This window comes from Argiope bruennichi, chromosome 8 (genome assembly GCF_947563725.1).
Source record: "Argiope bruennichi chromosome 8, qqArgBrue1.1, whole genome shotgun sequence".
In the NCBI taxonomy this organism is placed as follows: domain Eukaryota; kingdom Metazoa; phylum Arthropoda; class Arachnida; order Araneae; family Araneidae; genus Argiope; species Argiope bruennichi.
In genome coordinates, this window is record NC_079158.1 from 63,461,078 (window position 1) to 63,605,256 (window position 144,179).

Below are 144,179 nucleotides of genomic sequence, written 5' to 3' on the forward strand. Positions count from 1 at the left end.
GAAAATAAAATCAAGGAAATATTCTCAAGAATACTTAAATTTTAGGTTTACCAGTACTGAAGTAAATGAAAAAGAAAGGCCCCTGTAAAGGCCCCCTCATTTTTTAAAAAAACTTTGTCTGTGAATAAAAGAGCTTTAATTACATCTTACAAAGTTTCATATAAAATAGCCAGGTGTAAAAAACATCACACACACCATTGGCGAAGAGCTTATTTTGCCAGGAGCTATTGAGATTGTAGAAACTATGTTTGGAGATAATTTTTCAAAGCAATTGCAGTCCATACCTCTTTCAAATGATACTGTTGCTCGTCGAGTTTGCGATATAGCTGAAGATGTACGGTGTCAGCTTTTCTCGAAGTTGCGCGACAAAATGTTTTCAATACAGCTTGACGAAGCAACAGATAGCAAAAAAGATGCTCATTTAATTGCCTATGTCTAAATTTGTGATAATATGTCAGTAGTAGAAAAACTGCGTTTCTGCAAACCAATAGAACTCAAAACATCAGCGCTCGCATTATTTGCTGTTTTAAATTATTTTATGAACGAGGCAAACACAGAATGGAAAAATTGCGTTGGAATATGTACCAATGGTGCTCGTTCAATGTCCGGAAGATTCCAAGGTATACAAGCACTTGTAAAACAAAATTCACCTCAGTGCACACATTGCATGATTCACAGAGAATCTTTGGCTTCGAAAGAAATGAGTCCTGGTTTGAATATTGTGTTAACTATCACTGTAACCATAGTAAACTATATAAAAATGAGACCTCTGAAATCGAGAAACTTTTCTGCACTTTGTAAAGACATGGGTTCAGTACATTCAGCGTTACTATTTTATTGCGAGGCAAGATGGTCATCACATGGGAAATTTTTGCAACGTGTTTATGAATTAAGAGAAGAAATCTCCATATTCCTGAAAGAAGAAACAGGAGGCCGAGAATTTCCGCGATGGTTTGTGATGAAATTGAAGTACTTAGTCAACATATTCGAGAAATTAAATAACTGGAATCTTCAACTCCAAGGAGCAAATACACATATGTTGGATGTGATAAAGTTAATGCTTTTTGTAGAAAATTGGAATTGCGGAGCAGAAATTTAAAGCAAAAACCTAACAATGTTTGCAAATGTGGATGATTGTACTGAAACTTATAAGGCTGACGAAGAACATGTAAAAGCTGTTTTTGTAACAATTGAAAATCATTTAGACATGCTGGCAAAGAATTTTTAAAAGTATTTTCATGCTGACGACAAAATGATAGTAAGTTACGAGTGGATTTAGAATCCATTTCTTAAGACTCCCGAAGGACTCAATTGATGAGGAAGAAAAATTCATAGACTTCACAATAAGTGGCGAACCTAAAAGACAATTTAATAATAAATCACTATTTGACTATATCACTATTTTGGGCAGGTGTAGGGATGGTTTTTCTGCACTAAAAACAAGGACATTTCACATTCTATTACCATTCAACATCCTATCTTTGTGAAACTGTATTTTCTGCCGTGGCTTCTTTGAAGACAAAATATAGAAACAGAACTGACAGTGGCTATTTCCAATATTAAACCTTCCTTCGAAAAACTTTGCTTTGCAAGACAGGCCCAAGGAAGTCACTAATAATTATTAAATTTGTTTTTGATTTAGTATGTTTTGATTAGGTAAGTTTTGATTTGTAAGTTGTTTTACTTTAATAAGTTATAAGTCGAAATGTATTTTGTTTTCTTTGTGTATGTGTGCTTTCCTTTCAGTCAGTTAATCAATTTTTTAAAATAATATTTTCTCTTGGATATTCTTGCGCTCCCTCTCTAGTGTGCTCACGCCCCCCTAGGGGGGCGCGCCCCACAGGTTGAGAATCGCTAATGTACTGTTTTCTCTAAGAATGGATCCCCTCCCCCCAAGGAGCATCTCGAAATGAGGATGAGATGCTTCCGGCATGGTGGTTGGATCTCGCCACCCTGAGGAGTACGAAAAGGTAAGGCTCTGGCTCCTCCCATCGATTACGGGACGTATTTCCTTAGGGATGGGTTGTACTGTGGCTGGTGATGGCCCTTAGGACTTAACCACAGTTCCTGCTAGTGTTGCTGTTCCGGCGTTTCGGTCATTCATTATTTATTATCCGTGTGCTTTCGGGCATGTCGTAGAGTCAGTGATATGACTTTCTCTAAGAATGGACTTATCTTCTAATAATGCATTTATTATTTGTTGTAAATCATGTTTGTGTTGAACTTAAGAACATTTCTATGTTGCATTCATTAAAGAACTATTTAGTGCACATTTCCTTCTTTTTTTTTTAATTTTTTTATTTCTATGCTCATTTAGTTTCAAATTAGGCACAAAAGACAATACCTTAACTTTTGAGGACCATTATATAGCCTTATCAAACTTTAAGCCAAATCCATCTATGAATTCGTTCTCTCTTAATCTATTTACTCATGTGTATGGTAACTCAAACACTCGACAATTTAGATAATCTGTTCCGAACCTTTACCCCACAGTATCCTTTGATAACTTTTTACGTTATTTCTCACCTCCCCCTCGTATTCCATTATAATTGTGGTTTTTTTTAATTTTTGATTTCGATAGACGATTTGAACTTTAGTGCAACAATTCAATCTACTAAAAACTTGGCAAAAAGTATGTTTTTTAAAATTTGATGAAATTCAGAAAAAAATTGAAAGAATGCTGTATAATTAAAATAATGCTTTTTTTTTACATTTTAAGATGGTATAAAAGTCATTTTTTTTGTGCAGCAATATATTTTAGGAGTTACTACTGAAAAATGCCAAAAGCTTACACAATTTTTAATAAATTAATACTTAAAAAAATCACATCGAGATGCACATTTTTGTCATCTAAAGTATATCTCTGTGAAATTTCAAAACTTTAAGTCATATTATCCTATACAGCACCAACAAATACATTCATCATTTTTATTAACTAGTCGTCTTAAGTGACCAGCTGGTTATACAAGAATATTGGTTTATATCATTTGAAATAGATCGTTTAAATGTAACTTCGTGTTCATGAAGTTATTGTCAAACATTAAAGCCGTGCTATTGTATAACTTAAGATCTATAACATCACAGTGCTATTAATACATAAATAGCTGATTCATATACCTTTTTTTAAATTTCATAGTATCGTAGTTTCAATTTTATTGGTCTTGTAAACTACATAGATGATAAATAAATTCCTTCCACCTTAGCTTTCAATATTGGAAGAGAATCATGCGATCATATATTGATGAAACAATGAAAATCATTTAAATTCCAGCATGACAGCAAAATCTATTGTTGAAAATTAGGCAAAAAATATTTTTTTTAAAAAATTACCAAAGTTTAGAAAAAATGCTCATTGTTATTAAATTAGTATCATTAAAAAGGCAATTTTTTTAAAATTTGGAAACTGTGTAACATTTTTTGCATTGCCTTTAGCCCATCGCCTTTTTGAGACAATTTTTTTATTTATAAAAAAATTTGAAGCATATTTTATTATATTATTTAGAGAATAAAAGCTTTTTTTAAAAAAAGGTTTCATAATAGGCTACCAAATAATTAAATTTGGCTTTAAGACATTGTAATAAAAATTGGCATTAATATCCATTTCAAAAACATTTTTATTTTTCATCTAATTTTTACTAAACTTTTAGAATATTAATAAAAATATTTGCAGAAATTAAACAATACTCCATATATTACTTCGTAAAAATTTCTTTATGTCAATGTATTTCAGTAAAAGATGAAATAATGTTTTAAATCTTCATTTAACACTGAAATAAAATCTATTGAAAAATAAAATATCGTAGAAACAGCACTTTTTGAAACATTTCGAAAAATAATACTTTCTTTCAAACATTTAGCCAAAAATTTCATTTTAGTTATATCCAGTATTACAACTTTTAATATTTTTTTAAAGGTGAATTTTTGAATGCAAAACATTACTTGAAATTTTTGATTAGAATATTTAGAAATATTTTTTTAGAGCTTAAATTAAATCTTTAAAGAAGTTTTCTTATTATGTTTCCAAAAACTTACACACTCTTGTTTTATATTAAATCATCGAAAAAACAGATTGGAATAAATGTACATTCCAAAACCATCCTTATTTTGCATCTTATTTTCACTAAGCTTTTAATCATTATAGCTTCTAAAATTGTCAAACCAAGAGAATAGTCATATATTTATTTCTATCACAGCAATTCGATAGACAAGATAGCATGTTTTTAAAGCTTCATTTAATATCGAAATACAAAACTTTGTAAAATAAAATTCGGAAAAACATTACTCTTCGAATTATAGTATTTCGAAAAGACATTCCATCAGCTCTTAACCTAAGCATTTTACTACAATTCATTTTAAGCATTACTTTTATAGTATGTACCGTTATGCCTATAAGTTTTTGAATTCTGATTATAAAATATTACTTGAAGTTTTCGATAGTGTTATTACGATAAATAAATTTTTGAAGGAAAGTTTCATATTAAATTTCCGAAATTTTTCGCATGAGTGAATTATGTGCACATTTTTAGTAATAAGTGAATCATTTTTAGATCGTTGAAATAAAAGAAGAAACAAATATTTACATCAAAAATATCCTTATTTTTCATTTTACTTTTATTAAGATGTCATTGAAACAATCTTTTGTTAATCTTAGATAATAAGCCATATATCACTGTTTATTTTTTTTTCTATTAAAACAATTCGGATATAGACGAGATGTTTTTTAAAACTTTATTTTATATTGAAATAAGGAAAATAAATGAAATTTGAAAAGATATCACAAACAGAAAACCAATACGAAAATAATGAAAAGAATTTTAATACTTTATCTACTTTAAATCGTCATATTTTTATACAATACAACCAGAGACATTTATTTTATAGAGAAATATATTTTAATATACCAAAAATTAATAGCTACAGAATATTTTTAAATATAGTTAAGAATTCAATTTACTTTTTATACATAGTCAAGAATTCAACTAATATATAATAAAATATTTAACCTGAAAAACATATTTCAAACTGTAAAAAATTGTTATTGTAAGAAATAAAAATTCATTCATTACAATAAAATAGTTTTTATAATAACATGCAGTTAAATAAATTATTTCAGGAAAAACATAGAGAATTTATTTTGTTTTATAACATAATAATTGAGACTTTACAAGTAGTGCAACAGGATATAAGAAAAGATTAAAATCGATCACATTTTCTTAAAAATTAAAACATTAGTCTCTGCCAAATATCAATAATATGCATACAAATTTTCCCGAAATCCATTTTTTTAGATATATGTTACTTAAGATGTTCTTCATGATAGGAGCCGAAATAGTTTACACATAAACAAACTTAACAAATATCACATATTGTTTTAATGAAAAGCAGAGTATGCATCTTTTATCTATTTTAATTCTTTGTTGAAACCGGATTTTATCAACACTCTGTGAGCCTGTTGGAGCTATTTTTTTCTGTCAATAGCGCTTCTATTAATGAGTTTCTAAAGTTGAAGACAGTGTTAAGGTTTGATGGAAAATTCATCGTCAAATAAATAATATATGCCTTATTTACAATTGTATTTATTAAATACCAAAATATGTAAATCCACCACTTATTTGATTTTCTTTCGATATCATAATATTTTCTGCACTGATTCATTAAATCTACACCATCCATATATTTGCTATATTCTGCTATAGCTTTTGGACAAGTTGCAAAGTGCACATTTCCATTTATACTACGCTTGACCGATGCCATTTCATTCTCCTCATCAGAAAGATGAACATTTTTTTTTTTTTTTTTTTTTTTTTTTGTCCTTCCAAATGCAGGTTCGGCTCTTTGATGCATTGAAAGTATTTCACAGAGCCATTTTTCAATAATTTCATTTTATATAGATTTATAGGAAGGAATTTTCTGTTCATGTTCACTTTTCCAGCTGTACATATTCCGTGCGGAAATAAATACTTCATCAATACAACACTCGTATAGAATCTATTGATGCACATATGGCTTACCTTAGATTTTGTAGCAGGAAAGTTACTACATTATAGCCAACACTAATCTTGGTAATATATCTTTTCTTTTTCTTTTTTCTTAATCACAGTAAGGCTCAAAATTGAAAATATACCTCAAGAAAAACATGAACAAAGCTAATACTTTAATGCCTTTTTAAAACCGATTTATTAGGCATATATTGCATTATACCCAATCTTTATTTCATCATAGCTTAGTTTACAGATAAATGGGTATATTTCAAAGTATTTATGAAAATTTGACCGCAAACATGCCATGAAAGGATCCAATTTCTGCATCATATAAAAATTAATGAGTCCTTTTTAGAAACTTCATTTTCTCTATCGCAGAGATAGAACAAATTATAAATGTCCAAAAATTTGTCCCTTGTCATCGTCCACTTCACTTTCGCATTTCCTAGCATAGGAGTGAAAGATCAGTAATTTTGCATCCTTGGCAGCTTAGCAATAATCATTATAAATATTACGCCTATGAAATTGAAAAGTTCCTCAATGTTCATAATTAGCTTCCATCGCCATTTTTTTTTATAACCAGTCGTTTTACATTCATTCAATTTTTCAGATTTCACTAACTCTGCCCATTTGTTAGCGTTTTCACCCTTTTTTTTCTCTCGTATCCCTCGTGGAAAAACAATTTAAAATAATCTCCTACTTAAGATCTAAAAGGTAAGTTATGTTTACGACCATCACAAAATTTTTGAAGTTTTATATCGATCCAGTAATTCTCAGTGCATTCTGTCCAAGAATGATTAAAATAACACCGAAACATTATTTTTTGACTCCCAATCGCCCTCTCGTTCTCTCTCTCTTCCACCTGATATTAGTCAGTTTTATCTTCTATTCTTTGTTGAGAATGAACGAAAGATCAACTATATCATCGGCACCAGATAAATCGTCATCACTTTTAATAGAGTAAGTAAGAGGAAATAAAATTGCTTTGATTTCCTCTTCATTAAATTAATATCTTCTTTTATTCATTTATGGAGAGTTAACAAGCGATTAGATATAAAACTACTCTGATAACATAGAAATTATTTTGAAATATGTGAAATAAAAAAGTAATAATTCATGGCTGAAGAGGAATTATCAGGATAACACTTGAACAAGGAATTCAACATTTATATTGCCTTGGAGAGAAAAAATTCGCTGCAGTCTGAAATTTTCGGATCTTTCAAAGCTATTTAAAACCGATAGTTTCTATTCTGCATCAAATATTCCCACAACCGTTTGGTGGCAGAATAAGACATTGGAAATCTAAAATGACTTCCATCTACAATATCAAGGTTCGCTATACATATCGTGTAAGAATCGCTTTGTGAATAGGCGTCAGTGATAATGTAATAGTTTGCTTTTAGCCTTAATATTGAAAAGAATGTCTACTACTTACCGGAAAAAATAAAGGAATAGTCGGCATTCTTATATATCATTCATTGTTGAGAGATCATTCCATTAGGAAAACTTCTTTTAGTAAATAGCCATAAAATATTTCCCATTTTGCACTAACAACAAATGGAAACAAAACCAGGACTCTTTGAAAATATTAAAAAAAAAAAAAAAACATCTGTGTATTGAATACTTCTCTGATCTTTACCGCATTAAGGCTCTTTTTTACCTTCAAAGACAATTAGACCTTCTACAATATTTAACACAGTATTCACTTCTTATGCGACTTCCCCTGCGTACAAAAAAGCGCCCAAAATCGGTCATCTCGGATGTTAAGTCGATATTCTCAAAGCGCCACAAACCACCCCGCTGAAAGTCAGAGGTTTAATTGCAATCAAGTTTCTTTCTGAAGGTTAATAAAAATTTCTCTAAGAGAAGAAAATTTTTATAGTAATGTTGGAGAGGAAAGAATTTAACTTTTTCTTATAAAAACTACAAAGAAAAAGTTAAAGAATTCAAATATTTTAGTTTTAGTTAGATAGCTGTAATTAATATTAGAAATCGCATGTTTAAAATTTGTGTTTATTTTTAACTTTAAAGACATTTCTTCTCACTAGGAGTTAAATTTGTACCTTTGTTGTATAAAAATAGCTTCCTTCTGGTTTTCATATCAAATTCATAAATTCTTTAAAAAACAAGGGATTTTTCCAAAATATATATGATAAAAATATTATACGAAAATGAATTTTATTAAAAATAATTGTTTGTATTTTTCTTGTCTTCTTATAAATTCAGTTTGGTGAATTTCATTCTGAGAGAGTTTTAAGAAATTGCATTTTCTTTTTATTCTGGTGGAAAAAGAAAATTCGAATATTTTCTAAATATTTTGTGGCGTTTAAATAGATATAAGGTATACGGTAATAAATCGGTGCTTAATATCAAAATTAAACCGGTCTTCCCAATTTCTTATTATTACAACGTATTCTTACTCAAAATTGTAAGTTTTTTAATTTAAAAAAAAGACCATAATAGTGGAAATTCTAAGTCATATGAAAAAAAAAAGGAAGAAAGAAAGATTTATGGTGATTGAAAATATTTGCTTTCTTCATTAAAAACCAACTACATTTGTACATCTCTCTTATTTACCTGAATTTCAGAAAATGGTTGTCTTCAATCAAAAATTGTCAGTATTTTGCAAGTGTCAAAAGCTGTTAGCCCCCCCCCCCTCAAAAATATTACTTTCAAAAAGGCATCGAGATTTCGATGAATTTTCATATTTCAAACTTCTCTTGCAGACATATGCATTTTTAAAATGGTGTCTATCAGTCACCTTATTTGTCTGTAAACTTGGTAACAAAATAAAACACTTTGACAACTGAGATTTGATATGTGATTCTTTTCTTCCCTTTTCTTTTTCTGCAATTGCTTTCACTGTCATAAAATTGATGACTGTAAAAAAAAAAAAAAGGCCAGCATAGCCAGCAAGAGAATTAAAAACATGAAAAATCCTAAAGTTAATGATAAAAAATAAACCTTTACTTGATTTTTTCGTAAATAAATTCAAGAATCTTTTCTGCCACACTCTGAGGCGTGATCTTGTTATAAGCAATAAATTAAACGCCGATTTTAGTTATATTTCTATATTTAAAACATTAAATATCACGTGTAGATAGATGTAATACAAAAAAAATCGATCATTATTCCCATTTTGGTATTTCATGTTAAGACATTAATGCACGAGCTCTGTCTTATTATTGTTAAAAATAATTAAATAGTTTATTAGGCATGATCTATGATTGACGATATAATTATGATTTCAACGAACAAAGAAAACGAACGTTATACGAATCATTATTATTACCAATAAATCAGTTTCAAGTTTCAAGGATTGTTCGAGACCACGGTAGCTGAGTGGTAAGGTCTCGACCGAAGGACATAGATTCGAAACTCGATTCCATTCTAGATCTAACGTATATGTGGGTCTGGTGCTATTTTAATCGGCTTGTAATCGTCCTTTCGTGCGATGAGAAAGTTTGGAGAAGAAGTACCAGCTTAAGTGTTGTCCTTATCAACCAACCACTCTTCAAAATTACGAGGGCTGTTCCAAAATAGCCCTGGTGTTGTCTTCAAACGAAACATTAATATAACTAAACTAAACTAAATATTGGCCAGTTCGATAAGTGTGCTAGTTCTCTGTGCTCCTGAAGATATAATTTTAAATGTTAGATTTTTCGCACTTCTCCCTTATAGACTTTCTGCATCGGGTGCTTTAATTATATTCATTTTGTTCAGTGTATTTACAGCGAATAATTTATATACACATATGTGTTTTTTATGGAGCACGCAGTAATGCATGCATCATGTTTCTCCGATTCATTCGGATCTTAGAGCTCCAATAGTTTTAGTAATGAATTTTAACAACTTATTTCAAACACCAAACGAGGATGATATATATTAATGCTGTTTTTTTAATGTTATTGTGGAATGATTTTGCTTGTATTTCAATATTTAAACTTAATATAATTTTAAGTACTTATTTACTATTTATAATTTAATTTTGTTTCTTCGACAGTATTAACAATGTCACAAGCCATTTCATAACCGTGACTTTTAAAAAGTATGTATTGCCTACGTCATATCGGCTCTGTGACTCATCCGGGTGTTGATATACAATATTAAACAAGAGTGTGTACGATTTAAAACATTGGGAAGGAAATTTAAAATTGTAACATTGCCTAATTTTATAAATTTTTTGTATTTATTTATATAGGTAAAATATGGCTAATCCTAAATATGCTGATTTGCCGGGCATTGTAAGTTCTTACTTTAATTGTTGAAATGTAATTTTTGGAAAACTAGTAATAATATTTTATTAGAATTTTTCTAACTTATGTAATTTTGGGAATCCAGAAACAGTATTTAATTAGAATTTTGCTAACTCATACAGGGCCAGAAGTTTATTCTAAACGTTTGAAAATTATAACATTGGCATAATTTTAAAATTTTGATAATATTTTGAGACGACAAGAAGATTAAAAATAAAGAAATATTTTTAAAGAAATTTCTGTAATAAGTTTTTTCTTTGTACACTGCTAGTTAGCCCGTATATAAATGATTTTCGCGATCATAAATCAGGAAAATAGAATAAAATTTAATTGCAGCTATATATGTTAACCAGACTTGCAATGCATTATAAATTATCATTTAATGCAAATAATTCTGCTTGTCAATTTTGAGGAAAATGATATTACTGAATCTAGCTAATTAATTATTACTATGAAAATTTTAATGAAACGAATACAAACGATACTTTAAAACTAACAATAATAACAGATAGGAATAATTCATTGTAAATATATATATATATATATCTGAATAAGATATCTGTTGATCAAAAAGAAGTGCTGGATTTGATTTGATTTCTGAAATTATAAAATTAGTGAATTTTCGATTCAGCCTAAGTTATAAATTTTATAGTTGTACTATTTTTCTGCTACAAAATTTTTTCTCTGAATATAAGATTGAATGAATTTTGTTAGATTTTTATAGCTTTATTATGATAAAATAAAGATTCTTGATTAGAGCAAAACATTTGGATTCCTTACAAAAATTCTAAATTTGAAAAATTTAAAAATTAATTTTACATATAACCAAAGTTAATTCATTAAAGCAGATATATATTTTTTATTTTTAATAAAATCTGAAAAATTATTTTTTATGCATTTAATTGGAACTAATAATCAGATAAATGTTATATTCCTATTTAAATTTCTTATTCACAAGCATATTTTTTTGTAGAGAAGAATAAGACAGAAGTCCATTAAATAAATGATTTACTTTGAATTGTTTGTAATTACTAATAATTACTATTTATATAAGTATTATTAACTCCTGTAAAGGGGGTATGAACAAAATTCATGCCTAATATTTGTTAATTAATTTTTTTGTTGATATATTAAAAATTTTGAATGATGTAAAATAAGGTATCATAAACTATTGTTCTGAATTCCAAATGGGTTTCCGAAAACAATATTAAAGTTGTGAAAATTTGCACAAGACATTTTTCTTTTATATTTTTCAATATCTGTAAGTAGAAATAAATGAAAAGCAAATCCTCAAAGTTTTATTCAATGATTTTAAAAAATTGATTTTCCCTTTATTTATTGTAATAGATGTTTAATTAATATATATTTTCTATCTTTGGGATGTAATTATTAGCATAATAGGACCATAAATGGAAAAAGTATAAGAAGTCACAGTAAATTATTGAAATAAAATTTTAATATTTACTTTTAATGCATCAACTGTTTAATAAATTAATTTAACCTTAATATTTTAAGAAAAAAAAAATCAGGTTATGAAAAATTTTTTAAGGTCCCAAATTATTATTGTGGTGCTTTATCAAAATTATTTAATGATATTTTTCAATTCAAAATGTTTATTTTAATTATTCATGAAAAAGAAGAAAAATAAAGCTATTGTCCCTTATTTCATTAAAAAAAAAAAAAAATGCTTATTATTTTCATTCACATGCTGAAAATGTTATTGCATTTTACCAGATGGCACCTTATTAAAATTATTCAATGATATTTTTCATATCAAAATGTTTATTTTCAATTATACTTAAAAAAGAAGGGGAGGCAAGAATAAATTATTCCTTATTTTGTTTAAAAAAATAATGCTTATTATTTTCATTTTCAGGCTCATGATCAACCAGATGTGTATGAAACAAGTGATTTACCTGAAGCCGAGCAAGGAAATCTTTCTATATCAGATGCTATGGTGGTATGTTAATTTTTACTTCTTTCTCTTTAACTTTATTTATTATGGATTTAATAGCAGTTTAAATTAAATGAAATATTTATTTAAAAAATAGCTACTATTTTCAAATTGTTCAATAGTTTCATTTAACAGTTTCTTAACAATAATAATTTTTTACTACAGGTATTTCTGACAAATATTCTATGATTTTAAAAATCCAACTGTAAATTACTTAAAAACTGTTCTTAAAGCCCTCATTTGAAAGGAAATATAATTTTTTTGTTTGTTTTCATATTTAGAAAAAAGTGAAGTAGTAAAATATTTTTTTATTGCTGTTTTTGCTTATTTTGCATGATTTTTTAATGTCTTCTCTGATTTATTTAATTTGTCTCATTTCTTTTCCCTAAAAATATTACTAACATTCATCTTTTGCTTAATCTTATTGTTTTATAAAAAACGTTTGAATCTAAAATCTTGATTTTGTTTTCAGTTATGAAAAAAAGAATGCAGTTTCTTACTTAGCAATTAAGAAAGAAAATTCAATAAATTATTAATGCATTTTAACAAATCAAATTGTTGATATTGCTTTTATTAGAAAATAAATTAAAAAACTTATTTTTTTAATCTTTGGGCTTTTCTAGCTTCTTAATTTTTCAAATAAAACCTCATATTATAAATAAAATTTTATTTAAAATTACTATATTTTTAAAATATTTTCATACTATGAATCAATATTCATTTATCATTGTTTGAATTATTAATATATTTTGAATAGTAATACAGTCTGTAAGTACAAATTTTAAGTATTTATTTGTTAAGGAAAGCTTTGTTTTATATATTTAGGATCAATGTGATAGTGTTGAAACTCTTAAAGTTTCTCCAAATGAGGCTTTTAACAAATTTAAAGGAAAGTCTTTGGATGGAAGAAATGTTGGTGAGTAATTTGGTTTTGTATGTTTTTGTGAATTTTTTCTATATTATTTTAAGAATACATATGTAATTTAATACTTTACTACTTTTGTACTTCATTTTTTTTAATTGTGTATTTTGTGAATATTTGAACCATTATTTTAATTTTAAAAATTGAAATAATATTAAATGTAATTTCATTTTATTTTATCAAAACTTTCAGACGTATTTTAAATAAATATGAGTATACATTATAATTCATTCAAGTAAATTTAACTTTTGTTTATTTCTTGGTAATTAATTTTTTTTTAGAAAAATAAATAAAACCAATATAAGATTATACCTTTTAAACTTTGAAAGGCAAATTATAAAATTTTTAATATATAAATGGTGCATCTAATTGAATGATTCTAAATTTTTACATTTTGTGCATGCATTGATATAAAAGTTAGTAATTTTAAATATTAAAATTTTCATTATACTTACTTTTATAATATATTATTAAAACATTAAAATCCATTTCAGATTTCACTGATGGTATTGGTCATGGAAGAAAAATTGGTTATGATATTAGGTCTGGAGACTGGGAAATGGTTTGTTAATGCATTGTTTTTTATGTGAAAAAATTATTAATTATTGCCATTTAATTATTTATCTTCTTGAAATATATAGAATTGCTTCTTAATCAATTTTTTGTCTGCATATTCTATAAATCTTTGCCACATTAAATTTTGAATATTTTAAAAAGTTTTATTGCATTTTAAAAAATTAAAATGCTACTTTTACATTCATGGGTCATTTTTAAAATTCGGTGCAATTTGGAAATTGAAAAGACAAAAATAAAAAAAAATTTTAATTAGTACATTTTTTTTAATATTATTAAACAGACATTATTTCTGTATATTACTTGAGTATTTTTGATACATTTTTTTCTTTTATATATTTTTAATTGATGTTTTTTTGGTCAGATATGATGAAAATTGTCATGTCTGTTACCGGACATCTTTCTTGTAATTTTAGTATTTAAGTTCAGTGTACAATAATGTAAAGCTATATTTAATATAAGTATAGAGTCATTTTACCCATATAATAAAGACTTTCGAATAAAAAAATATTTCTTATGGTATTTTTATACTTTCGTTTGTCATGTCTGTTGCTAATATAGAATTCTTACAAGGATTTTTTTAATATAAAATACTATAAAAAACAATGCAAAATGTCTGTCATTCTTATATATACTAGGCAGAGTCAATTAATATGTAACTCTAATTGTAGCAATATTATGTCAATTTAAACTTTTTAAGGAAAATTTTGAAATGGTAACACACATGACACAAAGTAACAGACATGACACTGAGTAACAGACATGACATAAATTCAGGAGCCAAATTTTGATGTAAAGCTTGAAAGATAGAATTAAGCTAAAATGTGTTTCTCTTTTAGTACATAACTTTTTACTATAAAATAAAAAAAAAAATAAGTATATATTATTTGAAATTCACAGATACAGAATTGGAACATGTGTACACATTTTATTTTTTAGTATTTTCTTGAGTTACAATGCTATTTATTCAACATCATATTTGGAGAGATCCACATCAAATATTATAATTGGTGAAAAGAGCATCCAGTTAGATTTGGATTTGGAAGTTTCATTACAATATCCTCTGCTTCAATATTATATTCTTTATCATCCTCTCAAAAGAACTTTGCATGATTCCTGACTTTTTTTAAATACTTAACTGCAAAATTGTTGTCCTGGATGTCGATTATTTCTGAAACGAAATATTTTATCGATCGTTTACCCTCCAATTTTACAAGTACGAAGCTTCCTTCTTGAATATCTTGTTGAAAATTGTTGGATAAAGGAGAAGAAAAAGATTTACAATTATTTTCTGCGTTATTTATTGTCATGGCTGTGCTTTCTTGTTCATTTTCTTTTAATGCAAATACATTAACTGTAAAACAGTCACAGACATTTTTCTGTCTGCAGAAACAGCTTAAATCCCTAAAAAACATTGAGTCATTCCCAAAAGAAAAAATTTGATGTATGCTCATCGTTCCTTTTAAAACCGGAATATCAGATGGAATTATTTTTTAAAACATTTCTACATCTGTTTCACAGATATAATGAAGCGGAATGTTTGTTTTATTTATTAAAACATTAAACAGAGTTTTTGCATCGGGTATATCTGTCCCCTGTGCAACTATTTTGTCAGCAGCTCTCTTAATGGCTACCCCTATTCCATCAGCAGCACCCTTGCCGTGACCAGCCTCAAAAAAAGACCATGATCCATACTTATAACCATTATTTGCTATATGCTCATTCAAAAGGAAGAAATTTTTCTTCTGCCCATATTGCGTGGTAGGGCCATCAGAAAAAAAGTGGATAATTTCAACTTCGGGGGAAATTCTCTTAAGCTCGTTGAATATTGGCTGAAGGTGAGCCCAAATTACTGCAGGACCATGGTAGTAACATTCGGAAATTGTGCAGAACGAAATTGGTTCATGCTGGTTTCTTAGATATAAAACGCTAGTATGCAGAGTTGCCTGCTTTCTCGATCCTCCGAAATGAAATGCCTGTACTTCTGTAGCATGTTTGCACACGTAATTTTCAGAAATAAAGTTTAATAATGCAAATGATTTGATAACATTGCAAACATTAATCAATTCAGTAAATACAATGTGATAATAAAAAACAAAGAAGATAAGAGAAAAAATGAAAAACAAACATGCACTTTTAAAAAGTAAGAACTTACATTTATTCCCCCCTCCACCCTTAAAAAATTCTTCCTAACTACAATTTAAACAAAACAAACCCAAAAATTGAACCATATTTCAAATCTTGAAACATGTCAAGTCTGTTACCAAGATTGTCATGTCTGTTACTATATAGAGTAACAGACATGACCAGTAACAGACATGACATTTCAAAGTACAAAAATTAAGGAAACTAAATAATTCCATAAAAGCATGAAAATAAATTTTAATTAAAATTAAAAACCTAAAAATCTAAATTAATCAGTTGAATAAATTAATAAATAAATATATTTTATACAAAATATTAAGGTAACAGACATGACATGCAATAAAAATACTTAACACAAAAAGGCTTCAGCTTCTTCAATCATACATCAAACATTCAAGATGGCTGCTTGCATTTCTTTATTAGAACATGTTTCACTGGTATACAAGTGTTGTCATTTCAAAATTTCAATCTTGTTGCTTAAAATGTTGAAAATATTGTATGGTAACAGACATGACTTAATGTCTGGACAGCTGTATTTAATTGGTAAAAATCATCTATTCTTCTTAAAAGGTTATTAAAACCTTCTTTATAACATAATTAAGAGTATATTTCACAATAAAAAAATATGTCAGAATAAAAATTGTAATTTTTGGAAAGTAATGCAGCAAAAAACATTTTGAGTTTTATGATTTGGACAGCTGAATTTTTGTTTCCTCTCAACTTCTTTATTAGAAAAAAAAATAAAAAATCAGATGAATTATTTTAATTTTATTGTTTCTCCACTGGAAATTGCCTGCTAAAAAGCATGGTAAAAAGAAAAATCATTTAAACTTTATAACATCTTGTAAAAAAAATGTGTTTCACATGGACAACAAATGGCACCGAATTTTGAAAATGACCCTCATATATGATATTAACATCAGATTTTTACTCTTTAACCAATTTTGAAATATTCTGTATTGATTACTGTAAACCAATTCCAAATCCATTCCAGTATTTCCAATATAATCTATATATATTTTGTTCAAGATGTCTTTAATCAGGATTCATTAGCTAATTTCTGAATTGTCAGGGATATGCTTCCTATGAAACTGTTCAAAATAACATTCGGAATTATATTGTTAGAGTTAATAAATATACTGCTAAAAAATTATGAAATAAGAATTTTTATAGAAATTTTAGTAAAATATTCTTAGGAAACCAGCATGTATATATGTAACCATTTTTGTGACATGAGCAGGTTATAAAGCTCTTAATACCATTATTTTAAATTTTTTTATTTTAAACAATTTGACTTTTAAAAGATCCACCAATTAACACCTTGTTTCCTTTGGGTTTTTGATAGGGCTACATTAATGAAGTTTGAAGCTTTATAAATTGGTCAATTTCATCTCCGAAGATTTGATTTTTTTTAAAATTTGAAATGCTAATGCACTAAATATATTTTATTAAATATGACTGATTGGACCTGGGGAATAAATAAATATTTTGACTTTAGGGTTTTTATCTGTACATTTATTGATTTAAACAAATATGAATCTTAATGTCATTTAGAGTTTTTTTGGAAATAGAATTATCTGCCATCTATATTTAGAAATTAGCTTTGAATGAAAACAAATTATTATAAATTGAATGAACTGATTGTAGAAAACTATTAATCTTCTGCCTGTGAATAAATTTTTATTTTTTTTAAATTCATTCCCTGTCTGCCATTAATATACATCTTGTTTATTATTAAAGTTTTCATTGCATAATAAAGCAGTTTTTTTTAATTTGAAAATTAACTTAATTTCACCCTTAGTAGTTTACAATAGTAAACAATTAATTAATAATATTTGGACAAAAACTTTCCTTTTTGTTTGATTAAATGAAATATATTATTATTATTGGGGATTCCTGTAAATGGTCAATTTACACAAAACTTAAAATATTTCAGCAATTATTTTGTTCGAAATTCCAATTTATATGTTACATTTTAAAATATATTTAAATTGAGCTCAGTTTAATTATTTTCTGATAGATTGCAATTAATGTCAGAGATAGAATTTAAAATTTTTAATTAATTACTCATGAGGAGTTAATATATTATAGGATATATTTATTTTTTCTAACTTTTGGAAATAATCAAAAATTAGGGAGCTTTTACATGCATTGTAGAATTGTTATTATTGTTCTGAATGGAATATTGATTGATATTGATTCATCCAATAATATAATTGAATATTGATATTGATTCATCCAATAATATATTTTGTCTGAAAAATAAATTACATTTCCATTATTAATGATCAATTATTATCTTTTTTAGTTAGGTCATATTTGTTTAAATACAAAGTAATAAGTATATCCACACTCCTTTCCAGGTTATTTTTAGAATATGCACATTCTTTATTTATTTATTTATAAGTTCAATTAATTTCAGATTGGAGATCATTCCAAAGAAAAAGAAAACCCACTTCAAGCTTACAATAGAATCCAGTTTGAAGTGAAACAACTTTTTGAGCAAGTCAGTGAGATGAAAGTAAGTAAAATAGTCCTTTCAAATATGACATGATTCAACAGTGATTTTTTAATTTCCAAAGTGCAGATCAAAGTGCATGATCTTTACTTTAATTTGTAAATCACAAATTTTATCTTAAGAAGTACTTTTCCTCTATTTGCACTTTTTTTATCTATTCCTTATTCAACCTCTGGGAGAAGAAAATATCATCAATATCAAGTTAATTTTCATAACTTTCTCAAATATTCCATTTTGTGAGTTTTATTTTATTTTACTGTATAATTAATAATTTCTGAAACTATTATATATACCTAAAGCTGTTTTAATTCATGGAAGGAAAAAAAAAAAAAAATGGCTTGATGAAAAATTGAGTTTGAAAATATTTCTTTATATTTTCTTGATGGATAAATGTAAGCATTTCAGAATCTGTTTAATAAATTTTTTCAAATAATATTATATTTTACTTTATCTGAAGAATCTTTTGAAAATATATATTATTAAGTATTTATTATAAGCTTCATGATCTATTTTTATCATTTGCCTAAAAGGAATTTTATGTTGTAATTTCAAGTTCAATGATTCATATATATCATGATTCAGAATAATTATGTAATGATTATTTGGCAAGAATTATAAATTAGGATGCTGATAGACCTGGAAAATCGGAGATATCAGGGATAAGTAAGGGAATCTTACAGATCTGAGAAAGTCAGCGAAATATCTAAATATATGTAAAAAGGAGGAAAATTGCAGACATGAATATTTCTTGTCAAGCATGTGAGCAATCAGTGATATTGCACTATCATTTCTTTACATCTGTGGCTTAATGTCACTAAAATGATCATAGTAATAGCAACCAAAGACAACTTTCTTTCATGGAAATTTTTTGAAATTTCATTATGATAAAAAGTGTGATAAGCTGTTGAATGTTGCTCATAGCAACTGCAATGAAACTTTTGGAAAGATTGGTTTTCGTTTCTGACAGAATGAACAAATTTTGGTTCTACCCATTCTCAACTCAAAACCTTGCAGGGGTACCATATCTTTGTTAAAAATGACATTGATATTTTCTTATGGCAGCAGTAATAGTAAGAGAGAATTTTCAATCAGTAAAGATTTTCTAAAAGAGAATATGAATGCATAAACACTAATTTCAATAAGAATTATTTATGCCAATGTTCAAGAAAATAGTGGAATACGAAATTTTGTAACAAAACAATTAATTTTAGGTGTCAGGAATTCATGAGTTAAACCTGAAAAGTATAAACAGAAAAACAAAAGGAATTATGCAAAAGATTTTGAAAGAAAAAAAGGAAGGCAGAGTGTCAGTGCAAAAAATTAAAAAAAGACAAAAAAAAAAAAATCAAATTTTTGAAGCAACTCAAAAAGAAAGTTTAAGAATTGAGAAAGAAATTACAGGCTTCAAAATTTTACAAAAAAATAGATTTTAAAACTTTTTAATTTACTTACACAAGAATTGATTATTTTAAAGCAAGTATTTTTTATTATTACTTTAATAATTAATCTTTCAATTTTGAAATTAATAATTATTATTTACAATTTTTTGCTTTTTAATTTTAATAGTTAAACAATTATTTTTTACTTGAATTATTATTATTAAATTTTTATCTTATATTTAGCATTATTTGTAATAATAAATAGAATTAAAAAAAACTGTTTGATTAGAGAAATTAAATAAAATTAAAGAAAAAAGATTTAAAGTAATATTTTGGTATTTTCTTTTGTTTAAATCTTTGCTAAAATATATATTATTAGGTATGTATAATTATATTAATTTTGCTATTTATGCTGAAACATATAATTCTGGTACTATGCAAAGAGTACTAATTAGTTATTTTGAGCAAAGATAATATTAATCTTTCCTGTTAACAAAATTTGTATTGTAAAGAGTACTTTTAACATTTCATGAAATTCTTATGAAGTACAACAAAGAAACGAAGTATTTTATTAAAATTTCCAGTATTTTTTCCTTATAAGAAATGTAAAACAATGTTTTAATAGTTTTTTATGAATGTTGAATTCCATTTTTTTAAAAAATTAATATAATGAAAGTATATCTTTTATATTAAATAATTCATAAAAATGCTTTAAATAAAGCATACTGTACACATATATTGATTCTAAGTACAGAGAAAGCCAGGAAACTAATAGAATTAGTAGCCGTAAGTCAGGGAAAAGTTTCAAGTTTAATGATGGAAAAAGTCAGGGAAGTTTTTTCACAGCTTCTGTAGCCATCCTGTAAATAGTATGTATTTGCTTTCGTGTATTTGTCTATAATCTTATTTGTGTAATAAATGCCATGAATTAAATTTAATTAAAAAATTTCTGGTATTAATTGACTAATTATTATTTATTTATTATTTAATAATGATTCATTATAAAAATTGAATTATAAATTATAATTGAATATTGTTATTGAAGTTTCTGTTATAATAAAAAAAAATACTATTTACTGTTGCAAAGTATTATTAAATTTGTTCATTATCTTTATTAGTTACAACTTTTCTTTACCAGTAGATTCAATGATTTTTTTTTTTTTTTCAAAATTTAGAATGTTAGTTTCAGTTTCAATTTTCTGCCTTTTCAGCAGTTTGAAAAATATACTTTCATATTTGCATTATATTATGTTCTAGTTACCACTTTTAATGGCCCTAGTTCTCCATAGGTATTGATTATATTTGATTTTAGTTTAATCACTTAGCTAATTTTAATTATTATTTTTTAAGGAATCATCTACAAAAGAAAATAAATCATCTCAAGTGCCTCCAGTAGTTCTTGTGCAGCAGATAGAGCAACTACAAAAAGAACTGCAAGATTTACATTTGGAAAAAGTATTAGGCTCTGAAGCCTTAGAAGAAATGTCAGATCCATTAGGAGCTTTGCATAAGTAATTTCAAATATTTATTATATTTTCTCTAAATTCACCAAACTTTTAAAAGCAGCCAGCTTAATTCTACCAATGATTGAATATAATATTTCTTAATTAATCGTGCTAAGAAACCATATGCAGTAAGAGTAAATGTCTGTTCTACAAAAGTTCATTTGTGATATATTGTTAATCTGCATTTTGATTACTAGAAGCAGGTAGTGTGAACTACTGAATCACTTTAAATCGGCTAATCTGCAGATGTTTTTATTAGGAATTTTTATTTGCTATCTAATTTATAAATACATATACAATATTTGCTGTGTGATCTCACTTTATTAAATTCAATTTTTGGAAAAAATATTTAAGGAAATAATAGTTAAAATGCAAAAATAATTCATTTTTACAAAAAACATGGATTTCAGCATTTTTTGGAATCAAGTTTAATGCTTCTTGTGATCAAATAATTTTCTTTTATGTAATAATTCTGCAATAATTTTAAAATCTCAAACACATCTTATATAAATTCCTTCATTTCATTGTTCTTTTAATCATGCCACTATTGAATTCATTTTATTGTTCATTTAATCATACAGTTACCAAACCCGTTTTTTTTTTTTTTTGGTCATTTAATCATGCTGTTTATATTATGATTAAATTATATAAACATTATTTTATGAAATTTAACTGTTTTTTTTATTCCAAGCATGCTTGAAATTGTATTTTAAGAAAAGTGATATAAATGATGCTATAAAAAAACAATGCATCTAATTACATTGATTATATTAATAAAATTGCAAAAGTTTGTTCTAAAATATCTCTTATATTATTTTTTGTAGTTTTCCATGCTGTTTTATTTATTTACTAGCCGCTTTTGGCGACCAGTCAGTTCGTCAATCTTAATGCTTGTTAAAATTTTAATATTTTATGTAATTCTTACTTTAATAGCTTCTTCATTAAAATATTTTGAAACTTCAATTTAATAGTCATATAATTTACTCATATTATTATAAAGACCTTCAGTCATAACATAATATATATATCTCTAATTTCCTGTTAGCTCCCATAAAATTTATGCTTTAAATTAAAGTGGAAAAGATTATTCTGCAATTAATATAATAATATTTTTTACTGAAACAAAGCATTTTTTTAATAATATGATTACTGAAAAAAGAACCACTGAGCATTTAAACCTTATGAGCACTAAAGAATATCTTTCTTAATTTATGTAATATCTTAAGAATTTGTCAACAAAATTTTCTCAGATTCATCATGAACAGATCGGATAATTAACAATGTTTAATTTTAAATGCACCAGACACTAAGAAAATAAACAGAATTGTTTAAAATAAGCAGTCGAAAACAGGTTTAAAAAAAACTACTTAAAAAACAATATACTTAAAACTATAAGCATAAACAAAAAATATATAACTAACATAAATACAATTTAATTACAAAAGCATGCTACTAAGCTACAAATATTTTAAATCAAGTTCGCTTCCCTTGAAAATAGTTGTCAAAAATCAGAACACAATACACACGCGTGAATTTTCAACGCCGGTTATGATAACACAAATACGTGAATTTTTCTACGCCATTTGGAGTATGCAGATTAGAAGTTTTCAATTTCCGTTATTCTGCTTTATTTTGATTCAAAAGTACTTTAGAATGAATCTGAAAGATCGATTAATTAACAATGTTTAATTTTATATGCATCAAACATTAAGAAAATAAACAATCGTTTGAAATAATTGGTCGAAAAATGTTACGCCTAACCTCATTAGCGTGGGAAAAAAACTGGAATTGGTGGTGGGGAAATGAAGATTTTTTTTCCGAGGGAAAGTTAGTTTTTAATTCATAATTAAAATTCTAATTAAAAATTCACAAAAAGGGGACCTCAGGTGCACATTCTTGACCTCCAAGTTATGCAGGTACCAAATTTGGTCGCTGTTGGTCAAATGATCTGGCTTGTAAAGCGCCAACGCACACACACATTGAGCTGTATTATAAGTATAGATAATTTTTAATCATCAGTCAGAACATTTAGTAAGAAGACCCTGATCTAAATTGCTTACAGTTTCCATTGTCTTTATATGATGAATTAAAATAACTTAACAAAATAACTATAACTTAATGTGTATCATAACATTAAAAAAAATTCTGTTTCCTTAATTTCAAAAACTTAAACTGATTTAATACTATATTAGCACAATATATATATAACTAAACCTGCAATAACTACATTTTTTTTTTTTTAATTCTAAGGAAATTATACTATCCGATGGATGTTCTTCAAATTTTACTCATAAGTATTACTTAACTTAAAGAAAGTTTTATGACAGTTAATTAAATAGTTAATTTTAAGAAATTATGTTACTGTGTAAAACTATTGTATGTGTACAATATTGTTCGAACAAAGAATATAAAGAGCCCAAGATTTATTCAGTAAACTGAATTTGAAATGGAAAAAAAAGGCATTTTTAAATAAGATTTCTTATATATATTAAAAAAAGTATGTTTAACTTAAATTGCTGGATTTTTCTTTTATCTGCTACTTAAAAATTTATTCAGAACTTGATTACTTAATTTTAGGATCGATGAGTTTTAAATTCACTATTCAAAATTGCTGTCTTCATATTTCAAGCCATAAACAGATTTTTAACTTGTCATTCATAATGTTTACTTAATTTTGCATTTAATTTAATACATTTGTTCTATCAATAGTTAATCTGACATGCAATAACATCCTTTTATCAATATTTTGCTATAAATATTTATTATAAGTCCCTCAAATTTTATTCACAAATACTAATGTATAAGAAAGACTTTAATAAAGGTTTTGTTATATTTAATTATATAAATTTTTCATTAGTATAAACTTTTACTCTGAGCAATGCTTGTTTTATCTGATTATAATGTGGTAATATATCCAAAAGCAGATGATGATGTTTATTTAATATTATTTTAAAATATCAGAAAAACTTCAAAGTATTTGTCTAAAACATGTCATTCAAGATTACTATTAGCCCTACCAATGGAATAATGGCACTCCTCACTACTACTACTTTTTTTTTTTTTTGCTTATACATTTACACCAGTAATTTCATAGCTCCCTACACCAGCATCATTCCAAAATACTCAGTGAATTTCTTGTTGAAGACACCACATCCCCTTACCACCCTCTCTTCTGTAAATTTATTTTATAAATTTCTAAGGCTTTTGAATTTCAAAATGCGAGTAGGTGTGGTTTATATATTTTCATTCACCATTGAAAATCTCAGTTAGCAACATAAGTAGCTTTTAAAAGTAATTTTAAAATGAAATTTCAGAAGTTTGCTTATTATAAGCAATCAAACATTTTTATTAAATAAAAGAGAAGTGAAGCCTGAATTGTATGAACAAGTAGCATAATTTGTATTAATTTCACTAAAAATTTTGGTTTAAAATCTGCTTTTTAATTGTAGTAACATTTTAGGAAAATTTTGAAGAAAATGTTAAAATATTTTCTAGAAAACTCCTGACACAATTAGAAACTTTCAAAAATGTACCAGTGACGGATAAAAAACCTAAAGCTGCTACAACAACTCCTACTGAAGAAGCTGTTAAATATGAATTGTATGTGCGGCCTGATCAGGCAAAATTGGAACAGGCTTCTAAAGTGAGTTAAGTTTTGGAGGAAAGGTATCTGATGATATATTCAAAATATTTACTTATTCATATTAAATAAGTAATGCTTATTACTATTTGCTTAATATGTAATTTATTCATTTGTAATTTTATAGGTGGCTAATCTAGAACAACGCTTAAGAAATTTAGAAAATATAATTGGACCAGATACAAAGAAATTGGTATGTATATTTTGTTCTATGTATTTTAAGGAACAACTATTTTCTAGAAAGATGAGAAATGTATTGAAGTATAAATATAATTATTTTAATATATACGTTACAAATAGAATTTACATCAATCTATATTCTAAGCAATGAAATGTTTGTGATAATATTTTGAGGGTTAGACATTTTAATTTTATAAAGAGCAGATATTTATAGATTTTGGTTGCGAAATCTAAAAGCTAAAAAGTATAAATTATTTCAAACAAACAACATTTCATCTACTGAATGTGTCAAACATGTGTTAAGATTCTTCAATTGTTGAGGCCAAAAGGGGGGGGGGGAGGGGGGATTTTAAATCATTTCTAGCTTTATCATATTGTTAAGGAATTTTAAACAAATTACTATATTTTAATAATTTTTATATGCGTTGAAAGTTTATCTTTCTGTCATCCTCACAAATAGTTTATAATATTTTTATGGAACTATTTAACAAATAAAATGTTAAATAAGTATGAAAATTTGAAAAAGTATTGTGTTAAACAATGAAAAAGGTTATTATTAAATTTCCCTTTCTTTAAAAAAAAAACTATTCATTTTATTATTTAAAAAAGTAATCATTTTTATGCCTAGTAATTGATTAAATAAGAATAGTTAATGTTAAGTATTTTTTACATGAAAAAAATTCATCATATACTTTATACATCACATGCATGTATAAACTATTAGTTTTTACAAATTAGCTAAAAATTTAAAGTTTGCATTTAGTTAAAAATTTGTGAATGTTAATGTTATGCATATGCATGAAGTAATAGGGTTGTTGATGGTGATCAGATTCTTACAAATGAAGAGGGAAAAAATGTCTAATGTAATTAGCATATATTTAGAAAAAGTTAAGATAAATGAAAAGTAAATAAGAATTTGTAACAAAGTTTTTTTCCCCATCATTTCTCCTCCCCCCCCTTTTAAATTAAATTTTTTTGTGTAAGTAATGCAGATACTTTATGTATTGATTAAAAAAAAAAACTTTTGTTGATATATATTATGTATAAGTAAAGTTATGTACAAGAAAAGTATACTAGTTGTTATAAAAAGTAATAATTAGTATGCTTTTCTTGCATCACTAATTTGCTGGGTATTTAATTGTCTGATATTATAATATTAATTATTAATTAATATGATATTCATCGTTAATATTTCTCTTTTGCCCTATTTTGTTATGGCATGCATGATGGATTAGTTGATGCTATTAAGAGAAGATAAGAATATGTATTACCACATATGCTGTAAAAGAACTTTAGTTTTTATCTTTTAGTAACTTGAGAAGGAAGTAAAGAACTTTCTTTTTTAATAACTAAATATAATTCTTAAAAAGGAAGTTTTATTTATCTGTAATCATATGATAGATTTTTATTATACTATGGGGGGATGCAATAAATGAATTTTATAAAAAAATTGTATTTTAAAAATATGCTTAATTTTATTTTTTAGAATTGTACTTAATTTTATTGATTTCTTGCATAAAATTTTCTGATGTATCTCTTTTTTTCCCAGTCGTTTCTGACATCAAATACTGATGGAAAAAGCGTCAATGTGAGTAAAATTTCTTGCATTTTTTTTTTATTGAATTAAATGATAGTTTAAAAATAAGACTATTATATACTAGTAAACCATTTGTTCTAAATTAATTTTTCTTTAATTTTTTTTGAACAATAAAATTGAAGGGGAAAAAAAATTATAATTCAATTTTCAGAATTTATGTATTGCAAAGCATCCAATAATTTATTATTCATCAGTGAATTAAAAGGTCAACTTTGAATCCACTAACAAAGATTTGGAAAATATTTAAACTCTTTCTAATCTGAACAAAAGATGGACTACTTATATAGATCTAATGTAATATTTTTGATTAGCTGTGTTTGAAATTCAATAAAAAGAAAAAAGCATATGATCATAAGAAGCTATACTTAATTTACTGTTCATTTACAGGCCGCTATTAATTTACTGTCCTCAAAATTAAACCTGTTAGAGCCAAGTTACCTGGATCAAGTAGAGAGTAGATTTGCTGTCCTTCATCAGTGCATGCAACAAGTGTCTGAGAAAAAACATCAGATAGAAGATGCTGAAAAGCAAAATAAGATTGCTGAACTCTATGAACTTGCAAAGAAAGTAGACGATCTAAGTACCAGTCTTCCTCAAGTAGTTGAAAGATTGGTTTCTTTAAAAGATCTCCATGAACAAGGTAGTAATTTAAATTCAAGGTCATTTAATAATTTCACTTAATTAGTTATGCAATATTACCTCCCTCTTTCTCTCTCTCTCTCTCTCTCTCTCTCTCTATATATATATATATATATATATATATATATAATAATATACAGTTGAAATTTCCTTCCACTTAATTAAATATAATACATTAAGATGCAATTCATTTTGTTAACTTAAAATGAATTGATATTTGGCTTTGTAATTCAGGCATTTTGCGGTGTTTTTTTAGTATATTTGCAACATATATTTTTCATTGGCTAATAGCTTAAGAGAAGGATTAATATTCATCTTGTACATACATCCAATAGATTTCTTGCATAATATTTTTAATATATATCGCATATTATTAATTGACAGTAATAATAAATTGAAACCAGGATCTTCCTATGGCTCAGTATCTGAATTGGATTATGATCAGATCTACTTGGGCTAGAAGAGGCTCTATTTCTGTCATTTGGAGACTTTAATACACTGTCTATTTTAAATTGGGAAGTTTCCAAATAACAGCATTGATTTTCCTTGTCTTTTTTAATTTCATCATATCTATATAGATTTTTAAAAAAATTTCATTTTGATAAATTATTTTAAGCTGAACATATAGTTTTAATCTTTATTCTTGATTCAATCATGAGTTAATATTTTTAATTCTTTCTTTCAGATAAATTCCCCCAGTATTCGAAATTCGAATTTTAAATCGTTTAAAAAAATTTCTATTATTGGAAATATACAAGTTTGTTACTGTGCTTTAAATAAATATTCTCTAGTAATTTCTTTTCCATTTTGACTAGTTGGAAAAGATTGGCTTGACTAACTTTTGCTTTAAATTTCAGTAAATGAAAAATGTCAATGGGAAAAAGAAGTGACAGAAAGCTATTAAATTTCTTCTGTTTAATCAATCTAGAACACACACACATATAAAAGATAAATATATTATAAAAGAGCCAGTATTCAATATTCTTGTTAAATTGTGTGCAAAATATTTTTTCTTCTCTGAAATTTTATTTTTTTTATTGATGGTATGTGTTTTTGCAGTTTACATTTTTTGTTATAGTATAATCCCCATATATTGAAAGCTGTATATACAGAACTTCTTCAGAAATCTTGTATTTTCAATAGAAGAATAATTTCTGCATAGTGAATTATGCACTTTTGAAACATGGTTTATAGAAGTAAGCATAGTCATCTGTAACAATTTTGATTATTCATAATTTCAAGGAAATACTCCGATTTTTATTTTTTCGAAATATCTTAGCCCAAGCTGTGACAAGCCTGATGCAGAAAACAAAAAAGAAAGGCTAAAATTATTCTGAACTTATATAGTTTTAGAAAAGAATTTATCAACACAGTGTTTTGGTTCTATAGGAAAAATTAATAGGTCTGTGCAACTGAGAAGACCTCTAGTATTTAGGAAAATTTTTTTAAAGCATAGATTAATTAGGAATTATAGCAAAAGGGTTGTGTATCTGTAAAACATTTTTCCAAATTTCAGTTTTTATTCTTCATGATTTTAAAAAAATTCCATTTTTATCTTTTGTCTGAAAATTTCTTTGTTAAAGCCATGCTTGCAGAACCAACCAGAAAGGCAGGAAAGACTGAGAAAGTATTCCGAATTTAAATTGTTTTAGAAAGGTATTTGCTGACACAGTATTTTTTTATGTAGGGGAATATTGTATCCTGTGTAAATCAGAAGGTAAAGCTGCTGTGAAGCTGAAGTTTGAGTGATGGAAAATTATATTTAGAATGTAGATTGATTACAAATTATTACATACACTTGAAAAACTATTTATAATTATTACATTCAAAAGGAGATTATTGGTTTCATTCATTCGAAGAAATATTAATTTAGTTAGAAAAAAAAAAGGGAAAAAAAAACTGGTTGATTGATTCTTATTGTAATAGAAATAAAAATTCTCAGAAGATTTAAAGTTGTTTACTAAAAAATAATAAACACTGTCATGTGAATTGCATCTTATTCTCAGCATCTGCTCTAGAAATCTCTTTTCTAATGTAGAGAAAGAATTTTTATTTTAAATTCAGTTTAGTTTTAGATTTGCTTTTTACAGGGTATGTGGCTTCAGATAGAAATCCTTGAAGTGTGAAAAAAATGGAATTTTGACTAATCTTATCGAAAACTTTAAAAACTCTTTGCTATTTGAGCATTTTTAAAAATAAATTTATTTAATAGTTTAATATTTTAAGTTTTCATTCATCTTAAATAATAAAAAATACTTAATTGTTTCTAGTAAAGAAAAATTAACAATTTTCAACATGTATTTCTTTATATTGAAACTTTTATATATCAGAATTTTTAACAGGTATTTTTAAATTCAATATTTAGAGTTGTGACTCTATTCAAAAATATATATTTTTGCATGAAATAAATATTTTTTATGAAATTTACAGCTCTTCAATTTAGTAAAGCACTGACTCAATTAGATACAACTCAGCAGCAGATAACTAGTGCTTTAAAGAATAATGAAAAATTACTGAAAGAGGTGAGTAAATGTATTTTTATTTTAAATTTATAATTGTGATTAAAGAAATATTTTTCATGCTTTAAAACATCATATTTATGAATATTCGTTTCCTTTCTAGGTACAAGGAACATTTTTGAAGAATTCTGAAATGATTGAAACCAATATTGCCAATATAAATTCAAGAGTAGCAGCCTTGCAATAACTAAATTTCATTTTATTAAAATCGAAGTTTTCAGCTCGCCCTGTGATGGATTTTACATTTCTTTTATTATTTAATAACTTGACATATTTTATTGAATAAATTAAATTATATCACTAGAGGCCCATTCCACGGTAATGTATGTGACAATCGGACTAAAAGATATGCATAAATATCTGATAAATTTATGTACAAATGTAGTGAAAGTCAAAAATTTAATTTTGTTAGACAATTAAAAAAGAGTTTTAATAAATGGTAATGAAAAATATATTTGTATTTAAATTTTGAGAGACCTTTTAAAATTTTTTTTAGATAGTCACGTATGTGACAAAAATTGGAACTGTGATTTGATAACACCAACTTTCTTTAAAAAAATCAGTGAATTATATGCATGAAACGTGCTTAAAAAAAGTTTCCCATAAGAAAAAGGTTTAATGAAGACAAACTAATAAATGCATTAAATATTTCTTTAATTTTTCAATTAAAAAAAAAATGTAACTTTACAGGTCATGTATGTGACAAGTAGTCATGTATGTGACATCGTTCAATTTCACATAACTGCATTTTGAAATATTACAGTATTGCGACCGTTAATTATAGGTGTTGGCAATACTCTAATTATGTCATCCCGCTGAATAACTCCTATATCATTCTCTTGATAAATGAAGTTGCATACGGATACCTGCTTTAGGAAAATAACATTGATTTCGGTGTTATCTAATGCAGACACCTGTGCTACATAAGGCTTCCAGGACTTTTTTCCAAACACTTTTACAAGTAAAAACTTGCCAAGTGAAATATATGCAGAAGTGTGATTTTGTGCAAGTAATGGAGTTCTTTTCAAACACTGTTCTGTATTTTTACAAAAGCATAGCTCTTGCACAGTTGTATCCAAATTTTGCTGACTTGTAAATAAACAAATGTGTTCATCCAAACATTTAATTATGTGGGCTTTTTTAATTCCTGGAACATCCTTAGCTAAATTCCAATCAATTTGAGTTTTATCTATATCCTTTTGCAGCATAGGAATGACAGTGATATTTTGTACTACTTTTGCAGCAACTGTAGCAAAATCAACTGCATTCTGTACTATAGCTCTTCTTGCCTTTACTTCCGCATAGACTCGGGACTTTGCAGTACCTCCTATCCCATCAACAACTCCCTTTCCATGGGAAGTTGCTGAATATTTCCATTCGAAACTAGAAAAATGCTTTTGTGTTTTGAATAAAATAAAGAGGAAGTAACAAATAAATTTGTTTTTAAACTCGCTGGATGGTCCATCGCTCCAAATTATTAATTTTGGTTTATTTGCCTGAAATTTAATAATTTCCAAAAGCTTCAAAATGAAAGCAGACACAGATAGCTTAGATTTATCTTTAGTATCACTTACAATAAGATAACTCTGTGTTTTATGATTCTTTTCAAATAATGCAGCTGTAAACAAAGTTACGTTTTCCCGGCTCCATAGTGCAGACTGTATTTCACTTTGCCACTCACATGAATAACTCATAGCAAAATCTACTTGCAATACAACAGTATTGCTTTGCTTTATATCAGATTGAAAGGCAGCAGCTTGGATTCGTTTAATTTTTACATGCTGCTTAAAACTTTGAAAATTTTCTAAAACATTATCAGTTAATTCAGCTATGCAACCTTCATTGGTTTCTTTATAGAAGCGCTTATTTTCTGACTTAACCCATTGGTGCCATTGTACATTAGAAGCATTATTTAATCCTTTTTTGCCAATAAAATCTAAAAGCAATTTTCCAGCATTACATTTATCACATTTTGTTTCCCAACACTTTGATTCCAAGTCTGAATTGCACAGCACTTCTTTCCAAAAATCATTGTTATAATCAATATTTAATCCTTTTAACAAAAGAATGAAATTCTCATGACTCTTGCATTTACACTGATCACTAGGTGTGTCTTTAAGAAGAAGAACATTTTTAGGTCTTAAACTGCAAAATTTTGAATATCCAATATTAATGCTTGGATTTTCTTCCTTAAACAAAGCATGTGCTTCTTTCATATACATTGTAAGAAAATGTTTACGAACACGTTTTTTAATGCCATTTTCCCAAATTATCATTTCATCATGCATTCCTGGAGCAGTGTAGACTATGTCTGCTCGGCACAAGAAGTCTGCCACAAGTTCTTTGTTTTGATTATTATCACTGATATTGGACTCTCTTTCCTTTTGCAGTTTTAAACCTACCTTTTCCACTAAATTGCTGACTACAGCCATTCGTTTTCGAGGTGAGGTTGGTAAGGCTTTCAAAGTTTTTTTAACTGCTTTGCCAAGTGTCTGGGGAACTGTATAAGGAGAACATTCTGGGGTAGTCGCAATAGAAGAATTCAAACTTGAAATTTTTGTAGAATTACTTATCTTTTTGGCTGCTCTGCATTTCCTCTGCCTTTCTCTAGCTGCTTGCTTTTGTTTCTTTTTCTCCTTTTTTGTCATAGTTGCTGCTTTTAAATCTCTTATTTTTTTCTGCCTTAGCTTTTCTTTCTCTTTAAAATCAGGATCATTTCTTTTTTTCTCATAATATCTCTTTTGTTTAGTAGCATTTTTTATTCTTTGTTCATCATCCATATTTTAAGCTTAAAATAGCAAAATAAGACTAAGATGCTTAAAGATAGCAAAATCTGACTTGCAGCATACTTCAAACACAGTGTGCTGTGAACCTTTGCTTAAAAACAAACATTAGGTTATAGCTGGAGAAGTAAAGGAATGTACTGCCATCTGGTGAGATGAATTTAAAATAACTGCTTTGGATTTTATAATTCAATGTCACATACATAACTGCTTGAAGTCACATACCTGACCATTGAAAATTATAAATTAATTATAATATTTTTTAAATTTTTAAATGCAGTTTCATCAAATAGTATGATTATATTTAGAAAATAAAAATTTAGAACTTTCTATTAATTTAATGATGCAAAAAATAAAAAAAAAGTTTTAATGGTCATGTATGTGACACTCCACAATCTTCATTAGCTTTGATTGTTAAAACAAAGCCAAAATAGACATTAATTTGTAATTTTTTGATATAGTATTACTAAAAACATATTAACAATTGAAAATTAAAATTCTATAGGCACCTTATGAAAGGTGAAATAATTATAGAAACCTTTAAAAAATATAATAATGAAACAGGCCATTTACAAATTCTCAGCCAAGGTTTTAAAAAATGCAATTTTTGATGAGATCTAATATTTTTACACAAAAATCAAGTCAACAACAAGCAAAATCAGATATTTTTCATTAAAATTATGTGTTATAACCATGATAATAGATTAAAAAAAAATTTGCCCCTTGGTTTCAAAATCCATGGAATGGGCCTAGAATTGGTTTTTGAACAAATAATTAATATGTTCTTTATGCTTAGATTATATGAATAGATTTAAAAAATATTACATCAAGCATGAATATTTATAGGATTTAACATTCTTATTTTGAATTTTACATACAAGAATATGAATTATTGGTTATAAATCAAAGGAAATGCTAATTCATTAATGCATGAGAAATTATGTAAATTTGTAAATATTTTGCCGTACTATTTATGAATGAAAATTTCTATTAATAGCAGGTTAAAACAATATATAGAAATATGAGTGCCTCTAGATTTTTTTTATTTGCACTAAGAGTGTAGGCCTACTTTTGATATTTTTAACAAAGCTCCTTTCATATCCTTGAATATAACGTTAACAAGCCGAACTTTTGCACACCAATGACAGCTATTTTTTGAAAACATTTAAAGAATTGCTTTTATAGAATTAATATCCAGATTTTGTAGATTACATATTATCTGCAACTGTTTGTAGAAAGTTTGTTCAATTATAATAAGTGAATAAAGCAATTTTTTCTGAATTTTCATACTTATTCTTGCTATCATATGAATAAATTATTATTATTATTATTATTATTTACTATTTCATTTAATTATTAATTTTGAATACTTGTAACATCAGACCATTAGAATTGTCACTTTCAAAAGTAATATGAAACTTTTTTAGACCATTTATGCAATACAAATCAAAATTATTATAATAGAAATGTAATTTATCACACAAATATAATAATAAATGTTTGAGTATTTTATAGTAGGAATAGCCTGTATGTATTTTTATGATGAAAGTAAAACATATATTTCCAAGGATTATTTTGAAGAACAGGTTTGTTTGCATTGGATTAATTATCAATTCAAATCATATAGAAATCATCAATTTGACATTTTCTTTATCAGAATTGTATTTTATTATTTCACCTATTTTGATAACAGTTTAATATTTTTCCTGTAATTTTAGTTCAATTTCAGTTTTTAGTAAATGCTTTAATGTTAGTTTCATAACAGAAGAAAGATATTTTTGTTTCAAATACTATTCAAGTAGTGAAATTTTATTTTCTATCGTTATTGAAAAGGCTGCAGAGAAAAGAATAAAATTGAAACAATTTAAAATTTCTTTGCATATCTCAAAACATTAAGAGGAATAACCAAAATCTAGTGCACTGTTGTTAAATTCATAAGGCTTTTTACATTATTTAAAAAAATAATTTGTTTATATTTATAAGAAAATGTATATCGATTTTATTTAAATGATTTAGTACCCTAAAAGTGTTTGACATTGTCAAATATAGAGGACATTTCCCTAACGAAGTATTTCTGCACTGTTTGCGAGTGAATTACTTGTGCAAATGTGTTTGCAAAAAATAGAAGATTCTATGCAAGAAAAAAATCAGGAAACAGTTTTCTTGACTAGTCATCCATTTATTAACATCGAGGCATTCCTTAATTTTATACAATTATTGATAAGCAATTCCATATCACATTATGAATATTTCTTAAAGACAATAAAAATTTTCTTCAAAAACTATTTATTTCACAAGAAACTTGCTGGGTTTCCACGTGATTGTTGAAATAAATTTGCTGTGCTTTTCCTCGTGAGCTACTGATCGCTCGCACTCCACGTGAACATTTACTTTTCTTAACTTCCAAGCAAACAAAAATTCTGCATAACTTTTAAGACAACGGGAATGTGCTGCCATCTGGGATTAGGAAGGGCAGCTAATCCCGACTGACATCTAATGACTGTAATTTGAAAACAAATTTCCAGAAGTAGAACATTTAACATGCAGTCATCTAAATTTTATTTGCTTATATCATTTTCAAGATTCATTCAAATTTCATGCTATGATTTAGATAATTTATATAAATTTAAAAGTAGTTGTTGCTGTTAAATCAAAAATTTCCCATTCATTATGATCTGTGTCAACTAACTGCTCTATCACATTTCCAAAACAGTTTTTTTTTTTTTTTGTATAGAAAAATAGTAATAATTTAGAACCAATCTTTTATTTTTTCCTTTCATTATAATTTTAAAAAAGCAAATTCTTCAAATGTTTTTATTTAACTTATTTTTAAAAGGAAATTATGAAATAGATGCAAAATTCCCACAATATGCTTTTTAATACTACGCCAAGCATAAACTATGTAAAAATATGTCTATTCAGAATTATAGGAGATTCTTAATAAATGCTGCTTATTCCATTGTTTCAATTTTTAAATGAAATATTTTTTTGCATATTTTGATGCTACCACAAATCGAATAAAAATTAACTTATTATTATTTTTCAGCTTTGACTTACGTTAGATGTAGGTAAAATTAAACAATCATATTCAAATGCATTTGCTATAAATATGGAAATTTCAAATTTATTAAATTTTGTATTATCAATACAGATAATTTTTAAAAGGATGATGGAAACAAAATATTAAAAATGCTGCAAGTCTTCAAATAATTTTTGATGTTTTCATATAATGTTATTTTTTATAATAAAATTGAAATCTTAATTCAACTTATTAAAAAATATTGAATCATCTTTTATTTGGTTAAAATATTTTTCATTTCATGACTGATTTTGGTGCAATAGTTGCTATAACTTTTTAGAAACGTGTATTTTTTCTAATTGCAAATAATTTATAAAAAAATGCTTTTATTTATTCAAAATACTTTTTATTTAAACATAAAGATATACATAAAAAGCTAGAATAACCAATCTTCAATATAAACTTTGAAATAATCTTACATGAAGGAAAATGTATGGAAATTAATTTTATATATTTCAGCACATACATATGACTAGTAAAATATTATATTTGAAAGAAACTGGAATGTCCTTTTTTTCTCCCCCCCCCCTTAAAGATTAGAAAACAAGAAATTCAATATTGAGCCTGAAAATAGGGTTAAAAAAAACTAATGGTGATTACTTTTAAAATCTTTTTATTAATTCTAAGGGTATCAATAATTTAAATTTGTTCAGATAGCAAAAGAAATTAAATGAATATCTTGCTGTCATGTTAAAATGGCTCATTTAAAAATAACATATTTATAAGTATTAACTTAAATATATTTTGAATTTCACATTTTCTCAGGCATTAAAATAAGAAACTGCATTTATTTAATAAAAGTTACATCTTGAGCTACAAAATTTAAAATATGACAAATTAATAATCACATTTTCATTTAAAAAAACACAAATAGAAAACATGTTCATAAAAACTCTGAACAGTAATTGTTTCAGTTTTATTTTAGATTAAAAAGGATAATACTATAACTTTTTTATAATATTAATATTTAAAAAAAGGAATGGTCTTAGCTTCATTTACAAAATGTTGCAATAAATAATTTTATATGATGAATACATTTAATTCAATGTACAGAATCATTGTCATTGAAAATGCACAGTCTGTCATGATATATAAAATATTTTCTTCTAAAATCAACAAATCAGTTTAACAATCAACAAAACACATTGTAGAGACAAAAAGAAAGGCACTTAATGGCTAAAAATAAAAATTCTATATTGCTCTTAATTTGTATGGATCTCGTCCTTGTATGAACCACAAAGCTATACTTAAAACTATAGCAGGAAAAACAACCGAACTGCTGAATATAGCAACTGGAAATTCACCCTGTAACAAATAAAAAATATGAAATATAAATAAATCTTTTTTACTAAACAAATTTTATTTATTAATGTTTTTAATGGATTTCATTCACTTCTAATTATCTAGAACAACAGTTTTGTATATAAAATTTTGTAACAAGTTATAATTCATGAGGCATAAAAAAGAAAGCTACAAGTAACTGTTTCATTGATGAATGAAATAATACATGTTTTCACATAATTTATAGCTACAGAAAGAACACCATGAAATTACACAGATTTTCATAACACAGAATATTTATGATTGTTAGTATTTAAATATTAAATTCTGTTAAAATAAATCATTTGTATTTATTACATTAGGATGGCACCTGGATCATTATAATTTTTCTAATGATATGAGAAATTATATATTTTTCTCTATCAAATTTTTGTTTAAAACTTTCTCAAGACTAAACTTTCCTGATTAAGTTTCAGTAATATTTCATTCACTGAAGTGATAGATATTATATAATTATGTCAAAAGGGAGAAGGGGAGGGTTATTTACTGGATTGAGTAGTGTGGTACTATAATATATTTTTAGATACTTTTATAATTACTGACTTTATTAGTATTCCAAAGAAAAAGTATATTTATATTTAAGAATAAATTTAATTTTTTAGATGCATGCATTTGATTTGATTTTAAAATAAACCTGGCTTGCAGTCCTCTATAGATTTTATTACGAATAGGGATTTAAATTAGGTCAATACATACATTTATTTTTTTAAATTTAATTTCCTTTTTTAAAAATCGAAATGTTTTTCAAAATTAGAAAGTTAAATGTAAATAAAAAAAAAAGTGAACTTTGAAATTAATCAATGAAGAAAAATTATGTAAATGAAAAAATGGAAGCTTTCTATTCAAGATATAAAAGCAAATGAGAATTTGATTTTGTTCAGCAACAGAATGGTGAATAGAAAAATTAATTAAAAGTTTGTATGTATAATTAAATGTGTTTCATTACACATAAAAATGTATAATTATGTGTGTTTCATTACACATATGTGTGTGTATGAAACAGTGGTGTAAACACTAATAATAATTATGCACTGATGTTTTCATATTCAAGCAAAGTCATGTAAAATTGCCATACATATATAGGCTTTCCATCCATAATCTCTCTCTCTCTCTCTCTCTCTCTATATATATATATATATATATATATATGTATAACCTGTTTACTATAGTGTCCAAAAATGCAATTAAAATTTCAGATAATGAAATAGTATACAACATGTAAATTCAAATATAAATTAGTTAGTAATTTTAATAAGTATTAAATTTTAAAAATAATTACTGTTAAAAAAATGAGAAGTAAATAGACAAGATGTTTTTGAATTATAGTTGATATACATAAGATGGCAATAATATAGATTGATTAAATACAAATAGATAAGTTATGATATTGAAAGTTTTTACAGAAGTGTTCTGAAAATTACAAATGGAATAATTATTCTCACTTCATTTAAACATTTGTAACCAAAATGACCAGGGCTACAGATGCATTTTGCAGTTCCGGGGCCTAAATGATGACATTTTGCATCCTCTTCTTCTCCACAAGATACTACGATGAAAAATTAATTCTCATTATAATACATTCATTAACTTGAAGTTTTTTAAAATTTTAATTATGAATATCAACATGAAAAAAGTGAAAGATTTTACAAAGAACTAGTAACTTTCATGTGTTATTCATAGAAATATTGCAAGAGAGATATATTCAATAAAATTTATCTCTTATGTCATTATTCCAATTTTAATAAACATTAAATGTCACTCCAGCCATATACATTCTATTCATTGAAAAATTTACATAAAACTGTATAATGCATCATGTAAAACAAGTAACTTGTATTATATGATGCATTACTTGTATTAAGAATAAACTTTATGATTAAAATTTATTCATTAATATTTTATTCTAAGATAAATGTTTCATATTAATAGAAAGTGGTCATAAAAGTATTATCCTGATTTCAATATATCAACAACTAAAGATTATGAATAGAATGAAGCCAATTTTTTTTATACAGAGTTTGAATGGTGTGAGGCAATAAACTCAACACACAAATACAAAAAAAGTTCTAAATGCAACATTTTGTGAATAAAGGAGTTCAGCACATTAAAAATGCTGCACATAAGAAAAGAGAATCTTAAATTATGTTCTGTGATTTTCGTATTGTATGCCATTTATTTGTGAAGTATTTTGGAGTATGTGCATATTTTTATCATTCAAACATTAATAAAATTTTGCACAAACAATCTATCATGCATTCATAGTAATTATTGACCTGATTTTATTCATAACATAAAAATCTGTGCTGATAGTGACTTTTGTTACTAAATTTATTTCCTCATTCATCCTTTTCATTGTCTGTATATAAAATTAGGTTTCATTCATTTTTTTCCCCCTTTCTTCTTTTTTACAATTACAGACATTTGAGAACAGGAAAAGTAATTTTATTACTACAATGTATTTACTTCAAAATTTTAACAACAGCAAATGGATTTTACAAATAACAGAAATTTATTATAAACAAGATATGCTTGATCATATACTTTCGACAGCTTAATTGAATAAAAAAAGTATTTCATAATGAATTAACAGACTTGTCCCTTAGTTTTAAGATATGTTTACATTACAAAACTGCAAGTGCAAAAAGCATTTTATGCTTTCAACTCATGTTATTTAGAAACTAATTAAGCTGTGAAAAAAATAATTTGCATGAGTATTGATTACATTCCTTTTTTTAACTGAATGAAAGTGGAGTCTAGTTTTATGATTATGAAACAAGGATCCCTAAAATTATTATTTTTTTTTTCTAATCATATATTTCAAAAATTGTTGCAATGAAGCACTGAATTCAAGAGTAGTTATGTTTAAGAATTTTATATGAATTTAAAATTTTTCATTATATAATATGACATGATATTATATAACATGATATGAATAAAATATGACAACAATGACAATGTAAAATCTAAGAATTATTGTTAGCTCTTCCAAACCAGATATAAACAAAAAATTTTAAAATTAAAAATAAATAAAAAGCATTCTAGTAATGAAATAATTTCAAGAAGCATTTGAACTCGGAAAAATTCACAAAAAACATCACCAATTCTGGTGGTGATGGTGAGAAACAATATGGGAATTTATTATTTGGCAATAAAAACATGACAAAAAGTAAATTATACATATTAATGCAATGAACTATTTTATATATGAATTTTAATTTAACTTTTATGTCTTAGTATAGAGTTAGTATTTTTAACTGAGAGTTAGTATTTTTAACTGAGAGTTAGTATTTTTAACTGAGCAAATAATTTCATATTTTGACCATTTTAAAACTCTAAATGTATAATTTTTTTTAAACGACATTTTCTATTATTGGACTGATATATCAAGAACAACTTAAAGATAAGATTCATCACTGTAATTAAAATATTATTGCATTTTATAGATATAATGTTATGAGAATGAGTAATCTGAAAGTGCTTAAGTCAAATTCAAATATAGTGGATATTAAAAAAAAAAAAAAAAAACATTCAATAAAAAAAAAATTAGAACTACTTGAAAATTCTGCAAATGTAATTCTGAATGCTTTAAATATATAACATGATTGAATACTGCATCAGAATTCAATATTTGATTCCATTTAATTTCAGAGTAATGAGTATTGTTTCTGATAAATATACAGATTTAAATTTGAGGGAGGCAAGTAAAATACATTAACAGTCTTACTATTCAGAGAAACACAAGGATTCAATTGGCCCATACAAGATGTCATATTATGGTCATTTTCAGTAATATTCCATGCTATATGGCCACCTGGGCAAGGAATATGTTGAGGTAAATATCTACAAGTTAATAAGAAAACTGTTGAAATTACATAACTAATAACATCATACTTAAAAATAAATTAAAATACTTCTCATATCACATGTACAATCAGTACCAAATTTAATATAAATAACAATGAAATTTACAAGTAGAATGAAAATTATTAGAATTATATTGATGACAGGTCTGTTGCTTGCATTTTACATCATTAACAATTTTCAAATATGTAAGTAGAAACTAAACTTATGTTTAAAACAGAATAAATATGCAAAGTTAAATACTTTACATGAATTGCACAATACACAATATTTAATAACTATTTATCATATGAATAAAATTTTAAAAAACTAAATTAAATGCTTCTTTTAATTGTTATACTTTTGGATAAATTTTCAAAATCCAGCTTCATTTTTAAAATAAAATTTATAGCCCAATAAGCAGTAAAAATGTTTTAATAATAATTCCTTGGATCAGAAAAACAAAAATACACTAAATGCTTTCATTAATTCAAACATATTACTTTAGGAAAATAATTTCAAAATCCAACTTATCTTTGAAGTTCAAATTAAAAAATAAACATTTATAAAATAAATCTTATTAATTAAAATGCCAAATCAACAATGATTTTTTTTTTTTTTTTTCAAATTCTTTCCAATTATAAAAGTTTTTAAAAAGCCAGAAAGTTCTTGAAAATATTTTTCATAGAAATATTTTAACATTATACAAGTATATCAATATATTATCCCCCCATTCATAAAATATTACATTCCTTCAATAATATAACAAAAATAAAATATTTATTATTTTCAAAAAATTTATGTAAATATAAAAAATTTCCAAGTAACAAATGATAAATAAAAATTCTATCAAACCAATGGATGTTTAAATATCTTAACTAAAATGGTATTTGTTAATAAGTTTTCAATACTATGACAAACAACCTTTAATAAGAATTCATTAAAACAAATTATTCAGACAGATATTTTTCTGAGAATTATTAAATATTTTTTTAAAATCATTATTGAGATAAAATAAAAAGTGATACAACTATAAAATGCATGGAAGAGTATTTTAATACTAACAATTCTAAAATGTAAAAAAATAATATTTAATAAAAATTAATAAATAAAGACAAAATACAAAGACAAGATTACTTGTCCATTTTCATTAGAAATTTAAATTTTAAACTGGGAAGATTGCATTTGTTTTATTTCTATGGCAAGATAAAAAATTAAGGCAACTAGATTCTCATGTTAAGTACAGAAAGTACTAATATCACTAATGTAATCAAAGGAAATAAAAAGACCTAATTAATGTCAGCATGCTAAAATGGTCTAATATCTTTCATGAAAATGGATGTTACTAAAAAATGAAACCCTATTTCTGTTATAGAAAATAATTATAAGAAAAATAATTTCTATTTACATGCTTAGAATCTAAATGAAATTACAAGCTACATTCCATATTTAATTTTATATAAAATACATTTTGAGTATAAAAAATAATACTTACAGATAATTTAATTTCACGAGATTAATCAGCTCATCGCTAGTTAATTTTTCATAATCATTCTCTCTTAAATCCCTAAAAAAATTAAAAGTATTGTAAATTATTGAAGGAAAAAAAATTATTTCTAATGCCAGAATCTTGCCCTTTACTTGGAAAAAGCACACTTTATACACATTTAAAGTTCATATTCTTCTTTATTTTTTTTTTATTTCAATAACTTTTTCCTTGAATTTTAAAACAAATTAGATCACACTAAGAATAACAGAAATATTTTGAAAATGACAATTATTCAGTAACTTTTATAAATAAAATCTTGCAGCAAATCTACAGTAAATTTTAAATTAAAGAAAATTTATTTTTTGATTTTGAAAGAATTTAGAAGTTTAACATGCATTTGTAAATTAATATAATAATTTTATAATTCTTGAAAGTGTCCAAGAGTATAAGCTAAAACATAACACAGATTTTGCTATATTTAAAGGTATCATTGAGGAGTTAAAAAAAAAAAAAAAAAATCTCCTTACTATTCCTTTGTCACAAATAAGATTTTTATAAGTGGAACAAATTCTTTTCACTGACTTACCAAGTACTAAGATAAAAGAATTATCTTTAAAAAGACAACAGGATATTTTCAAAATAAATCTGAAGGAAGTTTAAGACAGCTTTCTCCAGCACAAATCTGTCACTCATATTGAAGCTAAGTTAAAATATGATTGTATAAAAAAAAATGCTGTTAAATAAATGAAATACTTTTAATCTGATTTTATCATAACAGCATTACTTTAAAAGTAGATACCAGTATAGTCTAATCATCTCATGTTATATTTAAATTATATTTATTCATTTAAATGATCAAAAAATTACATATATATATATATTATCTTACGTGAAATAATTTGAAACAATAAAATATTCCAATATTCTTTAAACAGTCTAAAATAATTTTTATAAGCTAGCTAATGCAAAAATATCTTTAATTATTCAAAGTACTGAAATCTGCTGTTATGGCAATAAAATGAAATTTTAATGCTATTAGGACTCAAAAAGGACAGCCCCCCCCTCCTCCTCCCTTTTAAATACATACAAAGTTTCACCTTAATTTTAATATTTATTATTTTATTGCCTAACAATTTATAAAAAGAAAAACTTGCTGCAATATTTTTAATTTGTTAATAAACTTTTAATAAGTTTATGTAAATTTGTAGAATTATTCACAAATGCTTCAATATAAAAACTGTAAGAAATATCTAATTGAAGTAATGATCAAAAATCATTATTATGAAATTTTAATGTTTGACAGCATTAATAAAATTAATTTCGGGGATCAGCTTAGTTTATAAATAAAAGGTATAGTAAAATTATCACTTTTTGTCATGGATTACAAGAAAAATACAGAAAATAAGTCATTTACTTACAAAATTTCTACTTGCTCAAAAACAGGCTGTGAAATGTTCAATGTTTTTATATTGCAATACCTCAAGTCCATTCTATAAAAAGATGAATTAAGCATTTACGAACTTGAACGCTGCAGAATGTTACAACAAAATAATATTTCATAGTTTAGTAAAGAGTAATAATAAAAGAAGTCATGTATTAAAATGAGAAGCTTTATAACCAAACAGGTAAAAGACACTTTTTCTTAATAATTTTGGTAGATTGCATGCCAAATAGTTTAAAACATAAAAATTATAATAGTTATTTTAATTTTATTACATAATTTAAAGTACTAAGGAAAACAATCTTTTTTTTTGTTTTATTTCTATTTCATTCATTATGTTTACTATACTCAATAAAGATTTGACATATTTAATAATGAAATATATTACACAATCTAGATTTGATGATATTCACTTGATAAAAATTAAAATGAAGAATATGGAATTTATACAGTAACTTTTGTGACATTTGTAACATGATAAGGAGAATTTTAACTCAATTGAAGATATAATGCAATATTACTCAATAATAAAGGGTCTTGTGTATTAACAACATGCCAGCAATTAATCACCTAAAAGTTGTCAAAGATGTTATATTTATTGCATCCAGCAACTAACTCCCAAATAAGACATTTTAGTCCATTGACTATCTTCATCAATGATATGCAGTTAATACACACACACAAATTAGATTAATTATGTTCAATTAAAAACAGCAGTATTGAGTGCATCTCACATTATTCAGGAAATGTGATTAATTCTTCAAACTTTAAAAGGCACAATATTAATAATACAAAGTCAACTAATAATATTTGGAATAATAATGAATTAAAAACATTACAACAAAAAATTGCTTTATTTAGATACTAAAAGCATAGCACCATACCTACATGAACTTACCCTATAACAGTTTCATTGGAAATACAACACCTGCCACTCATGTTAGAATCATGATTTTTGCAATAGTTTTCCACCAAGCTCTCATTAAAGTTTGTGTTATTACAACTGTACTGTATAGGGCAATCTTCTTGCTGTTAAAATATATTAAAATAAAAAATAACTTTGCAACAAAGATGGGTAATTTCGTCATTAAAAATTTTCGATCTAATACTTACAGCTGATACACTGTATAGAGAAAATGACAAAAGAGAAAGTAATAATGTAAACATTATAAAATCAACTGTAGAGCTACACTCAAATAAGAAAATTTAATATTCACTTTATATTAAAAAATTAAACTATAGTTTGATAAAATAATTTTAACTATATATGCTAAGTAAGCAGAAGATGAAACTAATTTCAGCTACAGCGATTTGTTGTTGTTTTTTATCACATTTGTTATCTTCTCAATCCAGATTTCAAGCAGGTATAAAAAGCTTACGAAAAAATATTGATAGATATTCAGATAAATTACTTATGAGTATTTTATAAATATATAATATTAAAATTTTTCAGTTCATGTTTATAAGAGCCAAAATTTATTTCTTATATTTGAACTAAACGAAAAGCAAATGAGCCGGTTTTCTCTAAAAATAAAAATATCGGAAAGTTAGTGAACTGGACTGAAATAACATCAAAATAATTCTTATGTTTTGATTGATTGGCATGTGGAGACTAGCGTCTCAATCGCAACGTCTATCCCTATGGGATGGGCGAATCCATCCCAAACCATACTTTCGACAGGTAGGGACGTTGACCGAGAGGGGCAGCAGGGATAAACGTTGTCTTTTAAATGTTGAGTTGTAGCTCAACGCTTATCCCGCTTCAATTGAATAGTTTTCCGCTGGAGTGGAAGGATGCGTTTTCCAAGCAAGGTGTTGACATATTAGCTTAAAACATATTTTTCAGTGACCTTAATCTTATTCAATGGATATTTAATACAAATACCATTTATTTTACCAAAAGCAATATTTCAGACAATTCATTTTCAGGTGGCTTTTACTGGTTTTCTACTGTTTTTATTATTATTATTACTAATTCTGTTTTTATAGGGTTCTGAATTTCCTGATATTAATGAATCTTGAAATCATTTAAAAGTACTTTTGACCCGACGAATGTTTCCATTAATACATCATCTTCAAAACTGGTAATTTACTGATTTTGAAAAAAATTTAATTGTAATATGATAACATTCCTTTACAGAAAAATTTCTGAATAATATGGAAACATATTTTTTATTTACATCTAACATGTACTATTTCTGCAGTAAGTAAAAAAGATGTGCCTATTATATGATTGTATGGATATAATATCTTTATAGTCCGAGAAAAGAAAATATTCTGCCAATGGTTATATTTGCCTTTACATTCCCAGAACAGTGTATGTCTATTTTTTTATAATTCCTAAATTTCACATTTCTATTTGTCTTAATATGTTACCATGAACTGAAAAAAAAAAATGTATACTGCTATTTTTAAATTTAAAATATGACATGAGAACATTTCAATTTTGTAATATAAACTAAAATTTGGATTTTTTAAACCATAGATAGTCACAAAAGGCATTGACAAATTGAAGCATCTGAAATATATATACTTTAAATAGAATATGCTTCCTGATATAATCTTTCTGTAGAAGTATTTTCTATAATATGATTAGAATGTTGTTAATTCAGAATATAAACTCAAACAGAATAAATTTAGAATGTTTTCTGATATTTTGCATTTTCTGCAGTCCCAATTTAAAGATATAGCTGGCCAATTTTTTTCTGAAATAAAAATTTCATTCCCAAAACTGTATCATGTTCCCATATCATAAAAACACAATTTAAGACATTATTTGGGAACTTCATATGTTTTACATTTATTTTCCATTAGCCAGTTGCAGTTATATAGTTTCTAAAAATAATTATGCAATGATAAATTCTTTTTAAAAAGAAAAAATCCAAGTAAAATATTGCATACATAGATTCATAGTGTCTCTTTTAGAATGTACTAAGTATTCAAAAATTGATTATTCAAAATCAATTGTAGTATTGGCAATTTGAATCTTGGAACGTTTTTTAACGATAAAATGCGACACATCACATGATTTGTGAGAAGATATACTAGTGTTTAAAATACTTAAGTAAATTTTTTCTTCTTGTCGCTTTCTTTACTTTATTGATCCTGAAATTGTAATTATGGTAGCTATGCTTTTCAGTTGTAATATTTTTTTTTATATTGTGCATTGTTCTCATTCTTAATAAAGTTTACACATTTTGCTTAGCATTTTATATGTAGTTTGTGCATTTAATATGTGTCTATTCATTGCAAAACCCTCTTGATAATGTTAATTCCTTTCATTAATATTTTAAATTAGAGCCAAATATATCAATTCAATAGACAATAAAAATTTCATATTAGTATTTCAATTAAGTTACATGCTAAATTATTTGCTATTTTTATTATTTTATTTTTAAAAGTTATATTGTAAAATATTCTACATCCAAAGCATCTCCTATTATACAATATCAATGTTTGTTGGATTAATTCGGTCAAATATTCATGTATAAATGTGTTTCATTGTTAGTCTTATAAATTATGAGAATTACCTATATAATTCAGTAAATAAATAGCAGATTGTAGTTATTTTTTTTAATCACTAACCACTTACCAAAGAAATTTTTAGCAGGCATTCAGCTAAGTGTAGCCTTATGGGTACCAATCTGTAAATATTCTTTAACACTGTAACATTTCTATATTTTATGTGAATAAATATTTTTCTTTTACCTATAGCACAATTATGAGAATTATCTATGCTTATCAGCCATTCATATTTTGGTTTCCTTAATGATTTCGAAGCAAACCAAATGAAAACAAATATATCATTTTCTTAACTGCCTCACAAAAATGAGCTGTTATGTAAATATTTAAAACAAGTTTTTATCAAATTACTTTCATTCTGTTTCCTTGACTTTTCAGACTTGCTATAACTCTGTTTCTAGAGTGTCCATCCAACTTTATTTTGTGTTTATTATTTTTTTTTATTGTAAAACAATAAAATAAATAATATAAAATTATAGAAATTTAATATTTCTTCTCATAGAAAAGAACATATTTTTATATAAATACTAATAAAAAATGGAAATAACTATTTTCATTATATTTTTTAATTTGTGTTAAGTTTTTTTTTTTCTGCCTCTTAAAGTCAAATAGCACAAGTTTTTCAAATGATGAAATATATTGTATGCTTTTGAAAAATTCTTTGTTTCTAATAAAACTACAATGCTATATTTTTTAATAATTAGATACAATATACCAATGGAGAAATTAAATTGCTTTTGAAATTTTTAAAAAATTTGCCTTGAAAAATTTAGATTCATTTGTATATTAAGTAAAAAAAAGTATTTCACTTCTTATTCTGTATTCAATAAAGATAATAAAAAAAAGTTGTTTGCAATAGAAAGTTTATAAAATATTATTATTTAAATTTATTAAATTAAAAATTTCTATAAAATATTTATTAACTATCATTGAGCAATCATCAAATTTATTCAATTCTTGAGAGCTGAAGTTCTACAAATTCTCTAGTTTATTTAGCATAATTATAATATATAAACCAAAATACAGTTTGTAACATTTAACCAAATAACAGAATTGCAAGTCATCGTGCTCAGAGTTGTTGTCTGCATTATCTAATCCTTAAAAAAAAAAAAAACTCATTTACTGTATCACTTGCATAATTTTTTTTTCAGTATTACTTTATTTAACTATTTTATTTTAATACATTATAAGGATAAAAACGGAATCATTTTTTTATCCACCTCACACATAACTTGCTTCAACGAACGAATAACGAAACATTTAATTATAAAAAAGATGGAACAAATATATTTATATACTAATAATAAATTTGAATGTGTGTGTTTTGGCGCTCTACAAGCCAAATCTTTGACCTACATGTATCAAATGTGACACATATGTAGAATGGTGGTTGTGTGCACCTTGGACTGATTTTTTGGAAATTTTAATTAATATTTTAATCCGAAATTCGCCATTTTTCCATGATAATTATATCACTGCAATTATATTACTGATAAAAATATCACTGCACAAACATAAATTTTACACTGTTTGAAATTTTTTTAATTATATCAATTGAATTGTAGAACTAATATTTGCTTTTTTTAAAAATATCCCCCCCCCCCACATTTAATGTTACATTATTATCCTGAAATCCAAATCGTTTTCATCATGTAGTTAATCGCATGGTTTTCACCCATTATTGAAAGTCAAGTAAAGAAGTATTATACTTAATATCCGAGCAATTTATAAAACAAATAGAAAGTTACAATACCTCAAATTTAAAAGATAGATGAAAAGGTACATTTTCAACAGTGCCATGATGTCAAGTAACAGTCTCAATCAGAAAAGTTTATGATCACAATACACAGAGTAAATAAGAATATTTAAGTAAGTCAAAATCACAATTTTAATGCTAAACTATTTGATAGACTCATTGATATGAAGTTATATCTAAACAATTTACAACCAATATTCCTGGTGAACAAACTGTCCACCTGATGTGACAAATATGAATATATATACTATGAAATGCATAACAGAATGATGAAACAGACAATAACAAATATGAAAACAATATCTTGTTTTAATATTGCATAGTATTCCCTCATCCTTTATTAATCCATTTTCTGTTTGTTTCATTACATAATGTTTTCATAATAAATATATATTGCTTTTTTATTATATTTAACTTTATTGCATATTAAACATTTTACCATTTGTGAACAATGTCAGTTAAATAGACTACATCTCAAAAAACAGTTTGATTCTGTAGGCTCTTCTAAATTTAGCTTTTAGTTTTCCTTGTTGCAATTCAAGTAAACTTGCTAATCATTATTTAATTCTTTTTATCATGATTTCATATTTGGTAAGGATATCTTTGTATTTTATTTGATAAACAGTAAGATGAGAATCTCATTTTGTCATTATTTTGTTGTTAAAATAGTAGAAACTTTAGTAATGTGTAAACTTGCACTATCATTTTAATAAGATATGCATTACTATTTAGATGAGAAAAATTTTAACAAATCAAATAAAACCTTTCTCATGATAAGGATTATATATATTATAACTATTTCTTTTTATGACTCTTATAATGAAACAAACCAAGATTTTTCAAATAAATTAATAAGTATTGCAATTATTCACAAAAGGAAGATAACACGATTACTTCATTCCCAAACACTGTAAATATGATTTTATGTCGCGGAACAACAATCTGAAAAAAATTAACATGAACACACTTCTTTACATTTTATAGCTGTATAAAGCTAACAATCAATATGTTTCATTTTTCATCACTCTAAAAACTGCCTAGTTATGACATTAACTTATTAAAGTTTAGTCAAAAAATTGTGTAATACAGTGCTATATATTATTTATTTTCTTTAGTTTTTATTTCATATGTTAATTTGTTTATATTATACTGTTAAACCAATAAGAATTTGATATTTGACTATATTTCTATTTTGCCAAGTGTTATTGCTTAATTCAACATTAGCTTGTTATTTAATTGTAGAATTTTCAGGATATTATATTCATACTCCTAAACACGAAAAAAATAACTGCTGGATGATTTAGCAGGTAAAATTAATTCTTTCCGAACTATAATTTTTTTGCTCCAATTTTTACTTTTCTTAAATGAATTCTTAAAACTTCATTTTGCCATATTTAAAAAAACTTGTGTAATTAAACTACAGGGTGACCATAAAATAACTTTCCTCATTTGGAGGCATCTACAACTAAATAGAATGAAGCCGAATTCCACTAACCCTCTTTAAAAAAGATTTCACATGGAAACATATTGGTGGTACTAAAAATAGAACATGTGACATGCTGAACATTCAAGCTTTCTATATTTGTATAATATATTAGTTCAATATCACTTCTGTTTCGGTTATTAACTGGAAAATTTAGTGGTTTCATCTTTTAAAAATAGAGATTTATTCCTTTCCTATATTCAGAATGTCAGTAACAGGCTGCAATATTGTGAATATTCTGAACATCTTTTTATCAAAAAGACCATTATATTGATCTTCCAAGAATATTTATATTTTGAAATATACTGAGGAAGCTGCAAGTATGAACATGAAACTCTTTATAACATGATTTCTTAATAACTAGAAAAACAAACCCTAATTTAAAGAAAACCAGTATTAAAAAAACTTATATCCTCCGAAACATTTTGCAGGGAGTTACATTTTAATAATTTTATGTAATTGAATATAATCTTATACTTGTCATAAGAAAATTGAATTTAAATAGTCCTATGTTTAAAAAATCACTATAAAATACAATTCTTTGCAACTTTAAATTGTTAACAGACATTATTAAAATGTTATTTTTCAAATAATACTAATTGAACTAATAAAATAACTTCACCATATGAAAATATTTTAAGTATATTTACAATTGTGACATAATTTATGTATGACTAATTTGTTACAAAAGAATGTAAATTATCAATAAAACATGAATTGAAAATAGTTTTATTTCATGCATTAAGAAGGTTCATATTTTTATAGCTCATTTAATGAGATTTATCTGTTAAGTAATAAAACTCAATTTGTTTTATTTATTTGAGAAGAGGAAAATAACTTATAATAATAAAAATTTTAGAAATTTATAATATAGTAAAATAAATCTCAATCAAACATTAATAAAATCAGAATCCATTTAAGAAAACTATTTTTTGAATAAAGGCTTGACTTGATATTCAATAAATATTACAATATATACCTACTCAACATGCTATGTCTATTATTACACCATGATCCCTGAGTAGGAAATAAACTTTGTGATAAAGTTGTTTTTACAGTAAGCACTTTATAAAATTATTTTTCTAAATTTATGTAAAAGTTGTTTTACTTATTTTTAAAAAAATAAAGATGACCTAGATCATTAAGTTTTGGTTATGTCTTCTACTTACAAAACGTGTTATTTCAATTCAATAAGTTATTTCATTCCTGTTAGTTTATTACCTTTACAAGAATTTAACATGCATTTACTTAAAACTACAAAGCACAAGAGTAATATAATGACAAAAAAAATTCAACAAGTATGAAAATGAAATGGTTAATGATTAGTTTTATTTCCATATTACATACTATGAAACTTAAATATCAATATCACATTACCTCTTCATTCACAAAGTAATTTTATACATTTCTAAAAATTATATATGATCCGTTTATGAAATGCAACACAGAACAAATTTGTAAACTGCAAAACAACATTTTCAAAGATAAGAAATAGTGATTTAAAAATAAACATTAATAGAGGGGAAAACTATATCCACATTCACATGCTAAAGTAATGACAACGTATTCCCTCGTGATCAACGAAAAACGATTCAACAGAACCGGGATAAGCGTTGAGTTACAACTCAACATTTAAAAGCCAACGTTTATCCCTGTTGCCCCTCTCGGTCAAACGTACCTACCCGTGAAAAGTACGGTTCAGGATGGATTCGCCCATCCCATAGGGATTACGTTGCGATTGAGACGCTAGTCATGTGGAGTCGGAATTCGGTTTCGTTGCAAACTATTCGCGTAAGTTAGCCGTATTAATAAAATATAGAATGACCAAATCTAAGAAGAAACAAAAGAAGCGTGGTAATTCGTATTCTTTCTTTATTCTTTTATAGTGCCATTTTGGTCTACTGTACGAATTATTAGTTAAGTGAAGCACGTGGAAACATGTTTTTATTCCCTTTTAAGCATTTGTTTTTATGCTGTGCATTCATTAATTCTATTTATTTCTCGTTAATAAATTATTTTATTGTTCAGTTTCTTCGCAATATCAATCTATAATCTAAGTACTTGGTTGTTTTGAGAACTTGCTATTTTTTTATAGGTGATTTAACTCAAACATAAATAAATATGCTGTATATGGTAATTCAGACAAGTATTGGGACACATTGCATTTTTATTAGGTGTAAATTAATTTAAATACGATCCATTCCTATAATGCAAATTGAATGAATTCCTTCACTTATTGATATATTAAAAACATGATTACTTAATTATATTAATTTAACTATGGATGTAATTTAAAATAGTAGAAATCAATAAAAATAGTACTTAAAATAATATTGTCATGAAGCTAATAGTTATAATGTATTAATATGGTATTATATTATGTCCTTAGGCCACCATTGCACCTTATGACTTCTTGCAGATGACTTAATATAGATTTTAGAAATTTGGTATAAAATGATGAGCTGATTTTGGTTGATTCTTTGACTAGATGTTTCTTTAAGTGCTACTTGTTAGAAATTTCATAATAAATTTGTTTATAAATTTTTGTTAAAACTTTATTATTTATTTTGTTCTTGTTTTGTTTTTACTAGTGTTCAGTGAAATTAAGGTCTGGATTCTATACATGATCTTAATCAGGAGAAAAAAATTATAGAAGATTACAACTTGTAAATATTTATTGTATGCTTCAGATCATTATCTTGATAGAGTTTAATATACCATGAAATTCTCCAATTTTTTGCACTATTCTTTACATTATGTTTTAAAATATTATAATAGGCATAATTGTATTATGCTTCATCTTTAAATTATAATATTTCCGTATGATTTTTATATCATCATGCAGCCCTAAAGCATTTGGTTACTCTCTGCCTATGTAGATGAGTAGTGCTGTATTTTATTTTTGCTTTTATGCACACTATGTGATCAAAGCAGGTTATATTTGTTTTTATCCACAAAAATTACATTTTCCCAAAATTCTGTTTAGATTATTTAAGTTTTAATAAATATCAACCTTGTCTTATTGGTCTGCTTTGCTAATGCAGGGCATTCTACTAGATTTGTCTTGAAAATTATCTTTTATTAAAAGCTTTTTGAAAAATTTCTGGATATATATATATATATATATATATATGAATTTCCAGTGTGAATTTAATAATGCTTATTTTGAAATTAATATGAACTTATCTTGCATTAAATATCTCTTTGTATTCATTAAAAATCCTTGGATGGCTCAAGAAATGTTAGTGAATAACTAATAAGTAACACTGTAATGCAATAGATTTAAGTCTCATGATTTCTTCCATGCCATGAACAGACATCCCACTCTTTCTATTACTTATCCTGTTTTTTTTTCGCGCCATTGTTATGTATATGATATATTACACAGAAAATTTAGTTCTAAAATCATAATCTAAACATAGTGGTAATAAATTATTAATGTTGATATATATACATATGTAGATTAGAATTATAAAGTTTCTCCAAAACTTTTCTTGACAGTTTTTGAAGTCAGATAAAACTTAAAAGACCTGAATAAACTAAATTTATAAAATAATGATGATTTTATCTTATATTTTTCAAATGTTAAAGCATTTTATACACATTTTCTTCTTCGTGCCATTCTTGTTTTTATAAATCGCTTAGGTCTTCAATAATAATATATGAATATTATTTTTTATAATGGCCTAACAAGTGCTAAGTATCCCAATGATTTTTTTATATGATTATTTATAAATCTTAATTAGCATAGCCATAACTTTTTATTTCCTCTTCCTTAATTGCAATACCTTTTATGCTGTTGAATAATTGTTTTTAACCTGATATCATTTTACTCTGTAAAAGTCAAATTAACTTAAATTTAAATTTTAAATATTTTAACACAAAAACTATCTAGTATATTATTTTTTCTATAAAATAACTAGTTTGTACATTCTATTCCTAAATTATATCTATTATAAATGAGTTAAAATTATTAATTTAACCATTAAAGTATATTAATATTTTTATAATGATCATCTTTTGCAAGAGATTATAATGATGATCGTTATTAGAGATTATGATGATGATCTTTTGCAAGAGATATTGAATGTTGGATATTTTGTGTCAAAATTAATAGATAGTTTATTTTAACTGTTAAGGTTTGATTGCTTCATTCACTCTCCTCCTTTTCTCTGTCCCTATTAATTTTATTATTTGATTTATTTAATTTCATTACATATAAAATATAAAGTCAAAAATTTATGAGATTCTTTTTAGAATTAATTTCTTTCTGAAAATTAAAATTTGTTATTTTATGTTGAAAATTATGGTTTGAGGAGAAAAAAAGAGGGGGGGGTCATTTTATAATTGCGGTTTCTCCCCCTTATGAAAAATGCTCAGTTGACTCATTGTGTCTGAGAGCTAGTTAAGTACATTTATCATTATATTTTAAAGTTATCATTATATTATAACATGATCTTTGTAATGCCTGTGTGTTTTTGAGTTGTTCAGCATGACAGTTATTCTTGATAAATATATATATATGTAAATAATAATAATGAAACATTTACCTATAATATATTTAAGTCTTCATAACTAAATGGATTTCACATTATTATTTTTTTTTTCTACAATCAGTTATGCATTAATTTTTTTATATGAAACAATTATCTGTGTTCTGTAAAATTTCAAATGTGTACTGTACTAAATTAAATCCCCTTGAAGGAGTTATTTTGAGTTAGTAAACAAAGTGATGGTTTCCTTGGCCATACAGTAATTATGTTCAATTAGTTAACAATTGATTATGTTCAATTAGTTAACAATTGATTATGTTCAATTAGTTAACAATTGATTATGTTCAATTAGTTAACCCATGACAGGACGTATATCTTTCTAACCCATAACAGATCTATCCATTTAGGGTACACTCTTAATAGGATTTATTGTATATTCTCAGTATGTATTTCTATCTGTAATGATTCAGTTATTCTCTTGGCAGCATATTTCCAGATTGATGAACTTCCTTCTCTTGCTTAAATTATCATTGGCTTTTAATTAATTCAGTTTAATAGAAAGAGAAAATTTAATGCTATAAAATTTATCTGTGAGTGTGTGGTGAAAGAAGTCTAACTTGCTGGATTATGAAGAATGACCCTTTGCATAGAGCATAGATAATAAAGACAAAAGAAAAGATTTAAACAAAGAACAGCTCTTGTAGACATTAGTAACACAAAAAAAGACTGCAAATTACTGATTAAAAAGCAGCAAAAGTGGTCATCAACTACAGCATCTATCTTCTTCTTTGAATTCAACCCCAGAATGAGATTCATTCTTCATGTGAGCTCTTAGCTTTTTAATAGTTTTTCAGCAGGGCATAATATCACATTCTGAAGAGTCTTTGGATCTCACTTCCTAATTTAATGTGAGCTATAATTCCTTCATTTTCTAGAACCTTTTCTAAGGTTGAGAAGAGTGGGGCCATTGAATCATCCTTTCAATATTTGTTAAGAATCCCTGTAAATTTCTATTTTCACTTTAAACAGAATGGTGAATGAAAAATGAAATGGAAAAACTAAATGGTATGAAAACTAAAACAGTATTAGAAATATGTAACAGTGTATACTTATGTTGAAGCAAAACTTAAAAACTACTCGTGTCTCACAAACAAAACAACTCACAACTCATGTTAAAAAATGTGTGTGTGTGTGTGTAACATTAGCATATAAAAGAAATGAAAATAGAAAAAGTAAACTTTGTATCGATTATCATAAAATTAATTCCCTTTGCAAATCTGAGGCAGAACCTCTACCTAGAATAGATACTTTACTAGATAAATTAAGTACTGCTAAAAATTTTTCAACTTTAGATCTTGCATCTGGATATTGGCACATACCCTTGCATGAACAAGATAAACATAAATTAGCATTTGTAACTACTGAAGGTTTATATGAATTTCAAGTCTTAGCTTTTGACTTTAAAAATGCACCTGCAATATTCAATAGAACTATTCGTAGAATTTTAAATAAACATAAATTTTCAAATTTTGCATGCCACTACTTTGATGACATAGTAGTTTTCTGTAACTCATTAGAGGAACACTATAATCATTTAAAACAAATTTTGCAAATGTGTGAAAAAGAAAACATTAAATTAAAATTTTCTAAATGTGTGTTTGCTTAAGATAAAATTAATGATAATCATAATATTGAAAATATTAAAAAATTACAGCCTCCAAAAAATGTTAAACAACTTCAAGGTTTTCTTGATTCGGTAAATGTTTATAACGTTTATTGATTCTTATGCTAAGATTAGAGAACTCTTAAATAAAAAAGATACACCATGGCAATGGACAGAAGACTGTCAAAAGGCTTTTAAAGTATTGAAAAATAAATTGATAACTAAACCAGTGTTACAGTTATATAACCCTAATTTACCTTTTTGTGATACATCTCAGGTAGCCATTGGAGCTGTTCTGGTAAATTACATTCTGTATCTTATCATTCAAGAACTTTATGTCCTTACGAACAAAATTATTGTATAACTGAGTTGGAAGGTTTAGCAATAGTGGATGCTCTTGATAAATTTTATTACTATTTACATGGGAAAAAATTCATAATCCATACTGATCATGCTGCTTTAAAATGTTAAAAATTTAAGGGGAAGATTATTTCGTTGGTCTTTAAAACCAAGCATGTTTGATTATGAAGTTAAATATTTAAAGGGGACAGCTAATGTTGAATCTGATAACATCAAGCTGATCAAGGCATCCTACTGCTCAGTATGTCCAACATTCTGTGCATTTATTGGAATTAGATGAGATAAAACACTATCAAAATTTAGACAATTTAGATAATACTAAATATAAAAATATTAATGATGTACTTGTAGTTAAAAAGAAAAATTTGTTGAAAATAGTTGTACCGTTTTCTCTTAGGAGAAAGGTTTTGCAAAAGGCCCATAAGCAATTTGGGCATCCAGGCACTCAAAAAATGATACATTTAATTACTCCTCAATATTATCGGCCCCATATTGCATTGCATCAAGATATTGCATTTTTTGTTAAACATTGTGATATTTGTCAATTAAATAAAAAGCAAAAAAGATTTGGCCTTTTACAGGCTGTGCCCCCCCCCCCACACACACACACACAGATCGTCCTTTTGTATGTATTTCTGTCGATACTGTTGGTGGATTTAATTATTACAATTCAACAAAAAAATTTCTTCATACAGTAATTTATCATGCAACTAGATATGTTTGGACTTTTCCTTCCAAAAATGAAAATTCTGAAACTTATATTAATATATTAAAACAAGTTTTTGAAATTCAAGTCCCTTCCAAATTATTAACTGATAGAAATGATGCTTTTACTTCATCTAAATTCAGACATTTCCTCAGAAATTACAGTGTTAAACATCTGTTAACATCTTCACATCATCCACAAACTAATGGGAAATGTGAAAGAGTTAACCAGTCAATAGTAACTAAATTAAAGTGTAAGATCAATTTTTCTGCCACAATTCCTTGGACTAAACTTTTAGAACAAGTAACCAATGAATATAATTTAACACCCCATTCAGTTACAAAATTTCCTCCTGCATATTTGTTATTTGGCACTTTACCGTATCTTCCTCTCTTCTTTACTTCTGCTTTTGTGTCGCACTGCTATGTCTTGTAAATAAACCATGCCTGTCTCCCAAGAGAGAATAAAACAAAATTTAAAAAAATTCCAAAGCATCTTCTATGTCTTCGAACCTGCATTCTGCTTCAACCAAAATAACCTTATATATAATTGCAATAAAAAGTAAGGAATTTTTTAATCTTATTTATCATTCCATCAAATGCTATTGACTGCCAAACCCTGGCTGATGAGGGTTTCTAGGATTTGAAATGAAGATTTCAACCATAAATATTATATAATCTGTGACAAACATTAACAGGAACTTTGCAGAAACTAAATGAAATGATAAAAATACAGAATTTAGATCATTGATTTTATGAGGAATTTTTTTCATATTTGTTCAAAAGATATATCGCATAAAATTTTCATAACATTTAAAAAAAATATAGAGAATAAAAGAAAAACTTATTTTTGTGTAATCTTGTAAAATTATATTTGCAGTGATTAGTTTTTTTGGGGTTATAAAAAGTTAAATGTTTCCAAATGGGATATCAAATTCATAAAATAAAAATTTGAACATAATAGTAATTATCATGATAGTTATATACGAATTAGCCACTATATGTCTTGGTAAGATATTAATCATAAAAATGTAGTCTTAAATGAACTAATTTTAATACATTTTATCATTAATTTAAAATTTTTATAACAATATAATTTTATTTTTTCCCTCTCCTTAGGTGCTTTAGCATCTGCTAGCGGAGAAGCATCTGGGTTTGCAAGTCAGAAGCAGAAACAAAATATTGATGCTTTAATTGATGAAGTAATCTTCTTTTATTATATTGTAAAACCAATTATTCATTAGCTTGATTTAGGAATTAGAAGAATTTTGTTGTTATAGTTTTTGATTAATAGTTATAACTGCTAATAATTATATTACTCAGGTTTCATATAATCTTTTGTGAATGTGCATATCTTTTGTCATATAACTTAATTAAATTGTGCAAAATATTTTTTTAAAGGCACAGTCAGCTATTGATAGTTTTACTTATGATGAAGCAATTGAAAAATTAAAAGATGTCTTGAATTCCAGTCCGAACCATGAGAAAGCTCTAGAAATGCTGGCTGGAGTATACATTGAACAATCAGATTGGAATGAAGCCCAAAATGTATCCTTTAAAACTATAATATAACTGATTTCCAGTGTTAAAATATTATGTACTTGTTTCTTTAAAGGGATCTAATCATTGTAAGACTTGAAAATTGCCATTGCTTTGTGTTGTACTAATAAAAATTGCAAATCATTGATAAGAATTGGCAAACTTTTTTTTTCCCCCTTTGGTATTATGTTAATTGTGTTTTACCAAACGTTATTTAAAATTGGATTTTCCCCCAGTTTTTAATATTGTTTATAATGCTAATAATAATCTAATTAAAATTCATTATAGTTGACTGGTGTATAAAATTAATTTAAATTATTATTCTCGTTTTGTACTGTAAATTGTGACTGAAAGGACGTGTTCAGTGTATTATCATAAAAATGTGTGCTTTTAGCTATCCTTAATGTGCAGATAGCTCTTAAAACAATGTGTAACTGTTTCTCCTGATACTGGTTACACGAAGTATTTTTCTTTGGGACAGCTTACTGATGGAGAAGAATCAGTATCTTTTTATCAAAAGGGAATTGAAATTCTTCAAAAAGAATTAGAAAATTGTGAAAATCTGCAACCTGCTGAGGTATGGAACAATTATAAAAAGAAATATACATTATCTGTTCTTAAATCAAAATATCCTCCTTTTGAAAGCTTTCTAGTGTTGAATATATACATGTGTTCAATGAAAAAAAAAAAAAAGAAAAGAAAATAATAATAAGTGCAATAATAAGTGTATGCCATTTCATTTATGTAAATTTAGCAAAAAGATAATTTTTGACCAGATTATACTGAAATAAGTCTCTAATGCTTTTAAATCAAAAGATCCAAGCTGATTATTTTATATATAAAAAAGAGCACACTACACTTTGTGACATTTTCTATGTCATGAAGTGGGATAAATAGAAGCAATAATAAGAATATTTTTTTTAATTTTGATTTAGAAATACTAGGAAAACAGAATATTTATCCATAGTCTTAAAGGAGTGTCTAAAACTACTTTCTATGAAAAAGGTTTATTAAAAAAAGAAATATGAATTATCATATTTAAATTTTATGACATATAATGTACCAAAATCGAAAATGGAACTTTTTTTTTTTTTTGAAGTCTTTAATTTTATCAGTATTTACCTCATTTAAGTTTATAAAGTTATTTTAAAAATATATGTTGATTTTGAGCTAAAAATAGTGGAAAGAACCTAAATTGCAGAAAGTGAATATTTCAAAATTTCCACTTTGAAATTCTGTATCTAATATGCAATTTTTAAAGATAATTATTAACGTTTAAAAAATAATTAAGATTAGACAATTATTATTATTATTTAATTAATGTTTAGAAACTCATTAATGTTATGAGTTTCTAAGTATAAGTAGTTTAGGATTGTAGTTTTGAAAAGATATATGTCTTCTATGTATGTTAATATAGAGAAGGTCACAAAAATGTGACTTTATTGTACTTATTATTGGATCAAATAGACAAATCTCGTCATTGAAAGACTCTATAAAGTCTAGGCTTTCAAAAAATTACATTGATGTAATTTTTTTTCATGCCGTATCTCTTTGATCATGTTATGTTATATTACTTTTAGAACAATTAACATTGCTTTGGATATTTTCACATATTATTTTTTCATCATTTATTTATATGTTACATGTGCAGTGCAAGTGCTTGAAAGTCCTCTCATATGATTATTATTATATGAGGATACAAGTATGAAATATCTATATTCTCAACACATACTTAACAAATAAATATTAGAATACTTATTGAAAAAATTTTTCATCTTTAAATAATTGAATTGGAATTACTCTTTTTTATATAGAAGAAAAAATAAATTGGTAATCAAAGGATAATTTTCCACTGTATAGAGATTTATTCTTCAATCATATATGAACATTCAAGAAAAATATTGCTAATATTTGATGAATTTATTTATCATTTTTCTATTATATAATTATATTATATTTGCTTGTAGTATTTATCATGTATGTGCTGAATAAAAAAAAAGTATTATAATACATTGATTGCCTATTATATGTTGGAAAATGTTCATATATTTTTTCTGCTTATTATTGAAATGTCTGCTTGATATATATTACATTTAATACTCTTCAAACATATATTTGACTTTATAAGTAGTATGAGAACTGAAATATGAAGTCGGTTGATGTCAAGAGAATATTATTTATTGTGGAATATTTGCAGTGGTTTATAATTCATACCTGCTGAGTCAGAATATCTGCTTAAAAAAAAAAAAAACTTTATAAATTTGCAGATTTGTAAATTTTTGCTAAACCTGATACTAAATTGTCTTTATTATATTAGTGAAAATGGCTCAAAAGCAGTGTGCAATTATTTTTTAAATGAAATATTAATATATTTTTTTGTGTTTTAGGAAACTGACAAAAAGGTTCTAATGAAGGACCTTTCCAATGCATATTGTTCTATATCTGAAACTTACATGACAGATTTATGGTGAGATTTTTGTATTTAATGAAGTGAAAAATTTTATTTCTCTTTTTAAGGTTTCTCTCCTTAATTTATTGCCTTTTTGTTAGTTGTAAATAGTTATCTTTCATATGCATTTTATATCAAATTTTTGTTTTTTATGATTTACTTATATTTCTGATTCCATTTTTATGTTATAGAAAGAAATATGAAAAATAATTTATAATGTATAAATACATATATTGAAATATTGCATAATAAAACTTTGAGGAAATTAAGAGTCCCCCCCCCTCCCAATTTTCTTCAATGTTCATCACAGCCATTAGTCCTTGTCTAATTTTTATTATCTTGGATTAGTTTCTCAGCCTATATAGAATGCTAACTCTAATTGTGTTTAATTGCTAATTTCCAAATCAAGAAAGGAATATAAATCCAGTTAGAAAAAGGCTTTAAGTAAGCTAAAGAATGAAGTTTTATGTTGTTTGAGTCAATAAATGTACTGCTGGGGGGGGGGAATTAAATTTTATACAGACATCAGTCTTATTAGTCATATTTAGTAAAATATTTTTGCCTCAATAACATTTCAAAGAAAATTTTTCAATCTTTTAAGTTCTAAACTTGGCCTAATTATGAAAATTCGAATTTCATTTTTAGTCAATAGCTTCTTGATAATTCTGTTTATTGACTGATAGCACTTCTTCCTCAAGGCAGTCATTGAAACAGTTCTCAACATTTCATTAACTTGATTGATTTTATTTGCAGAATTGTAGAAGTTTTGTTTAATTTTTGTTTGGCAACATTTATGTGCCGTGAATATTTTACTAAATATGAATATTAGGATTGGGGGACTGTTTAAAAATTTAGATATTGTAATTTCTTCAACAATACTTTTATTAACTCCGACAACATAAAATATAATTCATTATATTTAAATAAACTTTTTTCTAATACTTTAGAAATCAGCTGTTGCTCTATGTGTAGTCAGCTATTGTCATGGTATATTTTTTTTGTAGATCATTAGATAGAATGAGAGAATTATTAGTTGGTTTACTATCAGTAAAGAATAAAACAAGCAAAAGTTATTAGAAATATGAATGATACATGAGAAAAAGATTTCATTGTCTTTTTGAGATGTAAAATGGGTGTGGATTAAAGAAAAGGAGAGTATAAGGAGAATGCTTTTCTAGTTGACTTTTAGACAATTTTAATCTTAATTACTGAGAGAAATAGAAAGAATTTCCCAAACAGACTAAATCAACTACTTGTTTATGTAAGTTTAACTAAACTCTGGGGATAGAGTTCAGATGACTAAATTTCTTATTATCAGTCTTTATGAAGAGGAATAGTAATAGTACTATTGTGATTAGATCAATACAAAATATATTCACTAAAGACATTTTTTTCCCTTATGAATGTAAAATTTATTTTCTGTATTTAAGAATTAGGAAAATAAAATTTCCATTATAAATTTATTTTTGTAGAGTCATCATTTGATGAGTGAGGGATATATAAATAAATAACATCTATTGGTTAACATTTCTGAATTAGTCAAATTGTGCTTTATTGTTTAAGAACTATAATATTGCAATATTATTTCATTGTTAGATTTTAATATTTTTTTAGCATTTATTAAATTAAAAAGTGGAAACTTTAAAAAAAAAATTAAAAAATTTTTTACTTACTAAGTTTTAGATTCTAGATTAATCTAAGAAAATTAATTTGGTTTTAGTTTTGCTGAAAATTCAGAACAGCATTGTGTTAGTGCAATAGAACTTGCTATACAAGCTGATCCATCAAATTCTGAAGCACATCAATGTAAAGCTAATTACCACCTAGTCAAAGAAGAATTTGATGTAAGTAGATGAATTGTCTAGTACATAATAGGAAATTTTTATGTTTATATACATTAAGTAATAAAAAGAGATGACTTTTTAAAGTTTTTCTCAGTAACTAGTTAGAAATATAAAAACTAATTGTAAAATTTTTGACTGTAGAAAATATACTTAAACTTATTGTGCATGCACCTATTAACACCAAAAGAGTGCATGCAATTTTTTTTCACTCTGTTTATTTTGTAAAATGCACCAACAACTTCAGAAATGTACTGTTGCATTATAATTATGTTTTTGATTTGGATGCATCTTGTTTCCTTGCAAGAACTAACAACACATATTTTCCAGATCAATTTTTAAATCTTGTGATTTGCTGTAGTACAATTCACAAAAAGGAATAATATTTTCTGCCTCCAAAGTTGTTAGTGACTGTTGTACCAAGACTTTTATGCTTAACAACATCTAGAAGTTGCCAATAGGTTGCGGATCACTAATTTTTTGTCAAAAGAAGTTTCCTCACAGTATAATTTTTGCCCTGACAAGAGAATGAGATCTTCAAGATATAAGTGAATTCAAGTTAATTAATTTTTAAAAATTTAGATATAAAATTTATTGGATTGTATTTTGTTTTTTATTTAAATTCTTAAATTCAAATTAAAAAAATATAATGAGAAAAATCCATTCACATTATCTGATATTGATAAATTTCAGTAATGTGAAATTAGTGATTGTAGTTCTTTGGAATAATTTACATATCGTTTGTGTCAGGAAATGGTACAGTTCTGTTCTCTCACTGTTTTAAGCAGTTAATTTTTTAAAACCATTTTTATCAACGATATAAATGTTTAGTATTTGTAACACACACATACATAGAGAGAGAAATGGGTGGATTTGAATTAACACCTTATTAATCAAATTTTCTGAATTTTCAATTTTTGTCTTAGTTATTACTTAAAAATATTGACATTCTCAATAGGTGATGAGGTTCGATTCAACATCTAACCAAAATTACTGTCATTTGTAGGATTTGCCATTTTATATTAAAATATTTTGATTATGGGTAGTTTTTTTAACCCATTAAGAATTGTTTCTACAATCAATTGATCTCAATTCATTAATACCCATATGTCATATTTATTAAAAAAATCAATATGTATAAAATAAAAGACACAAATCATTTAAAAGTTTCTTGAAACATTTTTATACAGGTTAAAATATCAATTGCTTTTTCAAATGTGCATCCTCCAGTTTTTTAAATTTAGTTTTGATATAAGCATATTGAGAAGTTTTTGCTGCTCCCTTCTAAAATGTTTTGACTTTGCTATGTTTCTGCAACAGTGTCAGTATTTTCAGATATGATGCATGCATGCAAACTATCAGGTAATTTGTTAATTTTTACAAGTATTGAAAAAAGTCACAAATTTTTATGAATAATCTTATAAAAATTAATTTTTTGGTAATGAGAATTTTCATTATTTTTTCACTTATTTTTTGCTTAACCGAAAAAAAATTCTCTATTTTACAAATAAGACGTTGGACAGGTATAGAAATAAATATTAAAATTAAAAAAATTACATAGTTAAAATGAAATTTTTAAAAAATTTCTATAAAAATTGTGTTATTTAAAAAAAAAAAAAGAATCTGCATTTTGAAAATATGCATATATATTTATATATATATATATATTTATGTAAGCATGCATCTACAAAGGTGCTTAATTTTTTGCAGCAGTTTCTCTCTAGGCAAATTGGACTCACTAGACTAATATATCTATCATTTTATGAACCAGATTATGATTGATGCTTTTATTACTTTTGATCAAAAGTTATGTATTAAAAAGGCTATTTTAGCTAAAAATCATTCTAACATCTGGTTTACTTGATTCTTAATAAGGAACTGAGAATATTCAAATTAATTCAAGGATATTACAAATATGTAGTGATATTGCATTAAACTAGGTGTCATAATTTGTCTTTTAAGAAAACAAATATTATTTTATCGAAAAAAAAACTTTCAAAATTCTTATCAGCAAATGATTTCTGTTACAATTTTTGCTGTATTTGAAACTTTTTAAGTGAATTGGGCACATTAATAATGTTTGTATTTTAAATATAATTATTGATTCTGTTTGGTCTGGTTTATTAATATGCTGTTTATATGTAAGATTTTGCGATTTAATTGTTTAAGCGATTTTTAAAAATTTAATCAAATTTATTATTAAATAAATTTAAAAAAGCTTAGGCTATTGCTATGTGTTTAATCATAAATTCTTTGTGCATTACATCATAAAACAGGTTTTACAAATTAAGCATTCTGACTGTTTTTTTTTTTTTGTTTTTTTTTCTTTCTAGGAAGCAAAAACTGCCATGGAGAAAAGTCTTTCCTTATGGCTTCCTCATCATGAAGCTTTGAGGGATGCTGATACAGAAGCTATTTTAAACAGTACTGAGGTAGATTTTTATCTTACTTTTTCACATTAAATTTATGTTTTCTTTGCCTAATATAAATAGAATGTAATCATTTATAATTTTAAATTTAGCCAGACATGTTCAGTGTAAACGTGAAAATATTCATGCATTCATTTTTAAATAGAAAGATGGTTTCTAGTTAGGAAGATTATTCATCTCATGTAATTTTGATTATAGATATACTGTAATTACAATTGTTATATAAGTATAAAATATTTAAATTATTATTTTCACATTCAAAATTTCTTAACCCTCTAAGTAATCAGTTATTTTGATATTATCTTCAGCTCTGAGACTGAATTAATTTATTAATCATGCACATATACAATTCCTATAATAAAGTTTTTTTTTTTTTTTACTTTGGGATTTATTAGAAATTATATGAATAAATAAGATTTGATAAATTATTTTTCATACATTAATAGCTAACAAATATGCCATCTTTATTCAAAATATACTGAAAGTTAAAACTTATTTGACAAAAAAATAAAAATGTTTATTTTTTATATGTTAATAAACTGACAAATATGTCGTCTTTTATTCAGTGTATTGAAAGTAAGAATAAAAATATTGTTTTAGTAATACAAATTTCTTTCAACCATTCATTAGCACATTAAACATGACATGGTAAGCACTGATGAAATAATTTAAGACACTATTTAATGTATTATACATTTATTGGAATGTTAAGAAAGACAATGTCTTTTTTTTTTTTTTTAACAAAATGCTGATTCTTTTTCATTGAGTGGTTTAACAACGGTTGACTAGATTGTTGAAGGTAATGTAGAAAATATAATCATCAAGTGTTACAGTTAAGTTTGTTACTGTGATAGCTTGGAAGTTGACTCTCAGAAATTACCTATTTTAGATTGTATATTTTATAATGAATTATCACAATCGATTTTCTTCTACAGAATATTTTTTTTTTGATCTACTCATGAGGATCATCTATAACAGTCATGATAAAACATTTACACCGAATCTGATTCAAATATTAGACAAATGTTGATGTTAATGCATTCTTGATATCTATTTATTTAGGTTCTTATTCCTTCATATGATAGTAGAATACAAACAGCCAAAATGTTGATAGAGCTCGAGATGTTTGATGTAAGTTTTAATTACTGTATTTTCTAGACAAATTTCTTTAAATATAAAGGCATACATGCATGCTTAAACAATCTATTGATGAACTAGTGGTAGTTTAAAATTTATTATCAATGTGAAAAAGCTATCAGAATCAGCATGATCTGGATATAACAATGAGGCCCAATATCTTCTGTGCATTTTTATCACAGCATTTGGATTAGAAACTCTCTAAATGCATGTGTGAAGGTTTTGTGTGCAGGCATTAGGTGGTTTACACTCAGCTAGCTATAAACCATCCAGGAAGACCACGCATGTGTAGAAGTTATACAGCAGCAGGTATTTGGCCCATCGAGGCAAGAACTAGCTACTGTCCATTCTCTCGGCGCATGTACAATCATCCTGCGCATACTGGAATCTTATAACTGGCTGAGTGTAAATTGACCTATATTCTAGTATGGTGTTCATGTTGGTGAATGAATGACCTAAAGGAAATGGCATGTTCTGCTACCAATCTTGTTGGTGAGGGAGTCGTGAAGAACCAATTTAAACTGATCCCCGATTACTGATTTCTTTTTCTTTACTTATCTTGAATATTTATTATATGTTTATTTTGTTTTTAATATATATTTCAGAGTTAAGTTTTAAATTATATAAGCTTTGGTGTATACTATATTAGCCACATCAAACTGGTTAATGTTATTCTTAATAATAAATTAATGGTTGAATATATTTTGATTTCATAGTTATTATTGACTTAGATTTTTTTTTTCTAGGAATAAAATTTAAAACTGTAGTCAAAACCCTTTTAATCTTGTATATTTTAAAGTATAATTTTTAATCAGATTTTATATGTTGTAAAAAACATCTACAATTAGTTAATTTTTTCTTGATAAAATAAGATACATAAATGTTTACAATAAGACAATTAATTCTGCATCTTAAATAGATCGATAAACGTATTTATAAACATACAAGATATTGAAATATCATATTTGCTTTTAAGCCATGATATTCTTATTGCAACAGTTTTTAAGAAATAAATTAAAAATTAGTTTCAGATTTATTCATAATTTTACATTCAGGAATGAGTAATTTTGTGAATTAGCAATGATATTTTTGAATGTAATCTATATATGGCACTTTTTATTCATTTGTGAAATGCTATATAATGTGAGATTTCTAAATATACTAAAGTAATAATTTTGATCTTTTCTACTGATTGCTTGTATTTACTTTTAACTAGCAAGCAACAAATATTCTTGATGGCCTCGTTGAAGAAGATGATGAAGTAACAGAAGTTTGGTATATTCTTGGATGGATGAATTACATTCAAGGAGATGAATATAAACTAAATGCTCATTACTATTTAAAGAAAGCAAAAGAAGTAACTATTTTCATCTTCTATATTTTAACAAAAAAATTTGTGTATTGTTTTCTAATCACTAATTTCTCTACTAGGTGAGTGTCAAATTAGGATTAGAGGATCTGGACTATATATCTCATATAGATGAACTGTTAAAAGAGCTCGAAGAAGCTTTTCCTCTTGAACTTGAAGAAGAAGGTGATGGAGAAGAACTTAATTCTGATATTTCTAGTGACTCAGAAGATGAAAATAAAATGGAAACATAATAATAAATTATTTTTAAATATGATGTATTTACTAATTTGTTCATACTTTTTTACAGTAAGGTACGTGTAATATAAAATTAAATTAGAGTAAAAAAGAGTGAGTATATGATCAAAAAAGATCATATACAGCAATTTGTAGGGCTGAAAATTTTAAGTATACAGTCGGGGTATGGGGCTCAATGATGAGTTCCTTCAATTTTCTAGTGGATACTATGCTGATCTCTTAAAACAACTCAATGTTTATCCCATTTAATTTATGAATACATCCAATTCTATGGATCATTAATAAGTGATTTTTATCATATAGACAGTATTTTCACTAATGACTTTTCCCTTGAATATCCAGAAAGAAATAGTTTTCTATAAGCATGTAACAAACCCTGCTGTTCATACGATGAAAGAAAAATAAAAAATCTTTTGACCTTGGATACAATTACAGAAACAATAAATTTAAACAGAATAAACATTTTATCATGCCTGTTTAGATTATATGAAACTAAAATCTGACCACTTTGTTTAATATCATACATATAAAATATGTATTTGAAGTATTATAATACATAAGAGCTTTTATAAATTACGAATGGATTTCTTTTTTATTAAATAATTATTATAAATCATATTTTTATATTGGAAACAAAAATTCAGTTATTTTTCCTTCATTAGATCCTTAAAATAATTCTGTGCATTTCTGAAGAAGTTTAATTATTCTTAGAAATTATATTTGATATAACAATTGTGTCGAATCCAAAGGCATTTTGTCAACTTTTAATTGAATCAATCTGATAAGATATTCCAAAATAAAGTGCATCTAATTAAATAGCACAGTGTCTTAAAAATCTAGATAATAAACTCTCATATATAGAAAAAATTCAACATTTATTTACATGTTAAATATTAACAGATGTAGATGTACTAACTTTCCATTGCTTCAGATTGTGACTGTTCCTAAAATAAAATAGAAATAATATTGAGAATCAGTGTATTTCAAATAGTACAAGTGAGCTAGGATTTGCCCTTACCCCTTTAAAGAATCTTTAAAACTTTACATATAATCAATCTAACATTAATAGATCGATTATGATAATAAACAGTTAAAAAATTATACATACCTTAAATTTATATATTTTGATATGATTATCAGCTCCACCACTAATGATAAATTCTTTTATAGACCAGTCAACTGCAAAGACTTTGTCTTCGTGTCCAGATATATCAAATAAAGGAGCTTTAGGACTGAAATAAAGCACAGATTCAATATTTGAAAACAAACTATGATCATTGGACAATCATATCGCAATCCTTATATATATATATATATATACCAAATTCTAATAGCTCTACTCCAATACCTTATGATAATCACACAAGTAATTGCTAACTTTGTTTCTACAAATGGTTGCAGTAAAATTGAGTATTTTTAAAGCACTTTTTTTTATATATAAAATATCAGTCGCCCATATATAACAGTGAGACATTTAAAAATATGGGAAAAAAAACATTCCATACAGCAAATTAAACCACAAGTACTGGATAGAATGGTTTAAAATAAGTTTTTTGTAGTAAGATGTAATTTAAACAGATATATTAAAAGAAGTATATTGATACATTGGCTGATATATTAATATAATCTCTGACAAATATATGTATTCAGTTCACTACACTAAAACTCAGTTATGAAAAATCCTACTGATTGACAAGCATTATTGAATATGCAATTACCTAATAAATCTCTAATCAGAATATATATGATATTTCTGAACAGCCTTAAAATAATTACATTATAAAAAATGATGACTTACTGAAACATTAATTGACAAAAAAATTATATAAAATTTTGTATATTTAAAATACTTAATTATTGCTATTTATTTGAACATATGCAACTGCTGCTGAAATTTTGCAAAACTATTTAATGATGATACAGAAACATGTTAATACTAATAGCATTTGTTTGTCAAAGACAAAAATTAGCATTTTAAATGGATTGGTTAAAAAAAAATCATGCAATAATCATATCAGATAAAAAAAAATTTAAATAATAAATTGCTTGATAATTAGTTTTACATTACCTTTACAAAAAAAAAACACATTGTAAGTATTTAATTTTTTATTTAAAATCTACTGAATAATACCTTCGAGTGTCCCACAATTTCACAAGAAAATCCATTGAGCCTGAAATAAATTGGTATTCATCTACAGGTGACCATGCTAACGATGTTATCCAGAGATTATGAGATGAAAATACTGATTTCACTAAAGTACCATCTGAAATTTAAAATGATATGTTATTGAAAATAATTGCATGAGAACTCGATATCTAATTGAGATATTTTGAAAAGGTTGAATGATAAATACCTTTAGTTCTTGGGTCCCACAATCTGACATGTCTATCAGAAGATCCAGAAACTATAAGCCTTGATATAGGTGAATAAGACATACCTAAAAATGCTTTGGAACCATTCTGGAATGAAAAGAAGAAAAAGAAATATTGAATTATATATAATCTAAACTCTGAATAAAGAACATAAAGATTCTAAAAATAAAAAATGAAAATAAAACAAAAAAAATGGTATACAACATCATTATATATATATATATATATATATATATATATATATATATATATATATGAGCACAAATTATAGAAATAAAAAGAAAAGGCCCATTTCTGTACATGAAAATGGGAATAGTCTACTCTAAAATGAAAAAAAAAAAAAAAAAAAAAGTTATGAAACAGTATTATGAAGTATTTATTGTTCATATGAAGAAAAAAATATCCTGAATATATATATATATATATATATATATATATATATATATATATATATATATATATATATATAAACTTAGATTGAAGAATCAGTCTTTAAGTTTTTTTAACACTTTTTATTCTTTATAATTTCATGGATATAGTCCTTTTTTTTTCTTTCTTTTGACAAGATTTATTTGTCCAGGGCATAATGAGAGAAGAGCAGTGAACTGAGTAGGTAAGTAGAAAGGATGAAAAAATAAGCATGATAAAGAATTCTAATCGTATATAAAGAGATAATTTGCAGACTTCAGCATTTTCACTCCATGAGAAAATGAATATCACATGTACCATTAAAGTTACAGTGACAAGACAAAGTTTGAGTGATTAGGAAATAATTTTAAGTTAAAAGTTTAAGCTAATTTGAAATTATTGCATATATGTGTATGTAAGTTTCTGCAATTAAATTCTTTCTATTTTCACTTCAGTATAAATGATTAACTTGTATATCATGGAAATTAAATTGATGTAAAACTTGCAATTAAAAAAATGGACAAATATGTCATGAAATATTTATAAGTAGTAAGAAGATAATGTTCTAAATTTTGACCACTATTATGTAAAAATAAATAAAATGATTCAAAAGAAAATCATAACAACATATTGATCAAAGGAATTAAAACTTCTACCAATATTTTCAATATAGATTCTAAAAAAGTATGAAAACAGAAATTACCAGTTGATGCTTCATCCCTCCAAGTTCTGCATCCCATATTCTCAGAGTGCAATCTAAGCTACATGTAGCTATTTCATTAGTATCTATCCACTGAACACCACTAATTCCATCAGTATGTCCACTAAGAGTCATTAAAGGTGTCTAGAAATAATGATTTTGTTTGTTACTTGAAATACATTTATATGAATGATATAGTAATCTCTTCTAACAAATATTTTACCAAAAACATACAAATTATTATTATAAAGACAAAATAAGAGTATTTTCAGTTACATTAAAAAAATCATTTTACAAAAACTTTAAGAAGGACAATATGGGGCCAAATTATTTTATAAAAATTAACATATGCCTAAACAGTTGTGTTTCAGAAAAATGTATTAAATAGTACTCAAAAATATATAGATGCTTTTCATTAAAAAATGAATTGAACAACATTTCTTTAAATTATTGAATATTAATGCTTCTTTACTGACTTATGCTTTAAATATTTTTCTCAGCATTTTATGAAAATTAAGTAGATGATAATTTTGCATCTATGATTCAATTTATAACTCTTTCCCAATAGATTTTCTTTTTACATAAAAGTATATTGTTAAGTATTAGAAGCATGTTCATTTCCTCTACAGATATATATATATATAAAAAATATTATATAAAACAAGAAACAAAGTTTTAAGGTTAAATTAATTTATAATTTTTTTTTTTTTCAAAATGAAACATGCAAAAATTTAGCCTCAATTATTTTAATTTCCCTGTTAGTTGTGTAATACTTTGTTTAATTAAAACAAAATGATTGCCTTTTTTTTAATTTGATAGGTAATTTAATGAATTTATTTAAATTTAAAAAAACCCAGTTAAACTCACTCAATTTAGAAAGAGACACTGGTTAAAATCTTAAAACAATGACAAAATGGGGAAAATTACTCAATATATTTGTAATTAAAACATTAATAAATGAATAAAATTTTGAAGCAAGATTTGTAATATTCATTTTATTTCAATAACATTAAAATACATTACCTTCACTTTTGTTTTGAGGTTATCAGATTTAAATCGTTTTTTATCATCATCACCTCCAGCATTTTCAGTTTCATTATCTTTGGAAGGGGAAAAAAAAGAATAATAAATCACTTTATTTAATGTTAACACATACTTCCAAATATATATATATTCTACACTTTTACATTTGATAAGAATTATTTCATAATATACATAAAATTCTTTAATTTAATTAAAATTCTTTATTTTAATTCTAAAATTTATAATGAGAGATATAATGAGACAATAAATAAATAAATTAATTGAGAGAGAGAAACGTGGCTTTGGCTTTTCAATATGGCATTTTTGATGGTTGATACATAAAATACATCTTCAACGAAGGCATTAATTATTTTATTTTATATTAATGGAGAAGATACATTAATAGCTACATGAGTGATTTAAAAAAAAAAAAAAGTTTTTTTTTTTTTTTACTTAAATGATTCATTTTCTATTCTCAGAGAGGATCATTGGTAGAAAATTGAATTTATGCATTAGTAATTAACAAAAAATACACTGCTAAATAACTGAACAAAAATTTAACAAATCTGCAAATCTAGTGTTTTACACAATGCACAGGTGCATAATTAAAGAAAAAAAAATCATTATAAACAAGCTGATGAAACAAAACATTTAAAATGTCAGAAAAAAAAAACCGGGTAATTTCAATGATGAAAATTTTAAAACTGCAAATAATATTGATTTGGAAATTTTCCAGTATTTATAATATTTGCTATGATTATAAATGCCTCAGTATTAGAAACACTCTTTTCTTCAAAGTTTTTTTTAATTATTATGAATTCACTGCTACTACATAATACATATCAAGGAACTTCAAAATAGTATCAAGAACATTGAATCTTGATATAAGTACCTTGATTTAAAACAGTAACATTTAAGTCATTTTTCAGAAAGAATTTTTCAAAATTGTTAAGAAATTTTATTATATAAAGTAACATTTACAATTTTTGAACTATAGAAACATACCTGCAGACCATATCTTTAACATCTGATCATAAGAGCCTGTAGCAAACTAGAAAGGAAAAAAAGAAAAATCTAATTGGTGAAGAAACATACAACCTTGAAGTTTGTAGGGGGAAAAAAATTATGATAATGTAACTGCTTATATAGTAAGTGTGAATTTAAGCTGTTATTTTCAGCTTTTACCAATGTGATAGTAATACATTAATATAAGAAAGAAAAATTAGTTTTAAATGATGTATGGATGAATTTGACTTTGATAAAATTATGATCTATAATGATATATATGACTTATAATGATGATCCAGAGGTGATGTTGCATATTGTTGGAGTCATATATATCTATGCATACTGAGGAATAATAGGAACATTTGAGTCAATGTTTATAATAATAATAATATATATATATATGAGAAGAGATATCAAGAAAAGAATGAAAAGCTGCACTACATGTCATAAAATGCATAGACATGCAAAAAAAACACCATCTTTTGGTACTTTTCCATAACCATACTTTCACCATAACCTGATACTAGGTTTTCTCATACATAAATTGATATAACAAGTCTCATATTTCCTTCAGAATGCAAAAGCTATTACTTAGCTATCATGGATCAGTTTATTATATGGTCCAAAGCTGTGCCTATTGCTGATATATTCATAGAAACCAACTGCTTTGCCCTGTTTATTGATTAAATATGTAAATATGGAAGTCCTTATACTATAATATTAGTTTTGAGTGGGCAATTCAAATCATCTCACTTGAGAAACTGATGAGACTACTTGGGCATATCGAATAATTTCTCATCATCTACAAACAAATGGAATAGTTTAATCATTGTTTCCTAAATGCACTCTAAAGGCTCATGAAAACTTAATTAGACAAAAAGCTTTTCAGTAATTCTTATAGAAATTAGAATCACAGTGAAACTATCAGAGCTGATTTAGTGTAGGGAATTTCCAGATTTCCAGCAAATTTGTGCACAAAAACAACACGTTAAAGCTGTTATACATATGATTTTATGAAACAGTCATGACAAAGAATGTACAGAATATATTATCTATTAACAGTTCTGAAAAACCAGAAGATTTTTGTGCCAAAGAAATTAAAAAACTTTACACACATTTTCCTTCCCATAAGTAAACCACTTCAATGCTCATATAAAAATAAATGATTTCATGAGATATTGTCTTGAATGAAAATTATTATATATAAACATACAATTCATTTTGATAGAGCGAAGTTAGCTTTTACATTGACTTTTTCAATTTTAAATATGACATAAGAGAATCAATAATGACAGTAATTAGATGTTGTGAAACTTGCTTGCTTGAACTAGAGTCACTTGACATGTAAAATTTAGTAGAAATGTTATAACTGAAATAAATTAATTCATATCTCCCTATCTTAACATAATTTTCAATCATATTCATGTAAAACATTATATTATTTCAAGATGCTATATGTATTTCAAGCATAAAGTCTTGATGCTATTGCATATTTTGATGCATATATGATTCTTTTTCATATTTTCTATCATGCTGGATTGCCACTACAAAGCTTTTAATTCTATACATATTTATTTAATATAGTTGAAAGATCATCTCATGATGTAACTGTGCCAGCATACTTTTGTTAAATTATTTATTTATAATGTTGGTTCCTCACTGATAGTAAGTTAATATAATGAGCATTAATGTACAATATTAATTTCAGTTTTTACCAACATGAAATGTTTGTTTTAATAATACATTAGTTTAGTTAGTTTAGATGAATTACTGACTCCAACAGCATGTAACAAAAAAAATGATCCCATATTTTATATATATATATATATATATATATATATATATATATATATATATATATATATATATATATATATATATATATATATATATATATATATATATATATATATATAAAACTTTAGTTATTATTATATCAATAAGCTAAAAATTATTTAATAAAAAATCATTAAAAAAGAAACTGATAAAAGAAAATAATTATAATCTTGCTAATAAAAATTTAATTGATAAGGAAGAAAATGTAACGAAATAAAATAAAAAATGTATCTGAATTTACCCTATTTGTACTTGCATTAACATCAACACAATCTACACTTCTAGCATGTCCTTTGCAGACATGTATACAATCGACAGCATTTGAACGTTCATTCCATTGCCATAATATAGCTGTTTCATCATGAGAAGTACTAATAAAAGTGTATTCATCATTTTCTAAAAAACAAAGAAAAAATATATACATTATTTCAGCACTTAATATTATAATGTAATATTACTTTATTATAATTATTATTTTATTATTATATTATTTTATTATAATATTATTTATGCAATTTAATGTAGCTTGAATTTTTCAATTAAATATAAGATAATTAGTTGTTTTAACTTTAAGTTTATACTTTGTGAATTAAAATATGAGGCCATGTGATGATTTAAGAATTCATCTCTTGAATCAATTTTCAAGAAACCTTATTATTTACCATCAAAAAGATAAAATATATACAGCACTAAATAATAAGAACTATGCATAACTGCTCTCTTTGTATTTACACATTATATGCACAAATTTACAAATGATTTGAAAATTCTAGATTTAATAAAGCTGCAGGGGTACATCCTATGAATTTTGAATTCATGTAACATTTACAAAGTAAGTTATGAAATTTCAGGCAGTTCTAAATTAAGTTATTTACAGTGAACAGACAATATTCCCAGTTTTATACATGCATATATATATATAATTACTTATAGAATACTCAATATACACAAATATCGAAAATGTCATTTATAATCTTTGTAAAAATTAAATTCAAAACTATTTATTCATAACAATTTTAAAATAATGATAGTTCAGAGATTTCCATTCTTTTTTTAAAATATAGACAAAATAATATTAAATGATTTCTCATATATTATCATATTTATTTTTCTTAATTACCATTCTCTATCAATAAATTAAAATTTAATTCGTTTTTAAAAAACGAATACTTAGATTTTAGCAAATGAATTTAACAACAAAAAAATATATATATAAACCTTATAATTAATGCATGTTTATTACATAAAAATTTATAAAAAAAATTCACATTAATCATGAATAATTGCAATAACTTCCAACTATATGAAAGAAGAAAAAAAATTTAATGACTGCAGAAGAATCCTTAATGTAAAAGGTTTCTGAAAGGAACTAATAACAATTTACCATATTTAAGCCATGCTACTGATTTGATTGGTGCTGTATGTCCAGGAATTGTTAATTTATGTTCCCCATCAGTACCCCAAATATGAACAGTTGCATCATAGCAACCAGTTAATATCCTGAAAATGAAGAAACTGACATTATAAAATGACATTCTGTACAGACATGAAAAATTATTTCTATTTTAAAAAAGTCAAGAATGAGAAAACAACGAGAAATGAAATAAATGAGAATGAAAACACTTCAAAATAAAATAAAGATAATTAAACTAAGCAGAAACAGCAAATTAACATTTTATCTCAATTAATTAATTAAATATTAGATTAGGTTGAATACATAAATTAAAAAAAATTTTTACTAAAAATGAATTTGCTGTATAAAATAACTTAAGCAGAAGTCATAGCAAAAATTTACTTGTAACATAAAATAAACAATTGATATTTATAAAACTGAACTAAAATAAATTCTACCTATGCAAAATCTAATAAACAAGCCATCATATTTTAACCAACAACATAATAAATAATATTTATCATTTAAAAAAATAAAATATAAATGCACGGTAAAATTGTGAAAAAAAATTTTTTTTTCAAGACAATGTTAAGCCACTAAAATTTTCAAAAATATTCTGAATAATTATCTCAAGTTGTAGATAATTCAATTTGACAAAAAGGGGAAGTTTTATGTTATATAATCACACCTATTTAAATAATCCTAAATGTGGATGATGCAATATATCAAAGTAACTGAGGTAATGGAACAGAATTATGTTTGTAGTCCCAATAATTAGAAGTTTTGGTGTAATCAATATTATAAAAAATAATGTTTCAGATTTTAATTCCATCATTTCTTTTTCTATAGTTATAAGAGGCCTAAAAATATAAACCCCTCCCCCAGTAATGATATGGTTTCTCTGTTTAATATGTACAATATATATAGAATAGATTTGTAGAAACTGCCGTTTCCAGTTTTCAACGTCAGTAGTTTCATTTAATATCAATTAGTTTAACTTTTATTTCAAATTTGGAGTAATTAACAAATCAAATGAACAAACCATTTATTCATGGAATCAACACCACTAACCCAATCATCGTGAATCAAACTATTTTCAGGTGTAGGTGCAGGATATTTGAGAAAATATTCAATTTCATGAACTTGCTCCTAAATGAGAAGTAATAATTAGTACAATGAAATATGATTATAAAATTATAATTATAAAATCATAAAAGTAATTAATTATTCAAATGAAAGAAAACAGAAAACATGAATGAAAAAAATCACTAACCAATGATGAACTTTTGGCTTCGATGTGTTGTGATAGAGGAGTACGAATCAATTCACCCAGAAGTAAAAAATCAAATTCTTCAAATTCATCTTCTCCTACATCTGAAATATTATATTCATGCCATCAATAAAAAAATGAACACTTGAAGTTTTTATAATAAAAATAAGCAAATTTGAATCATTACTGTAGGAAAAATACAAAAAAAATTTGTAATAGGGAAAATTAGGTAATATAGCTATAATAAATGTTCACAGATGTATATAGAACCAATGCTTCTTATTTTTGAAATAAATAAAATCATACCTCCTTTGAGTAATGAATTAAGCAATAAATTTAACTCTTTTGTGGTCACATTTTCAGGCACTTCCAAAACAGTTTCAGGAACAGAATAACTGAAATTATTTAAATATGTTCATTAGATATAATAAGAAAGAAATATCTTTATTAAAAAGATTATATATATATATATATATATATATACTATGTGCTTGAACATGCATAAAAAATGAATGAAGTTCATAAAATATTTCAGAAAAAAAATCTTAAAATGCTCAGACATTTATTAAAAATTCAAATATGAAAACCTGAATTGAAATCAAAGCATATCAGTCACTATGAAAAATTTCCCAAATAAAGAGAAGATATACAGCATATTTACAAAATAAGCAAAATTCTTACTAATTAAAACCTTTTTCTAATAATTTTTTTTTTTTTTTTGGAAAATAGCTTTTAAAAAATTAATTAGTTGATGGATTTAACTAGCATTGAAAGAAATGATTCCTTGTTAACAAATTCCAATTAAAAGATAAAGCAACATTAAACACAAGTATAAATTTGATATAATAATTAATTTAAATTTTAACTTTTTCTATAAAGTACAACAAATGTAAAGTTATAGTATTCGAAATTATTTATTCACTAACAATAATAAATTCTTATGTCTAATACGATTTACCATAAACATAATTAGTATTCAAGAAGTGTTTAAAAAGGTTTGAAAATATACTCGACATGATTTATACTTGGTTTCACATGATACAACAGATAAATTATCATAAATTTATTCAGTGAAATCTCTCATGTATGAATCCAATGAACTAGTAAAATCAAATTAACAGCACTATTAAAGGAAAAGCACTATTATGAAATGGGGGGGAAAAATGCTATGGACTAAAAATCTGAAAACATAATCATATAAAGTGTTGTCTCATATCATTTCTCTCCTTAATACTCCCAACCACTACTCAGAGGCACATATTCAAAATTATATATCATCACAACAAGAAATATATAAGGATATGTAATATGTGTGAAAAATTTAAAAGTATATAATTTTCAACTTCTGAATTATACAATTACATTTGTGCATTTAACAAAACCTGTATATTTTTTGATATTGTTTATTATATTGTAGCTGACAGTCTGAAACACATAATCAGCAATATATACATACTGCAATTACTATACAAAGGAATTACAATATGAATAGATTAAGTTTCTACAAACATGCATTCAATTGTTTGGAAAAATTTCTCTCCCAGCACCAGCGAGATCCTATTGTTACCGGTTTAGAGAAATTCTACTCCCTTTTTTATGAGAAGATTATAAAGGATAAGTGAATAATCCAGCTTTTTAAAAAAGACATATTTTTAAAACATAATACAAATGGTTTCATACTTCCCTATTCAATATCTCATTTTTTCCAGATGAAGCAATGACAACAGTCAAGCATTAAAAAAGATGAACTTTCATCTTATTATCGCATGACATAATCGTAATTTTTTTTTTAATAATATGTATTAAACATTTGACATTCAGGAGCATGTATTCTCAAAAAAACATTTCAAAGTAAAAACAATAAAGAATCAGAAATTCGTGCTTATTTAAGTTATAAAAAGAAATAGAATTATGAAAAAATTACAACAAATAGTGAATATAATTAGCTACTTTAAAAATACTTTTATAATTCATCAGTTTAGGATAAGATAAATTTAAGAAAAGAAAAGATTAACAAGCTAAAAAAATTGAATATTTCTTACTCCGGTTGTTTTGTAATAAGCTTGATTTGTAACTGTAAAGTCATTGTAATATTTTAAAGTGATTTTATGCGAAGTAATATATTATACGATCAGATGAGTATCATGCGGTGTGGAAAGTTAAAAATTGTATTTATTTTTTTCACAGTGATGGCTACAGTTAACATCCGGTGGATATTTTTAAATGTTCCACAATTTAAATTTAATTAATTCGTTAATTTCTTTAATAATTATATTACTCTTTCTCAGTTTGTAAAAGGCTCATTATAATTTTTTTTAAACTTACTGAATTAATATCAAAATCATTAGAAAATTGTTGGAAATCGGAGACGAACTAAAGTATGGTAAAAATATTGCACTCATTTTAAACATCTGTCTCACCTCACATTAATATTAAATTTAAATAAAATTGTTTTAAAACTACTTAATGCCATGTATTTTCTTTTTTTCATGATGCCTTGTGGCTTTGAACATAAAATGGAGATAGCATAAATCTTGAAATTTTTATTTTCCTAACGATGACAGAATTTAAACTCAGCTAAATAAATTTTATACACTCTGCAGTTGAAAATTTCAACGTATTCGATTGAATGAGTTCAAATTGATTATTTTCAATCTATAAGTTTCTAAAATGCTACGTTCTATATAAGAATTTTAACAAAATTTTCTAATTCCCTTAAAGCTAACGTAGGGGGCGTAGCTCAGATGGTAGAGCGCTCGCTTAGCATGCGAGAGGTACCGGGATCGATACCCGGCGCCTCCAACTTTTTACTATCATGCGGAATTTTCAAAAATTATGTTCTGTAATTTTTGAATTGAGTTTGAAATATCTTGATTTGAGTTTGAAATATCTTGATCATATTTAACAATACACTTAAAAAAATCTACCTAGGGCATTAATGGTATTAAAGGTGGCTTATCTGTAGCTTCATAATTGAATGAAAATGTGGGAAATATCGATAGAAAATAATTATTTACTCACATAATACCAAAAATTTTAACGGAAAAATCATTTCAAATTCACTATTCAATTATTTATAAATTAAATATATATATATATATATTTTTCCCCGTGAAAACTAAAAGTTGTCTTAAAAGCTTATTTTTTATAATTCTAAAAAAAGTAAGAACAATAAGGAAAATGCAAAATAATCATTTTATTCGTAAAATAGAATTTTGTTCTTTCCGCTTATTTCCCAACAAAGTGAAAAGACTGTATTCCTGCGAATTTTTTGCCTAAAATTGGATTCGATATTAATGTACTATTTTTAACGTACTTTTACGATTTTTAACATATATTTTGTGACTTATTATTCTCATTCTTTATAACTTCATTATTATCGTGTCCTCGGGAAATAAAGTTTTAATACATTGAATTTTTTGATAACAATAATAATAATAAATTGTTATTAATATATTTATAAGATATTTGATACTAACTTTTGGTGCAAGAAACAAAGCTACATAAAAATTTAATCAGTCTGAGACAAACATATTTTTATCAATAACAATTTCTCATATGTTCATTAAAACTCCTGGTGACAGTTCCAAATAGCATTAAAATATTTATATAAAAAAATTTGAGGTGAACTTTATGTTGAAATAAAATAAATGCTAATGTGGGAACGAAAATCGTTTGATTCTATTTAACATTGATTTTTTTTTAATTCAATAGATCAAGACATGTTTGATCAATATCATTATTTTCAATTAGAGTCAGATAATAAAGGCCCACATGTGACGTAGCCAGTCTCACTTCAAATTTTTACAACGTATGAATTTAAAGGTGTCTTCTAAGTGACAAAACACATATCCGTTGGATTTGCAATTAGTTTTAGTTTTTAACCCTATATTCAATCACCAGGCTCTTTAAATCATAAAATCAGTGATAGATTTCTGACTATCAAATCAGTTAATTGTCTAGAGCCGCTAAGCAGTGAGAAGGTCACCGTCAGGTCAATTAAAAAAACTTATATTCCAAATTTCCAAATGAATACAAATTCTATGAGTTGTAAAAAATTATGATAATATTAATATTTTACCAAGTTTAATTGGTAAGATTTCTATATGTTCATCACGTTCGCTTAGTTATTATAATACTTATAAATACTAAACGGATACCCCCCAAAGCAAATACATTTTCACAAGGTAATACAATAAATGCAACTAATCTAAAGTGAATCCTTTGCATCTTAATTAAGTTAAAAATGAGTTGAAGTGCGAAACTAAATGAAGATCTTTAAATGAAACGCTTTATGATATGTAGTACCTTGGGACGCAGATTGCCTGAATCTTTATATAAGCTTACAACTTTGTTAAAAATATTTTGGGAATTATTTTTTTACGAACTGCCATAAAAAAAATACTCGATTATTATCTAATGCTTGGAATATTTTATTATTCTTATTTTGTGTTATAAACTATTTAAATTTGGATGATAAAGTAAAATTAAATATCCCTTTTCAATTCTCATCCTCGCCATACAAAATTAAATTATCTAATTTTACAGGAAATTCAATTGCAATAAAATAGAGCATGAATATTTGATACTATTTTTTTGAATAATTAAATAAAAATAAAAAAATATTTTTCCAAATAAATGTTATAAAATTTATTTTTTAAAGGTTGTAGAAAGATTATGCCTACATTAACAAATAAACAGTCAAGGGCGAATCTACGCACTTTGTGGCCCCAGGCAATGCATATTATAAGGCACATTAAAGGCTTTTAAAATTGATCAATTTAACAAACATTTCAATTACTTTTTAACTTAATCAATAAATGATTATTATTTATTATTTTTTTCATAACTTTATAAAGTGGTATGTTCTTATTTTTTATATTTTTAATATAAAAATCTCAGATAACAAGAAACATTTTAACAGTATAATTACATACATGAAAAAAAAATCCATAACATATAATTAATCATCACAATTAATACTAATCACAGATACAAACCTTTCGTTGATACAAGCCACTTTTTTTAGGTATGTATATTATTAAAAAAAAAAAACTATCATAACTTTTAAAAAAAAATCAGTAATAAATAAATGAAATAAATGTTTTTCTCACTTGCAAATAGAAGCATTTAATTATTTAGATAGATTATAAACAAATAATATACTTCATATAAACATAATATCACAAATCAGAATTTTACAGGACCTGTTAAGTGAAATAACCACTTAATTGAATGACTAGTATTCCATTATAAATAAGTAGTTAATCATACTTAATTCATTTGATAATGGTTTTAATAATTTAATATAAACAAACCTTGCAATCTTAATATTTATAATTCATAGAATTTGTTTCTTTACAAATCTATTTATTTGACAATCTAAGCAACCAAATTTTTAAATCTGTTTTAACCTAGTCGGAAACGCGCCATTGCCAACAGTATTATAAAAATGAAGATTAAAGCTAACATAGTATTCTCACTCAAGTCTTTTTTGAAAAGGGCCCATTATTCCAAAGGTTTACTGAGTCAGTGTCAATATCTGCATGGTAATATTTATAAAATTAATATGGTTTATAATACTGATACGGTTTGCATCTCATGGAAAAAAAAAATATGAATTTAAACAACAGGACATGCAACCAAAAATCACAAATACTCACTTTTGTCATTGTTCATACATATTAAATAATAAAATAAACAAAATACAACACAGTATTCAACTTTTATTGCAGTATTTTACATTCATAAATCACGCAACAAGATGTCTACAAATGATAGTAATAGAAAAACTTGTAATGAATTTTTGTATCATTTCCATGAATAACGAATAGCTCTTTAATAACAAACAACTTTTACTTCTTAATACAAAGATATTGTCTTAGATACTCTAAAACAATTGTAGGTATATGTAAAAACAGTATGGAATGATAAGAAAAATTCATTATAATTTTGGAAAAACATGCTCCTTAATTATTCACACAACTTAATTAAATAACTGACTAATAGATGGCAGCACAATATTCCAATGTAAAAAAAATTTAAATACAAAGGAAATAGAATTAAAATTTAGAAATGCTTTCTATGTATTTGATGTAATTAATACGAATATAATTGAGGGATTCATTTTTTGTAATAATTTGTTCAATCAAAAATATTTAACGCTGTAGAAAAGGTGATGTATTCTACTTAATTTTTTCTGTAATTTCGTATCAATAACATGGCGCCATCTATTTTTCTATAAAATATATTTATTACCTACTAGGAATCAGTTTGTTCACAATTTTTTTTTACGAAGACTTAATTTGAAACAGGTTTCTTAAAATTATAAATAAATGCCTGCCGTAAATATGAATTAATTGATATTTATTGATTTCTTCATCTAAGTTGAGGTGCAGGACTGTCTAAATTCACTTCTAACTTGAGTTATTAGTAGATATATAAATTGTAATGTCATCTAAATGATGCATAAATTATAATCTTTGCACCATTTATATGCAATAATTTTGTGTATAATACTGTCCTTCTAAATTATTAGTAATGAGAGCTGAAGAATTTTCGTGTCCATGAATTTCATATAAACAGTGAAAGCTAGCGTATTTTTTTCTTGAAGAAAAATTAAACCGCGCAACAAAAATAGTATTATCTTCAAAACCGATACCAAATAATTATTAGAAACTTCTAATTATCAATATTTAAAACATTGTTAGTCGTATTATATTCATAGTATTAAATTCTATCTCAACCAAAATTTTTTAATTTACTGGGCATAATCCATTTTCTTAATATTTTCTAAATGTTTTAAATTTATTTATTCTTAAGATGCTCTTGCAACTACTGAAAGCAAAACATTAAAACAATTTTTATATTGATTAATATTGATGACAAATAAATAAAAAAAATTATTGCAAAAGCAACATTTTGAAAAAGCTATCAAATTTATTATTCTTTTTGGGGGGGTTCACAATTTTTTTAAATAAAATATAAAATTTGGAACTTGAAATATAAAATAAATAAAAATAAAATAGTATTTTTTTCTAATTAAAAAAAAATTATTTATAATCAATCAGATTTAAAATTTTTATCGCTACCATTTCATTTAAAGTTCAATCCAATCCGATATATGAACTATAATTAGATTTTTTTTCCCTTAGTTATTTCTAAAGCCCTTATGCTTATATATATGTACATGTATATTGTAAATATGAAAGAAAGTATGTTTGTAGCAAAGATGCAATGATTCCATTTCACAAATATTTTGCATTAGCTATATAAATTTTGCATGATATTGTGGGGGGAAAACTATTTTTAAAATCCCTTTGCTAAATATAATGTTTCGACTAAATTAGGTCCAGTTCTTCAAAATATGCTATAACAATATGAAATAATGTAGAACGCCAAACCTGTAGTCATAACTGCAATATTTTAATTAGTTGTTAATTAATTGCTCTGTAATGAATTCTTTTAAAAATTATTGCTCTTGACAGGTTGTTTGCAATCGAAAAAATATGTTAATAAACAAATTTTCATTTAAACATTTCCATAAAATATATACGATTGTTGTAAAATAAGTAGTCACAGGGGGCACCCGGGTTTGAACCGGGGACCTCTCGATCTGCAGTCGAATGCTCTACCACTGAGCTATACCCCCTTCGATATTAGAGTGGTCAGTAAAGTAGAAATCAAGTGTCTACTAAAAATATACAAGTCGTAATTTTGTTTTATAAACTAAATAGTGAAAGGAAGGTATGTTTCTTATTCGTAACTTTAATTTTGAGGATTCAAATTCGCAATTATATTAACTTTAAAATAAGCGGCGGAAAAAATAATTGCATTTCTTAGAAGTGCAATTATCCAAGGATAAGGCCAAAGTTTATTTTAAGAAAGAAAAAGTAGGAAACGTGTACGAACGTACACAAAACTACAAACGTTGTAAGATTTATATACACACACAAAAAGAAAAAACATAAATTAATTAAATTATGGATACAAAAGTTCACTACATAATATTCTAACATGCATTTAATTCTTTTTTTTCCCTTAAAATCAGTCCCGATTAATGAAATTCGAATAATTTGAATAGTAAAATAAATTATACTGACAGAATAAGTCTATGTCTTGGTTTGAGAACAGTTATCGTTTCATATAAGTAAGCCAAAAGATCTTTTTAATTAAATTTAAAAAAAAACTATAATTAGATTTTTTATGTATTGCTTGCTACGATAAGTATCCGATTTCTACTAATAATGAATGAATGAATATGTTTGCTTATTGTATGTTTGCGTCTGTTAGTCTGTTGGGCCTTGATGACTAGATATATACTGTATGAATTTCATATATTGAACTTCCATTTATCGAAAATTTCTGCATACTTTGCTTTTTTTTTCATTAATATTAAATTTTAAATATCGAAAAAAATTTGCATAAAAATATCATACATATATATTGCAGTTAAAAAAAAACGGCGATTGTTTTTGTTTATAAGATGGAAAGTAAATCAAATAAATAAATAATAATAATAACGTTTCATCGATTTTTTTTCCTTCTTTTTTGCAATGGAAATCAGGAAGCAACGATAAAAAAAGGAAAGCATATGTGATGATTATATTCTCAGTCTCCACGAATAACTATTCTAAATAAAAGCGAAATTTTTACTTAAAATTCAGTTTATCTTAAATTTCTTCGAATGCATATGGATCTTAAAAGAAAATTATCAAGTGTAAAAAAGAAATTCTGGAAAAAGAATAGAAATCACGATGAAAAATAAAACACTGCAAAGAAAAAGCATGAAATTTCGACAATATAGTATCAAGAATTTTGAAAAACTGTTGTTGTTCTCACATTTTTTTTAAATAAATATATTTGATACTTTAATTCTTTCAAGATGCTTCTAGCCCTAAAAAAAATTAAGTAAGCAATGATTGATTTAGTTTAAAATTGCAGTATGCATTTCCAAATTTTGAAATTCATTTATATCGAAATGACTATGTATTAATTTTTTTCAATCAATTGATGAAATACTGAGTTAAATCCGATGTCAGATTTTTAAATAAGATGAGTAAAAAAGGCTGAAGTCAAAAATCGATCAGTATCAAGAATATTTTACTGAATATGGTATTCCGAATGACTGTATAAAATGTAGGTTTCCTAATTTTTTCAGAAGAGCATTTATTAATTTAAACAAAATTAAATAATTAAATATTATTATTTATGACATTAAGATTATTTTCTTAACTGAAAAATCTCACTATTTCGAATAGTTTAGAAATTAGTCATTATATCATGATTAGAATGAATGCCCTGTGCATAAAATCTTTCACACAAATGGTAATTGAAAAAAAAAATCATTGATTAAAATTCTAAAGTGAAAAGAAATGACCTTGCAAAGTAAGACTGAAAAGCATAGCTTGAATGTTTTTTTAGAAAATGCAGTTCAATACAAATACAAAAATTAAAATCAACATGCATAACCTCTGCCAACATATCAATGTTAATATCTCCCGATATATCACCAATTAAATGCATTATTCAAAACAGTTACAAGATTAACATGATTTTTAAATTTTAAGACTTTTATTTACATTTCAAACTAATCGTGAAACACTCGCTACAGCTCCATGTTTTGATTTATTTGTATTTCAATAAAGAGTTTTCTTTTTAAAGACCAGTGTTGGTAAAGTAATTAACCATCAATTAAATTACAAGAATATTAAAGATTAGCCGCCGTTGGCGGGCTGTAGATTCGCCGGGAATAATCATTGTTGAAAATTGTAAGTAAGTGTTTTGTGTAATTTGATCTTAACAGTTTCTTTATCAAAATATTTTTAAACTTCGAATTTTTATAAATATATGACTCATATTATTACTATAAAAGTCCTACATTGTTCTGTTCATTATGAGAAGCATTTTTCTAATGTTCTGTTCATGTCTTTGTTTTCAATATATTACAGAAAAAAATTAGAGATTAATACAGAGATTAAATACAGAGATTAAAAATGCATGCACTCTAAACATTTTCACAATTTTGATTCTGACGCTAAATCTTAATTGTAAGCAGAACAAAATTTCAAAAATGTTAATAAATGTATGCCTTTTACTAAAATTTATCAACATGAAAAAATAGGTCAAATCTTCATATCTGATAATCAACAATAGAAAAAGAATCCAGGATGAAATATTAGCAGCAGCAATGAAAAAGATTTGAGATTCATTTCAACACTAAAATATACAATTCAAAACACTCTAGAAATATTTTCTTAAAAATTTGATTAAAAGTAGAGAAATTATTCAGCACAAAAATTGGTATCATTGATAAGTAAATTTTTGTAAATTTTTTGATGATGTAAAAATATTTTTTATGTTGTAATATTTTCGAAAATTACTGTTAAAAAATTCTAAACTTCGCCTAATTTTTAATTAATTAAAATTTTGTTTAAAATTTCAAAAAAAAAAAAAACTGGCTTCTAGGCGCACATTTCCATCGTTCAAAGTACATATGCGTAAAATTTTGCAACTACATATAGGTCAAATGATTTGGCCTTGAGAATCCAACGCGCAGGACAAACACGCACACATTAATTGTTTATTATTAGTAAAGATAAGTTTGTGTGTGTTGGCGCTAAGCAGAATAGACAGTTAGAATTAAAGGTACCATATTTGGCACAGATATATTTTGTAAAACGAAAAGTGCATCTCGAAGCGATTTTCTTTGAAACTTTGATTATATTTTAATTAAAATTAATCGTTAAAAATTAAATGTGATTTAGATGCTTTTCACCATACCTTCCGAAATCCTAACAGGACAAAAATTATTTTTACATCATCTTAAAATTCAAAAAATAATCTTTTCAGTGACCCATTTTAATTGCAATTCAAATTTCTTTCCTATTTTTAGTAAATTAAAAATATTTGAAACGTGTCGAACAACAACATATGTCATTATTATAAAGAAACTCAAATCGTTTGCATTATTACTACAAATATTTTCATCTGGATTTTTTTTTTTTTCCATTGCTGAGGATGAAGGTATGAAGGCTTAGTTAGTTTTCCATAAAGAGTAAATTTATGTTTAAAGTGTACTTTTAATATATTTATTGAAATTTTAATGTGCTTACAACTAAAGTTCAGCTTCACAAATATGTAAATAATGAAGAAAATTTGTTGAAATGCATTCATTTTTAAAGATGCGAAGTTTATTTGTTCCTCTTTGCTGTAACATAGTTGGATATATAAAAATATATTCTTTTTCTAATCATTTGAAAATACTCGTTTTATTGCAGTAAATTGAATTTTGCATTGAAAACGAATAAATTTTTATTGAATAATCTTTTGAAAGATTGCATAAATTATGAATATTTTTTTGTAATACTTCATTTCAATATTTGTTATTTAAAACTCATTAATCAGAATAGATTAATTAAATTACTCAGAATAGATTAGAATACAATTAAATTATTTAGAAAAATGCAATTAAATTAATTAAAAATACAATTTAATTACTTAGAAAAATGCAATTAAATTAATTACAAATACAATTTAATTCTTAGAAAAATTCAATTAAATTAATTAAAAATACAATTTAATTACTTAGAACTTCAATGATGAAAGATTCTATTTTCTGTACTCATATATTTAAAAACAACGTATTTGGTTTCAGCAAAAAAAGTTTTTGTATTAGTTGAATTATTTGCGTTTTAAATTTAAAGTCAAACTTTAGGGGAGATGACAGAAAATTGGAGAAATGCATTGCACAATGGTTCAAGGATGGCATAATATAATGCATATAGATAGTATAAGGATTCTCAAATAATATGAGCTTATAACTTTCAAAATTTGCAACTTAAAAATATTTTAGAAAGCATTAAAAATATTAATAAAGGTATTAAAACTAAGTTACATAAAATATTTAATTGAAAATTTTAGCAATCTTAATCCCAGACAACAGCTGATTGCCAAAGACGGCTCTTATGGAATAAAAATTAATCAAATCGTGCAAAAAAAAAGCAAAACTCAGCTTCTATATCCCTGGAATTTCAAATATTCGATACTTAAATGCCTGGCTATATGAAACGATGAAAAAAAACTATATATATATATATATATATATATATATATATAAACTCAAGATTATCCAGGATTTGAGCATCCATATTCTGAGACAAGGATGATATGAACTTTTGCACTATTAGCAAAGATATAATTAATGGTTCTAAATATTGTAATATAAAAGGAGTTATATAAAATAGAATAAAATTCGATTTACATATAAAATTTTCTTAGTTAGAATATTTTTTATATGCATTAGAATCATTTGCAGTTATTTAAATGGAAAAATTATATATTGAGCAGCTTTCTCAATATCCTCATCTTGAAATGACATTACAACAAGTAAGTAAAGTATCGAAATAATGCAATTCACCAGAAAATGTTTGTGTGGTATACAATATCTGATTTTTAATTCATCGGATTGTTCTTGAGATATTTTAATGGATAATAAAAAATTCTATTCTCTTTTTGAAGATCTCATTCCAGGCAATTCCGGGCTTTTTGGACTCAAATTTTGTTGTCAACTGTTATTTTAAATAGAGTGGAGCCTCCTTTAACGATCATAATTCGCTCTCAAATCGTACTCGTAATGTAAAGCAATTTTTACCACAGAAATTCATGTAAAATAAGATAATACATTCCATTAAAAAAATTCTCAAGCATACGTATAATATAATTTCCTATTTATAATACATGTTTTTTATAAGCAAATTGTCTAAAGATAGTTGTCTTTGGCAGCTTCGAAATTTAGCGAAAATGAGACTAAGCATTATCGTTTACTGAATTTGTAGCGCGCATAGCTACTATCTTATCAGTGTGATGCTTCTCAACGTACGATGCAATAATTTCCGATGTTTTCAGCACCTCCCTTATTTCACTGGCTGTTGCTTTGTTGCCTCTTTTTTACTCTGCTGATCAAATTTTCTCTGCAGCTTTTTGATGTAATACAGAATGCAGTTCCATAAGCTGTTCGGTAGCTCTGATTGTTATCCCACTGCTTATCGATGTCTTGCTATCCTCTTCTTGCCCTATAATCTTGGCCATAGACAAAAGGAGTCGCATTCGACAACGCTGTCGCTAAAGGAAATTTCTTCCTTGTAGTTATAAGGGCTCTTTCAAACAAGTAGTCAACGCAAATTGATACAGTAATTCCAGTATGTAAGTATCACGATGTCTCCGTGCCACTCGTTCTGCGAAACATTGCTCGTTAAACAAGTCACTTTTTTTTTTACATTTTTACGTTATGCTAGGTGTTTGTTAAGCGAAGTTGACTGTATACGTTAGGGGTCACAAATAATTATATTCGGTCCAGAATATATTTCAAAGAAAAGTATTTAAGAATTCTTGTTCCATTTAAATAATAATGAAATTAAGTACTAAGACGATTAATTTAACAATTGATCATTGGGCGTGAAATAATAAAGGCTAGTCTTCCTTTTCTTATGGAGTGGTTGTTTTGAAGAGTTAGGGGACACTGACTCAAAGAAATTAGGAAATCTGTCCTAAACCAACTCTTGTACTTTCAACATGCGAAATTAATATAACCCATATAAACTAAAAAAAGAGTAAAATAAATAAACAAAATAAAAAATAAATAAGTAAAATAAGATGAAAGCAAAATAAACCTGCCCCGGGTGAGGATCGAACTCACGACCTTCAGATTCCTCTTTGGAGGGGATTATGAGACTGACGCGCTGCCTACTGCGCTACCGAGGCTCGTTCACTAGGGCTGTTTAGTAGCATCAAGTAATTCCTTCTCTGTGTAAATGATTTGCGATTATGTAACACCATACTCTTACATTTTACACTGATGGATTCCAAAATTCAGTTCGCGCAGACGGATTGGGCATGTATTTTGCATGTACGAAATAATTCCCTTTATTGGCTTCGTCATTTACAATGACATATTAATTTAGAATTAACTTTGAGAGACTTCTAAAGTAGTTTTATTTAGAGTTGAAAACATTTTCAACGTCTATTAAGTGGTTTAAACGGTTCATCTGATAAATTATATCTTGACTCATAACGAATAAAATTTTGTATCAAGTTTAATAGCTAATTAATATGCATAATATAAATTTCTGCTCATTTTTCAATGATTAATATACTGAATTTTGAATAAATGAAAGTAGATTATAATGATTGAACATGCACACGCACATCGAACACAAAAAGCACTATAAAAAGGTAAAAAGATTTAGAAGAAGTGTAAAACTCATACGAAACAACCCAACTTTGGTTTAAAATCTAGAAGAAAAAAAAAAATTAAAATGAAACAAGCTCATTTTTAATCATTATATTTGGATATCAATAAATACTTTTAAAATGTTTAACATTCTGTTATATACGTATTTTATTTGCAAAGAAAAAAAAGTTCTTCATACTACTTCTACTTGTAAACAGTAGCAAAGCAAATCAAAATAATATTTATATCATACGAAACAACCCAACCAAATGATATTCCTTGGAAATTTTCAAGTGTAACGTCCTAAAGTATAATAAATTTCTGAAAACTTTTCGGTACCCTCAATGTACCTCTTTAGGAATTCTATAATTCTAATTATCTATTTTACGAAAAAAATAAAAATTATGGAAAATGTCGTAAATTTGGAAAATAATAGTGGAAAAGCTCAGGGTGGGATTCAATCCTGTAGAAGCTTTTCTGCAATGTAGAACTGCCTCCTCTTTCCTCACTCAGGGTTAAAAATCTCTTATTATGTACACAATTTAATTTAGTCCTGATTAAGTAGTTTTTAAACATCAAATGTTTTGATAAACGTAAATGACAAAAATTTTAAATTGCAAGTGACGTTCAGGAAAGTTGATTCTAGTGTCTCGCATATAATTCTTTTTTTAAAGTAATTTTTAAAGAATTATATACAAAACATTATTTATTACAATTTCTGCACTTTAATACAGATTAATTTAACATAACTGCTGAATTGTGAGTAATTTGAAAATGTAGGCCCTCTGAGAATATTATTGTGAAATTTGAGCCATATTTTAATTTAAATTCAATAACTTCGACTACATGATCTTTATAAATAAAGGCACAAATTTAAACTGCTTTGGAAATAAACCAATAAAATTCTCGTCCCCCCCCCCCGTCTAAAGGCAGGGGGCCCTAGGCAATTGCTTATTTTGAAGCCCTGGGAATAAGATCAATGATTTTCTGCTTCCAAGTAAGAGATATTTAACTGCAAATGTTAATGATATATCATAATATAAATGCATATATATGTATTAAACTTGATCATACTTGCTGTTGATTGAATAGTATTAACATTATTCTGCACTTTACGTTTGTTTAAAGTTAATTTCGGGAACAAAAAAAGAATTTTTCTTATGTTAGATGTCTTTTCTATTTAATTTCTGAGCCTTACTCAGTAACATTCAACATATTTGAATACATTTGATCTCCCTTTACTTCGGATAGGTAAAGAGCTCAAAGTTACTGCTGATATTTTAGCTTTCTTCCCTTCCTCGTCATTGCGCCTCTAAGAATAGCAACAAAATTTCTTTCGTAAATCGCAAACGTAAGCCGTGTCCTCGGTAGTATAGTGGTGAGTATCCCCGCCTGTCACGCGGGAGACCGGGGTTCGATTCCCCGCCGGGGAGGTCATTTTTTTGCTTTTTACTTATAAAGCATAATATTAATAAAAGAAGAATTAATATTAAGTAAATAATAACTTGTAAAACAGATTAATAAAGTCTGATAAACTTTCTTCATGGAAATGAAACGATAGCGATTTTACTCATTTCTAAAATATCGCACAAAATACACCTCCGAAAACAATATTGTATTATGCTATTCTTTAGTTATCATAAGTAAATGTTATCTCATGAAAACTCATTCAGTAACGAGCAAGACAATTTCCTAGATGACAGCAAAAACAAATCTAATTTGAGTTGAGAATGCTAAGCATCGGCCGTGTCCTCGGTAGTATAGTGGTGAGTATCCCCGCCTGTCACGCGGGAGACCGGGGTTCGATTCCCCGCCGGGGAGAGTACTTTTTTTCTTTTTACTTGTATAACGTAGTATTTATTATTAAAGGAAGAATTAATAGTAAGTAATCAATAATTTGTAATACAGATTAATGAAATTGAGTAAGCCTGATAATTTTCTCAACGAAAATGAAAACGATTGCGATTTCATATACGAAGAAGTCATTTCGAAAATATCGCTTAAAATACACCTGTGAAAACAGTGCTACATTATATTATTCTTTAGATATTATAAATATTTCAGAAAAACCCACTCCGCAACGAGACAGACAATTTCCTTGACGATAGCAAAAACAGATCTATTTTGAGTTGCGAATGATTATTATCTTTCGTGTCCTCGGTAGTATAGTGGTGAGTATCCCCGCCTGTCACGCGGGAGACCGGGGTTCGATTCCCCGCCGGGGAGAGCACTTTTTTCTTATCCATTTCTTCTGAATTATCAGCTTTAATTGATACTAACGGCCTTTGGCTACCAGCTCGCTCACTCAGATTATCAACTTTTGTGCTATTAATATAGAAAGCATTTTTAGAAAATGTTAGTTTATTTCATATGATTTTGAAAAAAGAATTTAATTTTATCAATTCTGCAACAGATTATTGAGTACACAAATTAAGAGGGCATATACGGTGAAATAAAAGCGGAAGTGAAAATCCTATTTCGGAATGAATGCTTAAAAAGGCAAATTTTTTATCTTAATTCCAATACTGGCAAAAGCCCGTGCTTGAATAATTTGATGGATAAATTTGTGTTTCATAAACGTTAAAAGCATCATAACGTTGTAAATTAAACATGAAGAATTTATTAAAAGTAAAGAAAAACTGTATAGAAAAAAAATCGATATTATTAAAGAGATAAATTTTTTGAGTTTTAATATAATGTAAAAACCTTTTTCTGAAATCAATAGTTTTGGATGATGTGATTATTTATTTCCATAGATTAGGTCATAACGAGTATCTATCTAGTAATGTTTAAGAATATTTTCACACTCGATTAAACTATTTATTTATTGCATATTTCTTGATTTCTTTTACACTTTGAATTGAATAAAGTCTTTGACATTGCGAGCAGCATTTCCAATATAATAATTGTATTCAGTTAGCTAAGTGTTGAATTAAGTGTATCTGTAAAAAAGCTAAATAATGTAATTTGAAGTGTTCGTATATCGGCATGTTTACATTTGACTGTTGCCATTCCATAATAAATAAAAAGAGCGATTTCTGTGTCACGTACGTTAGCGTTTTATATATATATAGATATTACCTTGATGTTAATGGGAAGATGATTATCTTTAGGTTGAAGATTAAATACCTAAAGTATGAAATTGGTCGTCTATTTTCACGAAATGAAAATGAATGATCATGCATATTGTTAAAATGAAAGAATGTTGTAATTTACTTTGTTAATATGTTATATATCTTTTAATTTTGTATCAATTCCTACAACCATTTCCTGTAATTTTCTTATTATGTCTTATACTCTCTATTCATCAGATTCTTTTATTAATTAATTATATACATTAAAAACTATTAATTACATTAAATTAATAGCATTAAAAGCTATTTTTAAGACGGTTGATAAAAAATAATTTTTTTTTCTTCTTAATTCTTAAGTAATTCGGGAGAAAATTAGTTAAGTGTGCGAGGAAATGTAGCTGTGCAATGGTGCTTGCATCTGTTGAGCCTTTTTTTCTTTCCTTCTTTTTCTCCTCCTTTCTTTCTGTTTAAATTAAGCAAATTGCCACCAAAAATATCAAAATGTAGAAAAAATATATAACAGTAATTTATTAGTTTAATTTGTAAGATTGGTTACTCAAAACATGCTTTTAAATTTGCACTCGGGTATTTCACCGAATTTGATAACTTAAATAAAAAGCTATTAATCTGAGAGGAAAAATTTAGGTCAAAAAGTTGCAGATACTATAAAGATCTATAAAATGAACTGTCGAATGGCACTATAGCCTTAGCTAGATTAAAAATAATTTTAAAAATGCAAGTTTGTTGATTTTTTTTTAACGCAAGATTTTTGGAGCTCTGCTTAAATACGTAGTATCTAGAAATAACTGGTAAAAATCACAGTTCTCATTTTATCATTTCTCATATGTATCATTTTTTGAAAAATTCTGACTTGGCTGAAAAAAAAAGTCGGAAGTTGTCATTAAAAAATGTCTATAAGCACTTACTTTTATCAACAAAAATACGCAAATCGGAAGGGGGGGACACCTCTATTTTAAAAGTGTTGTTCTACGACTTCCAATGATGTCATAAAATAAATCAGCAATAGTGATCTCCCAAAACTCAAGGCCGCGGTGGCCTGGTGGTAAGGTCTCGGCTTGTGAGCCGTAGGGTTTCAGGTTCGAGACCCGATTCCACCGAAGAACCATCGTGTAAGGGGGTCTGTTGCACGTAAAATCTATCATGCAAAACGTCCTCCCGCTGATGTAGTGTAGTGTGGAGAGGGGTGTGCCAGCTCAGGTGTCGTCCTCGTCATCTGACCGCGGTTCAAAATGACGAGGTCCGTTCCAAAATAGCCCTAGTGTCGTTTTACAACGGAACGTTAATATAACTAAACTAAACTCCCCAAAAATTTTTCGCATGCTCTGTGATAAAGTTGTTATCACCCTCCCCACCCCCGCATAAATGGGGGACATTGGGCAAGGCCGTAGCGATTATCAGAGCTCGTGCATGAGGTTGCGCACTTCGGTTAACTGGTTAATGTTTTATTAAATGCATACAATTATTAAATGCAATAGGCTTTTTAGCAAGCCTATAAACGTGCGGTCTTTAGAATTTTTTTTAGAGTAATCGCAAGATGCGGTTAATAAATAAGTATAAAAAATAAATCAAATACGGATTTGGGCACCTTTTCCTGACAAAATAAAACCCAAAAATGAGATTGAAAACTATAAGATTAGATTGCAAACCAAATTTCCTTAATTTAAGCAATTGCGTTTACGTACAAGTGATTTTACAGATTAACAGACGGTCAACTCTTCGACAAACGCAGTTCAAAATTTGACAGGAATCTACATTTTAAATGCCAAAACTGTAAACTAAATATTAACCTGAGGTATTACATTTTTGAATTATCGAATTTACATGCATATAAAAGTGCACGTCGACAGATAGTTAAGCCCCCTGACGGATTTGATTCGACATTTTAGATACGAAATCTGTGCTGTAAATTTTGTCCATTTAGCTCTTTTGGTTTTATATTTATCGTGTTCATTTGTATTTGGACAGACAGACTTTTGAATGGATTTCATTCAAAAACTGATAGAAATTTAGAAATGTGGTGTAAATATCATATATTAAATGTCATCCATTTAGCTCAAAAAAAAAATTTTTTTTTTTGATTTATCGTGCTTACAGACAAACAGACAAATATGCTTTTCGGACATACTCGAAAACCATAAATAAATAAAACCATAAATTTACAACCATAAATAAATAAAACCATAAATTTACAATTATAAATTAATAAATCATTTATAGAGTTTTGTATAAAAGAATAATCAGGAATAAGTAAAAACATTTTGCTATAGAAATTTTCCTTCCCGTGATTTTAAATTCATTATCTGATTTTCGTCAACGAAAAATTAGAGCACAGTTATTGGTATGAAAAACTATAGTCCAGCTGTATCAATTTAATAAGGCTTATGATTGTCTATTTAAAAAGCTCCTATTATCACACCATGCTAAAAGCTTTATTTACGTAAATATCTAGACTTTTTCTCTAAACTTATCTCAAAATCGCTAATAAGATAAAAAGCATTTTCCGAAGCTTGTAAATATTTACCCTTGGATGACAGAATCTTTTTAAAGCTTTAATAAAATTTAAGCGAGTGATTATCTCCAACGGAAACAATTAGCCAATAAAAAAACCATTTTAATATAGATTCTGACGCAAATCTAAAGCACAATCTTTTAATCGAACTATATCGCAACCCTTTGTAACATGTGGCTTTTTCCCTCAAGATATACTGACAGCTGTTAAGAGTAGAGGCAACAATGGAAGATAAACTGCTCTGGGTTCAGCAGTCGAATTTAATCAACATTTTATAGCACAAACCTTGCGATATTGCCAGTTGGGAAGTTCCTAGATGTTCGCTAAGATTCGTACTTTAAATTTGCAATACATATAAACAGTGATCTTCCACAAGCCGAAGGTTATTATTTCAACTTTGAAATTGTGTGCTTTTGGATACTTTGAGAATTTAAATTGCTTTAGATGCATTATAACGTCAACAGAAAATTTTAAACGAAGAGATTGATTCTCTTGAATTGAAAAGGAATAGATGGTTTCTAGACTATACTTTATTCTTGTATCAGTGCAATGTGTTTTGTTTGTATGTGATGAATTCAAATGAGATGTGCCGTTATCTGCTAAACAGATGTATGTGACATGAAGAAATCCGAAATGCATGCCATGATGGACATAGCGAAAAGATGTGTTATGTTTTGTTTCTTTTTCGGACATTTCATTTCTGGTGTTAACCATGAAGGTGAAAACACGATGTCGTTGCACAGATTACATCTTAATGATATTAATAATGTATCGGTTTTAAACATGCCGGCGTTTCTAAGAAATGCCACATCTGGTGATTCTTCAAAAATTGAGGGGAACAATTCCATACCATCTATGGATTCAGCACCGGGATCATTCTGTTCTCCTTATGATTCGTGTGTGTCTCGCTGTAACGAGCCACCCCGAGGATTGCCTTTCACCTGCAACTGCGATGCAGATTGTGATTTTTATTCTGATTGTTGCGTGGATATGAAAAAAGAATGTGGGAACGATACTGTGTCTTTCAGAGAATTTGATTCGAATGACGTATCTTTAATACCAAAAGTTACCTGTGAGTTATTGATTCCAAATTATCCTATCTTCATGGTGTCCGATTGCTCATCAAAGTGGAGGAATGCATCGTTTGAGAAACTTTGCGACACTAAAATAACCACGGAATGTATTTTTTCGAATTCGGCAACTAGGTCCTCTGATTTTGATGATGCGCATGTTAACTGTGAAAGCTTTGTTTACCATCAATGTGAAGAAGAGTTAAGACTAAAGTGTAACGAAACTGTTGAACCTCAATGCAGTCCACTTATTAAAAGGCATTGCACTAAAGTAACCTCTGCCAAGTGCCAAAGTTGTGCTAAAGAATTTTGGCCTGTATTTGACCAAAATCAGGTATTGTACAGAAATTCTTATTGTGCAATGTGCAATTTCGAAGACAATTATATTTTAGCTGAAAGCAAATCACTGGTAGAAGAAATGTATATTATTAAGGTCCGGAAACTTAGCTCTTTTGGCCTCGTAAACAAGATTAGCAGGAAATGCTTTTTATCCGTAACTGATTTTTGCCCAAATGACGACAATAAGTTGTTATCTTCTCTTTGTAAAAAAACTTTAGGCCCTGTACTTTCTACAAGCAGTCAGTCCCATGGTACCATTTATAAAAATGTCTATTGTGCTCTTTGTCGTAACGAATCTTTAAACGACATGAGATGTATGAAGTCGCCTCTTTTCTCTTCAAAAAATCCAATCGATCTCAACATGATGACTGGAATGATAAAACCACTTGTTATGGATTTTGTTACTGGAGTAACTTCTGACATTCAAGGTCTGAGGTTGGATGACATTCCTGCAGCTTTCTCGATGTTACTGAATTTCGGTTTGGATGGCCGAGAAAGAGTGTATATTTCCTCCGAAGGAGATAAAGCCATGAAAGAACACCAAAAGAGATGTGGTCCGGGACGTATTTGGGATCCATTCAGTTCAATATGTCGGAAACTACACTGCAGTACAGAATTTGTTTTGGTAGACTATCAGTGTGTTAGAAAAGACAGTAACAATGAAAAAAATGTGACTCAAAACGAAGAAATCAATATACCTGATGCTAGGGCAGAATTTGTACATCTGACACTTGTTGCAGAAATGGAATTGTTAGATTTATTGACTTTTTACGAGAGAAACATATCTGAGATTTGCGATTCACTTCGAGAATCATTTGCTAACTCTTTCAATATTAAAATTGATCGCATAAGAAATGTGAGTTTCAACATATCTTTGGGGAATTTCAAAAATCGAAATGAAACATTAGAGTTTCTAAAAGTCATGGATGAGCTCCATCCAATAAATTTTACCATAGATTTTGATTTATATGAAACTGATAACTTAACAAAGCCGGAACCTTCTGTGGATAGAATTGTATCAATAATGGCTTCTGCTCTTTCTGTAAATGGTTTTGACTTAGGTATCAATAACTATACCAGCAGAGTTTTTGAGATTCATCAAACAGTTGATTTTCTCAAGTCGTGGTGTAATCCTAAAGATGGCGGGGAAATGAAACGATACTGGAATTCTGAATTCAAGTTAATATTAAATGATAATGTAACTTCCCCAACTGGAGAGAGAATTAAAGGAATTTATATCAACAAAACAGGTAAATTTTATCCTAAAGGTCAGTTTGTGGCAGATATTTTGTATCAGGGTCATCAGTTTAAGCAAAATTTAATAAATGTAAGTGGATTGGCAGTAGTCTGCGACAGAAGAGTTCATTTGAATGAATCCTGCACTCGAGTTATCCTGGAAAAGGATGAATATTTTATAACAGAAAATGGCAGCTTAATTCTCAATGATAGCTTAAGAGAAAAAGTGATAGACGACTCTGCTTACGAACAGGCAGAGAATGACAGTATTGTTGTATGTCTTTTGTCTCCAGTGAAGAAAAAGATCGATGATATGTATTATTTGCAGATGGATATAGTGCAAGCCTATGTGAGTTTTGCTCTATCATGGATTTCTGTGTTCGCTATGATTGCTGTTTTGGTAACGTATTCTATTTTTTCTTCGCTTCGTAATCTCCCAGGATGCAATACAATGAATCTAACATTTTCCTTATTAGCTATGCAGATAACTTTTCTCCTGGGGCAACGCAATACAGTGACAGGAGATATTTGTAAGGGAGTGTCCATCCTGTTACATTACGAAATTCTTTGTTGTTTCATGTGGATGAATATTATGGCCTATGATTTATACAAGACATTCGGAAACAAAACAGTTTTAAATAACATACGTAGCAAGGGAAAATATTTGCTTAAGTATATGCTATACGCTTATGGCATTCCATTATTGATAGTCATTATTACTGCTTTATTGGATAGGTATTTAGAAGATTCTATCTTTTCACCACAGTACGGTAAGAATGATATATGTTGGATCACCAACACGTATGCTGCTGGAATGTATTTTGCCGCACCTCTGGCTGCCATCATGTGTGCTAACTTTACTCTCTATATCTTAACGATTTGCTCCATTAGAAATGTGAAACATGTTTTGTACCTAAGCAACCAAAAGATGAATCAGAGGGGAAAGAGTGATGTGCTTCTCTATTTCCGGATGGCTCTTGTTATTGGTCTCACATGGGCTTTTGCTTTTGCCGCGGCATACACAAAGCAAGACCGATTGACAGGGCAGATTCTAACCTACCTCTTCATCATTTCAAACACTTTGCAGGGTGTTTTCATTTTCGCTGTTTTTGTATGCAATCGCAGAGTTCATGAGCTCTATCGCGAAGCAATCCAGAAATTGTTTGCAAAAGCTTCTGATGGTCCTGGTGTTCTGAAGACATTTGGAAAGTTTGGAGGACTTATGAATGCTTTGCGCAGAACTGTTTCCACTGAGACCGTCGTGTCCACGGTTTCGAATTCTAGTGCCTGTTCCAATCGATCTGTTATGTCCACTGTTTCTAATGCCAGTACATCTTCCACTCATTCTGGATTAGAAACAATAAAGGAAGTGGAATGATACAAATGATGGTAAAATTATTCTTTAATCTTAGTTCGGAAGTGGGATGTTCGCATAAACCGATGAGCTTGAAATAAATTTAATTTTTGTAATATTATGTAATAATAATAATATATAATTTTATGTGAGAAAATATTTTAATGATTCCAATGAATTCTTACTTTGAATTTTTATTGGAGTTATCATATATATTGTATTGGAGTTATTACATGTATTGACATTGTGAATTTCATCACTGCATCATTTAAAATATGAGATGATATGTTGATAGGCATATATGTATGAGAACCGTTTATTACCTTAACTTAAATGAAATATTTATGCGTAGAAAAGAAATCCCTCATTATTTCATTTTAATCACATAAATTCATGTATATTGTCATCATTATTTTTACGTACTTTATATATAATCAATGTGAATTGATTGATGTAAATAATTATGAGTAATTTGTTTTCATCACTATTAACCGTTCTGTGAAAAAAATGTTTTTTTAGTTGATTCTTTTTTTTTAAATCTATAGTATTTAAATAAAAAATAATTTCCTATGTTTCCTACTGAAATGTTGATTCTTTAACTTTTATATTTTAATGTCATTTATGTAAATATTTTCAAATGAAGAAGTACAAATATTATTATGCATGTGTATTCATAAATGTATAAATGTTTAAGGTTAATGCGGTTTTTTATAATTATTTCGAGAAGTTTTAAGATGTTCTTAAAACAATTTGCAATCGATAGTTCTGATGGAAATATTAAGTAATGAAAAATTTATTTTTCTTTCTCATCATATTCTCAAAGTATTCTCAAAAGGCAAAATATTCTAAAAAGAATATTTCTTTTTGTTAAATAGAATATGAGTTCGTATTTATGAAAAAAAGCAAACTTTTATTCCTTCTGTACATCTTTTGTCACTGTAATTTTTTTTAAGTAACTCAAAAAATTTTCTTATTATTGCTAAATTTTTTGTTAATATCTATGTGCATGTGTTGCTACTATTATTACAGCTCATACAGAATTAGATTAGATCACATGTATTTTTTTTCAATGTATATACAGTGAATTTCTCACTTGATTTTATTTTATTGTGGACTTTATTCATGGTGTTAATGCAATTTATTCTGTTGTCCTTAAAACTCTTAAACATTAATTAGAATCTTTTATTTTATGTTTATAAAATAGCTTTCTCAATAAATAAAATAAAAGTAATAAAGAAAGTGAGTTTCTTGATTGTGTTTTGTTTTATTAGGTTTTTTTTTTTTTTTTGTATTATCAGTTTTGATTTAAAATTATTTTTACCATTTGCATGACTTTCAGATTATTTTTTATTTAAGACTTTTTTAAATCTATTGTTAATATAATGTTCATTGACCCAAGAAAAGTCTCCCCATGGATCACTATTGTTCCTCACATCACTGATTAAATATAAACTCATTTTTGAAATTTGTTAATTTATCTCAAAATGCAACTTAAAGAAACTCTTAGCAACTTAAAGAAAGTTGCTAAGGAATGAAAATGTTTTCACATAACATAGATATGCTATACAAGATATTCAATTTTGGTAACAATAAATGATAATCAAATATTATTATTCGATTGAATACAAGCAATATAAAAACTTTTTTAAAAATTACTTATAAACGGATTCTTTCTAAAATAAGTCAAACATTTCAACAATTTAATCATTTTGAAATAAGGAATATTTTAAGATCTGTACGGTTTACTGAAATAATCTTATAATAATTCTGAAACTAAGAAATTTGCATGATATAGCAATTTAAATATTAATTTCCATCATGAGAAAGCTTTATACAAAAGAAGTTTGAAATAAATTTTGTTTTAACTATTTGTCATCTAGTTTATGAGACATTAAATCTATATACCAGTTTGGTCTTTTAATGATATTGAAACTTGTTTAACAGAAGATTTAACCAGCTTGTCAAATAAATAAATACAAGAATATATGAAGCATTTTACAAAACCTTTCACTTTCTGAGTTAATAATCATAAAAGTGAGCGATCAGAAATTATTAAAAGACAAATTTACTGAAAACAGATTTCTGTTTACAAACATAAACAAATTCAAAATATTTTTTCCTATCTTTTTTTTTTCCTTCTTCTTTTTTTAAAGAAGCGTCATAGAAAACTATTTTAGTATTTCGCTTGTGAAAATCTTTGAAACCATGTAACTTTGCCTTATGCAGAAAAAATGTTAGTAATTCTTTTTCTAGCTAGAAAATATATTTCATCAAGATGGTGTTAACGATGAATAAAGTAAATTAGAGAGTTTTATTAATAAAAGACTTAGCCTAAATGGGGCCTGGGGTAAAAACTTCTTTGGAGAGGGGGCCCTCTGCTTCAATACTTTAGTAATGAAGAACCGAACTTTATGGAGGTATTTAAATTTTGTACCTCATTATAGAATATATAAGAAGAAAATTGACTAGAACCTAAAATATCTATAAAGCCCCCCACCCACCCAATGGTCAGACGAAATATCTTTCTGTCCATTTTATTGATTTTCTGATAATTTTTTTTTCAAAAAAAAGTTTATTAAAGAAGGAAACGTAAAATTAACTTTATATTCGGTTTGGGGGCCCTCTCTGATGTGCGGGTACCCACCCCGTATGCCCCCATTTTAGTTAGGCTCTGTTTAAACCTTTAATATGAAATACATTTTTAAAAAAATCCCTTTGTTACTTGATAAGACTGAAAAATGAATTTTATTAAATTAGGTTATTACAAATAACTGATCGTGCCAATTTAAAAAAATATATGCACTACGAAATAAAAGCAGAGTAATAAAATAAATAATGTTTCGAATTTATTGTCCAAATAAATCCATTCTTAAAATCTCGATTTTAACACAGGCAAAAGCACGAGTTTAAATATTCTGATAAATGAGTTGGATTTTTATCATAACAATAAAACAATGTTACAGATTGTGTATCAAAATTAAAAAAATAATAATAATAAAACTACAGATAACAACAGCTGTGCCAAAATGAAACATATACTATTAAAAGAGTAATTTTTAAAGTTTTAAGACAATGCAAAAATCACTTTTGTGTGATAATGTTTAGGAAGATATGAAAATCAATTTCAAAGTTGTAACGATTACTTATCTAGCGATGGCTAAACTTAATTCCGTGCTCAATTTAACGCCTATTTTCTTCATATAGATTTATTTTGCACCTTTTATCTGTATGAATAAAGGCATCGGCAATATCTGTATGAATAAAATCGGCTTTTATCTGTATGAATAAAGGCATGATATGGAAAACCTTCCTTTTTTTTGAATAATTTCATTCTAATAATATTTTAAATTACATTAATTACCTAAATGAGTAGTTGGATTAAATGCAGCTGTGAAAATATTCAGTAAAGCTGAAAATCAGAAACATTCGTACAACATGTAACATGACTTGTTACATGTGTGAATATGTGCATTTGTCACATATGTATAAATATGTCACACACATGTGCAAGTGTACACATGTGTATGTGGTCTCCCTGAAACATTCTGCGAGAATTTCTAATAAATTTGCCATGTTAGAGAACGCCTTACATAAGCATTGGCGTACAATAGGTACGAAATATTAACTTTTGGCGTGAATTTAGCATTTTTACTGAATTTATTGTATCATCCTTGGCGAGTAATAGGCGATTAAAGCCTGGCGTGCAATAATAGTACCCAAAAATTGAATTTGGGCTTTGGACATGTTTCTCTCAACCGATTGAAACAAAAATTCGACAAAAAAAACTATACTTGTAGTCATAAAATCCATATCAAATTTGATGTATTTAAGTCATCGCGATTTTTTGAATTATCGTGTTTATATGTTTCTGAAAATACAGACTGATAGACGGTTAACCTCTTGTTGGATTTGCCTCAAAATTTGACAGTTGTCTACAATATAGATGTTAAATTTGTGCATCGAATTTTATCAATCCAGCTCTTTTCGCTTTGTACTTATCGTGTTAATTTTTATTCGATCAGCTGGACTTTCTTTGAACAGATTTTACTTAACATTTGATAAAAATTTGATGTAAGATTGTATACCAAATTTCAACAGACTTGTTCAAAGAATTCTTTTAGTTGTCTTTGTCACAAATAGACAGAGAGTGACAGACGGTCATTTCCAAAAAAAAAAAAAAAAAATGTGTTTTTCGAACTCAGGGAAACCCAAATTGTGGGGATTCTTCAAAATCTCATAATGTGAAAAAGCAATTTTTTGACGATTGTTATACTTTCTCTATTCTTCATATGCGAAAAAGTAAAATTGTTGCTTAAAAATAATATTAAACAACCTGAGGTTGAAAGGAGTTATTTGTTCGGTTAATAATTTTCAAGCAGACATTTCTGGAATTTTTTAAAAAAAAGTGGTTTTATTTAACTTTTCACTTTTATTTTCTTCAAAATATGTTTCAAGATAATTCATTTAGTTTGAACCCTGTGCGAAAGATGTATGAGATGCAACTTTCAGCATCTTAACCTACAGTTTAAGGGTTGAGGTAACTCAAATTTACATAATGTGTAACAAAGCTACTAAAAGTAGGTGAATAACGCAGTAAATGTTTTTATATTTCTTAGAGCTGTAACTATAAATCTATAAAATTAAATAATTATTGTTATTGTGGATATATATACAATATTACATAAACAAACAATATTAACGATAATACACTAAAACAACAAACAATATTACATAAAATATTGTTTGTTGTTTTAGTGTTAGAAACTAAACTCTACTCAAATGTTTATACTTCAAATACATATAAAAATATTTAAATAATTTAAAATTGAACGGGATCGTATTCCGTACTATTGAATTGAGCATCATAGTTACACCACGTAGCTTTTCTCATTCTATCAACTTAAATTTTTACATTGATAGAAACAATTTCTGAATGAATTGTCATGTAATAATGTAGTTAAAAAGATAAGAACGTTGTTAAATATATTTTATAACAAAACCAAAAATTTTTAATGCATTGGAATTGTGTATTTAATGGTTTAAATAAACGAGAAGGATGGAATGAATAGAAGCATATTTGCCTTATAATTGAAATTAAGTAGTAACGGTATATTTCCTTTTTTTAAAGCACATTATAGAATGAAAAAAGAATTAATATTGAAAAATTTCTGAAATTCCTTAAAATTTTTTGAATATAATTCAATGATAATCATGTTAATTAAATAAATACATAAAAATTACCATGTTAAACTAATAAACCCATAATGTATTTTCCCTAAATAACGTCTATAAAACCTAATTTTTGTGTTAAAAATTTGAATAATAAATTATTGGTATCGTCAGAGATTATGCATCACACAATTTACAAAAAACTGTCAGATTGAAACATTATAAAAGCGAAAATGTGTAATCCGCCTTGAAGTTAATGTGTTGTGAAAGTATTTTGAAGCATAATTGTAAAACTGGTAAAAACACATAAGAATGAACAATTTAATGAAACGGCAAAATTGGCTTAAATTCCAACAATAAAAAGCATTGTGTTAAATTGCGTTCAAAATTAATGTGGGAAAATTTAATAAAAATTACCGAATTAAATTCTACAGAAATAATATTAGAATCTCTGAAGAGTTTTTTTTTTTTTTTTTTTTTTCGAATTTTATGAAGTAAAACGATTATTGTGCAAAAATATGCTCTAAAAATGAGGAGAAACGTTAATATTTCGCTTAATTTCTAATTTATACAAAAAATAATTAATTGTTTTTAAAAAATCCTTTTATTATAAGCTGCTAATATCCAAGAAATAATTCCGACCAAATTTAGTTACTTTGATTCCAACAACTTATTCCGTAGAGTGTTGTTGCATTCGGTTTGCGCAATTTTTGAGTCACGCGGTTTACAGAAAACATGCTGCCGTTAAAACACTATTACGTTACAATTACATCAGATTCTTTCTGATGCAAAATTGTAGAGAGAAGTGATTAATGAATATAAACGCTTGATACTGGGCAACAGATTTAGGAAAAACTGCTAAACAGAATTAGAAATCAAATCGGATTGCAAGAACATTTTTTTCTTGTGAGTGTAGAAATATTCAATTATTAAGAAATTTCAACTTATAAAAGTTTGTTTTTTGCAGTGATAATTTAATTCTAAACTGAAAATTAATATTATGCTATACAAGCAAAAAGAAAAAGAAAAAGAAGTTTAAAAAAAAAATACCCTCCCCGGCGGGGAATCGAACCCCGGTCTCCCGCGTGACAGGCGGGGATACTCACCACTATACTACCGAGGACACGGCAGATATTTATCATTCTCAACTCAAATTAGATCTATTTTTGTTATCAGGAAATTGTCTTTCTCGTTGCGGAGTAGGCGTTTCTGAAATACTTATAATATCTAAAGAATAGTATAATGCAGCACTGTTTTCACAGGTGTATATTAAGCGATATTTTCGAAATGCATTCTACGTATATAAAATCGCAATCGTTTTCATTTTCGTTGAGAAAATTATCATGCTTACTCAATCTCATTAATCTGTATTACAAATTATTGTTTACTTAATATTAATTCTTCCTTTAATAATAAATACTACGTTATACAAGTAAAAATAAAAAAGTACCCTCCCCGGCGGGGAATCGAACCCCGGTCTCCCGCGTGACAGGCGGGGATACTCACCACTATACTACCGAGGACACGGCAGATACTTAGCATTCTCAACTCAAATTAGATTTGTTTTTGCTATCATCCAGGAAATTGTCTTTCTCGTTACTGAATGAGTTTTCATGAGATAACATTTACTTATGATAACTCAAGAATAGCATAATGCAATATTGTTTTCGGAGGTGTATTTTGTGCGATATTTTAGAAATGAGTAAAATCGCTATCGTTTCATTTCCATGAAGAAAGTTTATCAGACTTTATTAATTTGTTTTACAAGTTATTATTTACTTAATATTAATTCTTCTTTTATTAATAATATGCTTTATAAGTAAAAAGCAAAAAATGACCTCCCCGGCGGGGAATCGAACCCCGGTCTCCCGCGTGACAGGCGGGGATACTCACCACTATACTACCGAGGACACACTTTGCAACTGAGGTTTTAAAAGAAATGAACTGTGTTCTATTTAGTGGCTTATCTTATTCCCAATTTTATTAATCTGTTTTAAAAGTTATTGTTCACTTAACATTAATTCTTCCTTTATTGATATGAAAATCATTGTATAAAGAATACTATTGTATTCTCTAAATCTAATTACTATTGTAAATCTTTTCCTAGTATCATTGTATTTAGTTTCCCTAAATCTAATTGCTATTGTAGATCTTTTCCTAGTATCATTGTATTTAGTTTCCCTAAATCTAATTACTATTGTAAATCTTTTCCTAATATCATTGTATTTAGTTTCCTTAAATCTAATTACTATTGTAGATCTTTTCCTAGTATCATTGTATTTAGTTTCCCTAAATCTAATTATTATTGTAAATCGTTTCTTAGTATCATTGTATTTAGTTTACCTAAATCTAACAAGTTATTTGAATTGGTCGAAATTAAATTTGAAGAGTACTTTTACCGGTTTATGCTGTATGATAATTCGAGCTTTGTTTGTGATACAATTGATCAAATAATTATTGTTTTTCTGCTGCTGAGCACTTTATTTGCTAAAATATATATTTTTTTAAAAGAATTTTCAGCGGCTTAAGAAGCGATTATTATAATCTCAGTGAAGACACAAAATAATTTTGAAATATAGGTTTTAATAAGTCAGTCTATCAGAGCAAATGATTTAAACAGACTAACTTAAGATGAATCCAGCACGAGCCTCGGTAGCGCAGTAGGCAGTGCGTCAGTCTCATAATCCCCACAAAAGAGAAATCTGAAGGTCGTGAGTTCGATCCTCACCCGGGGCAGGCTTATTTTTGTATCTCCCGCTTTCGCTCCAAATTATAGAATTTTCGATAAGAGGTACAAAAAAGTTTTATTTTTGTTTAAAAAAATATTGAAGAGGATGTCTACACAGTTAACTATTTTAATAATATTACGCCTATCACCTACTGTGATCATAACAGGGATTTCAGTATATATAATACTTTAAGATTTGAAAAAACCCTATTTCAAATCTTTGAACAAAACGTGAAGTTAATTATATCAATTTTATTACTGAAATAATAGCTTTTGAGAATTCGTATTTATACTATAAATATAGTTCTATACTACTGCGCTTTTTGAAAAATAATTCTTACAGTTTTCGATGATAATAAATTATCAGTTTTCAATGAGCAACGGCTTTCTTCAAAATGCTGCATTAGTGATTTTTTTATATTTCTAGCATTCTTAATATTGATATTTCCCAATTCGAAGTTGTAAGAGAAAAGCTGTTGGAAGAGGTAGGCTGAAACTGAATTTCTAAACGACAGAATCTGATATTTTTTTTTAAAGAGAGTTAATAGCATGTTGTCAAAATTACAGTGCAAAATAATAATAGTGCAGAAAGTAAATGCAGAGGCGCTGATCATTATTAATTGTTTAAAAAATGGAAATGATGCTTGAAGTGTGGTTTTATTTTATTTATTTTTATTTAATATTATTATTTCCCCCTTTCTTATATATTTGGTTTTAAAAAGCGACAAAAACAGCCTAATTCGATGTAGAAAATTCATTTCCTAACACAGAATGAAATTTTTGCTTTAAATTCAATTTAGCCTTTTGAGGAAATGACTCCTAAGTGTGAAAGGAAAATTCAACTTAATATAAGAAATAGGAAAAGGGATGAAAAATAAAAACTCGGCAAAAGAAAAATGAAATTTCGATTAGTACGGTACCGACAATTTTGAAAAAAACATGGTTATAATATAAATTTAACCATGATTTTTCAAATGTTGAAAAATCAACTCCTTTGATACTTTAATTCTTTTAAATGCTCTTTAATCCTAAAAAAGTAACTATGTATGTATCGTTGTTGTTAGTAAGAAAATTATGAAAAATTTACAATATAAATTTCTTTATATTGAATATCATGAGCATCGAAATTTCTGTTTATCTTCTTTGACCTCTGATTTCAATATGTAGATTGTTTACATCGAAAATGGGCACTATATTTCTGTTCTGCACTAGAAACTGTTTAGTAGGAAAGTAATCAATAGGCTTTTGTTTCACTTGAAATTGTTTCTTTTCCAAAATTAATCTTTCTATTTGTATTAAATCGATATTATTCATATGTTCAGATACTATAATTTTTTTTTTCATTTTTTTTTCAATACAATGTCAAGTAAAATTTCAAATGTACAAATAAATGAATTTAGAGATGGTCTCATATTAGTCACATTATGATCATCATTATTCTATCGTCAAATAAAATCTATCATTATACAGATTTTCATAATGGCTCCAAAACAAATAGATTATTTATTTTACTCTCTATTGTGCTTTAGATCTATGATTACAGCTTTGGATGTCAATACATTTTCCATTGGTTAGATAAAAATTATGCCATTTCAATAGTTCGTAGATGCTATATGCGATGAGAAGAAAACACCGGCTACATCGTAAAGGAATTCGACGCATCAGTTTGTTTTAAGCTTGAAGTGTCATTTTATATCATTTTTGATAAACAATAAAATAAAGTGTATTTAAACTGAATGAAATTGTTCCAAATTCATTCTTTCGATTGCAAAATTAGTTGAATTAGTTTCCTTCATATGGAAGAAAAATTGAAAAAGAATTCAAAGAAAAAGTGAATGGAAGTTTGTTTTCAGTTTTTTATTCGAGAACAATATTAAACAAGAAAAGGAAAAAAAGAAAATGACTTATTTAGTGGCTGGATGTGTCGAAATTTTAAATGATCATTATCGGCCGCAAAACACCTTTCATCATTCTCACATGATGACGTTTGCGAAATTCGTTATTTCTCTTATCTGAATCAAAACATGTAGTTGTTGATGAATGAAATTTATCTACTTTTTTTTTCCGAAATCAATAATTTTGATATTATATTATAAATCGATATTATACCGTAAAATTAATTTAAATGGAAGAATGTGAGCTGAATCGCTTTATTGCAAAGATTAATAAAAATTTTTTACTAATTCAAACGATGCAAATTGCTTAATTAAACCAATGCAAGGTTTCTTTCTTGCTATCTTTTTTTATTTTTATTTTATTTTTTTCCCCTCCCTTTTCTCCTGTATTATCTGAAACTTCGAACAACAAATACCCGTGGACTCGGTGGCGCAACGGTAGCGCGTCTGACTCCAGATCAGAAGGTTGCGTGTTCAAATCACGTCCGGGTCAGAGTTTTTTATTCTTTTTACAAGTTACAGGAAAATTTTCGATGATTCATTTTGTGTGACAAATAGAGCATTGAAAATCATTATTATGTAGAGTTTATTCTATAAATGAAAGCTAAAATTTCCGAAAGTCTATGAATTCTAAAAATGTCTTGAGCATGTTTGAAATTGATGATTATTAGATAAATACAGGAATATTTTTATAAATTTTTTAAATAATGTTTATTATTACATTAAATGAAGCCTACATCTTAAAATAAGGGTGGGCATTAAATCGATCGATATCGACCGGTGGACCACCAAGACATTTTGAGGTGATCGTCTTTACTAAGACCTAAAACGCTCATACTAAAAGAAACATATTTATTTTAAATTGTATATTCACTGTATCTCTTGAGGAAAGCGAAGTTTTTCTCCTTCAAAAAGGCATAATTTTAAAAGCACGTAATTTAGAACCTAAGAATAACTTTTGGAATCTAATGGGTGAAGTAAAGTATCCATATTTTAAAAAAGTTGCATATCATTTAACATCGTTCTTTGACTGTACCTACCTGTGTGGATCTACATTTTCAACGATGAGTATTGTTAAGACAACATATCTTTCCCATCTCTCAGACGACTACTTAGAATTCAGTGAGAGATTAGCAGTTTGTAATTATATCCCGAGATATTCAAGATTGGCTGACAGTATGCAGACTAAGTCTTCTACTAATTATAACTACGAGAATTATCTTTAGATGAAAATGATATTCATTATTTTTTTAATGTATTTTGAATTATTTGATATAAAATGCATCATCTGATATTATTATAATCGTGGCTGTTATTATTAAGTTTGTATCTTGCTATTATTATTATGCTTGTAGTTATGTAGGTAAGCACATATTCCGTATTTATCATTAAGTTATAAAAAATATTGCAGAATTTTTTTTAGCTCACCACCCCTACGCCACTGGATGGACCGCAACATCTTGAAAAAAATCGAAGTAGCCCGTACCCTGGAAAAGTATGCCCACTCCTGTCTTACAATATTACTTTATGTCTCAAATAAATTTTAAAATACTTACTAAAAATCGTAGAAGTATATTTTTGAATAAACATAGAATTCGAATGACATTGTAGTCTCCTATACTTAAATGTAACTACGAATCTCACAAAAATCTAATTGAACAGTCTTTGTGTTGTGATGCCATCTCATTTTTTTTCCCTTTGAAGATGCGCAGTGGGTTCTAAAGTTAAAGTGACACCACGAAATAAATGATCAGATAAACACGAATCGATTGTGTTATAATTATATGTTTATCACACTTTAGTATAGGAAATGAGCACTAACATATCGCCAGTATCTTCTCACAAACACCCAGAAACAACAATAAAGTTCGTAACAGAAGGGAAAAAAAAATGTTTTCATAATTTCAGATTGATTTAATTTTTTTAAAAACATTTTGTAACTAAATTCGTTTTTTGTAACAAATTTAATCTGTTACAGTGCCATTTAGTACTAAATATAAATTGCGGACCTAGAAAAAAAAATTAGAAGCTAAATCATAAAAAGAAATAAAAAAGAAATTGGCGAGCACAAATGTTTGATTTATCCGTAATGTCATGAGGTTCTTTGATTCGTAATTGGATTGTGCAATTTATTATTGCATTCTTATCAGAAAAGTTATATTTTTGTGCATCTTCTATATTTTGAAATCTCGGAATTCAAATGTCAATTATCAGAACCATTAAATGTAAAAAATTATCTTTTCATTTATTTATCTTCTCTAAAATATATTAAATAGAGATGCGATTGATAAAAGTATAGAGATTCTTCTAGAGGGAATTCCATTTTGTTGATGGTGTTTTTTTTTTGTTTTTGTTTTTTTGTTTTTTTTCTTTGTTTTTTTTTGGGAAAAAAATGGCAGATACATACCGAATTTGCATATAAATACATTTTTTTTGCAATAAAAGACAACTAGAGCTTTAATGACTTCAGATCTATGTAGTCGGTAGTAAATGCGACATGCACGCATGAAGAAGTAGTTTTTGTTATCCAATGAATAATTACATGTGACAAAAAAGTCACAACTAGAGAAGTAGGTAAAATTGAATTTGAATCCACAGAATGCCTTCCGATATCAAGACAAAATTCAGAACTCCATAGAGTTCAAAATTCATTTAAAATTAAAATAAAACATAAAAATCGCAAGATTAATTTTGAAACTAATCCACAAAAAAATTCAGTTAAGGTAAACTAAAATAACAGCATATTTAGAATTACTGATGCTGTCGACCATAAAAAGACCCAATAATAATATATTCAAAATTAGCATTACTACAGGAAATAGAAGAAAAAGCAGCAAATGATATTTGTAACAATTTCTTATTTATACATTTTTATTTGAAAATTGCAAAAATTTCTTGTAAATATAATAGAATATAACAGCATATATCAAACTAAGCAGAAAGTACTTATGCATATCTTCTATAAAAATTCCAGACAATATCATTAATGAATTGATGAAAACTTCAGTAAATACTTTATTTATTTATTTATTTTTTTACTGAAATCAGATATGCTTTTTAAAAATATGACTGCAGAAAATTGAATCCTTCAGTACTGAAGCTTTATGTGTACTACAGAATTTTTTAGAAATAATTTATGCAATATCTCAAATAAATATTCAATAAAAATTTCTCCACTTCATTATAAAATTCATTTCGAATTTCAAAAGTATTTAAAAGCAGTAACATTTTATTTTATTTCAGTCAATAAATATACATCTAAAACTATTATAAAGACTAAATTTGATAAAATTTCGATTTTTTTTAATTCTTCTATCCTATGAATCATATTCAGTGAAGAAACATTTAACAATTTAATGTTTTAACCTTCTGTGACGAAATCTAACCAAATTATAAAGTTTTGAATATCTTTTTGCCAAAAAATAAACAATTTCACTATTTTAGTCCAATTAGCTTTGGAGAACAATGGCGCTAAGTGGCGTATTTTCTTCAAGACGGTTGATGAAGAAGTCTAAAATCAGATGTTTTTATAGAATAGATGTATTCAAATTTTCATAAGACAATCAGTTTTAATCGCAAAGGGGAGGAAATGTTTTAATTTAAAATGTTAGTATCTTAGAAATATTTTTTTAAATATGACTCATAGGACAAAGGATCTGAACAAAAATTTAAAATTCCTAATTTATCAGAACATTTATTAACTTAAACTAAATAAAATATAAATATTTTCATTTAGACTATGTTTTTATTAGATATATATGCCTATTACTGAAATTGTAAAAATTAACTGAACGGAAATTATTAAAACGGATATCCTGTATATATTAAACTATATGTGCCTTTACTAAATTTGAATTAATAATACAATTTAAAAAAAATCTATTTCTTGCGTTAAAAAAAGAAAAGAAAACAAACAAACAAACAAAAAACTCTTTCTTGCGTCCATTTTTGAAAGAAAATACCACATTTCTTATTTATTTCATTTCATACAGACACGTGCTGAAAATTGCACTTTTTTGGGTTTAGTTTACAGTAAGAGATAACTTAATCTTTTAATTTTAGCGTGATAGCAACGTTGATAAAAGCTAATTTTTATCAAGCACGTGTGATGTGCTCACGCAGATTTCATTTTATTTTTATTTTGTGTTGAACAAATTGTTAGAAAATAAGATTAAAACATATTTTAGAAATTCACAAACAATAGAAAATTTATAGCTTAAAACATTGGTATTGTTGGAAAGATAATTTTTTAAAATTTAAAATTATTTAAAAATTCCTTTTTGTACTATTGTATTTTCGGATTTTACTGAGGAAATGTATCAAAAAATGTACTTAATTTTTAATTATTTAAAATTGTAATAAATTTTTTTAAAAAAATCCATTTGAGGCTCTCATTTCCACCCTCCAAAGTTTATATCTGCCAATTTTGATAGCTCTAGGTTAAAGGATTTGGCCTGTAGAGCGCCAACACACATATATTAAAAAACAAAAAATTCGAATGTGTATAAATATGATCACACGTTTATTTTTATAAAGATTGATATTTGATACTGTAGTCTATACGGAAACACTTTTTTACCCCGGTTTACTCAGACATAAAATAATAAAATATGTAAGCGTCACGTCGCTCATATATGAGCAACATCAAAATAAGCTCAAGATTATATTTGATGAGAAATCGGTCAATTTATTTCAATTTTGGCGCCCATACATTAAGTTTCGGCGCAATCATCATGACTTGCATATAGAAATTGATAATCATATTTTTTTAAACAATTATCTTACAAAAAAGGCTTTTTGTATTATCATAATTTCCTTTATAATAATATAAATTTCATTTTCGTACAATTTTTTCTTTAACTTTAATAATATTTTTAATTCAAATTAATACAATATCTAAAATAATGTTTTTAAATGCAATGATGGAATTCAATATTTCCATTAAAATATTCAAACCTGATGGCTTTTGCCAATCATTAAATCCGTTGTAGGATTTTCCTTTACGCTTTTACTTCGAAATATGCACATTTTGTAAATTGCAGTAAACTATTTTAATTGAATTCATGTGTTTTAGTAGCATTAAATTACTATATGAAATTTTTTTTAAAAGAAATGCATTCCATATTAATAATTTGACAGCCTGTAAAGTTAATAATCTGGGCGAACAAATTGCTCGTCGGTTAGTATTATTAAAAAATAAGTCTGCAATATCTACATCAGAATTGTAATCAAGGTTTTTTTTTTACTGACTAATGGCAGAGTCTAATATAATGATTCAGTAAATATAATTTGTTAGTGATAATTGGGCAACTAACTCGCAAAAGACTCTAAGAAATTGTTTCAAAATTTTTAAAAATTGAATTTTCAATAATCAAATTTATGTTCTTATTGATTAAATGTCGCTTGGGGAATAAAAAACCTAATTAACGATCTAATTAACCCAATAAAAATTATATTAAAAACAATAACTGTTTTGTTAATTAAAACGTTACAGAACGCTGAAAGAATAGATTAATTTAAGAAATTAAGAATAAAATAAGAACATTAGAAATAAAATAATTATTCTTAGTGTAAGAATATTATAAACGCAAATTGTAATATTAGATATACTGTCTTAGTAAAAATTAGAATATTTGTTTCTTATGAATCTAGAATATTAATAGAAGTTAATTTTATATGCTATGAAATTTTACATGATTGCTTAGAATATGGATGCAAACGTGAAAAAAAAAAAGAAGAAGAAAAACCCGGTGGCACTGTGGTATGCCTAATTACCAGCCTAACGCTTTTTATTTTATGATAAAACGTAACATTAAAAAAAAATTAAACTACAATCAGCAAGCACAACAAGAAATAAAGATTAAAAATTAGAAAATATAAAATGCAAATTTTTACTAATAAGTACCTTAATATGTGAAAAAATCGTAAAAGCATCAGGCGCAGGAAACAGTAAAAGGTATAAAGCCGATATAAGTAATATAAGTATAGTAATTAAGCCTATGTATAGTAAGCATATTTTATAAGACTATATAAGCAAGGTATAAAGCCACTATGAATGTCGTAAAAAAAAATCATAATTATTCTTAACACTTTCATCGCGCACACACTTTCATCATTATATATATATATATATATATATATATATATATATATATATATATATATATATATATATATATATATATATATATATATATATACACAGGGTGTTGCCGAATTCGACTGACACATTCAGAGGGGTGATAGTAAGCATCTGGAGGATAAAGAATCACCATACAACATGGGGTTTCAAACGACCTTTAATTGGAGAACATCGCAAGAATATGGAGAGTCGGAGAACTGTTGGAAATTGTAAAAAAATAATAAAAAAATAACAAATGGTGTTTCAACTACGAATTTTTTAAAAGTGAAAACACGATCTTAAAAGTTTTTTTTTTTTTTTTTCATTCTGGTAACATGCGGATTTGATGATCTAGTGGGTCGTAGATTACTGAAAACGAAAAAGTAGTTTAGAACCCATATTTGCAAAAATATTGAAGAAAAATAACAGCTTGAAAATGTAAGAAATTTTACAGCCTATAATTTGATATCAGCGTGTAGTGTGAGAACTGGAGAATTTTTAAGATATTCAAGAAAAACTAAAATAGGAGACAGAACACATCGCTGCAGCATCAGTAGCGATGTTCGCAGAGAGCGATGTCAAATTCGAAAGACACAATTCAGAGCCAGGATAATAGGTCTTAAGTAGATGAAAAATTACCAGAAAACATAGGGTCGCTGGTAACGTACGTTACCTGCGACTTTATTCAGTGAAAATCTCAAAAACAGACGTCGAAAAGACAATGAGTCTGGCGAAGAGAATGGCCCTATGAATGCGAGGATTAGAAACAAGGTAATCGAGAAGAAGCCTTCTCGTATGTAAATTTTTCATGCGTTCGAGAAAAATAAAAGCAGCGAGCAAGTATTCATTAATGAGAATTGTAGAATTGATCTTCGTTATACTTCTTTATCCGCAAACAAGTCGGATTCCACGAATGTAATTAAAATGTGCTGGTGCTCCATCATGCATTTACCAAATTGTCGATGTTCCCTGCAGTAAATCCGGAGGAACGTGTTGGAAGAAAACAAGGTACTTTTTGCCGCTGAGGCGTTTGGGCAGAAGATACCGTCCAAATAGATGACACTGCCTAGATGTTAGTATCAAACTTGTTTTGTATGTTCGGCAAGATAGTGATGTGGGGATTTTCGAATGACTGAATATTCGCATTGTGTGTGTTGATGACGAGATAAGAGACCTTATCTCGTAAAGCAAGCTTCATCTGAGAATTAAACTCTAGAAGAAAAGTGTGCATCTTCCTGTGTGGCATCAAGCATCCAGCCTGCTAACTTCACCAGATTTGTGATTTTTATTGAAAAACGTTACCTGCGACTCTACGTTTTTTGGTAATTTTTCATCTACTTAAGGCCTATTATCCTTGCTCTGAATTTGTCTTTCGAATTTGACATCGCTCTCTGCGAGCATCGCTACTGATGTTGCAGCGATGTGTTCTGTCTCCTATTTTAGTTTTTCTTGAATATCTTTAGTTCCCCAGTTCTCACTCTACACACTTATATCAAGTTATAGAATTAAAAAAAAAATCCTTACATTTTCAAGCTTTTATTTTTCTTCAAGTTTTAATATTTTTGCAAATATGGGTTCTAAACTACTTTTTCGTTTTCAGTAACTTACGACCTCCTAGATCATCAAATCCGCATGTTACCAGCATGAAAAAAAAAAAAAAAAAAAAAAAAAAAAAAAACTTTTAAGAACGTGTTTTCACTTTTAAAACAATTTGTAGTTGAAACACCATTTGTTATTTTTTTATTAATTTTTTACAGTTTCCAACAGTTCTCCGACTCTTTATATTTTGGCGATTTTCACCAATTTAAAGTCGTTTGGGACCCACGTTGTATAGCGATTCTTTATCCTCTTATGCCTACTATATATATATATATATATATATATATATATATATATATATATATATATATATATATATATAAAGATGCGCTGCAATAATATAGTAAAACCTTGAGTAGAGGACGAGTTATCTCATCCCTCGCGCATAGCGAATATTCCTGGAAGACGAGTTATCTCGTCACTCGCGATGAAAATGTTAATTAAATAATTATTAACTATATAAAATTAATTATATAAAAAGGGAAACATCTTATAAACTGTGATTAGGATTCTAATTTACTTGAGGCTTATATAGGGCTCATGCTTTAGCGATTTTTGATTTGTGCACCAGATTTTTGATTGAAAAAAAGTATTATTTTCCCTTTTTAATCCATTGATAAAAACATTTTTCTTTTAAAAGTTTTTATATTGCTTTGTTTTCCTTCCATGTATTTATTTATTTACTTTTTAAGTGTGGCGCCTGAAAGTGTTTATTTTTTAAGAATTATTAGTTTTATGGGTAGAATGTATCTTTACACGGTTGAGTCGGCTATTTTTCTTTTAAAACATTTTTACTTTCTCTTATACATACTATAGAAAAAGTATAGTAATCGTCAAAAAATTCCAACTCGCGGTTTTGATGAACCTCCACGTTTTAGACCTCCTCCCCCGAGTTCAAAAAAAAAAACATTTGTGAAATATATCCGTCTGACTGCGACAGGAATAATTTAAAAAGGCTTTGATATAGCCGGATGAAATTTGGTATATATTTTTTATACCAAATTTGTAAATTTCTACGAAGAACAATATCTGCTCAGAGGAAGCCTGTCGGTACAGTTGTTCGAATATAATTTAATACCATAACTACAAAGCGAAGAGAGCTGAATGGATAAAATTCGATATACAGAATATACAGATACAGATATTCGATATACAGAGCCAAATCCAACAATGGATTGATCGTCTGTTGGTCTGTATTCTTAGAAACATGTGAACACAATAACTCAAAGACGCAATGACTTAAATATATCAAATTTGCCATGCGATACTACAAGGGGAGTTTAGTCACAAAATCAGTTTTTCAGTGTGTTGGGAAAAACATATCTAAAATATGTCTGATTTTCGGAGACTATTAACTACGTGTCAGGGATTCATCGCCAAACAACTCGCCAAGGATGACAAGAACAGATTGCTTTATTTTCAGCATCAAGTTAGAAAAAAGTATTTTTGCCTCTTTTTTTATTAACTTTTTTCTTACTGGAAAGCTTTCCATTCTTGGTATTTATTGCCCTTCTCTAAGAGGGCTTTTTCTGGTTCAGTGAAGGAGCGGCTTTTGAAACGAATCCGTTTTCTGTGCACTTCCTAAGATCGGTTACCATGGGAACGAGCTATCATTATCCAGTAATAACTTACTGCGGTCTTAGCTCATTATACAAAGATAGTGGGAAAGCAATTACTTTTATCCCTCGTAAGGTTGTTAAAGCTTTTTCCATTTTGATTACGCTACTTTCTTCTTTTTCCGTCGCTAGAGTAAATAAATGCCCTACGAAACATCCCCAGGAGAGACAAGACAGATAATCACTTACTACATTGGGGAACCATTCTATCGATTGTGAGAAGTTATTTATGTGCGACAGAAAACCGTTAAAAATAATGACAATCGGCTGAGGTATAATCTTTGTCAAACAAAGGAGGTTTTAAGCAATAAGAGGTCGTATGCGTATATGAAAAGGAACTTCTTTTGCTTTTGAGAAATATGCATTTAAGCCTGGATCATCTTTGGTGGGATAATGCATTCATCGAACAATGAAAAGGGATACTTTGCATATGTAGAGAGCATATCTTTTTTGAGGAAAACAGAAGAAGAGTTTAAAATAGCTTCAGAAAAGAAGAAAAATAATAATATGAATATAGACAGTATGAATATAGACATAGTTCTTTACGGATCAGATTAGCATTCATTATTTGAATACTTTGTACTTTTTTGTTATGAGCCCTTTTGTATTCATAGCGACATTGCTTTCAAGAGAAATAATTAATCCCATTAAATATTTTCACTCTTTATGCATAAATTGCGTAGTATCTAAAATTAAGTGCAAAATGGTATTTTAAATCACTTGTATTTTGGCACGCAACATCCTTTCATCAGCATTGTTTATTAGCCTACTTTTGGTGACCAGCTGGTTTACCAGAAAGAGTGGCTGTGTTTAATTTGAATTAAATCTCTTACGCACAACTGAATTTCATGATTTTCCTTGAAATAGTTTTAAGTACTAAATTATGACAAGCATTAAATATATTTTATTTTAATAGCCTTACACCTGCTATGTGTATTGTATACAAACGATTAATGGATTCGAATCAAATAGCATCACAATGAAAACTATGTTTTGAGTAATCTTTTCAAATTACACTTTGTTTTGTTGTTTGTTTGTTTCTTATGGCACTTGCCACTGACAAGCCCGCTGTTACGAAGACAGCGATTTAAGCCTGAGGGGGACGTCTCTTATTTTTTATAGCAGCGCCAAATAGGGCCAAGAGTACGACTTTGCTACTCACGCATCACTCATTCGCTTGCACAACCCCTTTTTACAGGAGGGCACATTCACACATCTCACAGATAGAACTACAGAAGAACAACCATGCCCAAACCGGGACTCGAACCCGGGACGCCCAAATCACGGGGAAGATGCGCTACCCCTATGCCACGACGCCGGCTTGTTTTGTTGTAATTTAACTTTTTAATTCCTCCTGTAATTTGCGCAAATAATAAATATAATATTTCTTCCACAGGTTTCAACAATGGATTTAGTTTAGTTTTAGTTATATTAACGTCCCATTTTAAAGACACGCTAGGGCTATTTTGGGACTGGCCTCGTCATTTTGAACCGTGGTCAGATGACGAGTACGCCACCTGAAGGCAGTGACAGCTCAGGTGTCGTCCTCCTCATCTGACAGCGGTTCAAAATTACGAGGTCAGTCCCAAAATAGTCCTAGCGTTGCTTTAACGAAATAATGAAACCGATTTGAATTTCCTTTTTAACAATGAAATCTATTATTAAAAATTACTAAAATTCAGGAAAATTTTGCACAATTAAACTGATATCATAAAAAAAAAACCAGTATTTCAAATTTTAAAACGGTGTGAAAATAAATTTTGTGCACTGATATTTCGAAATTTGCATGCTAAAAAAATGCAAAAATGGTGCTTAATTTTAATCAATCAAAATTAAAAACTCAGACGTAAACATATTTGCTCTTTTAAGTAATGTCAAATTTGGTAACTACTTATGCCAAATTAGGTTGTAGTATCAACACGCAGCCTTATTCTCCAATATTATTTGCAGACATTATATATTTCAATGTACTTAACAACCGGCTTATATAAAGAAAAGCATTTTATCATGAACATTATTTGCGCAGTTGCCCTGAATAAACTGCATTTTTATTCAAGATTTTCTGTTTGATATTGCAACCTATTGATCACTTCAACTGCATGAACACGTAGCCATTTGAAAATTTTTTTCAATAAGATTAAGACACACTCGCATTATTCACCAAGTTCTGTAGATGTTTGCAGCAGGAAAAGGACGATGCAACCTGTTAGTTGGCATGCAATGTGACAACGATTGCCGCACAAATAAACCACTTGACTGAAAGACATTTATAAGGAAGAAAGACACATTATAAGATACAATCTAGATTTTTTAACTTCTTTTGTAGAATACATTAATATGTATATTGCGTATTCTGTGATCTTATTGCTTCCTTCAAAACTGAGAGACTTTATTCATTTAATCAATGACACAATGAATAAAATATTTTAAATAAAAGAAATGGTTAAATATATTATCCATTGACATGGCATTCTAGATTAACATGATTTTTTGATTTATAATAGGATAGTGCTGCATAAAATCGTTCGTACATGGAGAAAATTTCGTTTTTTCAAATAAACACAACTTTTAAGAATGTTTGACTCTAAGATATTTTAAGTATAAATGCAAATGCTAATGTAATAAAAAAAATCGAGATACAAAAGTGTTAAAAATATAGCCAAGAAAGATTTTCCTTCATATCACAGTTTCATTTAAGCGGCGATGGTCTCCCCGACACTTACTCCCATACTTTATAATAAAGGTAATATCCCTTCATCTCCCCGCATGAAATTATGGATCTGGAACAAAGGCCTGAATGCCAAGAGAGCTCAGAATTTTATTTTCAAAGTCTACGCATAAGCGTTTTTATCATTTTAGTATATTGAAGAAAAACGATACTTGTGTATTAATTGCATGGCACTGGCGAATAACAATTACGAAATATGAATCTAAAATTTCTATTGAATCTAGTGTGTGATTCTTGACAGTATTTTTTTGGCGATTTATCAATAGCATTTGGATACTTTTAATACACAAGCTGCCGAAAATTGAATACGTATTTGGATACTTTTTTTCCCGACCAACTGAAATCAAAATTTGACATAGAACTATAGTTACAGTCACAAGATGACATACCGAATTTCATTTAAGTTTTTGCATTTACATGCATGCGAAAGGGCAAACCGACAGACGGTCAACCTTCCAATACATTGTATTCAAAATTTGATATAGATCTTTAATTTAGATACTAAACCTGCTTATGAAATTTTATTTATTGAGTCCTTTATGTTTTGTAATTCTCACTTGCATTCGGACAGCCAAAGACAGACTTCTTATGAATGGATTTCTTCAAAAAATTGAAAGAAACTACAATTTTGACCTGAAGATCATATATCATATTTCGTGCGTTTAGCTTAAAGCGTTTTTGACTTATCGTGTTCATAAGCAGGTATCGATCCAAAATTGTGTATTTCCTACTCAAGGCGATCTAAAATGAGGAATTTCGTCAAAATCTCGAGTTCAAATTTTTTAGCGATTACAATACTTTCTCTCTATATATATTGTACATTAAAAAGAAAATAAATCTAACAGCTAATAATATAAATATTATAAATAATTTAGACCATATTTTTATTCTTAAAGTAAGCATATCTCCGATAAATTTTCGAAATTTTAATAGCAATCCTATTTAATACGATAAATTCTCAGTCTGATAAAGGTTGCATCGGAATGTTAAGGATAATGAATTGTTTTGAAGGATTGTTTATATTTTAAGAATAAAAGTTAGTTACAGATTCAGTTAGCCTCCAAATCTTCTTGAATGCTTCACAAAAATTAGCCTTTAGTTAAGGTAGGCAACTAAGCTAAAAAGTCGACTTTTTAAAAAAAAATTAATATTCTTAATATTTAAGCAGAGATTATTATTTTTCTTTAAAAACCATTTGAATTTTGTTTCTGAGTTCCTTTTTCGAGAAGTTACGCTAATTTTTATATTTGCATTTATATATACGTTCTAATGCTTTTTTAGATCTTTAAATACTTTTTTCTCAAATTCTAATTTAGAAACTGAGAAATCTAAAATCTATCTAATTTGGCAGAATTTTCTTAAGAAAAATCTCATAAATTAAAATCTAATACATATTTTTTATTCAAATTTGGCATAATAATTTAGAAATATGTTCTGTAGTTCCTGAACTAGCGAATAAGTAATCTATTTATTTAGAAATATTCTATAATTGTTTTAATGCTTTACGACGCAAAAAAAATTGAAAATTTCATGTTATTTATCATTTGAACCCCAATATTTAAAGGACCAATAGGTAAAGTTTATTTTTTAGTTCAAGAACTGGGCAATATGCATAATAAGCTGCCAGGAAAATTTTAAGCAAATCATTTGATAAATCTCTAAGTTAAAAGTTTTTTTCACTATACATCTTTTTAGTCAAAAGATTAATTTAAAAAACAACAACAAAAAACCCCTACTTTTTTTCTTTCCAATTTTTTAATTACTTTTGTCGTTTAACGGGTATATTTTGGCTTCATAGATGTTTTTTCAATCATTTTTATGCAAAGATTCAAAAATGTAACTATTTTAGAGTGTTTTTCAAAACATTCATCTGGGAAGTAGTCATATACGTTAAAGATGAATGTTTCTCAACATTTTTCACATTAAAATAAGTAGAAGAAAATTCTGAGCAATATTAATATTTTTTTCTTAATTATAATATTTTTTTAAGGTTTTATGTAAGAAAGAAGCTTAGGTCAATAAAGACCTTACTTTTTTTTCAAAATATTTTTTTTTTAATTTTTGATGTCGGCTTCCGAAACTATGCACTCTTTATAGACGAGATGGAATTAGAATTAAGATGGCAACAAATTTGCAACAATTACTTTGTCGGATACTTCAATATTTATAAACAAAAATAATTATGAAAACCATCTAGTTCAAATTATTTCAAAAATTTTAAAAACTCTTATTAAATTAATTGTTTATTTGTTAATAAAATCAGCTTCATTTTTATTTTATTTTCCCCTTTCTATAAATACATACTTAGAGTCTCAAAGTCTCTTGTGATGGAACAATAACCAAAGAGCAATTTCCACTGATATAAACAATTTAAAAAGTCATGTTTTGGATCAAAGGATCTAAAATAAATCTCTAGAATATATATATATATATATATATATATATATATATATATATATATCATTGAATTTATTTATACGCTTTAGAGGAACTTAATTATTTTGAAATATATATATAATCAATTCCATTGCTTTGTATCTTGAAAAAAAAATGATATGAAATTAATCAACAAATAAATATAAAGCATCTTCATTCCATGTATGATTATGTTTCCCATTATACAACTCAATCAGACATTAGGTTCCTGTAAAATTCGTTGTATGCTTTGGAAAGTATAAGTGTTGGCTTCATTTGCAGGTTTTATGTGAATCACCGTTGTAAGACTAATTTGCCTTAATCCTTATAGGATCAAATAAGCTTGAGAGAACGTAGAACATTTATAGTGTCATCAAATAATTTATAGCTACCACCTACAGCAATTACTACGGAAAATATTTTGGTAGGTCATAATGAGAATTTTATTTGGATAAAGCATCGATTAAAACGCCAATTTCCATTCATGTCCAGGTCATAAAATATTATGTACTAGCCTGGCCTACAAGTAAATTCGATCTAACAAAAATCCAGCTCTATAAATCCATTTTGTAGTACATTTGCAGAAATAATTTTTTTCTCCTCTTTTCCTTTATTTGTTTAAATCTTCTAAGAAAGTTTCATACAAAATTAAGTTTAGAATCTTCCGAAACATTCAACTACTTTGGTTCATTTTTATTTCCAGAAATTTTAAGAAATCATGGGGAAAAAATGGAAGTAACACTTTATCATTAACTACAATAGATCAAAATTAGAACTTTATGGTGGTGATTTTATTAACAAATAGATTTCTAATTAAATCAGGTATTTCTCTAAAAAAATATATTAACTATATATATATATATATATATATATATATATATAAATAAAAATAAACAGCTATAATAGAAGAATTAGATTAAGGAACATTAAATTAAAACTATTTATATTATTTTGAAGTGCTTGAAAACGACACGAAAACAATCTTTGAAATCTAGTTCTTAACATATTGTCGGTAAAAATCCTCAATAACAAATATTAATTTGGAATGTATTTTGTATTACAAATAAAAGATTTTTGGAATCCACGAATCGGACAGGAAGTCTGATGCTATCTTGCGTATATATATATATATATATATATATATATATATATATATATATATATATATATATATATATATATATATATATATATATATATATATATATATATATATATTTTAAGCTTTTTCTTTTTATAAACAGTTATAGGTTTCTAATTGTCCTAGAAACGGAAAGTGATTTACCATATTTTTGAAAATTCGCTATAATCTAAATATGCTCTCATTGTTACTTGTGGTAACGATAGTAATAACAATATTCTAAAAATATACTTACAATTCATAAATCCTGATACCGAAAAAAAATCGGATTCTAAAAATCCTTTGAAAACTATTAGGTAAAATCATTATTCCTGTAACTTTTCCAGATCCTTGATTTGAATTTATCAATGATAATTGAATTTATTTATCCTGTTATTAATCTGACCCTATCTGTTTATTATCAAGGGAAATTTTTTTGTGTGTGTGTTTTAATTTTTACAATTTTTTTGTTATTTTTATTTCCTCTAAGTAGCATTTAGGGCCAAACTATGTACCTACTTAACTTACTTTTTTATAGATGTAAAAGCATGTTTCCTAATGATTAATGAGATATTTGGTAATAAATATAGTTACGAATTACAGTGTTTAAGGAGTAGGTAGTGCTTGGTGTATTCACTTTCATTTATATATATTTCATATCATTTCTTAAAATGATCACTTCTGTAAATACCTCGTGCAAAAAAACATGTGTGTTTTATAATTCTGGAGTTTTCTATTAACAAGGAGAATCATGATATGCAAGCAAGTTGCAAAGATAGTCAATCTTCTACGAATATCAAAATATTTATTTTCAATAAGTTTTTCAAAAGTGAAAATTACATAATTATTTTTCTGTTTTGAGCTTACCTTTTACGCATTTATTTGATAATATTGATTTTTGAAGGATTTAAAATTCGTGTGCTACAATTTATCTCTTTAATAATCAAAGTGTCAGTTCATTTCATTGACTTTTATTTGAATTAAACTTTGTTTGTTTTTTTAATAAAGACAAGCATTAAAATTATTAATATCTCTCTCAAATTTCCCTATCATTATCTTTCTATCATTAGTCTATAGTTTTATTTTGAAAGAAAAGTTTTTACAGTGCCCTGTCATAAAAGCAACATATATAATATTTTTTAAAGATTGTTTTTGTTTTAAAAATATACGTCCTATTACTTTCTACTTTTCTACTTTTTAATTTACATTATTTTTCCGTTATAAGATTTTAGGATAACAACTAATTATCATACAAAATATTTTAATCCATTTATCGCTTTTAGACGATAATCTGAAGCAATCCACAAATTTCCTTTAACCATTTAAGTATGATTAAAAAAAAAAAAAAAAAGGAAAAAAATTTTTTTTTAAATAATGCCATTTTTTAATAAATAGGCAATTATTCACTAAAAAGTTTTAATATTTTTTAACTGCATAACATTTTTAAAATCAACAAAACATTAATTTTTTCTGAAACTATTCAAACTGGGAAGTGTTTAAATTCAAATATAATTGTTGTCAACAACTGTAATAAAGGGTAAAATAAAAACAAAATAATAAATGACATAGATTAATGGAAATCTCGTTCACTTCTTTCTACATAAGAATCGTTTGACTGACTCTAAAAACAAACGCAGTTCAGAACATTTATGCATTTAAAAAAAAATTAAAAACTTTATTAATTTTTTTAAATATTAATATCTAAATTGAAAATTATATCAGAAAATTCTTTATAAAAATGGAAAAAATGAAGGATTTTAAAAGATTCCATTATTAGTTACAGAAATTCACTTACATCAAAGAGTAACATCTGACTCGATAGATGGCGCCACATAAATAAAAGATTTTTATCGAACATTAAGGTGCTTGTATGTGTGAATGCGTAGTAATAATTTTAAAGTGAGGGACGATTTGCAAACTGCGCTTTTAAAATCGCATCGTAACTTCCTGTATTTCGGAAACGTTTTTGCGTCATTATAGAAGTATATTCGAAGTCGCTCTGTTCTCCATTTTTTGCTAAGATAACCTAATTCAAAATTTTTAAAAACAAATCAGTTCGCATTATATTAAGGATTTGCTTTTCTTTAATGGTTTATAACTCGCTTTTTAAATTAATTATTTTTCTTATTACACTTACCAACGAATTTTTTAGATGTATTCGTGTTTTATGCAAATCAAAGAAAATAGTTGGAAAACATGGGATGATAAATATATAACGCATACAATTATAATTAAGAATATTTTTTAACCCTTTTTTATCTAAATTTTATTTGTCGATATAAAAAATTCCTCTTATAGACTCAAAACACTTCTCGGAATATTTATATTCATTACTTCTTTACAGTTTTAAAAATATTGTTGTTTAACTAGTTCGATAAAAAATTCACCCACTTGAATTTAAGTAATTTGACGTGGAATCGGCACAAAAGTACAACTGAAACAACTTTAGAACTATGAGAAATCGACACAGACATATATTCTACCACAGATAGGCCAGTAATTTTGACTGACCCTTTAGTTCTAGTGTTAATCTCTTAGAATTTCCATAAAATTTTACTAATCTTAGAGGTGCTAATCTCTCTCTCTCCATAAATTTCCATAAAATTTCACTAATCTTAAAGGTGCTAATCTCTCTCTCTCTCTCTCTTTTTTTTCAAATGCTCACTATATTAGGCTATTAGAATATACTTGGAAATGATAATTATATTCACTTTCTAAATGTGCTTGTATTCAAGAATTTTTCATAATTTAATTGAATTCAAACGTAGAAATTAAAAATGTTAGGAGGTGAATTACATTTGAAGCCAAATAACTGATAATATAAAATTTATTATTCTTTAAGTTTTGCCAAGCTGCAATAATTGAAAAATAAGTATTAAATTCTTATCGTTGCCTCTAAGCAGTTGAAATACAACTTCATTTTCAAAATTGTTAATGATCTTCTCATAACTCGCTTATCTTCTCAATAAGGTTTGATTTGGTTTGCTCCAACGAATGGAAAATTTGACAATAAAACAAGAAAAAAATATTATATATTGTTTCACATGAGTCAAATCTTATTTAAAGGAAAGAAATCGAGTTTCATTTAATTTCTGCAAGATCAATTTCATGAAAGTTTAAAAGGAATCAGCAGCAGAAAATAAAATATCATACACACTTTTAACTGGACTGCGTATACAGTCACATTATTTTAATTTTTTTTAAATGTTAACATCTAAAAATTTGACTCATATTTCCTTTCATATATCTAGCATAGATCTTTCATACATCTAAAAAATTGATTTATATATTACTATTCATATTTTCCTACTTAATACTTCGAAATTCCATTTAGAAGAAACTATGCAATAGGAAAACAATTCCAAAATGCACATTTCGAAAAACAGCTGCTTGCGAAAAATACTATAGACAAACTCTGAATGATATATTTATATTTCTAAAGAGGTTAGTCACCACATTTGCCCCGTCCATTATTAAAGTTTCAATTCAACTGCAGTTTTAGAAAATTCTTCCTGCATTCTAAAATACCTTACAAATTTATATAGACACTTTTAAAAAAATGGATGCAAATCAAATTTTTTAAAAAATAATATATATATATATATATATATATATATATATATATATATATATATATATATATATATATATATATATTCGATTAACTTGAATAAGACATTTTACTGAATTTACTGATAACGACATTTTTTGAGGGTTTGGATTTAAGCCTTAAATTTAAGATTTACGTTTCTTCTACATTGCCTCATTATAGATTAGTGAAGAGGAGATAAAGGCTTTAGTGGATATAGGTTATGCTGCTTCCTTTATATTCTCTCTTCATAACGACAAAATAATCGAGTATTGATTGGAGAAAAAGAAGGATATTGAGGTGGAGGAGAAAAAAATTTTTTAAGACAGGAACAACATATAATCCAAAAAGAAAACAGACGAAGGATTGTAGATTTTAATAAAATTAGGGAACATTAGTTTATCTTATATCAGCACTTGATGTTGTGAAGCTTCAATCATATACATATCAAATTTTTAAAACCTGGGCGGCAATCTTGTAAATAAGAGTATATTCAAATTTACATGTCATCACACTAAAAAAAGCGCAACTTTTTTTTTTTTTTGCTATAATACGTATGGAAATTTCAAAATGTTGCTTAATTTTGTTTTTTTGAAATATGAAACGGTGTCTTTATCATTTGTCTTTAAATGGTCAGTAGGCTTTCGATATTGTTTATTTAATTACATTTTGAAAAAATAAACAATGTACACTATAAGTTGCATTTCTACTGACAGCATCCTAAAACATGGACAACCTAATTCGAAAAAAAAAAAAAAAAAAAACATACATGCAATTATTCAGAAGAATATCTTATCGATAACGACAAGGTCATTTTGCTGTAGTATAAGTCGTATTCATTTAATACAAAATAAGAGTGAATAGAAAATGCAGATTTCAATTAGATATTTTTTTAAAGTAACATCATTTTACCGCCATTCATGCTTGCTGTACTACTTTGAATATTTTCTTCTGGTATAGAAATTCCGAATTAAACCAATAGTTTAAGAAAAGCGAATTTCCTTTTTTCTCCCCAAACATCTGCTTAGTAAATTCTACAATTCTATGTAACACCAAAAGTGTTCCATTTTTGTCTAAAAAATCATTACAATTTACCCCAAAACAGCATATTAAAGCAGAAAATAAATACTACATCTAGGATGCCATTGACAGTAAGGTTTAAGATTAATGTACGATTTCTCGCCAACCATGTCAAAATCGTATCCAAAACTCAACAAAGAAAAGCCATCTTGGATGCTTGCCAGAAATGAATAAAATGATAGAAAATAGCTTTTAGTATTGCAATAAAAAATTCTCACGATCACATTTAACAAGAAATCGCCTCGAAATAATACAACTTTGGCGACAATACATTAATCTTCAATCTAGCTGTCAGATACTTCTGCTTTAATGTTGTTTTCAGGTCATTAAAGAAGTTATCATTTACACAATATTCAGATAATTTCATGTCATATATCATTCAGTATCTGCCAATATTCGTAAATCCAAAGCCTTTAGTTCTACTTAATTCACATTTTGTTTTAGGAACTTATAAATTTCAGATGTTAATAACCCTCCAGATTTTAATATGGAATTTTCTGCTATTTTATCAAAATTGAAATTAATCAACCAACAACGATTTTAGCTAATCAGTTTAGACAAGGATTTTAATGCAGAATAGTTTTTTGTATGGTTTAAAAGCAACCTTCGATTTTGTATATAAAAAGTTTCCTAAAACAAATTTCGCTAAATTTTTTATTAGTATTGTAATACCCAACAACAGCATGCTGTTTCACCATCAATATACATCGCTGAATCCATCATATGGTTATCATGTTTTCAGAAAATTAAATTACTTATAAAATAATGAAACTTGATTTAAAGCATCATTTAGAGACTAAAAAATAAAAAAAAGTGAGCAAATACAACGCCGAATAAATAACGAAAACACACTTTTCTTGGAAACCAGCAAAAGATTGTGCAGTTATTCACTGTTTCAGAAAAAAAAAATCGTAACCAGTTTCCGTCTACATTAAAAAAGTATGCATTAATAGTTAAACAACATTACACAATTTCTTAAAATAAATGAGAGTTTCGCCGAATCTTACTAATAGAATCTTATTAATAGCAGTTAAAACTTTTAATAAAATTTAGAATTACAGACATAACTAAATAAAGGTTAAACGGAATTACCCATGCAATTAATTATATCTAAAAGATGTAATTCTTCTCTAATTATTTAGAATTACTTATGATTGCAGCACATAAAACGTTTTCAAAAAATACAGTAATCTTACCTAACCTTTTTATGTAATTAATCCATACTCATATTTTGTGTTTTCAACTCAGTTGGTATTCCAAATCATTTATTATGAAACTGAAAAAAAAAAAAAAAAGTTTACCAAACGACTTTTACAAAAACGGAAATAATAATTACACTCATTGCCAAAAATTACGGAAAATAAGTTGAAATAATTATCCAAATACTTTTGGAATGAAATTTTTATTCTAAAATAAATAAATATTGTACAGAGTATTTCATTTGTTTCCTGTAACACTTAGGTGAATGAAAATTGAAATGAATTAAATGTTTTTTACAAGCGTTTTCTTTATTAAACTTTTTGTTTTGTAAATGAATATGCTTTAACAACCAATATAACTGAATTTAAATTCAAAATTAGTTTGTCCTTATAGAAATCCAAACTACAAAATAGATTTTCTATAAATTTTGCATATAAAAATTTTATTTACTAAGAAAAAGAAGTAAACATTTCATGATAGTAAACAGTTCAGTCTTTATTAGATACGAACTATTTTATCATATATATAAAAAATTATTTAACTTTAATGTTGAGATTTTTAATAAATGAAAATATTACAGATATCTTGCAACATTTTAATTATTACAAATTTTGTATAATTTTTTTAAAAATTATTAATATCTCAAAAAAAAAGAAAAAAAATGGCTTTCAGCTATTTTTTGAAAACTTTCTGCATAGCATTGAATTGTTTATAAAGAATTGAGATTTAAAAATCGTTTGGTGCAGCAGCTTTCATTTAATTAAAAGCAATTTTGATATGATAATAGAATTAAGTCTTATAATAGAGGAAAAGTAGAAAAATATGTATATTTTAAAAAGTATAAGTATTTATGATATTTTTTTTACTAGATTCATTTGCTTTCATTTGGCCATTTTGTCAAATGATAATATCAATGAAATGTTTTCATCTTGATTAATGCTGGGTATACCATTTAATTATATTAATACAGCATATGGAAAGCATACGAGTTTCCAGTTTCGGCTAGCCAGCAGTAGTGTGTTATCACCCATGCCAATTGCCTTTTTGTTAAAATAAACACCAGCAGTCTTTAATAATAAAGTGAGAATAAGATTCTCTCGCCAGGGTGTAGACATTTTCTTTACACTTAATCTACAGTGGTCAAACAATTGAGAGTACACCTTACTTTTACTTGAAAAATCCGACTTTCATTATAAATAACACATTACCAAAAAATACAAACATGTTTTTATTTTTACATGTAACAAATGGTTTAATTTAAAGTAAAAATAAAGAAAAATCAACGAAAAACTTCCAAACTGAAAAGTTTCAGAAGCATTTTAAATAAACATATGTATGCAGATTTTTGCCTCAATAATATTGAGAATACAGAGGAAGTTCACACATTTTTAACTACTACTAAATATTTTCTACTTGACTACTACATTAATCTAATTTTGCGTAATATTATCTTAAACCTTTTTAACGATCATTTTTGTATGATTAAGTTTGTTAGATGAACTTAAAGCCAAACTTTTAGTTGAAAAATGGCTCCCCGAAGAGAAACCAGTATTGATGTTAGGAAAATTGTATTAAGATTATATAAAAAAGAAAAAATCTTATCGTGAAACAGCTGAAATTGTTGGTAGAAGCCATACTTGTGTCCAGAAAATCATTGCAAAATTTAAAAATGATGAATTGATTGAAAATAGATATGGAAGAGGAAGAAAAGGTATTCTGAATGATGTCGCAAAAAGGAAAATTTTTAAAGATATCAAGATTGATCTTAAAGTAAGTGCAGTCAAACTTGTTGCAGAAATGTCTCAAATTATAGGCAGAAGTATAAGTGCCGAAAATGTACGAAATGTAATAAGACAAGCTGGATATAAAAGTCGATTGTTAAAAAGAAACCATTCATCAGTTTGCAAAATCACAAAAAGCGTTTGTAGTTTGCGAAAAACTCATCAGTTGAAGACCAATAACTTTTGGAAGAAAGTTATATTTAGCAATAAAAATAAATTCAACATTTTTTTAGTGATTACTGTTACACCATATGGAGAAACCCCAATACCGCTTCGAATCCAGAAAATTTACACGTATGTAAGTAATGTTTATGTATCATTTTTTAAAAATTCGTCTCCTAACCTAATCGGATACCTTAACTTATTTCAGAACTAGCTAATTTACGTATCTTAAAATAAACTTTTTAAATATAGAATTTAATGGTGGAACAATGATTCCAAATGCTTTCTTTTAAAAAAAACACAGTCATAATAAAGAATCACTATAATTTATTAATAATTATTCACAAGTTTTGTAATAAATAAATTATTATATCAAATAATAAGCAATATAAGTACAAACTTGTCAGCTTTAATTAAATTATCCTTCAATGAATCACGATGTAGGTCTTTAATTTCCTCGTCACGACTTACGGTTATTAACTTGTCATATTTTTTCGCGTGTATTTCTTTTATAAACTCAATTCTTTAACATTTTAAAACCTTTGCGATGTCTTTATGTTTCTAAGAACTTCTAACTTTTTTTTTTACCAGATTTAGACAGAAAATTAATAGATAGTCTCAAGAACAAAAACTACAAAAAAAAAAAAAAAAAAAAAAAAAAAGAATAAAAATCTGTATGTAGCGAGTTAAGTTGTGTTAAACGGTTTATGTGATGACACAGTTGGAGAATACTGTGACTTGAATGTTAATGAATATAAACTTGTTTTGGATAGATAGAGAGATTAAATGGAGATTTTTTTCTACAAAGTTATGAGAATTCACTGACAAAAATTTAAATATATTTTCAGGGCTTCAAGTCAAAACTAAACAGAAAACGAAGATTTATAATTCTTAAATAATTTTTTTTATCGTTTATTCTTAGTATTTTTATACATAACTAATACTTTAACAGCAATATTTAATTGTTTTGAATTTTCAGTATGTATATATAAATATATTTAAAACAGCTTGACATGTTGTATAAGTGCCCTAAAAAAAGTTCTTTAAAAGCAGGAAAAAGAATGAGGAAAATAAAAACAGCGTATGGAAAAGAGAACGACTATCTCCTACCGAAAAAGGGTTAAGATGACATTTTTATTGAAGACTTATTTTTATTGACCTCAATGGTAGGAAACAAAAACAAAACCTCTTTGTTAAAGATGAATTTAAAATGTCTAATTTCATGCTTTAATTAACTTAATTAAAATTCATATTAGCCACAAAACGGTTATTAAAAACAAAATTCGCTAATACTGACATCATAAGAAATATTAAGGATTCACCTATAGGGTTTATTCTCATCCCGTTTTGTCGTATAGGTTGATACTAATACTGGTTGTACTTGATATATTTCTTTGTCTAATAGGCGATAAAAAAAACCTGATAAAACTTATATCCGATCTCTTTTCTCATCGCATGTATTAAACGTTATCTGTTAATATATAAACATAAAATATTAAAGATAACAATTTCTACCCAAATTGCTCATTATCTCAGATTTGGTTATTTGTTATTGTCATTAACGAAATTTATTTGTTTGTCATTATCAAAAAATGAGGACTTCTATAAAACTTAAAAGACCAATAAAGAAACTTTTATAAACTTAAAAAAACGATAGGATTTAAAAAAAAAGATTTAATTTCATTTTATTTTGTAAGCTTTTCGTCATTTATTTATATTTAAGATTTAAGTTTATAAATATAAGTATGCCTTTTAAATTCTAATATTCTGAAAATTTTACTCATGTTCAAACTTTAAATTTTAGTTATGTTCTGCTCATTTTATTTACTTAAAATAATTAATTAAAGTAATTCTGTAATTTGAATTATTGTTAATTAAAAATTATTTAAAGCAGAGCACATTAATTTATTTATTCGTAGAACATCTCACTAATCTTTTTACTTAATAAACATTCCAAATGAAAGTAAAGATATCAGGTAGGAAGGTTTTTATTCCAAGTATTAATAAGAAATAATATTATATGTATATATGGTTGGGTATATATATATATATAGGCAGTTAAAACAAAGGCATAATACATTACAAAAAATATTTCTGATTGGTGCATAGGTGGTTTAGAATGGCGGACTAAATTTAGGAATCAATTTGATACTTAGTGTCAGGTTAGAACGGTATCAACCAATCGAAAACAAACGAATTCAAGGATTTGAATCTGAGAATTGATAATAATTATCTGATACTTTAAGAGTATATTAATTTTGTCTGCCAGATATTTTATCGAACTTTATTTAAAATATCAGGTTGATGCAGTGTTACCCAACCATATTCAGTTATAATACCGATATTCAATATTTTCTTCATTAATTGCATTTTTCAATTTTTATTTAGAACAAGCCACGCATTACAGAAAGTGTGTGTATATTGAAATCTTTGCAGAGTGCGGGCACGAATTGCTTTTAGTAAGTTTTTTTCAGGTAATAATTTTCCCAGACAAACAGGTAAGTTACCGAGACATTAAATTTTTTCTTTCAAATTTCATTTCTAGCCGAAAATAATTTTCATGTCTTCAAGTAACCGTAGACAAAGGAAGATATGGTATGCTACTACCAGTAAATAGAAATGAGAAGTCTAGAGACCCCAGGCTTTAGTCTTATGGGTATGAAGCTGCGAAGAAAAAAAAAACTCAAATTATCTTTTTAAGCAAATTCTGTTAAAGGAGAAAAGAAATAAGACTATGGCTCGATTATCATTTACATTTTCTAAGCCACTGATTGCGATCGAGAACGAAAAAAACAATAACATGCCTTAGGCACGTTGTTTCCTCGTTATGCATAGCTATTGGACAAAGAAAGAACTAAACAAACAAGGGAAAAGAAATTAAAAAGAACTAGCTATATAACAGAAAAAGCGTTATGGATGGGTTGTTTTTTTTTCACTATGAGGATACTTAGAAAAATACGTAGAATTAACTAGCTTATTAAGTGCATTATTCTATTACGTTATTAGCCATATTACTTCCGGTCATTTTGTAACTTTAAAAAGATTTTTGGTGATTTAACGGTGATTATTTGGCTGAAATCCACTACTAACAAATTGTTTCTTCCAAAACAATTCTTTAATACAATTGAATAATAAGCCGAAAGCATTTTCTTTAATATGGCATTTAACATTTATTTTGTTTTTCATATAAATTGTCCACCTAACATTTTAGGCCAGAGGGACAAGTTTCCCTGAGAGTTTCTCGCATACCCTCTAATAGAGGCCCAAGAGAATGCCTTGCATGGCATTGGCATATAATAACTATGAAATGGTAACCTTTGACATTAATATAAAAATTTTACTGAATATATTGTGTAATCCTTGACAAGTTATTTGAAGATTAAGTCCTGCGGTTCATTGTATCAAAAAATTGAATTTGTGTTTTAGATGCGTTTTACCTAACCAATTCAAACAAAAATTTGACGCAGAACTATAATTGTAGCCAAAAAAAATCTGAAACCAAATTTGATATATTTAAGTTACTGCGTTTCTGAGTTATCACGTTTACATTTTCTGAAAGTAAAGACTGACAGACGGTCAACCCCTTGTTGGATTTGGCTCAAAATTGGATAGGGGTTCAAACTATAGATGTTTATTCCGTGTACCGAATTTTTATCTATATAGCTCTCTTCGTTTTGTAATTATCGTGTAAAATTATATTCGAAAAGACGGACAAACAGACTTTCTCTGAGTGATCAAAATTTGATAGAAACCTGCAAATTTCGAAAAAAAAAAAAAAAAAAAAACTGTATACCAAGTTTCATCCGTCTAGCTGAAAGCGTTTTTGAGTTATCTTTGTTATAGACAGAGAGACGAACATTTTCCAAAAATGTGTTTTTTGAACTACGGGAGGTCTAAAACGCGGAGATTAAATTAAAATTTCGAGTTCGAATTTTTGACGATTACTATGCGATTACGATTATTTATGCGATGACGATTACGATTATTTCTCTATACTAAGTACATGAGAAAGTAAAAATGGGAATATATTTGATTAACTCTTCGCAAATTTAAAATTCATAATTAGCTATTTTGATAAAGCCAAAATAGTTCTAAAAAATTGATAAAAAATAGGTAACAGAGGGGCAGAAAAAAAAATATTCCAGAATGAATGTTCTCTAGATTCGCAGTATGTGTATGAAATTGATTACCATAATAAACTCATCCATTTGAAAATTTTTAAAAAAAATTTGATTTGGTGGTGATCATTAAAAGAAACGTATCTTTGAAAGTTTATTATTTATAAGTCCAATTTAAAAATTTAAAAAAAAATGGCTTTCAAACTTTTATATTTCTTATTTGAAAAGTAAAATATGGCCATACAACAACTGCCCCGTATGAAAGTATCTACACTAAAACTAAGAATTGGAATAAAACCAAATTTCATATAGGTCGAGGGTATTAAGAGATAAATTACACACACACAAAGTGGCATAGATAGCAATTTTGGAATTGTCGGGGGGGGGAAATACGGGACAATGAATGCACAGAAAATGAATCATGCAAAATTTTGTTCATGTTCTATTGATAAGCCATTCTATAGATAAGTGTATTTATATATTATTTACCGTATGATATTGGTGAACAATAGTTATGAATAAGATATTAGAACACAATCTTTGATAGTTAATCGCTGGGCTACGATTCATTTAAAAGTACTTGAACATCAAATGTGTATTTTGAGAGCCATTTTTTCTCGATCGGTGAAAAGCAAAATTTGATAACTGGAGTCACAAAATTACATATCAAAATTTATATATTTAGGTCATTGCGTTCTTCATTTAATGCGTAAACATGCTTGTAGGCGTATGGACCGACAGTCTGTCAACATAATAAAGTAATAAAGTCATTCCTTATCTAGTAAAAAATTCAGCTTTCCAAAGGGTTATAATAATACTGTTAAAAACAATGCATGATGAAAAAGAATGACTAATACGTTATCAATTACGAGTTATCTCATGTTAACATGAAATGAAAGAAACAAAAATACATTCGAACAAATAGTATCTGTGAAGTTGTGATTTGTGAATCTTTTTTGAGTAAAATATTTGAATCCCGAATCGGATAATCCAAATACTTTTTAAAAGGAGTCACAATTAAAAAAAAAAACCCTGTCTAATTCTTTTTTTAAAGTAGAAGGAAATTTGATTATTCTTATTTTTGATAAAAAGAAAAGAAAAGAAAAGAATGGAATAAGTTTTACTTATATAAATCACGGAATTCTTAACAATTATTTTGAAATTTTTAACGAACGATTATTATAAAAATATTAAAATTATAAAACGATTAAAATGATGAAACGATTATTTCGATTTTCTTTCTTCGGATCTCAGAAATGTTTGTGCCTTTTTCTGTTCTGTACGGAAAATAAAGCAGTTTAATTTTTTTTTTCTTTTCGTTTTCTTAGTTTTCTATTAATTTTATTAAAGAGAAAGGATCATAAAAAGGAATTTTATTACTGGAATTACCGTTTTTTATCAATACAAAATGCTGTAGTCAAATATTACCAATTTCCGCTAGTTTTTTGAAGATAAATAATTCCCCCGGAAATTTTTGCAGTAAATTAGGACAGACCTTCAGATCAAATGTACAGGTACGAAGCCCTTGGGTCAAAAAATTGATTGCTTAAAATTATTTGTTATTAATTAATATATTAATTTTTTAAATGTAATATCTCGAACAGCTGTGACTATTAATTGAAATTTATTTTAATTAATAATTTGTAATTATCTGCCCTTATCCGTATAAATTCAATTGGTGTATATTGTAAAATACTGATCGAGTGTATTAACGTTTTTTGCTCAAAGGAAAACGATGAAGATAATCTTTTTGAATACATTATTAAGCCAAATTTGGCCAGCAATTAGCAACAAACTTCATTAAAACGATTTCTCTTCAAATAGGGACTAAATGAAACGATTCATTACTAACGTGTAACACATCAAACCTAAAAATTTTATTGATTTTGTGAGAGTCTTGGCTATTTAGGTGATTTTCTCAGAATGAGTCACTAAGGTAAAAAAAGGATTGGCGAAAAATATTCCCAAAAGATTAATTATTAGTTGACGTTACCAGAAGTAAAGTCTATTGTAAACATTCAAAACGATTAACAGAAATGTTCTTAATTATATGGATGTGTTTACCTGAATGAAAATAACTTTTTTTTTACTTATTATATATTATTGTATCATAAATATTTTTATAATTCATTGACTTTTGATTATTCTGTAAACAAACTTATACCCTTGTGCTTTGAAATTAGCCTTTGATATGACCAAATCTCAACTAATCTCTGAACAAATATATATTATTCAGATAATATATATTTGTTTATATTATCTGATTGTTTGTTTATATATTGATTATTCTTTTATAGAATGATCTCAAAAAACAGAGATATTATAAATGATGTAACTGCGACCTTAACTATATTTTAACGGCTTAGAATTCAGTACCGCGTGAGATGAAATTCACGTGGACGAAAGAGGGGAATTTGTTTCCATCTGTTGTCGACAGAAAACATCCTGGCATTTTAGTTTGCAGTGGGGACTCCTCAAACAGCTGTTCGAGGAGACGCGTGGAAGTTGTAAATTCATGCGAGGAGGGGGACGTCTATTTTTGAGTGGAAAGCTGGTAAAACAGGTGATGCAGGAAGTGAAATGGTTTACGCACTGTATGCAGGTGACAGGTGTCGGTACACTTGTTGGCTTTGAATCTGTCGCACGCGACCTGCTCGTGAATCGAGTGCCTCTCGTGTTGGTGAGGGTGGGAAGAGGGGAGCTCCAAATATAGAAAACTTGTGGATTGTTATTTTGAGAAAAGAAATTTTATTTTATTTTTTATTTTTATTTATTTATTTGGCAATTGAAATATTAAGAAAAGAATCTTGAACTTTTTCTTAGATATCAAATTCATACAAATCGACGACGTTAATAATTAAGCTGGTTAAGCTTTTTATGCTCTTTCTCTGAAAAATAGAGAGAAGAAATTTATGTTATATTTGATTAGACTTTATAGAAAAGTAAGGTGTTGCATCCCTTCTGCGTTCAGCCCACCAACCACCAAGAATCACAACGAAAATTATTCAAATTGCAAGAAATGCTAACATTAATTTTTCATTAGTTTTTAAAATTAAAATTGTCTGCTAGCAGAGATAGATACATATTAATGTTAGAAATTGAATATAATTCTAAGACAGTTCAAAATAAAAATTTAATTTACTTCTTTTACCTTATTTTGGTAAAAAGTATTTCGCCAAAATGGGTCGATAAAATGTCAATAGCATTGAAACATTCTTCGAAGCGAATGTCAATTACTTTTGAGGAACTACATCTTATAACCAAAAAATGTCACATTATTTTCATCATATTATTTTAAATTATACTTGAGCAATAATAAAAGAACAGTTTGTGTGGTTATCTCAAGCTTTCTAAATGACAAAATTAATTGAAGATACTCCTATAATTCGGTAATGTGTGACTAAGATGTTCATTTATCACATATCTTTCGATTAGAAATTAATCATGTTTTAAGGTTTTGAAACTTCTTAAGGGATTGAATATAAATATATATATACATAATAAAAAAACTTTTTTTAATTACTTTCTTATCAGTATGTAGAACAGATAAATATAGTCAAAGCCGCGGGTATAGTGACAAGTGATTAAATAAAATAGAAAACCCTTTTTATTTATTGAATCATTTTAAATATTTAATAAATGATTATTGAAAATGTTCAGAAATATAGATGTAGAATTCACAAGTTTTTCGATAAATAGTATAATAAAAAATAAACACCTTGATTTGTTGTAAGATTTTGTTTGAAAGATACCGAAAAGATTTGGGGCAGAGAAATTAATAAATTGACAACAAAATTAATCACTAATTTCTTTATAAATCCTTTTCCTTTCTGATACTTTCCAAATAAATGAAAGAAACTCCGCAGTTTTTTGGGGGTTTTTTCCTTGAAAAATAATAAAAAGTATTTCATTATTTGTTCAAAAATTTCTTTTGAGAAAATAAAATAAATAAATTAAATCATAACTTAAAATTTGGTTAGAATCACCAATTCATATATAAAAAAGTTTTTTTTTTTTGTAATTTTATAGCAGTTTCATCTTTCCACTTGATCTAGTTTCCTTCTGGTATTTCTATCATTAGCAATATATATATATATATATATATATATATATATATATATATATATATATATATATATATATATATATATATACAGTGCCCGAAAAAATTATAAGGACACGCGAAAAATCGCCAAATCTAGAAGCCTTGTTTACAGAATCGTATGCAAATTTTTGCAGCAAAAATAGAA

General features: G+C 26.7%; 5 protein-coding genes and 9 non-coding genes across 14 annotated transcripts; 7 read left to right on the plus strand and 7 right to left on the minus strand.

The window, feature by feature from the left end:
- The first annotated feature begins 10,043 nt into the window (after positions 1 to 10,043).
- Positions 10,044 to 33,872, plus strand: LOC129981045 (dynactin subunit 2-like). Its single transcript, XM_056091658.1, has 13 exons — positions 10,044 to 10,225; positions 12,114 to 12,197; positions 13,017 to 13,107; positions 13,608 to 13,675; positions 18,254 to 18,352; positions 21,079 to 21,239; positions 24,729 to 24,876; positions 25,001 to 25,066; positions 26,603 to 26,641; positions 27,038 to 27,290; positions 29,720 to 29,811; positions 29,912 to 30,108; positions 33,341 to 33,872. Exons 1-12 carry the CDS (start codon positions 10,190 to 10,192, stop codon positions 29,993 to 29,995), a joined length of 1,221 nt encoding a protein of 406 aa, XP_055947633.1. The 5' UTR covers positions 10,044 to 10,189; the 3' UTR covers positions 29,996 to 30,108; positions 33,341 to 33,872.
- Positions 33,873 to 34,749: 877 nt separating this feature from the next.
- Positions 34,750 to 45,119, minus strand: LOC129981323 (all-trans retinoic acid-induced differentiation factor-like). The gene is made up of 7 exons (XM_056092115.1): positions 44,895 to 45,119; positions 44,680 to 44,810; positions 43,759 to 43,830; positions 42,347 to 42,418; positions 40,736 to 40,851; positions 38,454 to 38,557; positions 34,750 to 36,975 (listed from the first exon to the last, which is right to left on the minus strand). Exons 1-7 carry the CDS (start codon positions 44,946 to 44,948, stop codon positions 36,862 to 36,864), a joined length of 663 nt encoding a protein of 220 aa, XP_055948090.1. The 5' UTR covers positions 44,949 to 45,119; the 3' UTR covers positions 34,750 to 36,861.
- Positions 45,120 to 52,266: 7,147 nt separating this feature from the next.
- LOC129981324 (uncharacterized) lies at positions 52,267 to 68,783 on the plus strand. The gene is made up of 10 exons (XM_056092116.1): positions 52,267 to 52,396; positions 58,883 to 58,965; positions 59,165 to 59,311; positions 59,718 to 59,879; positions 61,690 to 61,769; positions 63,472 to 63,595; positions 65,926 to 66,024; positions 67,084 to 67,152; positions 68,375 to 68,515; positions 68,590 to 68,783. Exons 1-10 carry the CDS (start codon positions 52,363 to 52,365, stop codon positions 68,758 to 68,760), a joined length of 1,110 nt encoding a protein of 369 aa, XP_055948091.1. The 5' UTR covers positions 52,267 to 52,362; the 3' UTR covers positions 68,761 to 68,783.
- An 837-nt stretch (positions 68,784 to 69,620) lies between these two features.
- LOC129981354 (ribosome biogenesis protein WDR12 homolog) lies at positions 69,621 to 80,949 on the minus strand. Its single transcript, XM_056092176.1, has 13 exons — positions 80,818 to 80,949; positions 79,082 to 79,170; positions 78,779 to 78,879; positions 78,548 to 78,654; positions 77,497 to 77,612; positions 76,354 to 76,508; positions 74,274 to 74,319; positions 73,269 to 73,345; positions 72,249 to 72,389; positions 71,119 to 71,224; positions 70,896 to 71,028; positions 69,873 to 69,996; positions 69,621 to 69,708 (listed from the first exon to the last, which is right to left on the minus strand). The coding sequence occupies exons 1-13, from the start codon at positions 80,859 to 80,861 to the stop codon at positions 69,676 to 69,678; spliced, it is 1,272 nt and encodes a 423-aa protein (XP_055948151.1). The 5' UTR covers positions 80,862 to 80,949; the 3' UTR covers positions 69,621 to 69,675.
- Positions 80,950 to 81,504: 555 nt separating this feature from the next.
- On the plus strand, positions 81,505 to 81,577 carry Trnaa-agc (transfer RNA alanine (anticodon AGC)). The gene has a single exon. It is a non-coding gene; the product is annotated as a tRNA-Ala (tRNA).
- Positions 81,578 to 86,354: 4,777 nt separating this feature from the next.
- Trnac-gca (transfer RNA cysteine (anticodon GCA)) lies at positions 86,355 to 86,426 on the minus strand. Its single transcript has one exon. It is a non-coding gene; the product is annotated as a tRNA-Cys (tRNA).
- A 6,020-nt stretch (positions 86,427 to 92,446) lies between these two features.
- Trnam-cau (transfer RNA methionine (anticodon CAU)) lies at positions 92,447 to 92,536 on the minus strand. The gene is given in 2 exon segments: positions 92,447 to 92,482; positions 92,500 to 92,536. It is a non-coding gene; the product is annotated as a tRNA-Met (tRNA).
- Positions 92,537 to 95,159: 2,623 nt separating this feature from the next.
- On the plus strand, positions 95,160 to 95,231 carry Trnad-guc (transfer RNA aspartic acid (anticodon GUC)). Its single transcript has one exon. It is a non-coding gene; the product is annotated as a tRNA-Asp (tRNA).
- Positions 95,232 to 98,873: 3,642 nt separating this feature from the next.
- On the plus strand, positions 98,874 to 103,284 carry LOC129981761 (uncharacterized). The gene has a single exon (XM_056092748.1). It carries the CDS (start codon positions 99,228 to 99,230, stop codon positions 102,630 to 102,632), a length of 3,405 nt encoding a protein of 1,134 aa, XP_055948723.1. The 5' UTR covers positions 98,874 to 99,227; the 3' UTR covers positions 102,633 to 103,284.
- Positions 103,285 to 108,828: 5,544 nt separating this feature from the next.
- On the minus strand, positions 108,829 to 108,900 carry Trnad-guc (transfer RNA aspartic acid (anticodon GUC)). Its single transcript has one exon. It is a non-coding gene; the product is annotated as a tRNA-Asp (tRNA).
- Positions 108,901 to 109,228: 328 nt separating this feature from the next.
- On the minus strand, positions 109,229 to 109,300 carry Trnad-guc (transfer RNA aspartic acid (anticodon GUC)). The gene has a single exon. It is a non-coding gene; the product is annotated as a tRNA-Asp (tRNA).
- Positions 109,301 to 109,615: 315 nt separating this feature from the next.
- On the minus strand, positions 109,616 to 109,687 carry Trnad-guc (transfer RNA aspartic acid (anticodon GUC)). The gene has a single exon. It is a non-coding gene; the product is annotated as a tRNA-Asp (tRNA).
- Positions 109,688 to 110,423: 736 nt separating this feature from the next.
- Positions 110,424 to 110,513, plus strand: Trnam-cau (transfer RNA methionine (anticodon CAU)). The gene is given in 2 exon segments: positions 110,424 to 110,460; positions 110,478 to 110,513. It is a non-coding gene; the product is annotated as a tRNA-Met (tRNA).
- A 2,308-nt stretch (positions 110,514 to 112,821) lies between these two features.
- On the plus strand, positions 112,822 to 112,893 carry Trnaw-cca (transfer RNA tryptophan (anticodon CCA)). The gene has a single exon. It is a non-coding gene; the product is annotated as a tRNA-Trp (tRNA).
- The last annotated feature ends 31,286 nt before the right edge of the window (positions 112,894 to 144,179 follow it).

Bases quoted from the DNA above. Each gene is read 5' to 3' on its own strand.
- LOC129981045 (XM_056091658.1), top strand. From the start codon at position 10,190: ATGGCTAATCCTAAATATGCTGATTTGCCGGGCATT. The intron at 13,676-18,253 runs GTTTGTTAATGC...AATTAATTTCAG, and splicing joins GGTCTGGAGACTGGGAAATG to ATTGGAGATCATTCCAAAGA. The intron at 18,353-21,078 runs GTAAGTAAAATA...TTATTTTTTAAG, and splicing joins AGCAAGTCAGTGAGATGAAA to GAATCATCTACAAAAGAAAA.
- LOC129981323 (XM_056092115.1), bottom strand. From the start codon at position 44,948: ATGTTTACATTATTACTTTCTCTTTTGTCATTTTCTCTATACAGTGTA. The intron at 42,419-43,758 runs GTAAGTAAATGA...TAATTTTTTTAG, and splicing joins TTTGAGCAAGTAGAAATTTT to GGATTTAAGAGAGAATGATT. The intron at 36,976-38,453 runs GTGAGAATAATT...TATTTGTTACAG, and splicing joins GTTACAAATGTTTAAATGAA to GGTGAATTTCCAGTTGCTAT.
- LOC129981324 (XM_056092116.1), top strand. From the start codon at position 52,363: ATGACCAAATCTAAGAAGAAACAAAAGAAGCGTG. The intron at 58,966-59,164 runs GTAATCTTCTTT...ATTTTTTTAAAG, and splicing joins TTGATGCTTTAATTGATGAA to GCACAGTCAGCTATTGATAG. The intron at 59,880-61,689 runs GTATGGAACAAT...TTTGTGTTTTAG, and splicing joins AAAATCTGCAACCTGCTGAG to GAAACTGACAAAAAGGTTCT.
- LOC129981354 (XM_056092176.1), bottom strand. From the start codon at position 80,861: ATGACTTTACAGTTACAAATCAAGCTTATTACAAAACAACCGGA. The intron at 79,171-80,817 runs GTAAGAAATATT...AAATAATTTCAG, and splicing joins CTTATTACAAAACAACCGGA to TTATTCTGTTCCTGAAACTG. The intron at 71,225-72,248 runs GTAATTTCTGTT...TTTTCATTCCAG, and splicing joins GAGGGATGAAGCATCAACTG to AATGGTTCCAAAGCATTTTT.
- LOC129981761 (XM_056092748.1), top strand. From the start codon at position 99,228: ATGAAGAAATCCGAAATGCATGCCATGATGGACATAGCGAAAAGATGT.